The sequence below is a fragment of the Dasypus novemcinctus genome, chromosome 1, assembly GCF_030445035.2.
Source record: "Dasypus novemcinctus isolate mDasNov1 chromosome 1, mDasNov1.1.hap2, whole genome shotgun sequence".
In the NCBI taxonomy this organism is placed as follows: Eukaryota; Metazoa; Chordata; class Mammalia; order Cingulata; family Dasypodidae; genus Dasypus; species Dasypus novemcinctus.
Window position 1 is genome coordinate 203296019 of NC_080673.1, and position 117114 is coordinate 203413132.

The 117114-nt window shown below is 51.1% G+C and overlaps 1 protein-coding gene across 4 annotated transcripts; it reads left to right on the top strand.

Annotated features, from left to right (window-relative positions):
- Positions 1 to 938: 938 nt before the first annotated feature.
- TBC1D14 (TBC1 domain family member 14) lies at positions 939 to 113088 on the top strand. 4 transcript variants are annotated; one of them, XM_058301283.1, is made up of 15 exons: positions 1290 to 1452; positions 4847 to 4908; positions 6625 to 7363; positions 44152 to 44272; positions 77240 to 77358; positions 78147 to 78229; positions 78917 to 79034; positions 81258 to 81364; positions 84834 to 84914; positions 85773 to 85867; positions 91396 to 91467; positions 92136 to 92264; positions 94826 to 94935; positions 108175 to 108433; positions 110597 to 113088. In XM_058301283.1, the coding sequence occupies exons 3-15, from the start codon at positions 6642 to 6644 to the stop codon at positions 110660 to 110662; spliced, it is 2082 nt and encodes a 693-aa protein (XP_058157266.1). In that variant the 5' UTR covers positions 1290 to 1452; positions 4847 to 4908; positions 6625 to 6641; the 3' UTR covers positions 110663 to 113088. The 4 variants fall into 4 exon arrangements, with proteins under 4 accessions (XP_058157276.1, XP_058157271.1, XP_058157266.1 ...); XM_058301293.1 differs by lacking the exons at positions 1290 to 1452; positions 4847 to 4908 and adding an exon at positions 939 to 987; XM_058301288.2 differs by lacking the exon at positions 4847 to 4908 and having other exon boundaries at positions 1288 to 1452.
- The last annotated feature ends 4026 nt before the right edge of the window (positions 113089 to 117114 follow it).

Sequence of the window (117114 nt, forward strand, 5' to 3'; positions counted from 1 at the left end):
TTTCCTGTGTGGTCATTCCTCTGGCCGTGACAGCTCTCAGGGACTCTATGTAGACCCAGGCTTCCCAGCTCCTAGCCACTGGAGTCTCGCTCCTTCCATGATGTCCCCAGAACATTAAGAATAATTCAACAAATTCTGACATGCCCACTAAGTGCCAGGCACAACACAGCAGTGCAAGGGCAAGCATGGCTTGGCTCACGGAGCTGGCATTCTAGCAGGGCATGAGAATCACTGACAGGCCAGCAAGGACTTTCTTGCACACACAAGACCGGGAAAGATGGTTTGGGGTGGGGCATCTGGCTTCTGACCTTTCTCTACTACCTGAAGGGCTGTGGGACCTCCGGCAAAGCACTTCGTCTCTCTGAGCCTGTTATTCCCTCTGTGAAAAGGCTCTGATCACAGATCTTGCCTCTTAAGTCTTTGCAACGTTCAAATGATATAAAACGCAAATAAATGCTACGCCAGTGGTTTCCAAGCTTGTCTGCTTCCCTCAAGCTCCCTGATTGTGATTGAACTGGCCTGGGCTTTGAAATTTTACAAATCCCCAGAATGTTCTTTGCATTTTTTTTTTTTTTTGAGGTACCGGGCTGGGGATTGAACCCCGGACCTCCCATGTGGGAAGCAGGCGCTCAAATGCTTGAGCCACATCTGCTCCCTCCAGGGAGTTCTAAAAGTGCAGAAAAGTTAGGACGACTGCAGCGCCCCGGTGTAAAAGCTCAATAAAGGAGAGTTACCATTAGAACCCGTTTTACAGATTAGAGACTGAGGCCGAATAGCCAGGGCCGGGGTTCAGGTCTCGCACAGTAACCCTCCTCCCGTTGGCCCGGGGACACCCCAGGCATTTCTCTCCCGCACACCTGCCCAGGGGAAGGGGCGCCCATCGATGCGTTCCGCCGCTCGGCTCCCCACGCCTGATCCCGCCGCGCGCGCCCCTCCCCCTCCCGGCCGCTTCCCACTTCCAAGATGGCCGCGGGTGGAGCCGAGCAGGTGAGAGGGCCCTTGTCGGGTGCCCACGGGGGCTCTGCGGACACGAAGGTCCCCTCAGGGCCGCCCCTCGCAGCTCCGCTTGGCCCTCGGGAGGGAAAAGGGCCGGCAACGCCGCTCCGGAGACCCCCGGCGGGAGGGGACGGGCGGGCCGGAGGAGGGGCAGCACGGCAGCGTCAAGCTCGAGTAGCGGCGGGGGCGGCGGAAGCGCCAACGCGTGGGGGCGGAGCGAGGGCGCGCGGGGCGGGGCGGGGCGCGGGCGCGCGGGGCGGGGCGCGGGCGCGCGGGGCGGGGCGCGGGCGCTCGGGGGCGGGGCGGGCGCGCGCCGCTGTGCCCTGGAGGCGGCTCGCGCGCACCTGCCCGCCTGCCGCGCGCCCGGCGCCCTCGCCCGGCGAGTTGCGGGTCCCGGGGGGCCTGGGCTGCAGGCCCGCGGGCCCCGGCGATGGCGTCGGAGCTGCGCTAACTCGGGTACTGAGGCCTCGGCGGGCGGCCGGGCCGCGGGCCGCGGGGAGGGCAGGGGCGCCCGGGGCCGCTGCCACCTGCTGCAGCCCGGCCGGTGCGGGGAGGCGGCCTGAGGCGGGGAGGCCGCGCGGCGGGCGGGGGGCCGGGGCGCGAGTGCTGCCTCCCCGCCCCTGGCTGTGCCAGCGCCACGGCGTCGGGCCCCAGGGGCGCGGGCGGGAGGTCCCCGGGGCCCCCGTGCGGGACCTGCGGGCGTGGGCGAGCCTCGCCCCTCGGCGGCCCCTCCGCGAGCCACGCGCTGTGACACGCAGTTTTTCCGGAACTTGACGAAAAGTTTTCCCCCCTCAGCCAGGAGGTTCCTGCACGCAGGGCGCCCGCTCGGCGCGCACAATCGCACGAGCTTCCCAGAGGGCGCCGAGCGCCCCGGCCCCGCCGCTGGCCTTGGGGTCCCCCCTCTGCCTACGAGACCCAGGCCGGGGAATCCCCTTCCGCCTAGAACTGTCCCCCCGCCCCCCCGCTGGTCTTGGGGTTCCCGGGTCTGGGGCCTCTTTCCTCCTAGGAGATCCCTGGCCAGGGACCACCCCTACTCGTAGGAGACCCGGGCCGGGGACACCCCCCTTCCACCCCGTAGACCCCGACCGACCCCGACCGACCCCTGGCCGGGGGTGCCCCTCCGCCTGGGAGACCTCGACCTCTGCCCTGCGTGGCTTTGAGGCCAGAGCCGGGCGCACGGTCCAGGGAGCCATTGCCGCGTGGGGAGCTGCCTGGAGGAAGGGATTGTGGAACCCGCATCCCCTGCTGTCCCTCGGGGACGGGGGTTCTTAAACTTTTTGTTCCACAGATCTCTTTGCCAGTCAGGGGAAATGAATACTTATGTAATTTATTTATTGCATACCTTAATAAGTGAAGGAATTGGCTGGATTTCAGTTAGATGGCAGAAAAAAATAAAGGCAGTAAGTTTTTTTTTTTCCAATTCAGGCTCACGGACCCCCTGAAATCTTGGGTCTGTGGACCCCTGGTTAAACAGCCCTGCTCTGGGCGTGTGACGCAAAGCCACAGGGGCTTGGCCAGCACGAGGAGGGTTGGCCAGGAGGCCTGAGGAGCTGGCCCTGTGGAATCCAGCCCCCAGCCTTGGGGAGGTGTGGGCAGTGACCATTGCAGTGATCACTGTTGGCCAGGTCATGAGACCGTTACCATAGGAAAGTTGCACAGAGCACAGTTTGCTCCGTCATGAATTGTAAGCTCTGCTTTGGAAGGGTCTGTGTGCACCTGTGGATTTCGCCTTTTGGACTTGGGCTTGATTATTTTACTTGCTGAGGCTAGCCCAGGAGCTGGCTACTCCTGGTGGGGTCCAGGGACTCTAGTGCTTCCGACCAGCTGATGGTGTCTGCAGGATGTCAGCACCTGGTGGCCTTGGCTGCCATCTGTAAAGGATGGGTTGTGTGCTGGGCCCTCTGAGGGTCTCTGCATGGAACGGTTGGTCCTGACAGCAGTCCCACAGCTGTCCTGGGACACTTCCACTTGCCGGGCTGATCTGCCACCAACCCATGTCTTTAGTTTAGGCGTGGGTTTTTCCAGGTAGCCTCTTAACCCCAGCCTGCCCTGGATGTCCATGGCCTTCCCCCACCCCGAAGCTGACAGCTGACTTTGTTGTCGTATGTTTTTGAACCCTTTTGATTGTGAGCTCTGCTGTGTCCCCAGCCCTAACAAGAACCTGGCACGTGCTTGGCTCTCAGGGTTACTGAGTGAATACGTCGTTTGGGAAACATTAAGGAAACAGAGTAAGGGAGGGACGGTAACTGGCACAGAGTCACCCAGCTGGAGAGAGGCAGAGGTGGCACTCAGACTGAGGCCGGTCACGGGAACAGGTTCTGTTCACCTTAGCGTCCTCTCTGGTCCCGGCAGGTCCTGACAGGTCTCCACGCAGCACTCTGTGCCTTTGTGAAACTGGATTCACCATCCGCTTTCCCCCACGTTCAGCGTCTCAGCTGCCCCGCCTGGCTTCTGCCTGGTCCCTGGTGCCTGCTTGGGTCCCTGCAGTTCCTCCACGTGAGGTCCCCTCCCTTCCCCTTCTCCACCCGCTCCCCTCCTGCCATGAGCTCCTCCCCTGCAGGTCACGGTTGAAGGCCCTGATCGACCTGCTTTAGAGTCTGTCTCCCACACTGATTAGAGCCTCTCCCCAGCTCTGCTCCCTTTCACCTGCGCACCTCCACGGCCCCAGCCTCAGCCCAGGGGATGCCTTCCAGCCCATTGCGGGTGCTCGTGGGGTCTTTGAGGCCTTGGAGAAGATTTGTCTTTGAAATAGATGTTTACAGAGAGGATGGAAAAGGTTTTTTAGGAAAGCGAGTGTGTGGGTTAATGCTTGTTTTAGGAGTAGACGTAGACATTTTTAGGGCCTAAGTTGTGTAGAATTCTAGATTGTCGAGCAGGCAGGGCCCTCAGGGATAGATCAGCCTGGTTGTTAATCACCTCTGTTTTTCAGATGGGGAAGCTGAGGCCCAGAGCTCAGTTAGCGGCAGGAAGAAGCTGTATGGGTGAGGAGGTGCGGACAGGCTGGCTGTGCTTGACTTGTTTATGCAAATGATTGCTCAAATAATGGGACTGAGTGGCCTTGTCGGGCGTCCAGGAAAGATGGCCACCAGCCACCACGAGCCTAAGGGCTTCTCGTGTATTTCTTCCCCTAATCTTGTCAACTGCCTAAGGCGATAGGGTCCATTACTGTCCCCGTCTTACTACACAGAAAGAGAGGCACGGGGAAGTGAAGAAACTAGACTGAGGTTGCACAGCTGGCGCGTGGAGGAGCTGGACTTTGAGCGCAGGCTGTCTACCTCCAGAACCTGCATCCTCCCCTTCTCAGCCCCCACCCCCGTTCACTCTTCAAACTTTCCTGTGAAGTCCAGCATATGTACAGAAAAAGTGTACTCATTGGTAAGGGTTCAACTGACCAGCTGATCACAAGTGTTGGGCCTGTCTTTTTAAGTCCTCCAGTAAGCCATTTTTGGGCTTTGATGTCAGACCTGGTTTGAATCCAGCTTCTGATGCTGGTGACCTTGGGTAGGTTACTTAGCCTCTCTGAATCTCATGGATTCTTCACCTGTCCTTGCCAGGGTTGTCATGATTAGAGCCAATGCAGGGCATAACACCTAGCCTGTTTGGCACCTGGACAATGCTTGGTAAGTGTTTCTCATGAATAATCAAGATTTATAAATTATGTTGACTTGTTAAATGGTCTCAGTATCGCCTTGACCTGTTGTTTGCCTCTCAGTTACTTCACAGGGCCTTAGTTTTGGCAAATCACCAATGTAGCTGAAACTTTTTTTTTGTGGGGGAAGAACTCCCCCCTTCACCATCATCCTTAATTTAAAATGTCCCACCTATGCCTTTTTTTTTTTTTTTTTTTGAGGTACTGGGGCCAGGGATTGAACCTAGGGCCTTGTGTGTGGGAAGCCGGTGCTCAACCACCAGGTTGGTTTTCTTTGTTTGCTGTTGTTTGTTTTTGTTCTTAGGAGGCACCGTGAAACCAAACCCAGGTACTTCCATGTGGGAAGCAGGCACTCAACTGCTTGAGCCACATCTGCTCCCCACCTATGCCTTTTTTAAAAAAAAGATTTATTTATTTATTTCTCTTCCCTTCCCCCCCTCCCCTGGTTGTCTGTTCTTGGTGTCTATTTGTTGCGTCTTGTTTCTTTGTCTGCTTTTGTTTCTTTGTCCGCTTCTGTTGTCGTCAGCGGCACGGGAAGTGTGGGCGGTGCCATTCCTGGGCAGGCTGCACTTTCTTTCGCGCTGTGCAGCTCTCCTTACGGGGCGCACTCCTTGCGCGTGGGGCTCGCCTACGCGGGGGACACCCCTGTGTGGCGCGGCACTCCTTGCGCGCATCAGCACTGCGCATGGGCCAGCTGCACACGGGTCAAGGAGGCCTGGGGTTTGAACCGCGGACCTCCCATGTGGTAGACGGACGCCCTAACCACTGGGCCAAGTCCACCGCCCTGCCTTTTTAATTTATCTACTCATTTTTAAAGATCTCTTTTATATTTAATTTAATTTAATTTTAAAATTTATTTCTCCCCACCCCTTTGTTTTTCACTTGCTCTGTCTGTTTTCCTTGTTTCTTTAGGAGGCACTGGGAGGTGAACCCGGGACTTGCATGTGGGAAGCAGGTGCCCAACTGCTTGAGCCACATCTATGCCTTTTTAAACATAACCAGCTTTGGTCAATGAAAGTTAAATGTCTATTCCTCAGAGTTGTAAAGCTCTGCTCCCTTTCACCTGCTCACTTCCACGTTAGGAACCCTGGACAGTTTAACTCCAGTTTCTGCCCAGGTTGCTGAAACATTCATGGGCCAAAAAAAAAATCTATTTAAAAATCTAACGACTTCTATAATTGACTTTTTCCTTTCTACATGTTGAATATGAGCCCATTATTTTAGGCAACGTGTATAGCAGGGGGAAGAGTCAGCGTGTCGGAGTCCGCTCTGGGTTTAGCCCCAGCACAGCCCGCTAACCTCCTGGGTTGTTGTGGAGATGCTGTAGACAGCGGATGTAGACGCAGAACCCAACACCGAGTGTGTCACATGCACTCGCGCAGCAGAGGCTGTCATTCATGTTAATTGTTAATGTGGAGGAACCTGAGATCGGGGACGGGCTGGGCCTTTCTTTCCATGGTCTTTCCCACCTGTGCCAGGCCTACAAGTGTGGGTGCTTGTGGAGGCCTCAGCAATGCCCGTTGACTTCGCATGGGCGATGCCCCATAGGTCCTGGTGGTAGACCCTCAGGACAAGTAGAACCGTGATGGATGCATGGGTTATGAATTCCCAGACTTTTGACAGAGATGCCCTGTTTATGATAACAACAATTAAAATCTCTCTCTGCCAAGCACAGTCGTTCTGCTGCCAGGGTCAGAGATGTGACTGGCAGGGTGGTGGCAATGATGCTGAAGATGATGACTTGGTGTGCTTTTATCCTAAATATAGTCTTCGTTTGGGTTATCTGCCTATTATTTTATGTCTTGACGATGTATGTTAAAACAGTAGTTTCTGGTCTTGAATCAAAAATTGGGTATGTAGGGCTTTTTTCAAGGATTCCTTCTTTAACAAGGCTGCCAGAGCATTTGCAGTGCGTGATGAGAGTGACCTCTTTGGGGTTTATGTGCACTGACTGAATTCCCACGTCTGTGTTTTGCTAGTTTCTCCTTGCACCAAGATGACCGATGGAAACCTCTCCACCTCTACAAATGGTGTCGCCTCGATGGGCCTCCTGGACAGTCGGCCAGGAAAGCACATCCAGAACCTTCAAAGCCTGACCCTGCAGGTGCCCACATCACTCCCGCTGCCCGAGTGCGGGCCCAGGCTGCAGCCCGGCGCCTCGGAAGATCGGCACAGCCTCAAGTCGGTGGATTCGGGCATCCCTACACTGGAGATCGGGAACCCGGAGCCGGTGCCCTGCAGCGGGGTCCACGCGAAGAGGAGGCCATCCGAGTCAGAGCTCGCCCCCGAGCGCGCTTTCCAGAGCGCGTGCCCGCTGCCGTCCTGTGCGCCCCCCGCTGCCACCAGCCAGGAGCGGGAGCAGAGCGTGCGCAAGTCCTCCACGTTTCCCAGGACAGGCTACGACGCCGTGAAGCTCTACAGCCCCACCTCCAAAACCCTGAGCCGCAGTGATGACGTCTCCGTCTGCAGCGTGTCCAGCCTCGGCACAGAGCTGTCAGCAACTCTGTCCATCAGCAATGAGGACATCCTGGACCTCGTGGTCACGAGCAGCTCCAGTGCCATCGTGACCCTAGAGAATGATGATGACCCACCGTTTACTGACGTCACCCTGAGCTCCGTCAGAGAGACCAGTGACCTCCACCAGCAGGACTGTGTGGCTGAAGTCGAGGAGGGGAGTAAATTGAAAATATTGGGACCGTTCAGTAACTTCTTCACAAGGTAATGCCATGTGTGTTCTAGAAGAGCTAAGTTAGTTCTTTGAATTCAAACCAGTTACATTGTTCTTTTTTTTTTTTTTAGATTTATTTATTTCTCTTCCCTTCCCCCCCGTTGTCTGCTCTCTGTGTCCGTCCGCTGTGTGTTCTTCTGCGTCTGCTTGCATATCCGGTGGCACTGGGAAACCGAGTCTCTTTTTTGTTGCGTCATCTTGTTGCGTCAGCTCTCGCGTGAGCGGCACCACTCCTGGACGGGCTGCGCTTTTTTTCACACAGGGCGGCTCTCCTTGCAGGGTGCGCACCTTCCATGTGGGGCACCCCTATGTGGGGGTGCCCCTGCGTGGCACGGCACTCCTCGCACACGGTTGCGCTGCGCATGGGCCAGCTCACCACATGGGTCAGGAGGCCCTGGGGATTGAACCCTGGACTCTCCATATGGTAGAATAACGCTCTGTCAGTTGAGCAACGTTTACTTCCCGAGTTACGTTGTTCCTAAAGGACCCTGGCTTGTCTGAATGTGCCTTGTGTTATCCTGCTTTGTTGGCCAGGCACCGTGTCACTCAGACACTCCTGAGTTACGTGTGTGGTGAGATGGTGTATAAGTCGACTGTTCGATTCCCCACTGCCACCTGTCACTTCTCTGAGCCCTGGCTTAATTGCTCAGTCTGTTGTCACTTCCCAGCCTGTGACCCGTGACGGCCAAGGGCTACTAAACCAGCTGTGTCATTTGCAGCCTTATTCCCCGAAGAGCCCTTTACACTAAGAGCTTGAGCAGTGCAGAAGGGGCTGGCAGGGGTAATTGCAGAGTGAGTGAGCCACGCCTCTAACTCCATTCCCCACGAGCACACCTGGGGTTCAGCTCCTTGCAAAGCCCCCTCACTCCAGACTCCAGGTGCTTCTGGGCACCCCTGGCCGTGTCCGCCCTGGGCTCCTGTGCAACTGTTTTCTGGGTCTGCGTTTTGGCCCACAGCCTGATCGTTGAGCTTGTGCTTCCACTGCACTGCAGCCGCCGCGTCCCCACCCGTGTGGGCGAACACCCCACCTCTCCTTCCCCACGAGGCCCTCTCATCCAGGTGCCAAGGCGGGGCTAGGCCCTGTGGGGACAGTGCCTTCAGCCTCTGCCTCTCCTTTGTGCGCTCCTCTTTTCATTCAACAAGTTTCTGTGTGCGGGGCCCTGCTCCAGGCCCTGCTCCAGGCCCTGAGATGGTGTGGTGGTGGAACTGCTCACAGGTATTGACCTTGGGGTGGGCTTTCAGTCTGGGGGCGGGGTGCGGACACATCAGTCACACCAGCAAAGGTGAACCTTCAAATTGTGAAGTGCAGTGAGGAAGGGCGTGGGGCTGGCAGAGGGCGTGCTGGAGAACGGCCCTCTGTCCCCCAGCTGCTCCCCCTTGGGTGCTGGACCCACGCCTGGCCGGTGGAGGATTTCTGCACTGGACCTTGACTGCCCCTGTGTGTGCCCTGAACAGAGCCCTGTCACACGCTTTGCAGCCTGGGGTGTCCCTTCGAGATGCTGGAGTCTGCTGGAGACGTCTGTGCCCGGTGCCTGAGACCAGGGGAGTGCAGTCCATCCCACTGGCGTCTCGCTTCCTCCACCGCTTAGGTGTAGGCACCATCGCGGATGAGCCTGATGCCGATCCTGCGCAACGATCCCTGGCACAGGGCGTGGTTTGGTGGGAGCACCTTTTATCTGGGGTGTCAACAGACAGGTGTCCGGCCACCGTGCGGAGAGTTGTGTCTTCAGTGGGCGGGAGATGGTCAGTGTCCCTTCTAAGGCTGCAGCCCTCAGGCAGTGCTGCTGTGGTTCAGGTTTGCGTTTGCGGACTGCTCCTGTACCAGGTCAGCGTTGGCACCTTGGCCTGGGGGTGCCGCCTGCGTGCTTCTTAAGTCAGGGTCCTTCCCAGACTCAGAGCCTCAGGTGGACGGGCCTGGGAAGCAAGCCTTTAGAACCGCCTGGGATCGTTGGCAAATTTGGGAAACTTTGCTGAAGTGGGGGCGGCTGGGAAGCAGCAAAGACGAAGGAGCTCGGCTCTGGAATTCAGCAGACCTTGCAGCCACTTCCCACTTGTGTGACCTTGAACGAGCTACTTCACCTCTCTGTTTTCTCTTCTCCAAAGAAGCGTTTAGTAAGTGCCCAGCGCCCCGTGCCTGTTGTGTTGATGTCCAGTCTACGTTAGCTGTTTTTGCCTCCCCCTTCTCATGGTGCTTTCTTTCCCAGCTGCTTCACCTGTAAAATGGGGATAGCAGCGCCTTCCTACCCGTTAGCGACTAAGCTATTTATAAGTGTAACGCTTGGCACAGATCCGGACTCCCAGGAAGCTCGTCAGCTTCACCTGGCTGCGCCTTGCCTCAGCTGCCCTTTTTGTCTTCCTGGGGTGTGGCTGGGTTGAGCTGTCTGTGTTGGAGCCTCTTCCCCTTTGAAAGGAAACCCCATCACCACGTGCTTTTGTTATTGCAGATAATTTTTAAAGCTGCTGTTTCTTGAAAATCTCAGCCTTGTAGTGCAGAAAACACATGTCTTCTCTTCCCTTTGGTCCTTGCTTCTCCTCTCCTTACCCTCGTTTAGCTGGCTGATTTTGTAATGGTGAGGGCCTATTAAGTACTTCTGGGAAGCAGTGGAATATCTGAGACAGAGTCCAGATAAGTGAATTACACGGGCTGGGGCTAGGGGTGTGTTTGGCCCTGGAGTCTTAAAGTATTAGAGTTTTAGTCTAGCATTCCTGAAAGGGGAAAGGAGCTCTGTTCCACAAATCTTGGGACCTCTCTAAGCATTTTACAGGAAAGTAAATTGAGTTGCAGGGACTGTGAGCTCACCCAGCCCAGTGCTGGGCACATGGCAGGCCTCAGGGCCCTGGGCTGAGTGAGGCTTTGTTGAATACTTGATGTGAGATCAGGTGCCGGGCGAGGCTGGGGAGTATCACAGAAGGCAGGTCTAGAAGGGGGCAGGTCCCTGTAACTATGACCTGTTGTGACTCTGACTGTTTGAGGAGGGCGGCCTGGGTGGCAGGAGCAGGGCGGTGGCAGGGGGGCCGGGCTGCAGCCCTGGGCTGGGCTCTTCCCGACCCCTGCCCTGTGGGAGCTGCAGGCCCAGCCCCCGCGTTTGTTCAGCCCTTCCTGCATCCAGACCATAGTGAGAGCCTCTCTGAGCTTGAAGAGGGGGAAGAATCTGACCACGTCCCTGTCCCCAGGAGCCCGCAGTCCTGTGGGGGAGGAGCCAGGACCCTGCAGGGGCCCGAAGGCGGTCCCTGTGGTGGGGGGCCCTGGCACTTCGCCTCTCTGAACCCAACACGGACATACGAGGCTAGAGCCGAGTAGGCCAAGCACCTGGCACACTTCCCGGCACCCCGTAAGTGGGGGCTGCCGATGATTCTGATAGACATAGTATCACTTTTTAAAATGCAACTTCTAGAGCTTTCTGTAGTTCTTACCCCCATATCGTGCTGCCTCAGTCAGCCTGGTCTCGAGGAGGGCTTCACAGCCTTGTGCTGTTGACACCTTCAGCTGGGTAAATCTTAGTTGTGGGAGGGGGCTCCCCTGTGACCTGTAGGATGTTGAGCAGCCGCCCTGGCCTGCCCCCACTAGATGCCACTAGCACTCCCCAGTCGTGACCACGAAAAAAGTCTCAAGACTTTGTCAGGTGCGGTGACAAGGGGGGTAGACACAGGAGGGGGCAGAGTCACCCAGCCTTTTTTTTTTTAAAGATCTATTTATTTATTTATTCCTCTCCCTTTACCCCCCCACCCCGGTTGTCTGTTCTCTGTGTCTATTTGCTGCGTCTTCTTTGTCCGCTTCTGTTGTTGTCAGCGGCACGGGAGTCTCTTTCTTTTTTTGCTGTTGTTGTGTCATCTTGTTGTGTCAGCTCTCCGTGTGTGTGGCCCCATTCCTGGGCAGGCTGCACTTTCTTTCGCTCTGGGCGGCTCTCCTTACGGGGCGCACTCTTTGTACGTGGGGCTCTCCTACGCGGGGGACACCCCTGCGTGGCAGGGCACTCCTTGCGCGCATCAGCACTGCGCATGGGCCAGCTGCACACGGGTCAAGGAGGCCCGGGGTTTGAACCATGGACCTCCCATGTGGTAGACGGACGCCCTGACCACTGGGCCACGTCCGCTGCCCTCGCCCAGCTTTTGAGAGCCACTGAGCTAGCAGGTTGTATGTAAGGTTGGCATCTGTTTAATTGCCTCCTTGAAGGAAATCGCTAACGAGGTATAATTTGAGCAGGACCCTCCCTTGGATGGAAGAGTGGGGTTCAGTGAACTCTGTGCAGTGTGTTTATCTGGAACCTCGGATGGCGGGGGTGAAAGGACTGCAGTAGCCTGTGTCCCGGCGTGTTTGCTTTCTGCAGGAAGCGTGGGGTTTAGAGCTGCCCGTCCGCTGGTCTAGAAGGGGATACTTAGCTTTGATGGCGACACAGCCTCCGTGCAGCCCCCTCATTAGCTCCTGGAGGCGAGCCTGTGCTTGCTGAGGAGGGCTGCTCGCCCTGCATTTGAAGGCAGAGCAGGAGGTGCCCGCACAGGGCCGGGGTGGGGTCCAGCAGCGGGGCAGCTCGTGGAGAGCCAGGCGCGGGGGGCGCCCTGCTGTGTGGACAGCCCTGCAGCGGTGGGCTCTTCTGGTGCGCTCCTCCTCACCTACCGGGCAGCTCCGTCTGCGTCAGGTTCGCCCTGGCACCCGGTCGTAATTCAGAGAGAGAGAAGAGTGTGGTGGGTGAGAGCGGGGCTGCAGAGACACGTTTGAACCTCAGCTCAGCCCCTGTTATTTTCTTTAATAGTTTTTTTTTTTTAATGGAGGTACGGGCACCAGGGAGTGAAGCTGGGGCCTCGTGTGCGGGAAGCCGGCGCTCAAGCGCTGAGCCACGTCGGCTCCGCAGCCATTCAGTGTGTGCTGGGAAAGCCGCTGAACCGCTGTGATTCTCAGGGTGACCCTGGGCCCGAGGGGGTTAATGGCGCCTCCCCCGCCAGTGGGTGAGGGGATTAAAGGAGAAGGGGCAGGCGAAGCTCCCGGCGGACCACGCGCCCAGCGGACCACGCGCCCAGCGTGCCGGTGGTTTCCTGGCCCTGGCTCTGCTGCCGCTGGGGCGTCACGTGAGGTGGCACCTTAAGAAAAGGGGCTCTGAGGAAGTTTGAAATCACTGGCTTAAGAAAAATAAAACTTCAGACGGGGCCTCTTGCTCGTCACGGGAGTGCTCGGCCTGACATGGAGTCCCTGTGCTAGTACGGGCGTCTGGCTTTGCTTACTGGGAGGGCGACGTGCACTCATTGCTGGTTTTCTGGGAGGTGAGCAGCTTCCTGCAAAGGTGGGTGCCCCTCAGGGGCCCGTCACGACCCCTGTCTGGGCTGCAGACCTTGGCGCAGGGGCGACAGGCAGCATTTAGTGCTTGCGGCGTGCCGGACGCTGTTCCTTGCACTCTTGTGTGGTAGCTGGTTCATCTTCAGCAGCCGAAGGAGATAGTGTGTTGCGGCAGGTCCTGGGGGGGTGGCTTGCTCAGCCTCCAGCCGCCTTCCTTCTGGGATGCCTTCCTGTACTGGAGGAGCTGGACTCCGGGAAGTTCATTTTTATTTCCCAGAGTCCCTTGCAGCTGGGGCTCTGGATGTGAATTAGGTACCACTGACTTCTCCCGTTTGTGAGAGATGTGAGGCGGAAGCCAGGCCCAGACCCTTTCACCCTTTTTGGCTGTGCTCTGCTGCCTTTTCCTGCAGCACCATCTCCGTATCCATGTTCCACCTCCCAGATGTTCAGAGGCCACGGTGCAGGAACGGGGGCTGGCTCCTGCTTTCCAGGGTCCACCCACCAGCCTTTGGTCTGGAGGCAGCCATGCCAGCTCCCTGATCCTGTGTGGTGGGTGAAGGCGGCAGTTCAGCCGCGGAGGTGGCCTCGCCCCTGGCGTGTTGGCTCTCTACTGTTCTGGGAGCCGTTCCTGGGGACCCACTCAAAGCCAGTGACTTTAGCCCTTGCCGCGATTTTGGAAGTGTCTAATTCCTTGGGTTAAGTCCCTTTTTCCTTAAAATGCCTAGGGAGTTTCTCTGTACCACACTGAACACTGGTGAATTCAGGTAAGTACTGTTAATAAGTCTGGCTTATAGATGGGAAACTTAGGCAAGGGGTGCGTTCTAGTTTGCCAGGCTGCTGAAAGCATAGACCATAAAATGGGTTGGCTTTTAACAGTGGGAATGTATTAGTTTACAAGCTTACAGCTTCGAGGTGGAGAAAAATGTCCAAGTCGAGGCCTACCAGGCACGGCTTTCCCCCTGAAGACCCGCTCCTGGGCCGTGCTGGACTCCTCCTCACGTGGCAGGCGCACGCAGGCTCTGCTGGCCTCGCCCCTCCGGGTTTCGTTGCTTTCAGCTTCTCGCTTCTGCGACATTCTCTCTCGGTTTTCACCCTGTTTATAAAGGATTTCAGCAAGAGGGTGAAGACCCACCCTGGGTTCACAATAGGTCCACACCCGCAGGAATGGATTAGCTCTAAGGACAAGCTTTTCTGGGGTCCATAGAGTTTTCAAACCTCCATAGGGTGTTATGTAACTTTCCCAGCAGATTAAAAAAATGATGCAGGCTTCTGACCCTCTGAACTTCAGGTTTCTTAGCTACAAAATAGGAATCAGTTCACACTTCTGAGGGGTATTGGGGTCCCACGGGGCAGGGACACACGCAGACAGGAAGTACAGGCACATGGCTGCCATAGTCAGGCTTGTGCTTTCTTTCCTGACTGTAGGTTTCCACTGCTTTGACAGTTTTGTAATTAGCACCTGTGAAATGAGGTGAAACCTTGTAATGATGACTATTCTATAAATTCTGTTTTCTTAATGTTCCGGGTGACTCTGACCTGGCATCAGGGATATGCAGAAGCACCTGCTATTTGCCTGAGCTGCTGCTGGTGTGTGTGTGTGTGCAGGCGCGTGTGCGTGCGTGCACATGTGTGCTGCTGCACCACCTGGGAAAGCAGTGGGGGTGGCACCTGAAGGCCTGGGTGCTCTCTGCCCAGCTGTTTGCTGGTGCATGGCCTCAGGTAAGGCTGGCACTCATCTGTCTGGCTGTGAGGTCCTCAACTGCAAAATGAGCTGCCGGACTTTACTTTTCAGAGTTGCAAGGATGTCTGGTCAGGGTGTTGCGCTCTAAGTGCCGGGCAACAAGGGAAGCACGGCGGTACCAAGGTGGGCAGACGAATGCTGGAGGCCGCTGAGGGTTGGTGGAGAAGGATGAACAGGGAAGTGGACCTCCTGGCGGAACCTGGAAGGAACTAGCTGAGGCTGGGCTGCAGCTGCCTTCGGAAGCGTCCATGTGCGTGAGGCTTGAGCCTGTGTCCTGGGCAGGGGGGCCGGCACGTGCAGCGTCATCGGAGCTGCATTTCTGGAAAGCCCCCTAGCATGAGCTGCTTGGGATGGAGAGCAGAGGGAGGCGAGGTGACCGGGAAGGTGGGCAGGAGCCAGGAGCCCGGTTGGGCAGGGCTTTGAGGACCACGTTTAGACCAGAGCAGTGAGATCCCGGGGCCGGCAGGCCTTGACGGGGAGGGTTAAATCTGCTCTCTGTTCTGAGACCTCCCCTTGGCAGTGCAGCTGCGCTTTCCGTTCTCTCAAGCACTGCCCAGTCCTGCAAGTGGGGATTATAGAGATTATCGTCCTTGCTGGAGACAGGGTCAGAGAGGCCCTCGGCACAGACCCCAGCAGCACAGCTGTGATGTCCACACCGACTCCAAAGCACATGCTCCTCTGCGGAAGAGTCTAAACTGCCTCTTGTATCTCTTGTGTCATAATCGTGAAGAGGGGCACTCAGGGCCGGGAGGGCCGAAGGAGATGAACTGGAGACTGGCAGGGCAGTGTTGGTAGGGCTAAGGGATGCGGGAGAAAGGAGCGAGGAGCGCTGTCAAGCAGGCCAGGAAGGCAGGCGGGCTCTGCGGTGGGTGCCTGGTGCGGGAGGGGAGCAGGCTGGAGAGACCTGCCTGGAGCCGTTGTGGCAGGCCCCTTCCTCCCGGGTGCTGGGAGGACTCGGGGCCTGTGGAAGTGTGGGAGGCAGGCTGCAGTCAACTTCGAGTCACGAGGCCTGCGGCGGGCTCTCAGCCTTTCCGGCCAGCCAGCCGCGGTGGCAGGAGGCCTGCGGCCGAGTGGAACCCGTGACAGGTGCCTTCTGGAAGGTGTGAGGATAGAGAAGCAGGGAAGTTTTTAGCAAGCAAGGAAGCTATGTGTGTGCGGTGCCCGTTCCTGCTAAGTAAAGAGCTGGGAGATGGCTGAGTACTGCACTCTGCCCTGTGTTTCCCGACCTGCTTCTTTTTTTTTTTTTCTTTAATATAGTTAAAAAAAATTTTTTTAAACCGACCTGGTTTTGATCCCCTCACCGTGAGGTTTTAAATTCCACGGCTGTGAATTCTTCTGCCAGGTAGATTTCCAACAGCTCAGCCCCCTTGTTTACAGGATGCCTGACTCTTTTCCAGCCACTGCTTCACACAGCTCGGTCTTGCCAGCGGCTGGTTTATGGGAGGTCACAGTGACCTTGACTAGAGCTCTGTCTCTAACTCCAGCTGAGCTTACTTTCGAGGTTGTCTTTCTGTGTTTGGAGATGACACAGAGGTAGGGCCCCTCTGCAGACGTGGCTAAAGGGAGCCACAGGAGGCCAGCGTCCATGCTGGACACTGCACACGCCCCACAAGGAGGCTGCGTGCTCCCCGCAGCGGGCCCTGCCGGGAGAGCTGTGCTGCGGAAAGGCGCACCTGGGCTTGTCAGGGCCCTGCTGCCACCTTGCGCGTCACTGGGCCCTGCTTTCTTTGGCAGCAAATCACAGCCGTGACTCACTTCTTGAATGCCTGCAGCGTACCAGGCATTAGGCTAGGTCCTTAAAGATGTTTCTCATCATACATTCTTTCAAAAAGTACTTACTGAGCATCTGCCATATGCCAAGGCTCCGTTCTAGGCGCTTGATTCATTTGTGAACAAAACAAAGACCCTTGTCCTCAAAGAGCTTATTTTCTAGTAGGAAGAGGCAGATAATAAACACAACAAATAAATGACAAATTATATACATTGGAAGTGCAGTGTTACGGGGAAAATGAGATAGCAGAGACAGGTGGGAGGGATGGGTTAGCGTTGAAGAAGGCCCAGGGCAGGTCTAACTGCGAAGGGATTTAAGCAAGCCCGGGAGGGAGGAGAGGCGGAGGGAGGAGAGGCGGTTCACCAAGCAGCCGGCCAGGGGAAGAGTGGCCAGGGAGAGGCCGAGCCAGGCCGGGAGTGCCTGAGGAGCAGCAGAACGGCTCTGGTGGAGAGCAGAGGGAGCAAGAGGGAGAGGAGGAGGAGAGGAGTCTTTGGTCGGTGGAGGCCTGAGCCAGAGGGACGGTCCTCAGTTGAATCCCTTCCCCGGGGGGGTGTGAACACCTTCTGACAGTGTTGTTTTCAGCTCCAGTTTGGGCAACGGAGTCAGGGTGGGTCTTGATCCTATCACTGGGGCCTTGTAGGGAGAACAGGGAGAAGCCGGAGGGAGGAGTGGAAGGCAGCAGAAGCGGGAGGAGAGAGGAGAGGACTTCGCCTTGTGCCATGCCACGTGACAGAAAGCCAATGACCGAGGATGGCCGGCAGGCAGCCCCAGAACGCCAGCCCTCAGGGAGGGAGCACGGCCGTGCTGCAGCGCAGTTTGCAGTTCGGACTTCCTCCAGCTTTGCTCCACGAGGCAGCAATGCCCGTTGTTTAGGCTGCCCAGCCTCTGGGTGAGGGCGTGAATGTTCCCATCTTCTCATCGCAACTGCTCCGGGCTCGGCTTCGGCCGCCCTCCTTGCGGGCTGCTCTCCCGCTTGCTCCACGTCTTGGGCGCCTCCCCTGCGGCATTGCTGCCCGGAACATCCCTCAGGGCTGGAACCCACTCGCGGGTGGCGTGGGGGCCGCCTAAGTTAGGGCCTGGAGGTGTAGCCCCAGCCTCAGCAGCTGCCATTCCCCTGGCGGTCGTGGGCCCCCCTGAAGTGGAGCCTGGGACAGGGCTGCGAGGAGCCCGTTAAAGCCCCCCAGATGTCAGGGACGGCCTCCTCCGCCGCTCGGGACTGTCACTCTGCAGCCAGCCTGCCCACGTATTACACAAGGAGTCAGGGCAGACGCCGCAGGGCGGTGGGCCCGAGGAAGCCGCCCGCATCAGCTGCACCTGCCTGCAGCCCCGTGTTCCCCTCCGCAGTGGATCCCCGCGCAGGCCTGAGCGCTGCGTTTCCACGGCTACGGTGCTCCCCGTTTGCGTTGCCATCTGACCACTCCTCCCTGCCAGGCCGGGTGCCCCCGGGGGTCCCCTTGGTGCCTCTTAGCACTCACAACAGGCTCAGCAGACAAAGTCAGGCTTCGCCATTTCCTTGGCCAGTACCTGCCGAGGGGAACCCAGGGCTGGGGGTGCAGCCTCAGCAGCCTTCCTCCAAAAACCTTTACCCCCGAGGAGCCGACATTCCAGTGAGGCAGACTGACAAACAGCCCTACTTTACGCTCTGTGTCGGTCTTAAGTGCTACGGAGAAATCAAAGGCGCAGCATCCCGGAGAGCAGCGAGGGTCTGTTTTCAATGGAGAGGCCAGGGAAGGCCTCGCTGGGAAAGTGACATTTGACACTTGAACCCAGAACTGAGCGAGGGGCAGGAGTGGTCTGGTCAGGCGCAAAGGCCCTGAGGCAGAGGAGGCTGGCCAGCGACTTGTGTTGTTTTCAGTCTCTGTCCTCTGGCCCCAGAACCTGGACCAGCTCCTCCGGCCCCGGAGACCAGCGTCTCATGCTCGCTTCAGCCGAGCTGCCCTTTTTGGTCGCCTGAAGTCTGGTCCCTGTGACAAGGAGCTGGCCCAGGTTGCAGGCTAGTGTTTACACTAGAGTCCAGAGTGTGCCATCCAGTATGGTAGCCACAGCCACAGGTAGCTGTTTACATTGAGCTAAAATGGAATAAAATAGAAAGTTCAGTCCTGCAGTCTCACTAGCACATCGCAGTGCTCAGTAGCCGCGTGTGCACAGCACAGACTTCATTCCACCATCGTGAGAGGTCCCTGGTTGAGCACGGGTCTAGATGGCAGCCTTGGCTGGTCTCTTTGATGTGTAACAACAGCACATGGTGGTCGTGATGCCTGCAGAAAGACCCACCTGCCTGGGAACCCTGGGGCATCCCAGGGGAGAGGGAGGGACACTGAGGTCAGGCAGCATCCTGGGGAGGTGGGTATGCGGAGGGCCTTCTGCCTGAGCCAAGCAGGCTCTGTCGGCCCCTGTTTGCTCCTCCCGAGCTTTGCTGGGTCTTGAGACTCTCTGAGGAGGTCCCTCTAGTGCACCCTGAATACCCGGTGGGGAGGCCACCGCCCTGGAGGAGGGTTCTGGAGGTGCCCGTTGTGGACTTCCCTGTGGTGACGGAGGATTCTGGAGACGGGGAGTGTAGGGGGCAGAGGCGGCTGGGCGACGCGGCTCGGTGCTTTGTTCTCCTGCACCTCGGTTGGCTCCTGTCTGCAGTGGTGACGGTGCGGCAGCCCGCCGCAGTGCTCACTCCACACGGCGGCCAGGGTCGCTTGCTCCCTGGCTTTTGTCAGGGGTCCCGTTGCAGCCGATAGCTGGAATGGACAAATGCCAGTAAGCGCAGACTGCCCAAGAGACACAGGGTTGAGTCAACCCTGAAGTGTGAACACAATAGATTTCTGTTGTGTGGTCAGCGACTCCATTAAGAGCAAGCCACTTAGTTGGTTTTCCTGTGGGACAGCCAGTGCTAGGTGTTGAACTTGAAGGAACAGGAAATTGCTCTGTACCCCGGCTGCGCTTGATGCGGTTTCCTTTTCTCGTGTGGGCTTGGAGCCGTGGAAGCCCTGGCGAAGTTGCAGCCACGTTGTTTGGGGAGCTGGCTGCACGATTCCTGTCCTGTCCTGCGGACAGAGCTGAGCTGGGGCGGGCAGTCAGTAACGTGCAGAAATGGAGTGAACTGACCCCAGAAAGCTTCAGCAGCCGGCGTGTCTACGCCGCGGCCCGTGCGGCCGAGTCGTGTTCCCGTAAGCCCGGCAGGCTCCTGTGCTGCCTCTGTGGTCCCTGCCCTTGTTTCTAGAAGGCGTTGCTGGCTTCAGAAATCTCGTGACTGGAAGCAAGATAGTCTTGGGGAGTGGAGGAGAGGAGGAAGTATTTGTCCTATGTCAGATTCACTTGGCCTCCAGCGTCTGTGGACCGACCCGCAGCATGCTGGAACCCCGGCACGCCGCGTCTTTACCGAGACGTCAGACCTGCATTGAGGTCCCTCGCCAGCCAGCCTTCGTCCTGCCCTTGGTCAGGTTGTGGTCAGCCCGAGAGATGAGGGGCGAGTGTGAACCGTAGGATGCCAGGACCTCAGGGTTTGCAGACCCCCCGGGCCAGCCCGACCTGCCGAGCGTTTCTTCCACCAGCAGCCAGTTTCCACTCCAAAATGAACTTTCCTTTGCCCAGATGTGTACAGTCTGCTTTACTTTAAAAGCGTTAGGGAAATAACGATTAAAACGATCTTATCCTATTTTCTACCTTGAATGGTGCCTATTTAAAAATAGGCACTATTTTAAATAAATTTACATGTTTAAGTCTTTTGAAACGCTGCCTGTTTGGTATAGCTGACATGAAATTCTTCCACACTGCCTTTATTTTTCGGTGCACATTCATCCTACTAGATTGCCACATCAAGCCTGCTAGTTCCTGTTTCTGTTAAGTGAGCTGAGAGTTGTTTCAATTCCAGTTTTGCTGATTCTTTGTTGTGACTAGTTGTGGTTTAAGTCAGGATTCCTGTAAGGTTCTTTAACGGAAGAATGATGAAGCACCCAGATTTGCCCGACAGCCGTTTTGGGCCCCTCTGCAGCCTGGCTTCTCTATAGTAATTTAATTTACCTTTGCTCCTAGCAAGAGGCTTTTAAAATCTAGACCCTGTATACATGGAGAAAGTGTTTCAGGGAATGGCCAGTGTTTGCAAGTGTTTAGATTTAAGTAATTTCCTTTTAGATTTCAGATTTGAGTGTAAAATTCATATCCTCCCAGGGAGGGAAGTTAAGAGGGCATGGGCTCTCTCCCCCTGCTCCCCGCTCCCCCCTCCACCCTGTCCACGTCCTGCAGAGGTGGGGGGAGTCAGGTGAGGAAGAAAGGGGGCAAGAGGCCAGTGGGCGAGGAGGAGCCCAGAGCTGTCTGCTGGCTCACCTTTGCCCTGCTAGCTGGCTGCTTGTTTGTTTAAGTCCCTGCCCTGGAATGGAGGGATTTTACTCCTAGTGGAGATTCCTTTGAGAGCAGTTAATTTTCAAGCAGAAGAAACTTGGTGTGAGTGGTCTCGGGGGCCAGGCCCAGAGCACCACGCAGCGCTCCCTCGTAGTTTCTCTCCTGGACCTTGGTCACCTGGCCATTCCCTGCTGCACCGGGGCCCAGGACGTGAGGACGTGGGCTTGGCGAATGGCCAGCAGTCTCTGCCCCAGTGTGGTTTTCTTGGTCCCCCTTCCTGCTCTCCCTTCTTCGTGAAAATCACATACCTGCAGTAGGTTAGCTCAGTGCTGGTGCCATTCTCTTGCCTAAACAGTGGTTCTCTCTGCCCGTCAAATGAAGTCCTGTGACTCGGCGTGGCCGGAGGAGCCCCTGGGCCTGGCCCCTGCCCACGTGTCTGATTCCTGGTTCTTGGAACCAGCCGCTCTGGTCTCAGCACTTCTGCCTGTCCCACTCCTCTGCCTGGCAGATGCCCGCGGCAGGAGTCAGCGTCATCGACACCTCCTCTTGGAAGCCCTCTCTGACCACCCGACCCTCCAGAACCTTGGCTCCCACAGCCCCGGACATCCCTTTGGGACTTGCCCCTCACCCTCTCTTGTCATTTGTCCCCTCCTCTGAACTGTGAGCCTCCCGAGCAGGGGCCTCTCACTCGTTCTTTGTTTCCCTACTGGTGCAGGCCTTAGCAGGTGTTCAAGAAAGAGTTTTGAGCGAATGAACCTAAAGAAAATAATAAAGCGGTCTGGTCCACTTAACTTTTTACATCTTAATGTTTCCCCTTTTCCTCCTCTTACTGTCCTGGCCATGAGGAGACCCTCGCTAGCAGCTTGGCCTCCCGCATTGCCGCACAGCCGTGTTGGCTTAGACTGTACGTGTGGTGTCTGTGAAGTTGGCAGTGGCTGCTTCTGAGTGTGTGCGTGCACGAGTGTGCCTGATGGGCCTTTGTTACATATATGTTTTCTGAAAGCTTCCCTTTGTTTAAAAATATTCAGGAAAACTTTGACTTTTTATGTTCAGCCTCGATATTACCTGCTACTGTGCTGCTTCTTGCCATTCATTGTATTTGGTTCTTTTCTGCACTTTCTAAATACTTCTTCCGTGAATCATTTTAGCATTGTGCTGGTTTGTTCTTTCCACTTTTACACCTCCTAGTTCTTCCTTCTTACTGTATTTCATTTCAGACCTTTTAATGAATTTAAACATTTAAAAACACATGCTGTTTCTGCTGTTTCGTATCCTGCCTTTTCACTTTCAGAAAATATTCCCTCCATAATTAGAAATTACTCATAAATCAGAATTAAGTCCTTTGTAGTATTCCATCCTGTGAATCATTTACCTGTCCGACAATAAGGAAATGCTTTTGTTTCCGTTCCTTGACGATAAAATTACCTGTTTGCACTTTGATGCATGTTGTCTGCATTTCAGATGATATCCTTGACAGGGTCTCAGAAGTGCTTCCTGCTTCGTGACCTCTGTCCTGACCCCTCCTTCAGCTTGCGAGCCTCTCCCTTGGCAAGGGAGATGGAGTCTTAGACTTTAGGTCACTGTAACTTCAGGTTTGAGGGATTCACCCTCCTGGGAATTCAGAGGCACCCTTGGTGTTATTCTCTCGCCCAGCGTGGCTGTTTCCCACTGCCCTGACTTTGCACCTGTTGCCTGCTGCTCCCTCTGCCTGGGATGCTCCCTTCCACCCTGCCCCAGGCCCCCCCTCATCCACTTCTGTGCATCCTTAAGGCCTGGTGCAGCAAACCCCTCTTCTGTGGCCTTTGGGCAGCGCCAGGGCAGAGGAGAGCGAGGCCCTGGACCTCTGTCGCCGACTGTCCTGCAGCCACGTGCCAGCCTGACTTTGTGTTCAGTCTGGTCTGGGCTCGCTCCTGCCATGAGCCTTGCAAAGACAGGGCCTGGGTCTTGGCCACCCCTCATCCCCAGTGACCCCGGAGCCTGGCAGGATGTGGCCGGGTCCTCTCCCCATGTGCAGCTTAGAGCCATGTTCCTGGAGCTGCAGGGAAGTGGGGTTTGCTTTTATCCTCATGGGCAGGGGGGCTGCTTTGCCAGGTCTTGCTGGGGAGACAAGACAGGGACCTACTAGATTCTGAAGAGACGGCCTCGATTTGCTGGGGTGCAGGGGAAGGGCCCACTCAGCTGAGCTTTCAAGGCCACCTGGGCTAGGAACTTGCAAACAGCCTGGATAAGTGAAAACAGGCAAGGGGGAGGTATTAGAAAGCTTTCTATTGTAAGGCAGGTTTTACTTTAGTGATTACAGCGGTAGAAATAACTTAAAGCAAAATGTAAAAGAAAACAATTCACTGTTCATGGAAACTGCTGGAAAGGAGTTAATCTTAAATTCATAGAGATTAAGGCATCAATTAAAGAAGTGTGATAGCATGAGAAGGGGAAGGTTTATCAGTAGAGGAGCAAAGTTCTCAACCCTGGCTGCCCATTAGAATTGTCTGGGAAAAGCGAAAAAAAAAATTGATTTCCAGATCCCACCTCAAAATTGATTTTAGTTGGTTTGGGGTGAGACCAGAGCCAAAGATCCTTTAAGAGCTCTGAAGGTGAGCTCTGGTTGAGAACCACTGGAAGTGGAAAGTGTGAACTTTGGATTCAGGCCTGAGTTCATATCCAGACTCTTCTCTTTACTGTGTGGCCTAAGGCAAGGTTATGCCTCTCAATTTCCTCATCTTTAAAATGTGGAAAATCAGACTCGCGCTCCCTGAGGCTCGGGCCTGTATCTAGTTGTTGATGATTGTCCTCCCGGTACTAGGCAGTGTGCCTGGACACAGATGGTGTGTGGTAGGCATCTGCTGAATGACAACGGTAACAAGTATGGGAGCAGATGTGGCTCAAGCAGTGAACAAGTAAAACAAATGATAAAACCAACTCAGGGAAGGACTGTGGCTCAGTGGTTGAGTGTTGGCTTCCCACATACGAGGTCCCGGCTTCAATCACCAGCTCCAGTACCTCAAAAAAACACACAAAAAAACATGTATGGGAAGTTGATTTGGCCCAATGGATAGGGCGTCTGCCTACCACATGGGAGGCTCAAGGTTCAAACCCCGGGCCTCCTGACCCGTGTGATGAGCTGGCCCATGCGCAGTGCTGCTGTGCACAACGAGTGCCGTGTCACGCAGGGGTGTCCCCCACGTAGGGGAGCCCCACGCGCAAGGAGTGTGCCCCGTAAGGAGAACCGCCCAGCACGAAAAAAGTGCAGCCTGTCCGGGAGTGGCACTGTACACACGGAGAGCTGACGCAGCAAGATGATGCAACAAAAAGACACAGATTCCAGGTGCTGCTGACAAGAATACAAGTGGACACATGATCACACAGCGAATGACACGGAAAGCAGACAACTGTGGGGGGGGGAGGGAAGGAAGGAGAAATAAACAAAAAAACCAAAAACAAAAAACCAGTCATATGATTAAAAACAAAACAAAACAAACCCCATGTATGAATAGGGTTAGGGTTAAAATAGCTCACAGAACGCCCCTAGTGTTAATAAGAACACTGAACAGTCCCGAGCCATGGCGACTGGTGGCCTCCACCTTACAGGGGAGAAAACGGAGACTCACAGGGGTCCATTTCTTGCCCAATGTCAGGGGACAGCTTCCTATTCAAAGCTGGAATTTGAGCCCAGAGCTGCTTGCCTCTAAACCCCATGTGTTCTCTTTCCACCTTAGGTCAGATCTTAAGGTTTCCAGTAGTAAAAGAACAGCAACTTTATTCCTTCTGTGACATGTCATGGTCACTCCAGATCAGTCTCGGTTTGTGATGCTTACAGATTATTAACAAGCAACTCCTCTTCTTTTCCTCTTTTCCTTTATATTCAGGTGGTGATTAAGAATAAACTTGTATTTTTTCATATTTTTTCTTGGTACAGTAGTGCTTTATACCAAACTCCGTAGGCATTTTTACCCTGACTTCTGTCTCTCCTTGTACAAACTTCACCTGATCAGAGAGTGGATCCCTATTTAATTTGTCCTCCCTTCTTTTAAGTGTTGGCGAGTGTCTGTCGGCGATTTCAAGGAGGGCGTGCACACACAGGGAGCACACAGGGTCCTGTCGCAGACGCGACGCAGTGCCTTATCCAGGCGAGGCCTACGTGGGGGAGTGAGTTTCAGAGCTGGTTAATGAGTGTCCTGTTAACGTGGTGCCCTCCGGCAGGTTTCAAGCTTAAGTGCAAGGCCAGGGCCCATGGGAGTCCATCCCCCATCCTTCCAGAGTGGAGTGGCAAGGGGATGCATGACTCATAAAAGACAGCTCTGCCAGCTCTGTGTTAGAGGGAAATGCAAAGTGCGCAGGGAGCGCGGGGAGGGGCACATCAGCCTGGACAGGCTGCAGAGAAACTTGGGGTGAGCTGCTGTTTCATCTTTTTCACGTCTACTGAAGAGTCATGTGAAGTACAGTGAGAAATCCTGAGTGTATGGAGTGAAACTGTGCACGTATGTGCCACCCAAATCAATACAGAGAGCCTTCCCCGTACCCCCGGAAGTCTCCTTTGTGCCACTACGGCAACCACCGTTACAGCCTCTGTGACTGTGCGTGAGTTTTGCCTTTTTATGAACTTTAGCTAACTGGAGTCAGATAGTAGACTGGCAGTTTGATATTTATGAATTCCAAAAATAGATACTGGGTTATGTTTGTAAACTGGTCTGTCCCTCTGGGCGTATTAGATCATATTGGATTCAGAGGTTTCACTTTTACTTGGTTAAATAATCATGAAGGCTTTGATTGGGCCACATCGGTAGGGCATTGAGAAAACTACAGGGCAGAGCAAAGGAGTTAGTGGGAGTTTTGGTGCTGGAGCCTGGGAAGTAAGCACACAGAGGAGCAGACGAGGCTCGATTAGACACCGCAGAGGCCCCAGGAAGAGAGACGAGCCATTCGCCTTGTGGAGAGAGCAGGGCAGCTGAGCCCAGAGAGAGGCAAGCCCCAGGAGAGAGGAAGCCTGAACTCTCACAGCCTGAACCCTCGCAGGTGTCGGCAGCCATCTTGCCCCAACATGTGGCAATAGACTCTGGTGAGGGAGGTAACTTGTGCTTTATGGCCTGGTAACTGTAAGCTTCTATCCCAAATAAATACCCTTTATAAAAGCCAACAGATTTCTGGTATATTTTGCATAAGCACCCCTTTGGCTGCCTAAAACAAGTAGATACTCTTCTGTCTGGCTTTTTTTGCTCAACTTTGAGATCCATCCAGGTTATTGTCTAACAGCAGTGTTTATTTTCTCCTGTTCTCTATGGTTTTCAGTCACAAAACTGTACCACTAAATAGTCTATGGGTGGACATTTGGTATGTTCAGTTTCTGACAGTCCAGGATAATACTAACGTGATATTTTTGTACATGTGATTTGGTGCACATATTCCTAAGAGTGGAGTTGCTGAATCTGTTTTAGTAGGTCCTGCTAAAGGGCTTCCCAATGTGGTTTTGCCAGTTTCTATTTCTACTAGCAAGATGTAGGGACTCCGGTTGCTCTATTTCTTCTCCAAAATTTGCTATTGTCAGTTTTTTCCTTTTTTCCCCTCTTACAGTTCTGGTGTCATTGTAGGGGTATCCTGGTTTTAATTTGCATTTCCCTAATGACTACTGATGGTGACACACCTTTTCCTTATCTAATTGGCCATTTGGAAACTTCTTTCATGCTGTGTAGGGTTGTTTATCTTACTGATTTGTAGGTATACTTTATCTATTCAGGATATAGTCCTTTGTTAGATAGATGTATTGCAAATATGTTCTGTGCTGTGCTTTACCTTTTCATTCTCCTAATGCTTTTGTTTTCTTTTTTCTTGGTTGGTTGGCTTTATTTTGAGGTACTGGGACTGGGGATTGAACTGGAACCTGGTGTGTGGGAAGCTGGCACTTAACCACTGAGCCACTTTGGCTCCCCTGGGTTTTTTTTTTTTTTTTTTTTTAATGTTTGCTTGTTGTTGGTTTCTTTGTTTTTAGGAGGTAGTGGGACCTCCATGTGGGAAGCAGGTGCTCAATCATTTGAGACACATGCGCTCCCACAGAAATTCTTAATTGTAATGAATCTCATTTAGTAAATCTTTTCCTTTTATGGTTAGTGCTTTTTGAGTCATGTTAAAGAGATACTATGTTATCTTCTAGAAGTTTTATTGTCTTACCTTTACCAATTAGTTCTAGGATCCATCTGAAATTAATTTGGGTATGTATATGAGGTAGGTAAAAGGTTTATTTATTAGGTGACTGTATATGTTCATCATTCTCTATATCCAATCACTAATATCACTCATTTCACTAATATCATTCTTTTAGTTATTGTAACCATGTAATTAGTCTTGATATATGATAGATTAAGCGCTCTTAGTTTGTTTTTCTTTAAAATTGTCTTGGTTATTCTAGGTCCTTTTCATATTTCTATAAATTTAAGAATCAGTTTGGCATTTTCCACACAAAAACCTGCTGGGGTTTTGTTTGGGATTTTATTAAATCTATAGATGATTTTTGAGAGAATTAACTTCTTTACTATGAAAAATCTGATTCTTGAATATGGTATTTCTTTCCATTTCTTTAGGGTTTCTTTAATTTCCCCACAGTTTTTTTAATGTAATGGTCTTGGGATTTCTTTCATTAAATTTACTACAAGATTGTTACTTTTGATGATTTAAAAAACGTGATGTGTTTGTTTGAAATGAGTTTGTTTTTGTGTATAGATTCTGAATCCTATGATCCAGTGAAATTTAGTTATTCTAATTGTGGATTCTTTTGGTTTTTCTGTGAAGAAAATCATGCTGTCTGTGAATGAGGTTTTCCTCCCAATCCTTACACTTTTCATTTATTTTTCTTGCCGTCCTTGCAGGGCTAGGACCTTCCACACAGCGTGGAGTTGAAGTGCTGCTAACATCTGTCTGGGTCCTCATTTCTGGGAAAGTGTGATGTTTGTTGTCATATGCCTTTTATCAGATAATTCATTTGTTTTTACTAGATACTTTTTATCAGATTAAAGGAGTTTGCTTTTATTCCTAGTTTTAAGATTAGAAAAAAAAACATGAATGTATTGCATTTTATCAAATGCTTTCTTCTGCATCTGTTGGTCACTTGTTTTTTCTTCTTTATTCTGTTAATGTAGTGAATATCATTGTTTTTTTTCCCCAAATGTGAAGCCAACTTTTCATTCTTAAAATAATCCCTACTTTTTCATGACACGGTATCCTTTACATGTAACCTTGAGTTGGATTTGTTAATATTTTGTTTAGGATTCTATGTTCATAAAAGAATGGCCTATAATTTTCCTTTATAATGATGTTCTTGTCAGGTTTTGGTATCAAGATAAAGCCCCATAAAATGGGTTGGATGTATTCTGTATTCTCAAAGAGTTTCTGTAAGAGTGTTCTCTGGTGGTTATAGAATTATACACCAAAAAAGTCAATTTTATTGTATGTGAATTGAAAAAGATAATAATAAAAGACTTCACAAGGAAAAAAATAAAAAATGTGCTTACACACACATACATACATACTCCATATCAAATGATCCTTGAAGGGACATCAGAAAGTTCTGATAGAATAACATGTTTTCTTGATAAACGACACCTGTAAACATGTTGGTTGAATAGCCTAATAGGTTTTTTTGGGAGGGTTGTTCTTCCTTAAATATTTGGAAGAATTCACCAGTGAGGCCATCTGCACCTAGAGTTTCCTTTGCAAGTTTTTTAGTTGTGGTTTTTTTTTTTTAACTTTTAAAAATTGAGGTTATTTATATTGAAAATATGCTCGTGGAAGGCTGAAGAACTTGGAGACATGTGGGAGCAGGAGGCTGCAATTTTGGAATGTGGGAGAACTCAGGGTTCCCCAAGAAAGAGGCTGAAGATGAGGCAGGAGAAGGGGTCTGGCTTCGTGGAATGATCTCCAGGAGCCTCCCTCGAACTGCCTGTGTGCAGGACCGAGAAATGTAGACTTGGCTCTTGGGCACCGAGTCGTTGCAGCGCTTGTCTCTGGGCCCAGCCCCAAGCTTCTGCCTCGGTAGGTCTGGGCAGGGCTCAGCAGTAGCGCCTGTAGCCAGCTCTCAGGTCTTGGTGCTGCTGGGCCTGGGCCCCACTTTGAGAACCACTGGGTTAGAGTCTGTTCACACCCCCGCTTACCCCCACCTTTGTCACCTCCACTGGGCAGGGCCTTCTGTTGGTTTTATCCATAGTCCCCAGAGCCTCGAAACACTCTTGTGCCATGCTGTCTCCCATAGCTGATTTAAAACAAAAAAACACAATACAGAGGGGAGCAGATACAGCTCAAGCGGTTGAGTGCCTGCCTCCCACATTGGAGGTCCTGAGTTCAGTTTCCAGTGCCTCCTGAAAAAACCAGAAACAAACAGCAAGCAAAACAAATGAAAAAACTAACTCAGGGAAGCCGATACGGCTCAGCAGTTGAGTACCAGCTTCCCACATATGAGGTCACAAGTTCAACCCTAGCCCTGGTACCTCAACAAAACAAAACAACCCCCCAAAAAACAATACAGAGATTTGTAAAGTAAAACTAAGATTTCCTTCTTCGTTCATCACTGCCACTTTTTTCCCAGAGGCGATCACTCACTGTTTTGTCTCCAGTCTCTTTCTGTGCAGTTGCAAATACACAAACACAGTTTTCAGACAGTTTTCATGCCCCTCCCCTCTTCTTTTAAAGAGATGAAAGAGGATCCTGGCTGACAGCGAGGAGGAGGGTTGTTTTACCACTCGCGAATTGTGGATGCGTGGGGCGTGTTGTCTGCCCCTTGGGGGCCTGCAGTAATTTCTTGTGGGCTGAGGATAGATCATTTCTGTTGAACTTGAGTTGTTAGTTAGGGCTTGTCTTTTAATTATTCTACTTTATTTTATTTTTTTTAAGATTTATTTTTTATTTCTCTCCTCTCCCCCCCCACCCCACTTGTCTGTTCTCTGTGTCTATTTGCTGTGTCTTCTTTGTCGGCTTCTGTTGTTGTCAGCGGCATGGGAATCTGTGTTTCTTTTTGTTGCGTCATCTTGTTGGGTCAGCTCTCATGTGTGTGGCACTATTCCTGGGCAGGCTGCACTTTCTTTCATGCTGGGCGGCTCTCCTTACGGGGCACACTCCCTGCATGTGGGGCTCCCCTACGCGGGGGACACCCCTGCGTGGCAGGGCACTCCTTGTGCGCATCAGCACCACGCATGGGCCAGCTCCACACGGGTCAAGGAGGCCCGGGGTTTGAACCGCGGACCTCCCATGTGGTAGGCAGATGCCCTAACCACTGGGCCAAGTCCGCTCCCCTAATTTTTTATTTTTAGTTGTCTATGAAGTCATGAACAAGGAAAAACTCCGCCAGAACTGGTTACAATGCAGGCATTTGGAGAGGGCATTTGTGGCCCACCAAACTATCTGATTGCCTGTTCACAGGAGACGCACAGCCAGCCCTGAGTGCACAGAGCTCTGTTCCAAATGAGATTCACCCTGCTTCTGGGCCAGGATTGTGGGTGCGTTCGTGGCTTGCTAGCCTGTCCCCTTGGTGTGGCTCCCGGGTACTGGGCCCTGGGTCATGGCGGGAGGGCCTGCCTGCGGCTGGTGGCTGAGATGACCTGGGCCCCCAGGTCCCCTGCAGGTCATCCCCAGCCTCGGCCTGCCCGCCCCTCCCTGTGACTAGCTGGGAGCAGAGCCCTGTCCGCCCCGCCCTGCCTCTGCAGCAGGCCCGCCCTGCTTGCCCTAACCTTCCTGCCCGCAGAGCCGGTCCCGAAGGGTGCCCGTGGTGTCGGGGTAGGACCGGCGCTCCGCCTGCGGGACTGTGGCGCCAGCAGGGGCAGCTCCTCCAAGCTCGTCTTCCCAAGCGGCGCGGCTGCGGGAGGCGCGATGGCCGCCTCCCCCGCCCTCCTGTTGACGGACAGGTTTGTGGTTCCATCCTGGCCTTTGTTGCTTTGTAACTGGAGACTCCCCTGGCCTAGGCTCTTACGAGTGTGTAGGTTTTAGTATGGTTGGCGGAGTTGTTTCTCCTCGGGTGTTCCTGGGCGGAGGGGGGCTGCTGAGTGCCAGTGCCCTGGGTGGGCGTCTCCAGGCGGTGGGATCTAATTCTCCGGACGGTTCCTTGAGTTAGATATTGCCTGTAGCCATGAACTTCTTAGTAAGCAGATGATGTTTGGGTAGCTTCCTCTGAAAGAGCAGACTCCAAGTGTTTTTGACTCTTGTGTGTTTTTAATTGTGTGTGAAGCTTGGAATCTTCAGCACAATGATTGGTCACAATCCTAAGGCCTCCATGACTTTCTCACTCCTTTCATATTTCCTAAAGGGGTAGTAGGTGGGGTTTTACCCCCAGGGGGTTGGCTTTGAGGGGTGCTCTTAGTTTGGGTTCTCCTGTCTCTGTGATATCTGAAGCGGGCTGGCTTGTTTTCCTTGTGTTTTCAAATCAGAGGCAGAGGCTGGGTGTGAATAGACATGGCAGCGGATCGTGTCAGGTGTTGAGGGGTGCAGATCCAGAAAGAACACCCGTGAGATGGCTTTGGAGGAACTGACCAGAGCGTTTGCCTTCTCTACCCCAGACGAGTACCAGGATTTCTGTGTCCCTTCAGGAGGCCCTGAGAACCTTGCTGAACCTCACCTTCCGATCTGCACAACGGCGACTCCACTTGTAGGGCTGTTGGAAGGAGTCAGTGACGGACACCAGGGGCCGGGCCACCTGGCAGCTGACCTGTCAGAGGTGGCTGGGGGTCAGAGGGTGGCGCAGAGGAGTCCCTCCCAGGCCAGGCAGCCCTCGTGGGAACTGAGTGCTGTGACTTTCAGCTATGGGTGTCGCCTTGTCGCTGGTTGTTTTGGAATCAGGAACTGCTAAGGATTTCTGTTCTTGAGACAGAGGAGGGACAGAGCAAGAAGCCCAATAATTAATGAATTACAAATAAGAGTTCAAGTGTACAGTCTGCTGAGGGAGGAGGGCTTTGGAGGTTTATTTCTTAAGGCTCCAAAACGCTTTGAGGAACCCCGATGAGGGCCAGTGGCTTGTGGAACCAGCTCCACCAGGTCGGGGAGGATTGCGTCCTTCCGCTCCAGGTGTCCTCCGCCTTCTGGGGCGCGCTGGCTCCAGACTTGCCCTGTAGCGCCTCGGACACCTGCGACCCGAGTCTCGGTCTGGCGCTTCACTGTGCGCCCCTGGACAGGCTCAACCCCTGCCTTCCTGGCTTCCTCTGTTTCAATGAGCCATCGTGATTCTCGTGTAATTTTTGTGAAAATTCCTTGAGAAACCATTCATTCATGAAATGTGGGTGTTTCCTACCTGCCAGGAACTGTTCTCGGCACAGAGCACAACTGTTCTCTCCTCTGTAGAGGAGAGGGTTCCCACCCTCAGGGGCTTGTATTCTGTTGAGGAGATCTGTGAAGGATCCTTAGTGCCCCCTGCAGGTCATGTGCTGTGCCAGGCCCCCTCTCGCAGCAGGGGCCCAGCACTTCGTAATATTCTGTTGTCTGTGAACATTTGAAATTGCTTGATACTGCCTTCTTTGGCTTCAGTATCTTACCAAAAATTTAGTTAGAGGGGGCAAAAAGTGAAACCCTCCCCACAACACCTAAGAAAGAAGGGGAGTCATTCCTTTGGCTGCACAGTCTCTTGCCTAGGAGCGGAGAGATGGAACTTGGGACCTGAGTGCTCGCTGGACTTTCACCGCCTGTAGGTAGGCAGCACAGCTGCCCTCGCATACCGCGTTTCACAGGCCAAAGAGGCGGGATTGCATTTATGACCAAGTTAATGATGCTCAATCTGCAGGACCCTCACTTGCACCTACTTTAGTGTTTGTAATTACATGTAATTAATTCTTTTTTCTTGAAGAGGATCTCCCAAATTGTGAAAGCCTTAAGCTCCCCCCAAACTCCATCTGCCCCTACAGGCAGATGATGGAAACGCTTGAAGTAGCAAGTGCAAAGAAGTGTGGGGGAGCAGAGGGTCCTGTGTGGAGCACCCCCCAAGAAAAGGCTGCTGTGCGGCTCTGCTCACTGTCCTGTGAGGATAGTGCCCCGCGGGGTCAGACATCCTGATATTTTAAGAGAAGACAGAAACCCAGGTTTTTCCGTGGTTAAAAAAAAAATGTTGACAAATAGTTCAAACGTAAGAACACTGTGTAGAGCGAGAACACAGGCTGCCAGTGTGTCGCCTCTGCTGATGGGCCTGCAGACGCCCCTGCACGGCTTCCAGTCCCCGAAATGTGCCGGATGGTCTCACGCATTACCTCAGCGGCCCTGGGGAGAAGTCCTTGTCACCCCATTTGCAGGGGGGATCCTGGAGCCCGTCGCTGCTTGTGCAGGGAGCGTCTCTGTGAACAGTGGCTCGTTTCCACGTGGCCTCCCTCTACACGAATCTCCTCAGCCAGATACAGGCCGTACTAGGCCGTCTCCCACCTGGCTCTCCTCTTGGAGCAGATAGCACCTGAGCTGCCTGTGTTGGGAGCCCCTGGCACATGGCCGGGTGCAGGCTGGGTGCCTTCCCACCGGGAAACCTGCAGCTCTGCTGCACCCTGCCCTTGGCTGAGGTCAGGGGATGCAGGAACAAGAGGGGTCATGGCCACGGCCACCTGACGGGACAGCATGGAAGCTGCTTCCTCCCACTTGGCCACTTGGCCTCTCTGCCTTTCTTCCTAGCTCCCCCCGGCTGTGCTGTTTCTTCGGAAGAGCTCGGGAGTGGAGGAGGAGCGTGCCCACGGGGCTGGCTCCGTGGTCCTCTTGAGGGTGGCAGCCAGCCTGTTTGTCATTTGTGCTGGGGGGAGCTGGAGAAACCTGGGAGCTGCATCTAATGGGGCCGATTCCCTCTGTCCCCCAGCGCTGGGCAGCGGGGCCCCTTTCCTTGGGACTCTGTCAGCAGGCTCACACCGTGGTGGCAGTTAACGCTGACAGGCAGAGCCTGTGGGGTCGGAGCTCTACCCAGAGCGGTGCCCGGCGTAGAGGAGGGGGTCAGTAAATATTTGCACAAGGGAAGGTGAAGGTCACCCACGTAGCCTGGAGTCTCCTTCCTGCTCCAAGGTCTTTTGTTTCTGCGTCATTGGAGCTGTGGCTGGAATTCATCCTCTTTGCCAGGGTTTGGGGTTCACGTCTTGCCTTTGCCTGCTGGTCCCTCCACTGGGCACGAGCTTCCTCATGAGACTGGTGGGGCCTGACTCCGTTGACCAGCCTGGGCAATTCTCCACCTATTCTTCCCCTGGGGCTTTCCTTTTTTTTAAAAAAAGATTTATTTCTTTCTCCCCACCCCTCGTTTGTGCTCACTATCTGCTCTCTGTGTCTGCTCGTCTTCTTTTAGGAGGTGCTGGGAATTAAACCAGGGACCTCCCATGTGGGAGGGAGGTGCCCAGTTATTTGAGCCATATCCACTCCCTCCTTGTTGTGTCATCTCATTACATCAGCTCATTGTGCCAGTCCGTTGTGTCAGCTTGTTGTACTGCTCATTTTTGTTAGGAGGCACTTGGAACCAAACCTAGGACCTCCCATGTGGTAGGCGGCCGCCCAACTACTTAAGCCACATCTGCTCCCCCTGGCCCCTGGGGCTTTCTGTTCCCTTCTTAGCTGTTGCTGGGAGAGGAATTTGCACTGATGATAGGGGCAGTTCTTGCCTTGTACCTGGGAGGAGAATGTGTGGTTTGAGCTTGGATTTAGGAAGTCATGAGCAGGGGGCACTGGTTTTTTTTCTGGCTGTCCCAGCCCTCCTGAGAATGAAGGTCCACACTGCCTGGAGGTGTTACCCAGCCCTTTCGGGTACTCCTGGCTCGTGCTGCTCCGCATTCCTGAGCTCCCCAGGACAAACACTGCTTCCTGTCCTCTGCGTCCCACCTGGCAGCCGAGCTCAGAGCCGGACACTGGCCACGGGCTGCCCCGATGGCTGTTCCCGATGGCCGGCCCCCAGCCTGGCCAGCACCTCCCCACGGTAGCTTCCCCCTGCTGCGTATCTGCAGGTGGCTTCAGGGTCCTGGGAGGTGGGTGATGGGGTAGGGCTATGCTGCTGTCCCACCTGCGGAGCTGTCTTGTTCACTCTTCCCTGGAGTGCCCTCCGCCTTCAGTCTTCCCCTTTCTCTGGCCGATGATTCCAGCTGTAGCTCTGTGTCACTGTCTCTGTGTCACCGTTTCTTGCTTTTTTTGCTATAGTGTACTTTTAAAAAAAAGTTTTATTCACACACCATACAATCCATCCAAAGCGTACAATCAGTGGCTCTCAGCATAATCACAGAGTTGTGCTTTCATCACCACAATTTAGGACATTCTCACTGCTCCAGAAAGGAAAACACTATACCCCTTCTTCCCACCCTTAATTGACACGTAGCATTGGTGTGGTTCATTTGCTACAATTGATGAACGAATATTAAAGTATTACTGTTAACTATAGTCCATAGTTTGCATCAGGTGCTTTCCCTCTCATATACCACTGCCGTAGTTTGCTGAAGGGCAGCTGACGAACAGTACCAAAAATGTGTTGGCTTTTTTTTTTTTAAGGTCCCCGGGTCAGGGATTGAACTGGGATCTCGTATGTGGGAATCCAGTGCTCAACCACTGAGCCACACTGGCTCCCCTGAGTTGGTTTTTTCGGTTGTTTGTTTGTTTTTTTGTTTTTAGGAGGTACTGGGCACTGAACCCAGGACCTCCCCTGTGGGAAGCAGGTGCTCAACCGCTAGAGCCACGTCTGCTCCCCTGTGCTGGCTTTTATAATGGGGATTTGTTTGACATACAGGTTTACAGTTCATGAAATGTCCACGTCAAGGCACCAACAGAGATGCCTTCTCAGGGTCCTGCCACATGACAGAGCAAGATGACCACCCATCTCTGCCCCTCCAGAATCTCCTGTCTCCCAGAGCTCCGCTGTGGGCAGCGAGGCCTCGGGCTGTCTCGTTGGGGCCTCCTCTCTGTCTCGGCTGCTCCGCTTTCCTCCCGAGACCAGCCGTGAGCTCTCAGGCACGTGGCTCTCCTGAGCCTGGAGCTGCTCCGTGGCCCTGCCCCTCGGGGACCGCTTCCCGCAGCTCTTGCTCTGCTGGTTCCAGACTCCAGGACTTCCCTCCGCCTCACGGGCCTTCTCTGTTTTCCTGCAGCCCTCTCTCTCACATGGCAGAATCGATACTGCAGCTGCCTTTTCTTCCGCGTGTGTCTGGCTCTGTGTCTCCATTTACTGAAGACCCAGCAGGAGGGCGGAGACGCCACCCGGGCCACGCCCACTAGTGTCCGCCAGGCAGAAGGGTCTCACGCCCGCAGGAATGCTGATTAGTTCAAGAGTGTACTCTTCCTTTTTTTGGAATTCATAAAACAACTTCAAACTGTCATAACCACCTTATTATTAACACTCTGTAATAGTGAGGTACATTTGTTCTAGTTCATGAAAGAACACTCCTAGAACTGTTCTCTTAAGTACATTGTCCACAAGGTTCACTATGTTACACAGTCCCATGTTTCGTCCTGTAGCTGTCCTTGTAGTGACATCCACAACCCTAAGCTTTCCCTTTCAACCATAATCACACACACTTCAGCACTCCTAAATACATTCATAATAATATGCTACCAGCACCTCTATCCATTTTAAAACCTTCACAACAGCCTTATTAAGAATCCTGCACAGATGAGGCATCACCTTCCCATTCTTTACTGTCATCTGGCAAGTTTCTTAATTCCTCCTCACTCCCAGTCTTCGAGGTCCAATCCTAGCACTTCCCCAGTTACTCGGCTTGTTTGTTGGTGGCATGCTGGGGACAGACACTTTAGTAATTCACTGTTGTATATCCTGGGCGTTGGTCCACAGCGGGTCCTCACAAAGTGTGCGTGGAGCGAAATTGAGCAGGCTGAGCCCCTGGCCCCGTAGTGGGTGCCTGCTGCTCTCTCGCCTCCTTCATCGTATTTAATCCCAGGAGATGGAAATGATCATTCTCGGAACAGCTGAGGCTCAGAAGAACTGGCTCCCGAGGGGTGGCGCCTGCGTCTGGAGCACGTGGGCCTCCTCGGTTCTGCTCCATCGGATGCCATCCACCTTCAGGATGAAAGCAGCCGAATAAACACATTAACCGTATCACTTCTCTCTTGCAAAGGGCTTTTCTGTTGTTGGGCTTTTTTGTACCAGTAGGACATTGCTGAGGAATTTCTTTTTGTCTTCAGTGTTCTCCTTGTTAAGGCACTTTCTGTCTGACACGGTGGGAGTTCTGTGGACTTGCCACATTGTACACTAGGCACAGGGAGCAGAATCAGGCACTTTTTGGGTTTGAGGAAGCCTTACAGGTTTGGAGGATGCTGGTAGCAGTGGTGCAAAAGCAGTTCTTTTTTTTACTGACAGAAATTTATAGTTTAGCAGCAGCTTTTCTATTTTTTTTACTAACTTTTTTTCAATAGATGATACATTTGCATGGTTCAAAATTCAGAAAGTACAAAAGAACATACTGCAAAAAGTTTCCTTTTCACCTCATTCCTTTAGCTGTCTGATAATGTGTCCCAAAAGCAATGAATATTATTAGTTTATATGTTCTTCCAGAAATAGTTTATGCATATCTAAGCAGATGTGGAAGGAAGCGTGCATTTTTGCACATGGTATATTTTATACTATTGCATTCCTTGCTTTTTTCCCTTTACAGTGGATGGTTCACAGCCTTTTTTTTTTTTTAGCAATAAATAAGTAGATTTATTTCAATATGTAAGAATAATTAAATTTTTCCCTTTTTTTAATTGTCTTTTTTGTTTTTAAAGATACATAGATTACAAAAAAATGTTACATTAAAAAATATAGGAGGTTCCCTTTCAAAAGGTCCTCCTTCCTCCTTCTTAAGCCTCATGGCTTGCTGTTGTGCAATGTGTCATGAGCCCTTGGGCTGTTTCCAGTCTTCCTGTGCCATTGTTTTATAACATTGCTTTGCCATTGGTGTCCCATATCTTTTGCTTTGAGCTGTTATCTCCTTGTCCTTGTATGAAATAAGTGTTCTCCAAGTCATTGGCTAAATGCCCCAGTGAAACATTGCTCTCCTTTTCCTGCCCCGAGGTTCTCCGGCTGTTAGAACCGGTCTTACCCTTATAGTTGTATAGCATCATCATCGCCGGCCCCAGAGTCTATTTCCCGTGGCCTCTTCAGCATTATTTAAACATGAGTTGGGAGCTCACCGTTGTCCTAAACTCCCCTCTCCCTTCAGGCGTCTTCAGTGCCTTCTTGCGGCAAGGTGCTGGGCTCCTCTAGAGGGGAGGGATCCGCAGAAGATTCCTCAGCTGTCGGCTCCTGCCCTAGTGGTGGCGAAGGCGGCTGTTTTAGGGGCAGGAGTTGGGCAAGGCACCAGTCCAGGCCTCCTGGTTCCTTATCTCATTTAACCCCACTCCCGGCTGTAGGCAGATGCTTCTCTTGCAGGGGGGAGTCGGCATGCAGAGGAGCAGCTGCGTGACGGGCCTGAGGTGGGCCAGTGGCAGGCGCGCAGGAGAACAGGTAGCAGGTGCGGTGTGCACTGACAGAGGGGATCAGGCCCCGCCGTGGGGCCTGTGCCACAGCAGGTGGAGGTCCTGGAAGTGCTTTGGGGGCGGGGCTGGTGTGAGCCATCTGCAGTTTCAAAAGGTGGTGCTGGCCTTTGAAGAGGAGCTCGTGATAGGCTGTGCATGGGTGACGGAGGTGGGCCAGCTGGAGGCTTTGCAGGGGTCCAGGGCTGGGTGGACCATGGATCTGCACCCGAGGGACAGCCAAGGGGAGGGTGAGCCTGGCACCTTCGGGGCATGACAGCTATCTGGCCCGGCCAGGAAGTATGTAGGCTGGCAACGGAGGCCTGGGGAGCTGAGCCAGACTCCAGCTGTGCCACATTGAAAGGCTTGGCGATCATCTGGAGAGACACTGAAGGATTTTGTGCACTCAAGATGCTTTTAAAAATTATTCGTTGTTTCGTATGGTTGCGGTCCTCAGAATGAATGAGACCTAGGGGCTTGTTGAGGGAGCTGCCCTCCTCCCTGGGTGCCCCTGCCCGCTGATGGTGCTTCTGAAGCAAGGCCCATCAGGCTTGTGAGGTGGTAGGTCAGACTTGTAGAGCCGGCTCTGGATGCGTGGGAAGAGGGACTCGAAGACTCCACGGAAGAAGGGCAGTGGCTGGTAAGGAGTTAAGATGTACACAGCCGTGCGTACAGGTGGTGGTGGAGTGATAACAGATGGGAAGTGGGGCCCGGGTGCTGTGGGGGCCAGGGGTACAGGGGTGCATGGGTGATGGGGGTGCCGTGGGTGATGGGGGTGGTGGAGATGGGAGCTGGGGTGTGCGTGGGAGGGGGCGGGGACAGGACTCCTGGCCTGGGGCCCCCCGGGTCTCGAGGACAGTTCTGAGGAGACTGCAGGGCCGTGAGTGGAGGCAGGGGGCCGCCTGGAACGGCATTACTGCCCATTAGCCCCCGGCGCTTGGCCCACCCTTCGCAGAGCTCTGCTGCCGCAGCCCTCCCTCGGAGGTGACCGGATGCTGCCAGTGGAGTACCGGCTTATTCTGGCAGCGAGGGACTTAATCTGCCGCGAAGGCCCCTTTGCAGGGGATTCCTGTGTTCTTTGGGGACACAGTTGATGCAGGTCCTCAGCTCTCCTTCGAGAGAGTTCCAGGCACTCCCACCTTTGAACTGCTCACAGCCGGCAGCCAGGAGGCCAGGCCCAGCGCTGGCACCTCCTCCTCCTCCAGCCTCTCCCGGCCGGGTCTTCTGTTCCACCTTCTCTCCCAGGTTCCCTCCCTCTGCTCAGAGGCGCCTCTGCGTAGTTCCTAGTCCCGGCCCTGATTTGTCAGGGTTTGTCTCTCTTTACCTTGACCTGCATGGGTGCCTGTGCCTGTGGGAGTACCTGCGCCCCAGCTCCACTCTGCAGCTTTGCCAGGCCACTGCGAGTCAGGGCCAGGACTTGGCTCTACCCAGGGGTGCCCTCAGCAGAGGCAGGGGCCCTGGCGAGGAGCAGAAGCTTCTCCTGCATGCGGCTCTCACCTCCTGGGCAGCAGCCTCTTCCTGACCCGCGTTTGCCTCCCTGCACCAGCAAATGCGGGAGAGGGGCAGAGGTGACAAGACCCCACCCGAGGGACAGGTGTGCGTGGGAAAAGGGCCTAGCGAGGCAGGGTGGGGCAGCGCTTGCTCTGAGCAGCGGCTGAGGAAGCCCTGGCTGGGGCTGGGAAGGCCCCGCAGAGCGACCCCAGTGTTCTTCAGAGCGCAGGGCAGACGGGGGCCCTCCTGGGCTGCAGCCCATACAGGCGGGTTTGAAAGAGTTAATAAAATAGGCAGCTTGACTCCTGGGGCGTCCGTGTCCATCCCACCCAGCCCGGGGCACCTTGCAGCAGCCCCCGCTGTGTGCGTTTGGGGAGACAGCCCAGGCCTTGCAGGACGCGGGCTCCCCGGGGCTTCACGTTTCTGCCCGTCCCCCGGTCCTTCCGCAGCATCTGCCTGTGGGGCCGGGTCCCGTGACAAGCAAAGGGCATCGGTGCTCGCCGGGCCTAGTGGTCATTTCCAGGCCAGGACTGGGTCTGCTCACCTGCCTGCAGCCTTGGACCCGAAAGGAGCGTGAGGGGCTGGAACCTTCTTCCCTGGCCAGGCTCCCAGCTCCCTCTTCTAGAACCTGGCTCCTCTGGGGCGCCCACAGCTGAGGCTGGGAACGAGCTCTTTTAGTTCAGGGTCTGAGGCCACAACACCTTACTACTTGTAGTGACTTACTTTGGGGTTGTGCTTCAACTTCTCTTTTCTTTAAGAGTTATTTATTTATTTCACCCCTTCGCCTCATTGTTTGCACTCGTTGTCTGCTTTCTATGCCTGTCTGTTGTGTGCTCTCTGTGTCTGCTCGTCTTCTCTTTTAGGAGGCACTGGGAACTGAACCCAGGACTTCCCGTGTTGGGGGGAGGCGCCCAATCACTTGAGCCTCTTCCGCTCCCTGCTTTTTGTGTCTCTTGTTGTGTCTTCTCGGTGCATCATCTCGTTGCATCAGCTCACTACACCAGCCTGCTGTCTTGCTCGTTGTCTTTAGGGTGCACCGAGAACCAAACCTGGGACCTCCCATGTGGTAGGTGGGCGCCCAACTTCTTGAGCCACATCTATTCCCCAACTTTTCTATCCATGCAACATCATATATCCAAAGATGCCTGAGGTTGTTTTTTATCGAACTTTAAAAAGTCACGGCCTATCACGGATAACTTAAGTGTTTATGCTAAAAAGCTAAGGAACTTTAATTTTTGATGAGTTGAATTGTACCTGTGCCACCTTCGTGTGTGCATTTGTTAGCACTGGCAAGGTCTCGGTCCTGCTGGGCTTCCAGCCGGGCACATCTGCTCCTCCTCCTCTCGTGTCCCAGACGAGACCTGAGAGTCGGGGCCCCGGCTTTCCTCCGCATACGCCACACGCCCAGTTGCCCCTGTGTGCCCTCTAGCCCATTCCTCACCCTTGCTAGACCCTGGGCGGCCCTCTGTCCTCCCGGAGAGAGGCCCGAGTACCCGGGGAGGTGGGCCCTCGCTCCCGGCCCTCCCCTCCTGGGTCGTTTTGTTTCCCCACCTTTCCTCCCCTGCACCTGTTCCTTCCCCAGAGGCACCCCCTGTGTGGTGCGCCCAGGTCCGGGTGCCTGTCCTTTCACTGGGCTTCAGTCCCTCCCCGCCGGCCGAGCCTTAGGTGTCCAGCGTGGGCCTTGGAGGCAGCACAAAGTTTGCTTCTTTAAACCTAAATAGAAGCCGCCTTGGGCCCTGAAGCCATGTCTGAAATAGATTCCACGATAACCGCAGTAGGAAACAAGGAAGAATACAGTAAGCCATTTCTTTTCTTTTTGTGTGTGAAAGTTTTGTAACTTTATTTTGACATAATTTCAAATTTACTGAAAGGTTGCAGGAGAAGTACAAGGTAATCCCATATAGCCTATACCCAGATTCACCAACAGTTCACATTCTGCTCCATTTGTTTTCATCATATTCTCTCTTTGTGTATATATATTATTATTATTTTTCTGAATCATTAGAAGATTGAGTTGGAGATCTCAGACCCTTTTACCCTAAATATAATACGTCAGCATATTTCCTAAAAATAAGGATATTCTCTTGAATATAACTGTAGTGTATTATCAAAATCAGGAAATTTAACACTAACCCACTGCTGTTACCTACTCCATGGTCTGTTAGAATTTTGTCACTTGTCGCAATAATGCTTTTTTTTAAAAAAAGATTTATTTATTTATTTAATTCCCCCTGCCCCCTGGTTGTCTGTTCTCTGTGTCTTTTAGCTGCGTCTTGTTTCTTTGTCCACTGGTGTTGTCGTCAGCGGCACGGGAAGTGTGGGCGGCGCCATTCCTGGGCTGGCTGCTCCCTCCTTCGCACTGGGCGGCTCTCCTTACGGGGTGCACTCCTTGCGTGTGGGGCTCCCCTATGCAGGGACACCCCTGCGTGGCACGGCACTCCTTGCGCGCATCAACACTGCACATGGGCCAGCTGCACACGGGTCAAGGAGGCCCGGGGCTTGAACTGTGGACCTCCCATGTGGTAGGCGGACGCCCCGACCACTGGGCCAAGTCCGTTTCCCGCTTTTCTTTTTTTTTAACCGTTTTTTTTTTCCCCTCACGAAGGCCCAGGATGTAGTACGGGATGTGCATCGCATGTCATTGCCCTGTCTCTTTAATCTCTTTTGAGTCTGGAATCGTCCCTCTCAGCCTTTCTTGGTCTTCCGTGTCCTTGCACTTTTGAAGAGGAACGTGTTGGAGTGCTGCTCGGGGTGTTAGGTCAGGTGGCATGTGGTGTCTGTACCAGCACTGGTGGTGCTGTCGCAGGACCAGGCCCACCTGCGGGCAGGTGCTGCGTGAGGACCCGGGCATGGGGAAACGCAGGCCCCTGGGCTGCGGCCACCATCCCTTCAAGCCGGGGCTGTCTCCCCACGTGTGCACAGTATAAAGTGTTTTTTCTGGAGTTGTGAGTTAACAAAACAATCATGCATAGCAGGCAGGATTCCCATACATTATCCCCCCCTTACATTGTTGTGACACCTCTATTAGAAATGATGAAAGAACATTGCCAAAATATTACTGTCATCCATAGCTAATATTTGTTGTATTTTCCCCACAAACTATCCTATTACTAATAGGGTCTATTTTGAGTTAATTTTTATAAGGTGTGAGCTGGGGGCCCCCTTTCTTTCTTTTAGCTATGGACAGCCAGTTCCCCCAGCATCTTGTGTTGAATAGGCTGTTCTGACCTGGCTGAATGGGTTTGACAGCCTTGTCAAAAATCACTTGACTGTAGCTGTGAGAGTCTGTTTCTGAATGGTTTTGATTCCATTGGTTCCAATTTGATTCCATTGGTCAGTTTGTCTTTCTTTATGCCAGTGCCAGTGCCATGCTGTTTTTACTGCTATAGCAAAGTAATATGCTTTAAAGTCAGGAAGTGAGAGTCCTTTAACGTCGTTCTTCTTTTTAAAGATATTTTTGGCTATTCAGGGCCTATTAACCTTACAATTAAATTTGATAATTTGCTTTTCCATTTCTGCAAAAAAGGCTGTTGGAAATTTTATTGGGATGCCGTCGAATCTGTAAATAGTTTGTGTGTTATATTTGGTGTATTTTCCCCACAAACCATCCTATTAACACCATTGTAAAGTTAACTATTTTTGTCTTTGTAATTAGCAGGTAATTTGTGGGAGATATTTTAAAACTGTGTAGAAACCCTGTTCATCAGACTTTCAGCCACTGGTTTTGGCTCCTGCTGATCATTCCTTACCTCCCTCAGTCGTCCTGTGGTTATTCTTTGGCACTTTGTTAGGGAAGGGCTTCCCCTCTCCTTCGTTTATTTAGAGTCTGTTGTCTGTTTGTATCAGTTTGGGCTCATGCTTCCTGTCTCGTTCAATGCTTATAATCCGTTATTCTCATTATTTATGTTGATGACTAAATTCTTCCAGATTTAGCCACGGGGTGCCCTCTCAGCTGCCTTCTGTTTCTGTTAGACATGTCCCCATAGGTCTTTGAGCACTTTCTTACTCTCTAGCACATCAAGCTGTTGCAGGCGCATCTTGTACTGTCTACTGAGCCCTGGAAACCATTTGTTTTTAATGAATTACCAATACAGTGTGATCCAAAACATAGTTTATTTCATACTACCAGTTGGGATTTATTTGTGTAAATTTCGTTTACTTGTTTTTGGAAGAGAAGACCTTGTGACCATCTCATAAGTGGCTTTTTTTTTAAGATACTTGAAGATACTTTATAAAGAGATGATTTTTATGCATTTACCTTGTAGACAATTTAAACTAAACTAGAGAGAGGTTAACCACTAAGGTAGCTATCACTTTTAAAGCAGTGGTTAAGTACCAGGCATTTTCATTCTTACACCAATCCATATTAAAATTGGAGTGGTGCCCCCTTGTTAAACATAAGGAAACTGAGGCTCAGAGAGGTTGATCAACTGTCTAGGATCACACTGCTAGCGAGTGGATTGAGCCAGGGCTTTATGCATTTGGTCTCACCCCAAAGTTCACTTTTTCTGGCATACTTTGCTATGATATAACACATTTCCTTACTCTAACTGTAGAATATTTACATATAACAATTGAATAAGAAAAGTTTATTTCTGGTTTCAGGTCTTCTCATTCTGTGTTTAGATGAAAATCAAGTCTAAGGAATCAAAGTCTATGGTTTGTCACCTTGTGTTTCTCACAGGACAGTCTGCTTATTTTCATTAGAGAGTGACTTGGCTGTCACAGTGATTCTGTAAATACCCAGAAATTCCCTAACCCTTTTATTTTCTTCCTATAGGAATTTGCTTGCTAGAAAACAAAATGCAAGACTTGAAAAGCAAAATGACTTGGGATGGAAGTTATTTGGAAAAGTACCACACCGGGAGAATGCTCAGAAAGATTCAAAGAAAATGCAAAAGGTATACAAGATATGAAAGCACAGAAAGATGCTGTTGTGTGTATACAGCATATATTTATGAACTTTGCAAAAATGCCCATTACTGAGGCTTTGAAATTGGAAAACTTTGTATTATTTGCTTGCCAAGTTCCTTACATTTAAGTCTGTATTCAGAGTGTGGATGGCTTTATTTTAACCATTTTCATTTCATATAGCTTGTGACATGCACATAGGAAAGTTCAGTTGACAGAGAATAGCTTTATATACTTATAATTGATTTAATCATTTTTTCAATAGTAATTGCAAATGTGCTTATAGTTAAATTGTTATTAATTTTGTTTATCTTCAAGCATGCCCCCTCTCTGATCCCATGGGTTTACTGGAGTGTAAGTCCTTCCGGTGCTCCATGGAGGTGGGAAGCCGGGCCTCTCAGTTCACCCAAGCGCCGTGTGACCCCTTCTCCATCTCATCACGGGGCTGCCTTGCTCCCTGAGGTGGGAGGCACGTGGTCCTCTTTGCAAGGAGAGGGGGCTCGTGCAGGGACTGGGTGGCCCCCGGCCTGGGCAGCCCTGACTCTCTCCCTCTGCCCCTACTTCTAGGCCCTGATCTTGGCATCCTGGTGGCTGCCTGCTGTTTGCCCAGTGCTGTGACCTTGTTCCCCTGCCAGTCTTACCTCTGAAATCTCAGTTTTCTAGTCAATGGCTACATATTAATTGAGTGTAATCATTCAGTGGACACTTTCTTTTTTAAAGATTTATACTATTTTATTTATTCCCCGCCCCTGTTGTTTGTGCTTGCTGTCTGCTCTCTGTGTCTGTTTGTTGTGTGCTCTCTGTGTGGGAGGAAGGCGCCCAATCATTTGAGCCACCTCCGCACCCTGCTTGTTGTGTCATTGTGTTTCCTCGTTGTGTCTCCTCATGTCATTGCGTTGTATCAGCTTGCTGTCTTGTTTTTCATCTTTAGGAGGCACTGGGAACCAAACCTGGGACCTCCCATGTGGTAGGTGGGTGCCCAACCGCTTGAGCCACATCTGCTTCCCCAGTGGACACTTTCTGAGGCCATGCTAAGAGCCAGGTGTTACGCTTGTTACAGGGGCTGCAGAGATGACACAGCTCCTGTGCTTGGGAGCTCCCCTAGGAATGTTGCACTAGAAGGGTGCAGGTGTGTGTGGAAGGAGGCAGTCCGTCTGGGGAAGGTGTGGTGGAGAATGAGTAGTAATGAGTGATGCCTGTGTGCTAGTCTAAATGAGTCAGTACTTCTGTGTTTAGCTAATGTAAAACTTGCTGCAAGCTCATGAAGAAGACAGTTATTATCCTTCATTATTCCTTTACCAAGGAAGACCTGAGCCACAGGGGCCAGTGCCTGGCCCAAGGTCACGTGGCAAGTGACACGGCAGAGTCCCTCTGGAGAGGAGTGCCGTGCAGGGAGGGGCAGGTGGGCGGCCAGTGGGGACAGCCAGGGCCCAGGTGGCCGGGGGCGGGGGATGTGCACCTCACCGTGCTTCAGCGGGAGGCTCTGGGGAGTGATGAGGTCGCCTTTCCGAGAGAAGGTGGGGTCCCCCAGTGCCGCGGCAGCTGTGAGGTTCCAGAGGAGGCCACTTGGACAGACGTGCTGAAACGTTCAGTGCCGAGGCACAGTGCAGGGAGCAGGGCGGAGAGCACAGCGCTGGGGCTGCTGGCTGGGACAGCAAGGTGGCTTTCCACAGGTTTCATTGTTGATGCCTGGGCAGTTAAATCTGTTTTGAATGTTGCATAACATTCTCTGTAGTAATTGTCTGGACTCAGAAGACTTACTGAGTAAATCCATGTTGGAATTATTTTTGTAGATTGTTAAACTTTGAATTTGAATCATTTACTGTGTAGGCCTATTAAAATAGCATACAATTATATAGGTTTGTACGCAGAGCTCAGTTATAAATTTCTTAGGAAACTAAGCAGCCAAGCCATTATAAAATGTTTAAAGAAATCCACCTTTTCCAAACAACAAATTATACTAAATCGGTTCTCCCTTGGCTCCTAATATCACTTACATCATGTTTGAATTTATTTCAGTTATCGTTTTCATATTTTTTTAAGGGTAAACCTGAATTATGGTCTTGAAGTAAAGGGTGTGTGCATTGAACCGAAATGACTAGGTCGGCTAATTAGATGGTAACACAATATGGCAACAAAGAGGACCATCTGGCCCCAGTCATCAATAATAAAGAATGTAACTGAACCTGCGTGAGCCATGCAGTTCTGCTGTGACCTGTGTGCTTGTGCTTTGTGTCTCTTGCCCTCTTGTCCCATCCTTCTGCGCTCTGCCCGAGTTGGAGGTGCAGGGTCAGGCGCCTCCTCCAGCGGAGGGGCTCCCGCGCCCCAGGCCCGGTGCTGGCTGCCTGCGACGTCAGCTCATGCAGCTGCTGCTCTCGAGAGGCTTGTGCAGGGCCTTGTATGTCTAGGCTTGTGATTCAATGTGGCAACGACAACTACAGTTTGAGTTAAAGCGTTAAGTTAGATCTTTAGGAAACTCTTAACTCCTTTTTTGTTATTCATACTTTAGTAATTTTTTGTTACTTAGGAAAAGCAGCACCATAATGATTTAAGAACATGGACTTTGAGTCATGCTGCCTGGGTTTTATCCCAGCTCTGCCATCCTCTCTAAAACCTGGAGAATATTAGGTCGTTCCTCCCAGGTGGTGAGGGTTAAATGGGTGAATATCGTGACGTGCTTAGAATAGTATCTGCTATAGAAAGTACGGTGAAAGTGTGCACGTGTTATCATTTCTTCCCTTGAACACAGGAGATGGAGCACAGTAGGAAAGCATGAGCCTGAGCCCTCCACATGGTCCTGCTGTTGGCTCATTCAGCAGCCACTGAGCGCATGTCAGGGATCAGGTCTTGGCCTGGGCATTGGGAGCGCAGGTCGGCTTGCCTCAGGGTGCTCGTGGTTCAGCCGAGGACGCAGGTGTACACCGGCGAGAGCTTTGCAGCTGCAGGCTTGGGTCTCATTTGTGGCTTTGCCTCTTACAGTTGCTTCTCAGTTTCCTCATCTGCAAAGTGGGCATCACAACCCCTGCCCGCTGGGTCATCGTCAATTAAGAAAGGGATGCAGGTCAAGTGTTTTTGCTCTGTGTTTGGCACAGGGTGTGGCTCTGAGTGAGTGCTCCAGCAGTGACGGGTGTGGCTCCTGGTTAACTAGTAGTGAGTGCTCCAGCAATGACGGGCACAGCTCCTGGTTAACAAGGAGCGAGTGCTCCAGCAGTGAAGGGCGCGGCTCCTGGTTAACAAGGAGTGAGTGCTCCAGCAGTGACGGGCGCGGCTCCTGGTTAACTGGGAGTGAGTGCTCCAGCAGTGATGGGCGCGCCTCCTGGTTAACAGGGAGTGAGTGCTCCAGCAGTGACGGGCACGCCTCCTGGTTAACAGGGAGTGAGTGCTCCAGCAGTGACGGGCACGCCTCCTGGTTAACTGGGAGCGAGTGCTCCAGCAGTGCCAGCCGCGCCTCCTGGTTAACTGGGAGCGAGTGCTCCAGCAGTGATGGGCGCAGCCCCTGGTTAACTGGGAGTGAGTGCTCCAGCAGTGACGGTCGTGGCTCCTGGTTAACTGGGAGTGAGTGCTCCAGCAGTGATTGGCACGGCCCCTGGTTAACAGGGAGTGAGTGCTCCAGCAGTGACGGGCGCGGCTCCTGGTTAACTGGGAGTGAGTGCTCCAGCAGTGACGGGCGCGACCCCTGGTTAACAGGGAGCGAGTGCTCCAGCAGTGACGGGCGCGGCTCCTGGTTAACTGGGAGTGAGTGCTCCAGCAGTGACGGGTGTGCCTCCTGGTTAACTGGGAGTGAGTGCTCCAGCAGTGACGGGTGTGCCTCCTGGGTAACAGGGAGTGAGTGCTCCAGCAGTGACGGGCACAGCTCCTGGTTAACTGGGAGTGAGTGCTCCAGCAGTGACGGGCGCGGCCCCTGGTTAACAGGGAGTGAGTGCTCCAGCAGTGACGGGTGCGCCTCCTGGGTAACAGGGAGTGAGTGCTCCAGCAGTGACGGGTGCGCCTCCTGGTTAACTGGGAGTGAGTGCTCCAGCAGTGACGGGTGTGCCTCCTGGTTAACTGGGAGTGAGTGCTCCAGCAGTGACGGGTGTGCCTCCTGGTTAACTGGGAGTGAGTGCTCCAGCAGTGACGGGTGTGCCTCCTGGTTAACTGGGAGTGAGTGCTCCAGCAGTGACGGGCGCGCCTCCTGGTTAACAGGGAGTGAGTGCTCCAGCAGTGACGGGCACGCCTCCTGGTTAACAGGGAGTGAGTGCTCCAGCAGTGACGGGCGCGCCTCCTGGTTAACAGGGAGCGAGTGCTCCAGCAGTGACGGGCGCGCCTCCTGGTTAACAGGGAGCGAGTGCTCCAGCAGTGACGGGCGCACCTCCTGGTTAACTGGGAGTGAGTGCTCCAGCAGTGACGGGCGCGCCTCCTGGTTAACAGGGAGTGAGTGCTCCAGCAGTGATGGTCGCGGCCCCTGGTTAACTGGGAGCGAGTGCTCCAGCAGTGATGGGCATGGCCCCTGGTTAACTAGGAGTGAGTGCTCCAGCAGTGATGGGCGTGGCCCCTGGTTAACTGGGAGTGAGCGGCCCAGCAGCCCCTTATAGTTTATCCAGGGCACTCAGATGCATCACTGATTTCGTTCTAACTGGCCACATTTCTCTTGTCTTGGGCTTTTATACACACTTGACTATCTGTTTTGGGAAATGTTGAAGTGTTACTTTCAGTTATCTTTTCAAGTATAATAAAAATGTTGGAGATAAGTCAGCTTCCATTGTGATTTCAGAGAGATTCCCCTAATAGGGAAATAAAGATAACCAAAGCTAGGAGAATCACACTGGAACAGTGGTTTTCAGGGTGTGGTCCCCAGGCTGGGAGCGTCCTCATCCCCCGGGCCTTTGTTGGGCATACAGGGCTCGCCCTGGACACGCTGAAACAGTCGGCTGTGTGTTCATGAGCCCTCCAGGTAATGCCAGTGCCCGGGGGCTCACCCAGTGCACCAGCCAGCGGGTGCCCCTCTCCACCCCGCTGCCCCTGCTCCTCGCCTGGGTCGGCACCCCCTCGGACGTGGCCGGCAAAGCACACAGGCTAAGTGTGCCGAGGAGGGGGACCCACTGCCGCCAAACCTGAAGACTGTGGGGCGGAATGAGCTGGAAGGCCGCCGTGCCGCCTTCAAGCACTTGCAGTTGAAAGACTTCCTTCGTTCGGGCTTTTGGTTTGTGACAAGACTGACCCGGCAGGCTGAGAACCTGCACCACTGTCCTGAATGGTTCAACGTGTGCAGCACGGTGCACGCGAGTGTGCAGCCTTCAGGATGGGACAGCACACAGCAGAGTGTCCGAGACACCGACGCTGCCTCCCCCTTTTAATGCTCGGCTCGGGGTGACTGCACTGGGCATCCAGGCAGGGCCCCGAGGAGCCCGTGCTGTGGTCAGCATCACCGAGTCGGCCCCGTTGCCTGTTGGGGTGGGCCTGTGCTGTGCACGGAGGAGATGGCTGTTCCACTGTGACACCAGGAGCGGAGCCCTTTCCCCACGCCACGGGCCTCGTCCTGGGCTCTGTTAGGTGTATGCTCACGCGAACAAGCTTGTTCAGGCTTTCTTTGCAACTTCCCAGCAACAGTAATTTCTTCCCCAAGTGTGTCTTGCTCCCTTTCCAGTGGATTTCCCAAGAAATTGTGATAGAGGGTGAAACAAAAGTCCTGTCTTAGGAACCCTAAAGAAAATCCCAGCCTACGTGATAAAAACACAGTGTGCTTTTATGCTTCAAATAAAACTATTGTGTCACTCAAAAAATTAAAAATCAAGCTTTGTAATTTGAGCAGATATCAGGGGGTCTCAGGGCCGAAAATTCTTGAATTTTGCTTTGAAGCAGAATTTGTGAATCTTTCGGTGTAACACTAGCTGTGTAGACTAGAGGAATGGGCATTGTCAGGAAACAAGGTTGAGGAGAAAGTTTAAGGCTGGGTGGCCTCTGATGAATTGCTGATTTGGGAAAGGAAAGCTACAGGAAAGGTCAGGTTTGTATATTTCACAGTGTCCTGGATGAAGCACTGTCATGTGAGCAAAGTTGAGTACAAGGTCTGTTGTATTTGGGTCTGTATAACCTGAAATGCCTTGGATAGCCTTCTGGAATTTCAAGTCAGCTCTTGTTCTTAAAGAGAGAATCCCAGAAGAGGGCCAATTCAGGACAGCTTAAAGTGATACTCCTGCTCCTCACCTCTGAGCCGCAGGTACTCAGAAGTCACAAATCATCTCACCTTGTCGAGGAAAGGGATGGGCCTGGGTGGTCAGTGGAAGTAACTGGCTGCAGACCTAGAGGTGAATTATAAAATAACAACAAGAAAGCTACCTTCATTTCCTCATCCCTTAGATCTTTGAAAAATGGATTCAAACCAGTTTACAAAAATAAATAGAACAGGCTGAGTTCTGGGTAAGATGGAGTAAGCACACTCCACCTTGTCTCTCCCAGTGAATGCAGCTGTAAAACCGAAACATAATGCATAGGGCAGCGATGTGAGGACTCTGAAAAGCAAAGGTTAGTGTGTGGGTTGGGAAAGGAGACGAGAGTTTGAAGGACCACTTAATCATGCCCCGGACTCAAGGCAGTCCCCACCCATAGATGGCCTGAATGCACACGGAAAGGGCAGCAGGAGAAGCTCTCTAATTCTGGTTTGAGGAGTGGGAAAGGGTCTCTTAACACTCAGAGTGCAGAAACCCCATTTTTCTTTTTTTATTCTTTTTTCTTGCACACCTGCCCCTAAGCTGTCTCATAGCAGCAGCAGTGGGGGCTGACAGGAGCCTAAAATTCCCAAAAAAAGAACTGATTAGAGGGCCTTTGTTCCCAAGAAGGTGGGGTGAAACCTTAATGCTTCATTCTTTTTCTGCTTCCACTGCCTGGCACCCATGTGGACACAGCAGTGGGGAGTGTGTGGCTAGAAAAACAGGGAACTGGAATGTATTGGGGAGATCACGAGAGGAGGGGCTCAGGAAAAGTACCCCTTAAGTTGTTTATGACCTCCTGGGCTCACCCTGAAGCTGTGGACGTGGACCTGACCTTAAATAGCACACATCAACTTTGAACTGAATTTCGGGATATAGCACCACACAAATCCCAGACTAGCCACTGGGCCTTGTACCTGCCGGACAGATTTGGAAACTACTGCAAAGGCGTTGGCAACTGAGCTGACTTTGGATCCACAAAGCTGCCTGCTCTCTCCATTCCTCTTCAGTATCCTACCAGAAGTCCTAGCCTGTACCTCACTGAAGGGAATGCAAAATGGTCAGCCCCTCTGATATAAGTATGTCTTCTTATAAAGTGAAATGTACTCATCATATAACCCAGCGATCTCACTCTTGGGTATTTACTATAGAGAAATGAAAACTTACATTTACATAAAAATCTGTACATGAATGTAGTTATAGCAGTTTATTCATAATTGTAAAAAAACGGAAAGAGCTCAAATATCCTTCAGTGAATGAATAAACTGTGATCATCCATACAATGGAATACTGCTCAGCAATAAAAAGGGATAAAGACTTGTTGCCCCTAACATCTTGGACGAGTCTCAGGGGTCTTACCTGAGTATAGGAAGCCAGTCTCGAAAGGTTATATACTATATGGTTCCATTTATATGACATTCGTAAAAAGACAAAACTATAGTGATGAAAACAGATCAGTAGTATCTGGGGTGGAGTGGGACAGAGTGTGACTATGAAAGGATAGCATGAAGGAGGTTTTTGAGGATGATTGAACCTCTCTGTAACTTGATTGTGATGGCGGTGGTTACACACCATGTTAAAAGTCATAGAAATAGAACTATAGACACAAGAAAAAGCCAATTGTGTATCAATTTAAAAAGTAAAACCTGTGTGAATGAATCAGTGACTCAGTCAATTAGGTTACCCTTTGACCCAGCATTTTCACTTCTAGAAATTTATCCTGCAGGTGAATTGGTATGTAAGTGACAGGATGGCTGTACAAGGGTATTGATTGCAACACAGAAGATTGGAAACTAGCTAAATGGCTGGGACAGTGGAAACTGGATAAATCCCTCTGTGAATACCTTTTGTAGTGTGTTCTATGTATATAAAGATGGATGTGTATCTTTGTAAGTGCAGAGACTGTATCTGGAAGGACTTAAGAAATGGATTAGAGTAGAATTGCTTTGGAGAACAAACTGGGTACGTGGGAAATAGGGAGAAGCAGGCCTGCTTTTCACACTATACCCTTTTTCATGGTATGAATTTTGTTACATGTGCCAGGAAAAAATTTTTTTAAATATATGCAGAACGATAGAAAAAAGTAGTTGAGGAAATTTGGGCAACGGACAGTAAGATGAATTCAGAGATAAATGGATACTCCAAAATACAGCTCACAGGGTCCCCTGTAACTGCTAGAGGCACACTTAAAATTTGACTCTCAGGTTCCTAGTGGCCAGAACAGAGTTCCTTCTTTATCCCAGGGTTGGAAGTTGAACCCTGCCCTGGAAGATTTGGCTTGTCAAGGTGGTAGATGGCATATTTGTGTGGGACCAGGACCTTTTGGTGGAGGGCGAGTCCACCAGGAAATTACCTCACCAAATGTCTACCCCCATTAATGCTGGGTTTGGGTAAAGCAGCAGGGTGATTAAATGTCTGATCTCCATACGATGGCTCTCCGGGAGGGAGGGAAGACGGGAAGTGATCTGAAGTTCCACGCAGAAATGGCAGTGTGGTTGTTTAATTTGAATTTGTTTTTTATTCTATGGATAGATTGTCTCTTATGTTGCTGTGTGTAGCAGTTTGATATTATTGATGAATTCCAAAAAGAAATATTGGGTTATGCTTATAAACTGGTCTTTTCCTCTGGGCCTTATTAGTGTATTGGATTCAGAGGCTTCACTTTTACTTGATTAAATAATGATTAAGGCTTTGATTGGGTCACATCATGAGGATGTTGAGTTCCTGCCCACCAAGGAGCGGGGACTCAGAGAGAAACCACACCACGGAGAAGGGAGGTTGGAGTTTTGAGCTGGAGCCCCAGGAAGTAAGCACGCAAGAGAAGAACACAGAGGGGTAGAGATGGATCCATAGACACGGCAGAGGCCCTGGGAAAAGAGAGAGCGCCTAATAGTCTACAACTGACCTTGTGGAGAGACCAGAACAGCTGAACCCACAGAGAAACAAGCCCTGGGAGAGAGACAAGACTTGTCACAGGCTGCGGCTGATGTTGGAAGAAGCTGGGGACCAAGGAGCCTTAAGAGGAAGAGGAAGCCTGAACCCTCTGCAGCCCTCTTGCTCCAACACAAGGCAACCGACTTTGGTGAGGGAAGTAACTTGCGCGTTATGGCCTGGTAACTGTAAGCTTCTATCCCAAATAAATACACTTTATAAAAGCCAACAGAGTTCTGGTATTTTGCATCAGCGTCCCTTTGGCTAACTAATACATTGTGGTAGCAGTTAATTTATTAGAGGTATAAATCTTGTACTTAAAATACTTTTTAACAATATAAACTAAAACTAAAATGTTCAGGGTTTCTTCTTTTTGCTTACGTGGAAGTGGTACCTCTCTCCCGCTGGCTTGAGAAGGCAGTATCCAGAGAACATGGCTTCAGTGAAAACACTGGAGCTGCTCTGTTGCCTTACCAGGAATAAATAGGTATTCAGGGACAGGAAATGGACATTTTGCTCTTTCTTAGATCTCCACTGGGACGTCTGGCAGTGCTGGGGTGAGAGGTCGTGATAGGGTGCATCATGTCTCCCACAAAGATGTTCGTGCCCTAACCCCCGGTCCTGTGGCTGTGAACGCATTTCTAATGAGATCTTTAAAGATCTTATTATGATGTGGCCAAAGAGAATCAGGGTGGGCCTGCATCCTATGTGACTGAGGTCCTTATAAACAAAGGAAATTTGGACACAAAAGTACAAGCCATTGGAGGAGGAGACAGAAAGAGCCTAGATGGCCGTGTGACAGAGGCAGAGAGTGATTGCCGGCCGCCACCAGAATGCTGCAGACTTTGGAGAAGGCATGTCTTGCCTATACCTTGATTTGGGGCTTCGAGCCTCCATACTGTGAATCAATAAATTCCTGTTGTTTAAGCCATCCAATTTGTGGTATTTTGTTATAGCAGACCTGGCAAAATAAGACAGAGGGGTCTTGGACCTGTGAAGGCAGGGGCCTAGCTGAGAACTCCAGCTTTGGGATCAGAGATCTGAGTCAGAATTTTTTTTTTTTAAATTAAAGATTTATTTTTTTATTCTCCCCCACCCTCATTATTTGCACTTGTTGTCTGTTCTCTGTGTCTGTTCATTGTGTGCTCATCTACTTCTTTATTTTCTATTTTTTTCAGGAGGCACCGGGAATCGAACCTGGGACCTCCCATTTGGGTGGGAGGTGCCCAATGGCTTGAGCCACCTCTGCTCGCACTTGTTGTGTCTCTTGTGTTTCCTCGTTGTGTCTCTTCATTGTATCATTTCGTGTAGTCATCTTGTTGTATCAGCTTGCCATGCAATCCCTTTACATCAGCTTGTTGTCTTCTTGTCTTCTTTAGGAGGCACTGGGAACTGAACCTGGGACCTCCCATGTGGCAGGCGGGTGCCCAACTGCTTGAGCCCCATCTGCTTCCCATGAATCTTGATTCTGCCACTTACAGTCAGTGGCCTCGACTTAGGCCTTTGTTACTTTGCCTTTTGGAACTTCCGTTTCCTCTTCTGCAAAGGTAGCTCCTACTTTGCTTGCGCCTGAGGGCTAAGTAATACAAAGTGTGGGCACTCCTGGAGCGGGGAAGGCTTCTAGTTGGAGCTCAGTAAATGTCATCGGCGTCTCTCCTTTCATTTCTCTTCAGGGCTACATCCTCCCTCTCTCTCAGAATTAAAAAAAATATATATCTTTGCTGCAGTAATATTCTGTGTGGCTTGGAAATTGCATTTGGTGGGATCAGTTTTAGATTCTATCTTAAGTGGCATTAACTTTTTTCTTCAAATAATAACAATAATTCATGAAAACCTTCTTGAAAAATACCCAGATGATAGAGGCAGACACAGCAGATCGGGAAGGTCCTCCTTCGCTCTGCGGGGCACTGCCCTCCTCCTGGATGGCGCTCCTGATGCAGGCTTCTCAGCCAGGGCCCGTGAGCTTGAACTGAAGTTCAGAAAAATTACTGTGGGGACGTGCTGGTGTGGGTGTAACACAGTTATTAAATAACAAACGGTATACCGTGGACTTCGTACGGGGTCCGTGGAACCAAAAAGGTTAAGAACCCCTGCTCTCACGGCTTAGTGTCTCCTTGCAGGCCTTTCTCTGAGCCAAGTGACATATGTGTAAATGTCATCCACGTAAATAAGTCAGTGTTGAGAATCCGCGCCCTGTGAACCCTGCAGCTTCCCTCTGGCTATTCATGGTAGGTTCTCCGGCAACTTGCAGACGTTATGAGGAGGGGACTTTGCATCGTCTCTCCGGTTTCTGCCTGGCCTGGGCGATTGCGCTCCAGCCTGCTGGCCTGCTGTGTGACCTGAACCAGGCGGTGCGCTTTCATGGGCGTAGCTGGGCTCTGCAGCTTCCTGGGAAGACTGGAGAGGTGGTCACTGGGAGACTTCAAATGCTTTTGCCCTCCTTTAGGCAGTTCAATTTGTGTTTTTATGAAAACAACGACAGCCACAGAAAACACTTTTTTCATACTGATCTAATTCCTACTGGAAGAAGGTGAAGTTTCTAAGTATTTATAACTCCCTTGAAAACACGGTTGGAGCAACTGTGGGAGACACCTCCTTGGGCCTCTTCAGATGGTCGCTGGCCCCAGACTTGTGTCCCCTGGAGGCACAGGCCAGCCTTCTCCCCTGCCGGCGCATGGCGCACAGCGCAGGCCTGGCATGTGGTCGGCACTCCAGAACCTGCCCGAAGAAATGTAACAAGCAAGCACCACGGGACGAACTTCCGATCGGAGGTGAGTGAAGTTATTCCTAACTCTACCTTCTTTCCTTGTGCGGAACTCAGAATATCACTGGGTCTTTGGGAGATTTTAAAAATCATGTTTTTTCCACGCGTGGAAGCACTTTGGACGGTGTCCGTCTCTTTGGCACTCTGAATGGCGTGGCATGAGTCAGTAGGCAAGTCTGGCGTTCGTTCATTGGTCTTCCGCCTGTGTCTGGTGGTTAACGTGGACTTGCGGACATGGAGGGAGCACTGTTCTGGGAAACTGAAACCTAGGTTCAGGTGCAGCATATCAAGATGACTGACAGTATAGGCTCTGGAGTCACACTGCCTGGGCTCACACCCCGCCCTGCCACTGACCAGCAGTTTCTTGGCCCAGGAAGTTATCACAACCGCGGTTGCTGTATCTGGGGAAGAAAAAGAAGATGATGCTGACAGTACCTGCACTAGTTTCCTGCAGCTGCTGTAACAAATTGCCACAGCTGTGGCTCAAAACAACATACACTTATTCTCTTACGGTCCTGGAAGCTGGAAGTCTGAAATGAGCATCTGGGCCTCAGCAGGACTGGTTCCTCCTGGAGACCCCCGGGGAGAAGGCAGTCCTTCCTGCCAGCTTTGGGAGCTTGTCAGCACTCCTGGGCTTGCGGCCGTGTGGCTCCAGCCTCTGCTTCTGTGGTCATATCCGCCCTGTGAAGATCCCGTGCTTACCTTGGGTCCACTGGGTAAGCCAGGATGTCTTCTGATTTTTACTTCGTTTCAAGATCTAAATTTCTTATTTTTCTCACCCTACCATCTCATGATATACTATAAATAGAGTTAAAACTTTGTAAATGGCGCTTAATTCTGACCTAGGTGTGGAGATTGTATTGTTATAGTAATTTGTGGGTTACAACCGGCCAGAAAAGATAAGCAGTGGGTTTTAGTAAGCATATCTTAACACATAGTCTTTTTTAAAAAATTTTTTATGAGCATTTATTTTTTATTGTATTTTTTGAAGATCCATAGATCACAAAAATTGTTACATTAAAAAATATAAGAGGTTCCCACATACCCTCCCCCCCCCCACTCCTCCCACATCAACAACCTCTTTCATCATTATGGCACATTCATTGCACTTGGTGAATACATTTTGGAGCACTGCTGCCCCATATGGATTATAGTTTACATTGTAGTTTACACTCTCCCCCAGTCCATTCAGTGGGCCATGGCAGGACATACAATGTCCAGCATCTGTCCCTGCAGTACCACCCAGGACAACTCCAAGTCCTGAAAATTCCCCCACATTACACCTCTTCTTCCCTCTTCCTGCCCTCAGCAACTCTTGTGGCCACTTTCTCCACATCAGTGCTACAGTTTCTTCCATTACTAATCACAATAGTTCTATAGTAGAATACCAGTAAGTCCACTGTAATCCATATTTTATTCCTCCATCCTGTGGACCCTAGGATGAGTTTGTGTCTTTTGATTGGGGAGTTCTTAATGCATAGTCTTGCCTCTCTCCCATATTTAAATTTAGTAAGTCTGTGTACTCCCTGTCTTTAGCACTTACTGGATATATTCTAGAGTATGTATGGTGCTAGGCACTTGGCTGGGGGGCCAGCCTTGGAGAAACTGAGAACTGAGCTTCACAGTGTCAAAAAATTGAACCTTTCGTAAGTTGCCGATAACATGACCTCTCACTCCTAAATACTTCAGTATCATCTCTTAAGGGTAAAGGCACTCTCCTATGTAATCCTGACGTTATTATCACACCAAGAAAATGAACAGAAATCCCATGGTAGTATCTGATATTCAGGCCATTAGGCATATTTCCCTGATTGCACCAAACTGTGATCTTTGAACCAGGATCCAGTAGGTTTGTGTATTGCCCTTTGTTACATGTTCCTTTATTCTCTTAATATAAAACAGTTCCTCCACTGTTTTTCATGACATTCACTTAAAAAAAAAAGATAACTTTGGGTCCAAGATTTATCTAATGCATTGAGGAAACCAGTATAAGAAAGTAAAGCTGGTTTCAAGAGCATTTGAAGAATTGGGTATTTATAGGCAAAAAATAAAGAAGAATGAGGATAAGATTGCTAGGCAAGATTGAAACAAATAGGTGTGTGTACAACAGGACATTAAAACAATCTTTGGGGATGACTTCTGGGAACATGACGGACTAGAAAAACACAGGACTCTCTTCTCTCCCAGCAAAATAGCTAGAGGGCAGGCAGAAATGGCCTGGAAAAAATCTAGGGTTTAGGACACCAGGGGAAAGCTGGGCACTGCCCAGAAGAGAGAGGGATAAAGGAAAATCCTGGCGGCAAAACCATGAGTTAAAAGCAGCAGTTGCTACTGCCAGCACCCTCCTCCACAAGGCAGACATTTTTTAATTCTTAGGCCTCGGGGCCAACGGTTACAGACAAAGGGAGTCCCAGGGATCCACCTTCCCAGAAAAGGGGAGAGAGAGGGACACAGCCTAAGGCTGCTCAGCTTTTGAGCCACAAATTTGGTCTGCTCTGTCCCATGAGCCCTTCTAAGCCAGGTTTGACCGCGCCATTGTTTCCCTTGGCAGCCTGCAAGGGACTAAAGATTTCTGACCCTTTTGATCTCCCTCTCTACTGATCAAGACTGATTTTTGAGGATGCCAAGAGGAGTGGAATTATTTCCTACCTGGGAGAAGGGAGGGGCCTGCCCGAAAGGTTGGAGAACTGCCTCTGAGAAGGTTTGAGTAACAAGGCTCTTAGCCTCCAGGCGGGAGCCTCTGCACACTGGTCTGGCCCATGTTGTAGCGAGCATGCCCCCACCAGGCTTGGAACTGCGAGGGCTGCCAAAGGGTGCTGTTTGCTAGTGGACCAAGGAAGTGCACGTGAAGAAATTAAAAGTAAATAAGAAAGGCTTTCCCTGGCCTTTATACCCTCCCTCCCCAAGGCTCTTACAAGTGGGTCTGCAAACCATTACTGGGTCCAGGAGCCAGATTTGAGCAACTAACAGGGACAGTCCTAAAGACCCAGAACAAGTTGAACCAAGAATCAGAGATCAGCAGTAACACACAGCTTCCCACCACTAAATCCCTACGAGGCAGAAACTGAGCATCTGAGAAAACTCACCATCATAATCAGTTGCTTAGACATCAGCAAAAAATTATAAGCCATGCTAAGAAAACAGAAGAAATGGCCCAAACAAAGGAAAATATCAAAGCCCTGGATGAGGCATAGAATTTGAGACGACTAATCGATGAGATTCACACAAATTTCCAAAGTCAGATTAATGCGCCGAAAGAAAATATGGCTGAAGAGATAAAGAACATCAAGAAGACACTGAGCAAGCAAAAATAAGAATTTGAAAACCTGAGTGGAAAAGCAATAGCTCATGGGAATGAAAGGCATGATAGGTGAGATCAAAAACACATTAGGAAAAAAAAAAAACAAATTAGAGGGGGCAGGTGGATGTGGCTCAAGCAGTTGTGCTCCCGTCTACCAAATGGGAGGCCCTGGGCTTGATTCCTGGGGCCTCCTGGTGAAGACAAGCTGGCATGCCCCCGTGGAGAACTGATGCAAGAAGATGACGCAACAAAGGGAGACGCAGAGGACAGACAGTGAGAGACGCAGCGGACCAGGGCGCTGAGGTGGCTCAAGCAATTGAGGGCCTCTCTTCTCCTCCTGACATCGGGATCGGTTCCCGGTGCCTCCTAAAGAGAAAGATGAGAAGACGAGACAAGCAGACATGGAAAGATCACACAGTGAATAGATACAGAGAGCAGGCAGTGATTGCAAAACAACCACGGGGCGGGGGGGGAGATTAAAAAAAAAAACACATTAGAGGGGAGTGGGCGTAGCTCTTGTGGTTGAGTGCCTCCTTACCATGTATGAGGTTCCTAAAACAAAACAAAAAACACACTAGAGCAGGGGTTGTTCACAAGAGGTCTGTGAGCTTGAAATTAAATTAAAAAAAAATTCCTGTGGGTACATGTTGATGCGGGCATGATATATTTATTAAATAATACACAGTAGAGTGTGGACTTAGTAAGGGGTACATGGTTTTTACCTGACTGGCAGAGGGGTCTGTGGAACAAAAATAAGGTTTAAGAATCCTTGTGTTAGAGGCATACAACAGCAGACTCGAAATGATAGTAGAAAGAATAAGTGATACAGAAGACAGAGTAGCTGAAATTGAAGAGAGAAAAGAATGGAAAAAATTGCGCAGGATCTCAGGGAGTTGAATTACAACATGAAATGCAATGAAATAAGTGTCATAAGAGTTCCAGAATGAGAAGAGAAGGGAAAGGCACAGAAAGAGTATTTGAGGAAATAATGGCTGAAATTTTCCCAACTCTTATGAAAGAAATAAACTTACTTGTCCAAAAATTGCTGCATACCCCAACCAGAATAAATCTGAATAGATCTACTCCAGGACACATACTACTCAGAATGTCAAACATAAAAGATAAATATAAAATTCTGAGAGCAGCAAGGGAGAAGCAAACTATCACATACAAGGGACACCCAGTCAGAAACCACAGAGGAGAGAGGACAGTGGTATGGAAAAATTAGGATACTGAAAGAGAAAAACTTGCAGCCGAGGATTCTTTATCCAGCAAAATTGTCCTTCAGATATATGAAGGTGAGTATAAAATATTCACAGACTAAAACAAAGGTTTGCAAAAAAGAATCCACCTTTGCAGGAAATATTAAAATATGCCTTAGAACCTGGAATAAAAAGAAGAAGAGAGAGGCTTGGAAGAAGTATAGAAGACAAGAATAGCAGAAAGAATAGCAGAAAGACAGATGGAAATAAGATATTACATATGAAAACAGAAGAACAACATGGTGGAAGTAAATAATGCATTTACAGTAATATCATTGAATATGAATGGATTAAACTCCCCAATCAAAAGATATACTCTGACAGAATGGATGAAAAAACATGAGCCATCCATATGCTGCTTACAGGAAACTCATCTTGGACACAGGGTTATAAACCAACTGAAAGTGAAAGGTTGGAAAAAGATACTCCATGCAAATAGTAGTCAAAAAAGAGCAGGGGTAGCTATACTGATATTGAACAAAACAGATGTTAAGAGCAAAAAAACTGATGAGATACAGAAGGCTGTTATATAGTAATAAAAGGAAAAATCCACCAGGAAGAAAAAACAGTCATAAATACCTCTGCATCTAACCTGGGTGCCCCAAAACACATGAAGCAAACTCTGGCAAAACTGAAGGGAGAGAGAGACGTCTCTGTAATAGTTGGAGTCTTCAAGATGCCGCTCACATCATTAGGTAGAACAACTAGACAGAAGATCATCAAGGAAACAGAGAACTTGAACAATATGATAAATGAGCTGGACCTGACAGACATATACAGAATTTTGCATCCTAAATCATTCTTCTTAAGTGCTCATGGATCTGTCTCCAGGATAGACCACATGTTGGGTCACAAGCAGGCCTCAAGAAATAAAAAATAGTTGAAGTTATACAAAGCACCTTCTCAGATCATAATGGAATAAAACTGGTACTCAATAATAGAAAAGGGAAGCAGATGTGGCTCAAGCAGTTGGGTACCTGCCTACTACACAGGAGGTCCTGGGTTCAGTTTCTGGTGCCTCCTAAAGAAGATGAGCAAGACAGTAAGCTGATGCAACAGGCTGGTACAGTGAGCTGATGCAACGAGATGCTACAACAAGGAGACACAATGAGGAAACACAATGAGAGACAGAAAAAGCAGGGAGTGGCTGTGGCTTAAGTGACTGGGTGCCTCCCTCCCACATGGGAGGTCCCGGGTTCAGTTTTCGGTGCCTCCTAAAGAAAAAAGAAGACGAGCACACACACAGAGTAGACAGCGAGTGCAAACAACAAGGGAAGGAGGAGAAATAAATACACTTAAAGAATAATAGTAATATACAGGAAATATGTAAATTCACAAATGGGATGCTGAACAACACACTCCTAAATAAGCAGTGGGTCAAAAAAGAAAATGTAAGTGAAATTAGTAAAATGTATTGAGGTGAATGAAAACGAGAACACAGCTTATCAAAACTTATAGGATACAGTGAAGGCAGTCCTGAGAGTAAAATTTATAGCCCTAAATAGCTATATTAAAAAAGAAGAAAGAGCTAAAATCAAAGATCTCAGTGAATTGGAGAAACTAGAAAAAGAACAGCAAACCACTCCCAAAGCAAGCAGAAGGAAAGAAATTTAATAAAGATTAGATCAGAAATAAATGAAATTGAGAACAAAAAAAAATAGAGAAAACCAACAAAACCAAAATCTGGTTCTTTGAGATCAATAAAACTGACAAACCCTTAGGTAGACTAACAAAGACAAAATAGAGGAGATGCAAATAAATAAAATCAGAAATGAAGGGGGTGGGTAGTTACGATTGACCCCACAGAGACAGAAAGGATAATAAGAGGATATTATGAGAGGGAAGCGGATTTGGCTGACAGATAGAGCATCCCCTACCACATGGGAGGTCCAGGGTTCAAACCCAGGGCCTCCTGACTTGTGTGATGAGCTGGTCCACGTGCAGTGCTGATGCATGCAAGGAGTGCTTAACCACGCAGGGGTGTCCCCTGTGTATGGGAGCCCCATGCACAAGGAGTGCACTCCATAAGGCGAGCCACCCCGCAGGAAAAAAGTGCAGCCTGCCGAGGGTGCCACACATGGAGAGCTGATGCAGCAAGATGACGCAACAAAAAGAGACACAGATTCCTGGTGTCGCTAATAAGGATACAAGTGGACACAGAGGAACACAGCGAATGGATACAGAGAGCAGACAATGGGGGGGGGGGGGCGGGGAAGGGGAGAGAAATTAAAATAATAAATCTTAAAAAAGATATTATGAGAAACTATATGTCAACAAACTAGAAACCTAGATGAAATGGAAAATGCACCGCTTACACATGCTACAAGAAATATAAGAACTTAAATTACATTAAAAAGGATTGAATCAATCATCAAAAATCTCCCAACGAAGAAAAGTCCAGGTCCAGATGGCTTCACAGGTGAATTCTGCTAAGCATTTCAAGAAGAATTAACACCAGTCCTGTTTAAACTCTTGCAGAAAATTGAAGAGGAGGGAAAATTACCCAAAACAGTTTATAAAGCCAATATCACCCTAATACCACAGCCAGATAAAGATACTGTAAGAAAAGAAAATTACAGACCAATCTCTCTAATGAACATAGATGCAAAAATTCTTAACAAAATATTTGCAATTAGAATCCAACAATATATTAAAAGACTTAATACCACAAACAAGTGGGATTTATTTCTGCTATGCAAGGGTGGTTCAACACAAGAAAAGCAATTAGCGTAATCCACAATATTAACAAATTGAAGAAAAGAAAACCACATAATCATCTCAATCGTAAAGAAAAGGCATTCAACAAAATCCAGCAACCTTTCTGGATAAAAACACTTAGGAAGATAGGATAGGAGGAAAGTTGCTCAGTAAAATTACGGGCATACATGATAAACCCATAGCCAACATCATACCCAGTGGGGAAAGGTTGAAATCTTTTCCTCTGTGATTGGGAACAGGAGAAGGATGTCCCCTGTCACTGTTGTTACTCAACATTGTGCTAGAAGTTCTAGTTAGAGCACTTAGAAAAGTAAAAAATAAAAGGCATCCAAATGGGAAAAGAGGAAGTAAAACTCACTATTTGCAGATGATATGATCTTGTATTTAGAAATGTTCACAACAAAGCTACTTGAGCTAATAAACAAGTTCAGCAAAGTGGCAGGATAACAAGATCAAGATGCAAAAATCAGTAATGTCTCTGTACACTAGTTTTGGATCATCAGAGGAAGAAATCGGGAAAAATTCCATTTACAATAGCAACAAAAACCTCAAATACCTGGGAATCAATTTAACCAAAGAAGTACAGGACCTATATGCAGAAGACTACAAAACACTGCTGAAAGACATCAGTGAAGATCTAACCTAGTGGAAAGGCACTCCATGTTCATGGATTGGAAGACCCAATATCATGAAGAAGTCAGTCCTACCCAAACTGATTTATAGATTCAATGCAATACCAATCAAAATTCCAACAGGATACTTTGCAGAAATAGAAAAGGCAATTATCAGATTCGTTTGGAAGGGAAAGTGCTTCTGAATAGCCAAAAGCATTCTAAAGAAGAAGAGCAATGTGGTTGGACTCTCACTGCCTCACCTTGAAACATATTACAAAGCTACAGTGGTCAAAACAGCATGGTGTTGGCATAAAGACAGACACATTGATCAGTGGAATAGAATTGAGAGTCCAGAAATAAACCCTCACCTCTACGTCCAACTGGTTTTCATAAAACCTACCAAAGCCATGCTAACGGAACAAAACAGTCTCTTCAACAAACAGTGCTGGGAGAACAGGAGATCCATGACCAAAAGAATGAAAGAGGACCCCTATCTCATTCTCTATACAAAAATCAACTCAAAATGGATCGAAGACCTAAATATAAAAGCCAGGGCCATAAAACTACTAGAGGAAAATGTAGGAAACATCTTAAAGACTTCGTAGTTGGTGGTAGTTTCTTGGACCTTCCACCCAAAGCACATGCAACAACAACAACAACAACAAAAGATACCTTCTCAAAATTAAACACTTTTGTACCTCACAGGACTTTGTCAAAGAGGTGAAAAGGCAGCCAACTCAATGGGAGAAAGTATTTGGAAATCACATACCTGATAAGGCGTTAATATTCATGATACATTGAAGAGATGCCACAGCTTAATAAAAAGACAAATGACCAGATTAAAAAATTGGTAAAAGACTTGAATAGATACTTGTCCAAAGAAGAAACACAATGGCAAAAAAAAACCAAAACAAAACCACACACACACATGAAAAATGTTTACCATCACTAGTGATTAGGGCAATGCAAATCAAAGCTACAATGAGATATCATTTCACACCTATTAGAATGGCCACTAGTAAAAAGATGGAGAGCTACAAGTGTTGGAGAGAACGTGGAGAGATAGGAACACTTATTCGCTGTTGGTGCAAATGTAGAATGGTACAGTGTGGAGGACTGTTTGACAGTTCGTAAAGAAGTTGAATGTAGGGAAGCGGATTTGGTCAACTAATAAGAGTGTCCTCCTACCACATGGGAGGTCCAAGGTTCCAACCCAGGGCCTCCTGACCCGTGTGGTGAGCTGGCTCACGTGCAGTGCTGATGTGCGCAAGGAGTGCCCTGCCATGTAGGGGTGTCTCCTGCATAGGGGAGCCCCATGTGCAAGGAGTGCACCCGTAAGGAGAGCCGCCCTGCACAAAAAAAGCGCAGCCTGCCCAGGAGTGGCACCGCATACACAGAGAGCTGATGCATCAAGGTGACACAACAAAAAGACACAGATTCCCAGTGCCGCTGACAAGAATACAAGCGGACACAGAAGAACACAGCGAATGGACACAGAGGAGACAATTGGGGGGGGGGGAGAGAAAAAAAAAACAAAAAAAAGTTGAATGTAGATGTGCCATGTGACCCAGCAATACCAGTACTAAGTATATACCCAGAAGAAATGAGAGCAATGACATGAAAGAACATCTGTGCACCAGTGTTCATAGTGGCATTATTCATGATCATCAAAAGGTGGAGACAACCCAGGTGTCCATCAACTGATGAATGGATAAACAAACTGTTGTATTCACACAATGGAATATTATGCAGCTGTAAGAAGAAATGAAGTGTAAAGCATATGACAACATGGAAGAACCTGGAGGACATTATGTTGAGTGGAGCAAGCCAGATACAAAAGGACAAATGCTGTATGATTTGCACTACTGTAAACTAAATACATTGTGTAATCTCATGGCGTTAATAACTTGAATATGGGTCCAGAAAATAGAATGTGGTCAGAGAATAATAAGCTAGAGTTAACTTGTACCAGAATTGATAAAAAGGATGTGGGTTAATCTTTAGAAATGAATAGAATATGTGAAAGCTCTACATAATGTTTATAAGTAGCAGTATTATTATAATTGTATGACTGTTTAAAGGGAAAGTCTAAGGTAATGTACAGTACCTTAGCTAAAAAATGTAACATGGGACTGTATAGCATAGTAAAACTGCAATTGAAATATTAATATGGGTGAAACTAATGTACGTTGATAGGAAAAAAACACATTATGCTGAATGACAGGAATCAGACACAGAGTACTACATATTGTATGAACCCTTTTATATAAAATATAAATATAAATCAGTTTATAAAGAGGAAATTGATTAGTGGTTATGTAGTGCTAGGCAAGGATAGAGGGATTGAGAGGTGACTGCTAAGGAATGTGGAAGAGTTTTTCTTTTTGGAGCTAATGAATTTTTTCTAAAACTTTTTGTGGTGATGAGTGCACAATATTGTGATTACACTGAAAGCCATTGATTATATACTTTGGATAGATTGTATGGTATATGAATATATCTCAATAAAACTGCTTAAAAACTGCAAGAATAGCTAGAAATAGCTATGTACAGCAGGGGAATCATTGATTGAGAGGTGAAGAATTTGCCTGATTTTTGTTTATTATTATTACTGAAATAATATAAATGCTCTAATGATTAAGGTGATGAATGCACAACTATGTGATTATATCGAATACTATTGATTGTACACTTTGGATGAATTTTACACTTTATTAATACGTATCAATGAAATTGAGTTATTTTTTAAAAAAGCAAACAAACAAAAAACTGTGCAAGAATAGCCAGAAATAGCAGCTTTGTATGGCAGGGGAATCATAGAGAGACTGAGAGGTAAAGAATTTTCTTGTTTGTCTGTTTTTATTATTATTGAAATAATGAAAATGCTCTAATAATTATTGAAGTGATAAGTGCACAACTATGTGATTATACCAAATACCATTGATTGTATACTTTGAGTGAATTATATGCTTTATTAATATGTGTCAATAAAACTGATTGGTTTAAAAAACTATCTTTGGGTTTCTCTTTATTAGTTATTAACTTATAAATTAATATGTACGTTTGCGATACCTGAGCTTTAATCAAATAATAAAAAGCACAGGCATATTCTCCTAAAAAATTCAATAGTCCTTGGGAAGACATGTTAAAATGCCCAGGTATGAATTGAAAGGACACTCCTCTTCCACCCCGCACTCCCATCACAGCTTTTGCCTCTTTCCAAGTTTTGGTCAATGCTTCTTAAGCTCTCTCCTAATGCCTCCAGCCAGAATCATCCTACCTTTACTTTTTTAAAAACAGCTTTATTGAGCAATTATATACCATAAAATTCACTCACTATAAGTGTTGAGTGGTTTTTAGTAAATTTGTTACACAACTATCCTCACAATCTAGTTTTAAAGTACTTTTGTCATCTGAAAAAGCCCCCTCATGCCTGTTTGCAGTATATCTCCAGTCCCACTCCCATCCCCTGCAAAAAACACCGATTTGCTTTCTGTCTCGAGATTTGCCTTTTAAAGAAATTTTCTATGAATGGAATCATGCAAATTGTCTTTTGTGCCTGGTGTCTTTCACCTAGCATAATGGCGCGTCACGTATCAGCACTTTGTTCCTTTTCGCTACTATTTCAGGCCCTTTTCTCTTCCCTGGCTGTTGGACGTTTGGATTGGTAGAGTTTGGGCTGTTGTGAACAGTGGTGCAGTGGACACTTGCAGGCAAGTCTTTCTGTGGATATGTTTTGTTTCTCTTGGGTAGACTCCTAGGAGTGGAACTGCTGGCTGTATGGTAATTGTATGTTCAGCCAGGTAGGAACTGCCAAACCTGATCCAGCGGTGGTGTTTGCATGCCTCTCAGCAGTGTTTAGAGCTCGTTTCTCACACCCCGACCACTGCTTGGCTTTGTCTGTCTTTGTGATGATAGCCAGGGGGCCATTCTAGGCTTCTGAGTGAAGAAGTTTCTGCTGTGAGTTGGTAATTTTGTGTTTCAGAAAACTGCCTGGGGTTTGGGGAGCAGGACAGGGTAGGGGCAGCCTGTAACTCTAGCCTAGGGGACTTGTGAGAGGTTCCTTCAGATTGCCTGTTGCTCTGATGTCGTTTGTTCAGCCCTCAGACACTGGATCCACCAGAAACAATTCTGACCCTTTGCAGACTTGATTTTTTTTCCCTTGGTAATCGAAGTATACTTTACAAATAGTGGACTGCTTTGATCTGAGATGTACCATTCGATTAGTTTTCTTTTTCTCACAATTTTTTTTATTAGAGAAGTGTGAGCTTACAAAACAATCATGCATATCATACAGGATTCCCATACACCATCCCACCATCAACACCTTACGTCATTGTGGAACATTAGTTACAAATGATGAGGGCACCATCGTAATAGTACTGCTAACTATAGTCCATAGCTTTCTTTTGGTGTATTTTTCCCACAAACCATCCCACTGTTAACACCACCTAATAGTATTGTGTATTTGTCACAGTTCATGAGAGAACCTTCTCCTGTTTGTACTGTTAACCACAGCCCATCATCTACCATGGGGTTCACTGTTACACCGTCCCATGCTTTGTACAGTCCAGCCAAAGTGCACACTCAGTGGCTCTCATTTTCGTCACAGCGTTGTGCTGTCATCAGCTCAGTTTTAGAATGTTTTCATTACTTCAAAAGAAAAAGCCCATACTCCTTAAATCTCCCCGTTGTTGACCCATATTTGATATAGTACCTTCTTTGCCGCTGCTGTAAAAATATTACAATATTACTGTAAACTACAGTTCTTAAGTTACATGAGTTGCATTTTCCCCATTTATCACCATATTCTTAACAGCTTGTAATAGAGGAACATTCTTGTATTTGTACTAGTAACCACAATCCTCACCCATCCTTGAAATCAGTTATACAATCCTTAGGTTATCCTTTTTCAACTGACCTTTACTTCCCGAGGCTACCCCTTTCAGCCACAATCACATTTATAAATCAGCCGTGTTGTACTCACTATAATGAATTACAGTCAACTCCCTTTCCACATATTTACAATCAACCTTATTAAAAATTCTTCATACATTCAGCATCAGCTCCCCCTTCTCAACCGCATTCTATCTCCTAGTGACCGATACTCTATAGTGTAACTGTTTACTTGTTTTCAGTGCATACTAGTGAGAGCATATCGTATTTGTCCTTTTGTGAACGGCTTGTTTCACTCCACATGCTGTCCTCGAGGTTCATCCATGCGGTCATATGCATTCCGACTTCATTTCTTCTTATAGCTGAATAGTATTCCACCGTAAGCATAAACCACATTTTGTTTATCCGTTCTTGGGTTGCCATCCAATTAGTTTTGATAACGTATATCATGAGTACATTTTCTCCCTCCAGAAAGTTTCTCATGCCCCTTCCCAGGCATTCCCCCACAGAAGCAACCACTCACCCGATTTCTGTCAGATAGTGTGTATTTTGACACTTTCAGTAAAAGAAACTTACTGTAGAAAACACGTGAAGCCCAGTAGAGCGAGGAGAATAAAAACTGCTGGAAAGAGATTACCAGCGTTAGTATTTTTCTGTAGTTTCTCCTGGTAATCTGTCTTTCTCAATCTTTTTATTTCACACACCAGGACTGGCGCGGGTCGCCGGGCGTTCTGCTCCCCGCTTCCCGGGTACCACGCGGGTCCCGCGGTCGGGCGTCACCCCGCGGCCGCCGGTCCCCAGGCCTCCGCGCTCGGGCTCGGCACGTCTCCCCGGCTGGGACCTGGAGGCTCGCGGCCTCAGTTTCCCCGTGACCCGGCGAGCGGCGCTCACGGCCACGCAAGGCCGCTGGGGGCGCGGAGGCGCGCTCCCCGGGGGGTCTGGGCGGCCGCTGCGGCCCGGGGAGGGGGCGTGCGCGATCCCGAGGTCTCGGCGCACGCGCGCTCCCGCGAGGAAGGCGCGGCGGCGCGCCCTGCCGCAGCCGCCCCCAGGCACCGCCCGCGCCGCGCCGGGGCCCCCAGGCCGGGGAGCGCGCGGTGGGCGAGCCCGGCCCGGCGGGCGGAAGTGGAGCGCGGATTGGGTGCGGCGCCCTGCGCCCGGGTGCGCGCCCCGCCCGCCGCGCGCCCCCGCGGGTCCCCGCTGCGGGTCCGCCGCGCGCCCGAGGAGGCCAGCTGCTGCGCCCGGGCATGGGGCCGCCGGCCGCGCGCCGCTGAGGCCCCGTTCATGGTGAGTCGGGGCGCGGGGCTGCGTGCGTGGGGGCCGAGGTGCGGGTGTGCGCGCGGCCCCCGCGGCGGCCGCGGCCTGCGTAAGCGTGCCGACCTACCCGGGCCATCCGGGCTCGGCCCCGGCCTTCTTTTCTGTGTTTCGGCAAGATTTCCCTCCAGGGCTCCGAGGGCCCCGGTTCGTGTTGCCCCAAATGCGAGCGCTGGCCGTGTTGGTGACCGAAGCCCGTGTCGGGTTCACGGCCGCCCCGGCCCGAGCCCCTCCTCGAGGCAGGCGGCCTTGCTGTGGGCCCCGGGAGCCTTTGTGTGGGGCCGAGCCGGCAGCCTGTTCGCTTGAGGTCCGAGTGGGTGGTCAGATTGCAGCGCAGCCAGGCGCCCCCGAACGCACAGCTCAGCTTTCATATCCTCCACCACCGGGGACCCACGAACTTCTCTGTGCAGGGCGCCTGGCTAAGGAATTTGACGTGGAGAACGCCATCCGGGAAGACAGTGGGACTGCTTAGTGGGAGGAAAAGGCGAAGAACGGGATGTGAAGGGCCCTCGGAGATCTCAGGGGCCTTGCTCAGGTGGGGTCAGGCCTCAGGGGTCCCCAGGATTGGTTTTTGGAATGGGAAGCATTTGTAAGGGCCTTACAGCCCACTCTTCCCCGTGGAAAATTGCAAAAGAACAGATTCTGGATTCTCCAGCAATGCCCCTTATTGCTTCTTACCCATGGCCAAGGATTAAACCTGCTGCAGCATTAGGGGCCCTTCAGCCTGTTTAGTCTTCACCCCACTCCTCTGAAGTGGCCCTCTGAGAGTGAAGGATTTTGAAAAATAATGCTATGACATCACACAGGTACCCTTGCCCCTGGTTGGTAAGGCTGATAATCCCTCATGCTCTAGCACCTTTTGTGGCAAGGTGTCTCACGTGCACCTCTTCTCACTGCATCTTCACCTGTAACAGAAGGAAACAGGCCTGGAAGGATGGAGGAAAGCCGTCAAGTCCTGCTGTTGCTGCTGCTACCTGGGGAGGTGATGGATTAGCGTGGCCGCACCTGGGCCACTCTTCTGACCCTGGCGCGCGTTCCAGTTGCTCTGGCGCGCTGACCGTTTGCACGGGTGCATCCCCTTCCAGCAGTACCTCCTAAGCCCTCCACGGGTATTCTAAGTCACCAGTCCTGGCACTGTGTACAGATGAGTGAAGAGACTTCAGCACTGCTGCTGGTTTTTATTCATGACCCTTTCTCCAGCTTGCTTAAACAGGTTTCCAGGAAGCCGGGAGGCATCTGCTGGCCGAATTGCTGTTGTAGCTGGCCATCTCTTTTAACTGTCTTCCAGTTCTGTCAGTGGCATTGGCTACCCTTCTCTCGTCCTACCAGGAATACTTTCATCGTTTGGGGAGCGAGATCTTCTTTCTCCTCCTTGAAGCCGACGTTGTTGAGACAGCTTTTATTATTGCTATTTTTTCTTTCTTAACTGGCAAACCACGAGCTTAATTGAAGAGTCTAAGGCCCTTAGCACCACACAGCTCACTCGCACCCAGTGGACGCTGCCGTAGGAGGGCTCCTGGGCCGCTACCCAGCGCCCGCCCAGTTCTCCCTCTCTTTCTTGGGCCTCCTCCCCCCAGCTCCAGGTAGCTTGTTCTTTGAGACCCTCAATCTAGAGCAGAACAACTTTGAGTCAGCATCATGCTCTCACTCCCCACTGAAAGTGCTCAGGCCAACCTGCGAAGACGCCCGCGGCGTGCAACTCTCGGCCAGGGCGCGCACTGGCAGAAAGCCTCTCCCTTGCCGCCTCCTTTGGATCTCACCAGCCTCTGCTGCTCCAATGGCACCCTCTCCAGGAACCCCCCTTTGCTTGCTCCCAGCCGAGGCGTGCCGGGCCCCGTGCTCCCCCTGCATGTCTGCTCCTCGAGGCGGTCGTCGTCTCTGCCCTGTCTTGAGGCTGCGGCTGCCTGTGTCCTGCTGCCCCGGCTCCAGGGAGCCCTCCAGGGCCAGGGGCCGAGCGTCTTACCTGGTGCTCAGCGTGGCTGCTCCCAGGTCCCCTCTCTCCTAGGTGCTCCCTTCCCTCTGCCTCCTGCCAGCTAAGGCACTTTTGTTCATAGTTTCCGAGTGGAGCTGGGCCCTGCTCAGCTACCCTGTTTCTCACTCTCTTTTTTCCCCTGAACCTTTGCTGGGTCAGTGGACCACAGCTTAGCCCCTGCAAGGTGTGGCATGTTTTGTTTGCTGCTGCCTCATGGTCTTGTCTTCCCCAGAGTGAAACTGTAAATTCCTCAGGGCAGGAACTTTGGCCAGCTGTGCTCCTAAAATTATGGCTTGTAAATTTTTTTGCCCACGACCTCCAGTTAGACAGTTTACTCAGGGACGCAGAGTGAACATATGCAACTAGTATAAAACTAAAACCAACTGCCCTCACTGAGTGCACGCTGGTATTTTTTGTTTCATTGTAGGAAAATGTTGGCCCGCCCAGCTGAACTGCCCTGCCCTAGTGCTCTGAAGAGCCCCACTCTCAGTTCCCTTTAGGGTTGCACAAGGCCGTGGACTCGGGAGCTGTGGCTTGCAGGGGCGCCTCATTTTACTGAGTAACCTACAGAGCTTTTGTGTTTTTTTCTGCTTTGCACTTTTAAAAGTTAAAGTTAATAGATCACAAAGAACGTTACATTAGAAAACATGAGAGGTTCCCATATAACCCACTCCCCACCCCCCACCCCCATCATTTTTGTAAATTGTATTTTTTTAAAGATATAGACATCACAAAAGACTGCAGAGCTTTGGAAGGGCACAGCCGAGAACAGCTTTGTTCCCGCGTGTGGACCAAGGGCCTTCAAAACTTGGTCCAGTGGAGAGAAGGAACTGGAGTGAAAGTGGGAGTGAGGCAGGGGCTGCACTCACACTTGCCAGGCGCAGCCCTTTACTGGTGGCCATTTGCATGTATTACCTCATTCCAGCATCCCCTTAGTCTTCACAGTTTCTACTGTTTTATAGCTGAGGACACTGAGGCTGATAGCGAAGCAAGGTGACTTGCCCAAGGTCAAAGCCAGGTCTTAGAAAGCAAGTCCTTTTGACCAGAGCCTTAGCTCCCTCCATGCTGACTCTAACATTGACAATTCACTGCCCGGTGCCTCCTGTTTCTCCAGGGCCTTTTTTGTTCTCTTTCCCCACGGGGGATCCTTAGAGGGAACAGGCCTTTTCTGTTTCTAAAGTTGGTTTATCTGGGCTGGAAGGTGGACTTAGGGTTGATATCTCTCTCTACATCTGGAGCAGGACCTGTAACACGTTTCATAGCCACTCGTGCTCCTAAATGCTGTTGAGGGGCCATGAGCTTGAAAAGGCTGCCCCTCGAGTCCAGGTAGGGGCGGGCAGGGCCTTCGCTCTTCTTTAAATCGTGCCGTCGTCTCTGATGAAAACGTAGTCACTTACTGCGTGCTCTTGGGTCAGCGTTACAGGCTTCTGTCCTGGTCATCAGCTTTGTTCAGACTGAGTACGAGTCATTGGATCACTTCCAGTTGACTTCTGCGAGAGCCTCGCATGAGTTGTACAGAGGCGGCCTGCGGCTGAATGGGCCTTTGGACCCCAGCGCCAGCACTGGCCAGCGGGCGAGTCGTGGTCGACTCTGCCCTCCCAGCTCCCACCTGTGCTGTGGGGGTGGTGGCAGCTCCAGCCTCGGGCTAGTGTGACGGTGAATGCAGTGACATCTGCTCCCTTAGTGCCCGCTGCTGCTCGTGGCCATCAGGAGCAGTGAGGAGCCCTGATGGAAAAGATGTGACTTTTTTATCACGAATGGAGGCATTTGTTCTTTCGCTGTTCCTGGCATATCTGTGCCCTTTGCTTGGCTCGAGAGCGTTTCTGCTGCCACACACAGCAGTTTCAGGCTTGAGACAAGAAAGGGAAGGCCTAGGCCCACAGTGGCTGCCCTTCTGCTCCCTTCCTCCTGGGACATGCCGCCTCACAATCCCCCAACCCCGTAGGCACCCCTCTCTGGTGGTCCTGCTTCAGATTTTGCAGATGTGGAAATAAGGCTTGGGGATTGGAAGTATGTTGCCCAAAGTCACAGTCGGTGGTGGGTGGACTTGAATTAGTTCCCACACCTGGCTTCAGAGGCCCCATTCAACCCCTGTAAGTCTCGGCCTTTTTCCTTTAAGGCGTCTTAGGACACCGGTTTATTTTAGTGTTTTCAGAGACGGGATGTGGACAGGCTGAGTGGAAAGAGTTCTGTGTGCTTTGGGGCAAGGCACTTGAGCTACCCCATCTGAAACGTGGGGTGACACCTGCCATACAGGTTGATACGGAGCTTAAGGGAGACTGTGTGTGACACACAAAAGTGAGGAAGAATGGACATCCAAATGCTGGGGCATCTAACTTGGGAGTCCAGCATCTTTGGCCTTGGCACATAAGCACCTTACTAGGCAGGCGTTAGTAATTCTTTTCCACAATGAAGTGTGCCTCAGTCTCTTTCTCATCACCAGCTTTTGGTAGATTTCCTGTGAATTGCAAGAGTTTGACACCCAGGCGCTAGACTTGAAGCGTCCTGTGGCTGGCACCACGTCCAGTAGCGGGATTCAGTGAAGGCGCTTGACTGAGGTGACGAGGGAGTCGGCGCTCTTTCTTTTTGGTCAGTGGGGATAATTGATTGTTCGAATGGAGCCGCTCTAAGCCAGAGCTAGCAGTGTAGGGCCCCGACCCTGTGCATCTGGCATGTAGACACTGCCCACCCGGTGTGCTCCCTTCTCATGGCTCGAATCACTTGTTCTTTCCGCTTTTTAGAAGCCTGTGGACTTTTCCAGCTGAGAAAATAATTGCTTGCCAAATGACTTTACCAGCAACACCTCTTTTGGCAGTGAGTGCCAGTAAAATTCATTAGCAATTAATCGCTTACACCTCACGATACTGCTGTTGTTGTCTGAAATGGTTTATTTTTTTTTTAAGATTTATTTAATTCTCTCTCCCCCCATTGTCTGCTCTCTGTGTCCATTTGCTGTGTGTTCTTCTGTGTCCACTTGCATTCTTTTTTTTTTAAAGATTTTTTTATCTATTTCTTTCCCTGCCCCCTCCCCAGTTGTCTGCTCTCTGTGTCTACTTGCTGTGCTCTTCCATGACCACTTCTATCCTTATCAGCAGCACCAGGAATCTGTGTTTCTCTTTGTTGCGTCATTCTGTTGTGTCAGCTCTCCGTGTGTGTGGACCACTCCTGGGCAGGCTGCACCTCTTTCGCATTGGACATCTCTCCTTATGGGGCACACTCCTTGCGCATGGGGCTCCCCCACACGGGGGACACCCCTGTGTGGCAATGCACTCCCTGTGCGCACATCAGCACTGCACATGGGCCAGCTCCACACCGGTCAAGGAGGCCCGGGGTTTGAACCATGGACCTCCCATGTGGTAGGCAGACGCCCCATCCATTGGGCCAAGTTCACGTCCCCGCTTGCATTCTTATCATGCGGTACCGGGAAACTATGTTGCTTTTTTGTTGTTGTTGCGTCATCTTGCTGCATCAGCTCTTTGTGTGTGTAGCGCCACTCCTGGGTGGGCTGTGGGTTTTTTTCGCAGGGCGCACTCCTTGTGCGTGGGGCACCCCTATGTAGGGGACACCCCTGCATTGCACGGCACTCCTTGCGCAAGGCAGCACTGTGCGTGGGCCAGCTCACCACACGGGTCAGGAGGCCCTGGGTATTGAGCCCTGGACCCTCCATATCATAGGCGGACACTCTATCAGCTGAGCCACAGCCGCTTCCCTGGAATTGTTTAAACCTGAGGTGAACGCCCCGTGGGTTTGTCTTATTTTCCCACTTGATTATCTCCCCTTAGAGGGCTCCTGGGAGCCTAGTCCATCCGAGGCAACTCGCGCGGTGCTTCGGCGGCTGGACCCTGGCACCGGCTGCTGCTTGGCTCTCCAGGGCACTTCTGGTTGGGCATTTGGAATATGGGTCGTCAGGTGTGGCTGAGCCATTAGCTTTTGTGTTTGCAATCCATGGGACAGATCAATGGCCCGTGGTAAGAGGCTGCTCTTAGATTTCCGGGGCATGACAACAAGGTTTGTAGTGGAATTTCCGTTTTGATGTTTTTGCCTTTGGAAAATGAAACCATTTTATCTTCATGCAGAGGATTTTTAATCCCTTTCTTGCTTCAGGAGAGAGTTGGAGGGCTAACAAAACTATGTAAAATACCATGGCATAAAAAGAAGTGGATTAGAAATTTAGGGTGGGAGTGTGTATATGAGATGAAGCAGGGGCCCTCACTCTGCCTCTGAGCTTCCCAGTGGCCAGTATGATCATCAGTTAACATTTATAGTGTCCAGAAGACAGAAAACCTCTTATCCAGGAGAAGCCTGGGAGACCTGAGGCAATTTGTGGGCCCTCAAAAGGGGCTGCTGTGAAGACAAGACCCTTGGTGGCTCCCCTCCAACGAGGAAAGCACATTCCTCATTTCACAGTGGGGCCCTGAGCACCAGCACCCCTTCAGTTGACGGTTTTTCCTTCTGAATAGCGGGAAATATTTTCAGCGCGTTAAGCACTGAAACGAGCTTAAAGGACTTTCTTTTTTTTTTTTTTTTTTTTTTTTTTTTTAAAGATTTTATTTATTTATTTAATTTCCCCCCCTCCCCTGGTTGTCTGTTCTTGGTGTCTATTTGCTGCATCTTGTTTCTTTGTCCGCTTCTGTTGTCGTCAGCGGCACGGGAAGTGTGGGCGGCGCCATTCCTCGGCAGGCTGCTCTTTCTTTTCACGCTGGGCGGCTCTCCTTACGGGCGCACTCCTTGTGCGTGGGGCTCCCCCACGCGGGGGACACCCTTGCGTGGCACGGCACTCCTTGCGCGCATCAGCGCTGCGCATGGCCAGCTCCACACGGGTCAAGGAGGCCCTGGGTTTGAACAGCGGACCTCCCATGTGGTAGACGGACGCCCTAACCACTGGGCCAAAGTCCGTTTCCCAAGGACTTTCATTTAAAAAGAAAAACTTTCTTGCTTTAAGATGGACTAATTAATATCAGGACCAGCCAGGCCCCGAGTCACACCTGGTTTCTTTGTTCTAGGAATGTGAAGACAAGGCTGGACGACCTAACAAGCCGCCCTCTCCCAAGCAGAACGTGAGGAAGAATCTTGATTTTGAGCCACTTTCCACCACTGCACTCATCCTAGAAGACAGACCCGCGTGAGTCGAGCAGACTCCGTAAAGAATGTGTGCTTGAGTAGATGATCAGAATTTGCCAGTCACCTTTTCAGTAGGCGAGAACTAGGGCTACAAGAGGGAGGGAAGGGCGCACCCTCATCACTTTCTGAAAATGCCAAGTTCCCCTTTAATGTGTGCTGTGTAATGATAGTAAATAATGACTCGTGGAAAATTACCCTTTAGCGTCACGTTCTGACCAGCAGTTTCCATCCAGATGATTTTTCTTTTTAATTTAGTATTTAAAAAGTTTTAAATAGCTATTATACATTCTAGTTTGGTTTATAACTGCAAGAAACACTGGAAAGTGCCCTCTAGAGTGAGCTTTTTGGAGGAGCCAGGATTGCAGATTCCTGGACTAGCCTTCTGGGTTCTTTGGGATCGGTGGTAAACTCTGATGGTGGTCAAGTCATTGCCTCTCTCTGGACCTCTGGTTTCCAGCTATGTGTAGAGATCGGTTTAGATAACTGGTTGATCTCATTTTCAGCCCTCAGGGAGTACAAGGGATTACCAGCCAGCCAGGGAAGTTTTTTTTTTTGTTTTTTTTTTTTAAATATAACTCTGGGTAATGGATGAGAAACACAGAGTAAGTTTTAGTTTAAAAAAAAAAAGTGTGCAACTTCAGATCTGTTTAAAAAGGTAAAGCACAGGCTCGACTTCAGATTTGTTGGGGTTTGCTGGTACTTTATGTAGTGGCCCCCAGCTCGTGCCCCTTGTGCTTCAGGCTTGATTTCAGTATTTACAATATGAAACCCTGTTTGTTTCCTAACAAGCAATCTCCCAGCGAAACCAGCGGAAGAGGCCCAGAAACACAGGCAGCAGTATGAGGAGATGGTGGTGCAGGCCAAGAGACGAGGTAACGGAATTGCTGTGTGCTTGGCTGTGTAAGGGAGCAGAAGATGGTATTTCTTTCCGGATATGTTGTTTTTCCCCCGTTGGTGCCTTAGACTCCTAGGACTTTAATATTTTGAAATTTGTACTTTTCCATCAAAATGTATGTTTCTACTACCCTTACGGGAAGCTGTGGCTGGATTTGATAAAATCCCTTGCCGCACCTAAGAACCCCTACGATCCTAGGGTGTTTACGAAGTGTCAGTAAACCAAAATGCATGGTATTTCTCAGAGTTACCTTTTAGATGTTAAGAGTCGTGCTTACCCTGCCAGAAGTCAGAATTGAGGTTACCTTGGGAAGGGGAAGGAGCGTGGGGTGGGTGTGAGGGTGTCCTGCCAAGGTTCTGGTCTTTGGGGTGGTAGCTCCATGGGTTTGTCTGCTCTGTGAGAGTTGAGTCGTGCACTTTATAATTATGCTTTTTTTCTGTCTGCGTGTCATACTAAAAAGCTTACTAAGAAAAGGATAATGCCTAAGCCTTCTGTAGTCCATGAGGTCTGAACTGAGCCTCGTCGATTTTGACTCTGACTCCTCCAGTGCTGTGCCCTTTGCCTGGAGTTTTTGCACTGTGACTTTTTGAGAAAAATCACCATATTTGAAAGTGGTGGCTGTAAGTTAATAACGTTCTCTTTTTCTTCTCATTGTGATTTCTAGAGCTCAAAGAAGCCCAGCGGAGGAAAAAGCAGCTGGAGGAAAGATGCAGATTAGAAGAAAGCATTGGGAATGCTGTCCTTATTTGGAACAATGAGATTTTACCTAACTGGGAAACGATGTAAGAGGACATAATGGACACGCTGGGCTGGAAATCCTTTCCTTCTAGAATCTAGAGGCAGCAGCTCTATTATTTTTTTTTTTTCTTTATTAGAGAAGTGGGTTTACAGAACAATCACGCATAACGTGCAGGGTTCCCATATATCACCTTATTATTTATACCTTGCAAGCGGCAGCTCTGTTAATTATAGCTCTTATCAAAGCCTTGGCTGGAATTACATGATACACTTAAGTTGAATACAGACTTACTTCCCTTGGCCTTGTTCAGCCCTTGTTCCTTGCCTGGATGCCGCAGTAGCCCCTCCCCACCGTGCCCTCAGTTCATCTTCTACTCAGCAGCCAGAGGCATCTTTGTAAAGCACAAGCCTGTGTTACTTCCCTACTTAAAGTTTCAGTAACTACCTATGACTCTCAGTATAAAATTTGAATTCCTTGGCTTAGCCGACAGGACCCTTTGTGAGGTGGCCTGTCCCTTCCTTTCCTCTGTAGCCTCACCTTTCATGTCCCTTCACTTGGGCGGACTGCTGTCATTCGGGAGCCACCAGTAGTGTTGGCGCTTTCATGCCTCCAGGCCTTCGCACGTTCCGCTCTGCCTGCGTTGAGTAGCTTGCCCTGTGACTCCTCCTCCAACTAACCCGTTCCTTCCGTAAAACTCAGTCTTCCTCAGGGAAGACTTTCCTGCCTCTCCCTGTCTCAGGGTCCCTGTAGAAGACTCCCTTGGCGACACTGCAGTTTGCTTTCAGCATCCTCTCCTGGAAGGTGGGGTCTGGGTCTCTTTGAGGACATCCTCCCAGTGTCCAGTACAGAGTATGCACCTGTCAGAGTCTGGCAGCTACTGTCATCGGAGGGACAGCTGTAGATCTTGTTTTTCTTCCTGTGTGTTCAGAATGGGGTAGGCTGGTGTGTGGACAGCAGTCCAGGGCCGTGCACAGTGGCTGGTGGCTCCTTTTGGGCCTGTCCCCATCACCAGGAGCTGCATGGGGGCAGGTGGGAGATCTGTAGGGAGCTTGGATGCCAATCTCCCTTCTTCTTTCATTCCTTTGAACCTGAACATCTGGATGTTGGGACTCATCTGACACTGAGTGTCACTTATTCCATTACAGGGGATGAGGATCTTCACTAGGAAAATAAGCTATCCACAGAGCCTGCTTTTTAGGCTGTGTCTCTAGTAGGCTGGGGGCAGTCAAGGAACATTCTTCTCTTACTGGCGTCCAGGAAGAGAAGTTGAGCTCCCCAGAAGCCCTGGGCCTGTCCCTGGGCGGTTCACACTGCCCTGCATTGCTGTGACCCCAATGGGTGCATGCCTGCAGTGGCTGCCTTTAGCCAGCTCCTCCTCGGAGCCAGACACTGCCCCAGGGGCTTCTGCACGTGATCCTGCCTAATCCTCACGACAGCCCTTGGTGGTACATTCCATCCTCTTGATTTGGGAGAGGATGATAGAGATTCAGAGAGGATAAGTAATTTGCTCCACGTTACACAGGTGAGGGACGGAATTGGGAAGCAGACCCAGTCTCAGTGCCTTGACATAGCCCGTGGGCCCCTGGTGTACCCCCAGTGTACCCCCAGTGTTCCATACTGCCTTCAGAAGCACCATGGGCATCTTTGGCTTCAGCACTTTCACATTTGTGCCAGTCTTTTGCCAGTGGTAATCAATGTGACCAACAGACCTGAACAATTCTGTGCCGTCCAGAATGTTCTGAGCCAGCAGGCTCTCCTCTGCCATTACTTTGACAGCTCATCCCCGAGAAAAGCCCTCCGAGCATTGCTGTGCACTTGGCCTGCGTGCTGTAGCGTGGTGCCTGGCTGCCCAGGTCTCGGGGCTTGCTTCTCGGGGCCCTTGGGTCTAGCCTTCACCTCCAGCTCTGCAGCGTGGCCTCTCAGCACTCTCCATGCATACCGAACTGCTGGCAATTCCCTCGATAAGCTGGTGATTTCTTGTTTCTGTGGTTTCTACTCAGAAAGGGCTTTCCCTCCTTTCCCTGCTTAGACTGCTACAGGCATTCAGCTTCTGGCTCTGGGAAGGTGCCCAGAGCACCTCTCGTGGAAGGAAATCACATTGCCCGGACCCTATAGAATACTGGACCGGGAGCTTCCTGAGAGCAGGGACTGTGACTTACACAGTCCTGTGTTCCCAACTTCTGGTGCTTCAGGCTCAGCACCCGAGTTGTTAGATGTTTCTCCACTGAAAACAAACTAATCAACCCACACTTTCATTTTTGTCCAGGTGGTCTTCTAGAAAAGTTCGAGATTTGTGGTGGCAGGGTATCCCTCCAAGCGTGAGAGGCAAAGTCTGGAGCTTGGCCATCGGCAACGAGCTGAACATCACCCACGGTGAGTGTGAGTGGCTGGCCCGGTCCCGGCCTCGGGTGCTTCCTCCTGGGCCCCTGGGCTTCTGGCCCGTTCACCCCATTGGGAGAACAGCAACCATTGCCTAAAGCTGGCCCTCGAGAGGCCACCGGGTGACCGTGTCCGCGAGGAGGGCGAGGTGCCAGGAGGCCTGGGGTCAGTCCTCGGTGCTTCCATGGGCCGCTAATGCGGAGCCAGTCCTGCCCTCTTCCTGTTGCCTGTCGTCCTCCCTGGATGGATGGGGGTAGCGGTTACGCTCTCAGAGCGTCGGGGTTGACTGCGTTGGGATCACTTACAAAGTCCTGGAGAGCAAGCCTCGGCTGACCTGCCAAGTGAATGGAAAACGGAGGGGTGGCAAGTGGTTCTTTCTATGGAGCTATCCTATTTGCTGTACCTGTTGGTTTTTTCTGGAATTTCTCTCTAGGCCTATATTTACGTGTTAGTTAAGTACCTGGAGCAGACAACAGGCTGTGCTAGGACCAGGGCTCTAACGTCTTAAAATCAGGGTGGGGAGGTGAGATGCCCTCTCACCTTTCTCACAGCCCTTTCATGTGCTCTTTCCCCCCTTGTTCAGCTTGCATGTGTGTCTCCTGCCCCAGATGGAAGTCACTGGATTCACTTCCTACCGGGGCCAGGCATTCTGCAGGACTCTGTGCACCACCTGAGGTTGCTGTAAGGCGTCTGCAGACTTCAGACCAAGGGCTTAATAAATGGCAGTCGTTAACTCTATTTCCTTCTCTGTCTGCAGTCCATGCTGCAGGAGGGCAGGGATCCTTCCTGTTCATCTTTATGTTAGTGCCCAGTAAACGCTGCGATGGAATTGGGCGTATTTGTGTTTGAAACTGGCTGGCTTCTGTCTCCCCTGTGTAGCTGGGGTTTCCATTTTATCTTCATGGCCTACCTTGTCCTGTAACTGAGCTCGTTCCCGGCAGTGCTCTGGAGCCCACGGTGCCTGCTCTTGGTCTCTGTGCACAGGGAGGTCCTGAAGCAGCAGCCTCTGACTAAAGCCATACCTGCCAAAAAATTTTTTAACACGTTTATGTGATAGGATGTTTTTACCCTTTAACTTGGAGAAGGCTTTTTTTAAAAATTGTTGTTGTCGTCGTTTTTAAGCATCTTCAGATGTAGAAGCTTGAAGAAATTGTTGAACATTTATTTTAGTTCCTGTTCTTGAAAATTCTAAACTCTACCAATAGCCTGTCTGAGCAAATTCAGTGTGTGTCCATGTGTGTTGAATTTTTGGTTCTTGCTGATGCCTGGGTTGATTTTTATTTAGATTACAGTCTACCAAATCTTCCATGGATCATATCATAGTGGTTTGGGCTAAATAGCTATATTTACTCAGTTACTGTCCTGAAAGTTTTGTTTTAACCTTGGTTTTGGCTTGCCCTGTGCTCGTTTCTTGCTCCTGTGGTCAGCTGCCCGACATCTGGTGCCCCCAGGAAAGTCTGGACTCAGGGTCAGGGGCCTCACCTGCTGGGTTCTCCGCACGCTCTTGGCACATGGCAGGTCCTCAAGAGGTATTTGTTGGATGAGTGAGCGCCACCTTCCTGGAGCCGCTTAACCTCCGTGTCCCTGCTATTCAGGCAGTGCAGGAGCATAAAAGCTTGGCTTCCAGCCGCTGAGCGCCGGGCATGTGCTGGGATCTTTACTTACAGTGTCTGCTCTGTGCTTGTGCCGCCCCTGTGGAGGCAGATGTGGTTACCCCACTTTCCTACTGAGAAGGGTCAGCCTCCAGGAAAGGGTCAGGGCTGTGCCCCAGGCCTCAGATGCCCCGGAGCCAGGATTCTCACTCTGGCTGATTCTGAAACCCGTGTTCTGACGTGGAAAAGTCAACCTAATAGTCCTAGTAAAACTTCACTCTTAGGGAAGTCAGACTTGTGCTTTGAATTTGGGCCTGGAGGTCTTAAAAGAAGTTGCATCTGCTGTTCTAATCTCAACGCCCCGTCCCCCAAACACCACTAAAGCCCTGGGCAGACTTTTAAAGCCTCTTACACTGTGCCCCGTTTTACTCTGAGACCACCAGCATCTGTGCTTTACTTGTCCAGTACCTCTTTTGGGAAGGCATGCCCTGACGACCTTGGTCCACAGAGATCTCCCCTGTCTCCCGCTGACATTACAAAAGCTAAGTCCCCATCCTGGGGACAGCCAGCCAGCAGAGGGTCCACCAGACCCTCTAGCTGCCAGTGAGAACATCTCCAGATTTGTCCGCTGGGAATTGAAGTTAATGTGCTGCCTTCTTGGGGAGGGGATGTAGCTCAAGTGGCTGAGCTCCTGCTTCCCATGTATGAGGTCCTGGGTTTGATCCCTGGTACCTCCCTAAAAAAGAAAAAAGAAAAAGATATTGCCTTCTGGATGATAATATTTCATATTCACAGTATTTCATAGCTGTGCCCTTTCCTGCATGGCGGACTAGCACAGATTATAAATTACATCCTTTACAAGTATAAGAACAGGTCATTAATCAAGATTTTACTTGTTAGATTACAACAGTATGACTAAACTTTTGTTTGTATTTCAAATAAAATAGTACGCACTGTCCTGAAAGCTGATGTGCTCTGCCTTATTTCCCAAAAGTAATGAGAGGAAAAAATAAAGCAATACAAATTCTAAGGTAGCTGCAGTTACAGCTGTGGTGGGTGTTATGACCCGGGCATCTGATAGCTGGGCAGAGCAGAGCTGCAGGAAACATGAGGGGTTAGGGTGGTCAGGTGGGCAGAGGTGCTAGGAAGGCTTTGGGGGTGCCCTCTGCCTGTTTGTTCTTTAGAGAAGAGTGTCGTGGAGATCTGTGTCTAATAAAATTTGTGAACATGAGTTAGGTCACAGTTACCAAACTACTCGAGAAAAATTATTGGAAAAAAAATAAGTTCTAGCTATGGAGGATGTCTTGCTATTTCTCTGCCAGCAAGAATTGCTGTTTTGTGAAACCTCTGCCCATTCCGGCATCTGCTCGCCCTCTACCCCACTTCCCGGCAGCAAGGTCAGGCAGCCAGGACATGCAGGTAGCGGTTCCGTCTTGGCTTGCTTTGGAAGCAGTTGGTTTCTCTGCATGTCCTTCCTTCCTCCATTGGTTGGACAGTGCTGTGTGTTTCCCTCTGCAGCAGGCCCAGTGCCGTCGGCTCTGGATCTGGGTGAGTGGGAGGCCCTTGAGGTCTTACCCAAGGAGCTCGCAGTCTAGAGGAGGCGAGAGACTTACAAGCAGATCAAGACAAAATTGTTGCATGGGTTAGTTGCGTACCAAGCCTGGTGGTATTATTGTGTTCTTTCTTTGTATATGTCCATGTAAACAAAACTACTTGCAGGCTAAGTTGTGGGGAATGGTGTAGCCAGCACTGAGTGTGCAGTCTACAGGTGAGCTTTAAATACGTGAGTAGGAGGTAGTGTATCCTCTTGTGTGTCTGAGGCAGAACACCCCGCTGTGCTCAGAATGCTCACCCAGAGGCTTTCCTTCCAGAGCTCTTTGACATCTGCCTTGCCCGAGCCAAGGAGAGGTGGCGGTTCCTGAGCACAGGAGGCTCCGACATGGAGAATGAAGGTACAGCCGGGCCGTTAGCAGTGTGCTGCTCAGCCAGTTAGGCAGGCGGTACCTACTCAGCAATGAAGAACCTTCCCAAACTGCAGTGGTGGGAAAGCCTTGTTTAAAGCAATATGCTGAAGAAGCGCGGCCCTGCCAGCCCCAGGAGGCGTGTTGCCCTGTGGGGCTGCAGGGCTGCTCCTACCCGGGACCTCTAAAGCACTAGCTGAGGGACAGTAGCCTGGCCCCGGGTTAGTGGAGCACTGCCTTTCAGGGGAGTGTGGGGACCGCTTCCAGAGAGACAGAGACTGCATGTCGGCTAGGTTTTGTTTTTAGAATTTCCCATAACACACAAGAATGATTCCTTCTGTGGTTTAAGAAGTATCTCTTTACATTCACAATGTGGTGTTAGAATTCAAAAAAGCATAAAAGAAGTTATTCATAAATATTTGTTAGAAATAGTACCCTTGAGTGTTATATTGCAGTAGCTCCACATATCCAAAGATTATACGAGTCATGTTTTAGATAAAATAATGATTTTTCTTGTTGTTTTCTGTGCCTGGAGTTCATTTGTGTCTTTCCCCCCTAATTGTCCTTGTTACTCCCCCGATTGGAGTTGACGAAAGGTAATACCAAAGGAAATTTTGATTTCAGACTACTAGAAAATATCTAATGATGGTTTAGCATTCATTGACGCCCTAAGAAAGAAACTATAAACTGTTTAAACTCTGGAGGACCCTGTTTGATTCAAGATGTAACTAGGTCAGCGTACTTCTGAAGAACTTCTTATCCTTGTTTCGTCCTTATAAAACTTCAAAGCCCTGGAATTATTCCATGTTGGTGCCTCCGAGAGTATGATGACTTTTGATCTTTTGACAGATGCCAGTTTTTCAGCAGCAGACAGAGAAGCCAGTCTTGAACTTATTAAACTGGACATTTCCAGAACATTTCCTAATCTCTGCATTTTCCAGCAGGTAGGTGGTAGTGATTTTTTGCTTTTGAGTATATTTTCTCTCACGTTTTTAAATGCCAGACTACATACGTATGTAATCAAGTTTGAAGAGTACTTGGGTTTTTTCTTTTTTTAATATTTTTGAGGCAGGGGAGAAGGTGTCTTATTGTTGATATATATAGACCTTTTAAAATAAGCATAATTAATCCTTTCCAGCAGATATTTAATGTGGCTGTATTTCTGCTTTTAAAGATGCTCTTAAAGTCTTTTTCTGAAATGTGTATGTTAGAAGCCTCTGTCGGTCTGGTATCAGATGGGCCCTTTGTGTGCTCCATCTGTCCAAGCTTTCCTGGGCGCTGCTTATGCTTTCGGAGCTGCACGTAGTAGCACTCACTAGACACGAGGTTGCTGTAATTAGATTTGACTCAGGTTAGCCCAGTGCGGCGAGCCTGGAGAAGAAAGGACGATCCCTGGCAGCCTGTGGACGTAGCAAGGGGCGAGGCTGAGCCAGCGGCGGGGTTTCTGAGCAGGTAGACCAGGAGAATGGAGGTGCCGGTGGGCCCAGAAGTCAGCTCTCAGAGGCAGGAGGGACTAGTAAAAGGAAAGTGGAGCCTCCCCATGGGCGCTGGAGCGCAGCGTGGGCAGGCTCGGGCTGCCAGCGGGGCTTGGAGCCGTCTGAGCAGAGACCTGTTCTTTCAGCCAGCCGACATTTATCTGGGGTCTTGTGTCATACTCCCTTACCTGATCTATGGCGGTTTGGCCCCTTCTGCTTCCTCACCGTCTCTGAACCTGTCTTTCCACCGTTCTCCCTCCTTTACTTAGGTCAGCCCCTCCTCTCCTGTCTGGACCACTGCAGGGCCTCCTCACGTCTCTGCTGGCGTCTGGGTAGAAGCCCCCCACCCCCCACCTCACTGCCTACATACTAGTCTTCCCGAGTCTCAGATCAGATTCCGTCATGCCCACATTTCTAGCCTCTTGCCTTGCACACAGTAGGTAACCAGAGAAGGATCATGGAATAAATTAGAGCCCGTTAGTTAAGCAGACGCCCAGAGGGAGCCAGGCATGAAGATGCAGAGACGAGATGGCCTCAGGCTTTGCTGAAAGGTCCCCTGGCAGGGCAGAGGCAACACGGAGGAATGGTCAGAGAGGGTCCACAGGAAGCGGCTCTGGCTGTGGGGGCCCAGGCTGGAGGGCCAGTCTGGCCAGAGGGTGGGAAGGACATTCCAGGCAGAAGGGAGAGTAGGATGGAGGCAGGGAACAGCTGGTTGTTCAGAGTCCCGGGCTCCTTTTGGGAGGGAGGACCTCACTGAAGGAATGATCAGAGAGGACACAGTTCGATTCCATGAACAACCTTCCTTAACCGTGACTGAGCTCTCTCCTGCGCTGGGAACCAGTTGCTGGGGGGAGGGGGTGGACAGAAACGAGTAAGATCCACTCCGGGCTCTGGAGGAGAGAGACGGCTAAGGGCAAGCACTGAGGACCTCTGCTTGTAGCTGGAGAGGGGTGCGTCCAAGAGGCCAAGGGAGGGGCCAGTTTCAGGTTGGGTGGCATTGAGGCCAGGCACTACCAGAGCTTCAGGATGGGGCACGAAGGAGAGGCTTTTGGCTTCCAGGGTGTTAGGGAATTTTGCCAGGCCAGCGTCACCCCACCAGGAAGGGGAAACATGACCCCGGGTGTCGAGGGGTAATGCAGCAAGGTCCCTAAAAGATGGGGCTGTGGGCAGCGGGCGCCCCGGGGTCTGCAGGCATCCCGCTCCCTTTCTGCCCACTCTCCCCTCTGCTCCGGGCATCTCCCAGGCAGGACCTGGCTCCCTGCACCTGCCGGACTTGGAGCTGTGGCCTTGCTGCTGTGCAGCGGCCCAGCTGGGGCGGAAGTGTCCTGGGTGGAGAGTGCTTACTCTAGGACCTCCCTTGGTTTCTCCACCCAGCCAGCAATGTTCCTGTTTGGGTCCTCAGAAACCTTTGCAAAAGCGGAAGGGGAGTCTGGGGAGCTCCCCCAGGGCGACTTTTGGGGTCTCTGGTTTGTGAATCCTGATTGCCACTGTGGCTTTGTGGAAGGCAGCTGCTCTTAGCCGGCAGATGTAGCTGCTCCACCTCCCAGCCAGCGAATTGCCTTCAGGCCTCCTCTTTGCTGCCCTGGCCTTGGAGGGGGAAGGCATTCTCCTTCCCGAACCTCTAGCCCTTGCCGCCCCACCTCAGTGGTTCCTGTACCCCTCCACTGCCCCTTGGGCTGGACTCTCGAGTAGGGTCCCAGGGAAACGTTGCTTTAGAGAAAGCCTTTTACCCTGTGATTTGAAACAGATTGGGGTTTGAATCCCAGACTGCGTGATGGCGTTGGGCAAACACTTAGCCTTGCTGAGCCTTGGTTTGTTCCCCTGTAACATGGGTGATGCTTCCAGCCTAACAAGTTGGCAGAACTTGGCTCATAACGGGTCTTACACAGAGGCCGGTTGTTATGAACTATCCTTGAACGTAATTCAAAACTAAAAGACAACTAAATCCGACCAGGAGTTGCAGAGTTATCTCCTGCCGCAGCAGCAGCAGCAGTGAGAGTGAGACAGAGTGGCTAGCACAGGTGCTGAAGCTTTTGCTCTAAAAAATTCAGGGCAGGGTTCCTAAAAGGTAGGCTCTTAAACTTTATAATAGCTGAGATTGGAAGTACTAAGAAGGAAGGGAAAATCCTGGAAGGACTGCCCTGAAGAAAGGGGAATGAACGAGTAGAACTCAGATGACAGCTGGAGCGTTCCCTAAGGCAGGGGTTCTTAACCTGGGGTCCGGGAGCTTGAATTGAAAGTCAAGAAAACATTCTTGTGGGGACGTGCTGGTGCGGGTGAGATACGTTTATTAAATCACACACGGTGTAGTGTGGGCTTCGCAACGGGTCCGTGGTTTTCACCGACTGGCAAAGGGGTCTGTGGAACAGAAAAAGCGAAGAGACCCTGCCCTGAGTGGTTCTGGAAGCATTAGTTGCTCTTGCGGCTTCAGCGGCCGAGAGGTCGGGGGCCACGTGCTGTGCCCTTGGACTGTCGCGGAGTCCCGACGGCACGCTAATGCCCCAGAGGGCGCGGTCCGGCCTCCCCAGCTCCCGCCACTCCAGGACTGTCTTCATGGACATCCCTTGGGGAGTCACCTTCTCAGAGGTTGATTTTGAGAGGGTGCAGGAAGATTTTCTCAGAAAAGGAGGAAGAGGGCGAGCCTCAGGGGTCTCTTTTGGAGCGAGTTGGGCACAAAGGGCAGGGCGGGTCGCTTTCCTCCTTCCCTCGGTTCCTGCAGGTGTGTCTCTTCAGCCTCTGGTTGCCCACATTCTAGATTTCATAGACAGGGTAATGTTTTTTAAGGCAGGGGGAGAGGAGAGTGCAGGTAACTGTGAGACATCCCCCAAAACTGGACATTTACGGGCATTTAGCATAGATAACTACCATCTCCTCGCATTGTCTTTTTGTGAAAGAAAGGACAGTTAGCATCAAAATGAGAAAGACATAATTGCAATAGCAGAGAATCCTTTGAATTAAAAATGTTTTAGCGTAGGAAAAGTTCAGAATAGTGCTCTTGATAATCCTGTGAGCTGTTGGCTGGAGAGAGCTTCATTGCAGGGGCCCTGGTCCTCAGGTGGGCGCTGGGTCCCCTCCCTGGTCCTCAGGTGGGCGCTGGGCCCCCCCCTCCCTGGTCCTCAGGTGGGCGCTGGGCCCCCTCCCTGCTGCTCAGGTGGGCGCTGGGCCCCCTCCCTGCTCCTCAGGTGGGCGCTGGGCCCCCTCCCTGCTCCTCAGGTGGGCGCTGGGCCCCCTCCCTGCTCCTCAGGTGGGCGCTGGGTCCCCCCTCCCTGCTCCTCAGGTGGGCCCTGGGCCCCCTCCCTGCTCCTCAGGTGGGCGCTGGGTCCCCTCCCTGCTCCTCAGGTGGGCGCTGGGTCCCTCCTCCCTGGTCCTCAGGTGGGCGCTGGGCCCCCTCCCTGCTCCTCAGGTGGGCGCTGGGCCCCCTCCCTGGTCCTCAGGTGGGCGCTGGGTCCCTCCTCCCTGCTCCTCAGGTGGGCGCTGGGTCCCCCCTCCCTGCTCCTCAGGTGGGCGCTGGGTCCCCCCTCCCTGCTCCTCAGGTGGGCGCTGGGCCCCCTCCCTGGTCCTCAGGTGGGCGCTGGGTCCCTCCTCCCTGCTCCTCAGGTGGGCGCTGGGTCCCTCCTCCCTGCTCCTCAGGTGGGCGCTGGGTCCCTCCTCCCTGCTCCTCAGGTGGGCGCTGGGCCCCCTCCCTACTCCTCAGGTGGGCGCTGGGTCCCCCCTCCCTGGTCCTCAGGTGGGCGCTGGGCCCCCCTCCCTGGTCCTCAGGTGGGCGCTGGGTCCCTCCTCCCTGCTCCTCAGGTGGGCGCTGGGCCTCCTCCCTGCTCCTCAGGTGGGCGCTGGGTCCCTCCTCCCTGCTCCTCAGGTGGGCGCTGGGCCCCCCTCCCTGCTCCTCAGGTGGGCGCTGGGCCTCCTCCCTGCTCCTCAGGTGGGCGCTGGGTCCCTCCTCCCTGCTGCTCAGGTGGGCGCTGGGTCCCTCCTCCCTGGTCCTCAGGTGGGCCCCAGGCCCCACCGCTGTCCCTCCCACCTCCCTTCTCTCACCCTCCTAGCCTTGGAGGTCATCATCTTTGCCCTCTCATTGCTATCTTTTCTTCTTTCCCCCCTTTGCCTTGCAAGTCTCTCTTCTTAATAGTTTTTGTATGTCAGAATGTGACGCTCTGGGCCACGGCGTGTTTTTGTAAGCCACACGTGGCCGTCTGTGGAGCGACTTTGTGGGCGCACACCATGTGTCACTGTCATTCCTTGTGCTGACGGCAGGCACTCAGTAGGGCTGGGCGGGGTCAGCTCTGACTGGGGCGGCCCTCTCAGTGACCGCAGACGTGCCGGCACGCTGCGAGCCTGCCTTGTGCGTTCTTCTCCGGGGGGTGCTCAGTTAAGAAGACTTCAGCACCTCAGTGTCTGGAAGCAGTTACAGGAGCAGATAGAAATCTTGGAGGGATGGGAAGGCTGGGAGAATGTTTGAAATAAAAATGTAGCTACTAGGACTCAAGACGAATTATGTGTTTCCTAGACCTGATGCTGAAAAACACAAAAGGAACAGAAACTATAAGGAAAAGGAGGCAGAAAGGAGAGTCAGCAGGGTCTGAACGAGGGGCAGTCACCTCCTTTGGAGCACCCTTGGATACCTGGCTCACCTTCTGTTGAACTTGGAAGGAGAGCACAGTTGCCCAGCTGGAGCCGAATCTGAGGGCGTTTGTCCAGCGCAGTGTTCATTTCTGAGCCACCATTGCTTTCCAAAGCAGCTTCATAGATAGAGCTGCAGACTTGCCTATGAAGCGGCGTCGCTCGCTTCATAGACAGGCTGGCAATGACTTGGTCGTGAGTTTGCTACTTCCGTCAGGCATGCAGAGCTGCTAGCGTGATGCCTGGCAGCCGGCTCCTCCTCTGCCCACAGCAGGTGCAGTGATTAATAGCCAGTAGCAGTGGCGGCAGCCAGAGTGTCAGCTGTTCCTCTGAGCACTAACCATACTCACCTGTGTGTTGTTTTGGTGTGTTGATCCTTCCAGGGTGGTCCGTATCATGACATGTTGCACAGTATTTTGGGCGCTTATACTTGTTACCGACCGGATGTGGGCTATGTAAGTGACGTTTTTCAGTATTTTATAATGCTATCCACTGAAAAGGAAGTCCAGATACTGTTTAGCACACCTTGATTGCAAATGTCAAGTTGCCTGTCTTCATTTTTGGTTGAGGAATATGAAAAGTGTCCTGGTGGATGCGTTGACTTGGTTTCCTCATCAAGAAATTGAGCTGGCACGGCTATCTCTGTGGCATTAAACACATTTTAATCAGACACAATTTTCATTTTTTGCATGCGATTTTCTTGCACGCGTTAAATTAAAAGCCTCTAGCAGTAACCATTTTTTAAAATGCGCTGCTAATATTTCCGCAGCTTAGCCGATGCATGTGCGCATGGTTTTAAATTTAATACATCAAGTTAGACATAGGTTTCTATGGCACCAGGAAACCACAGACTAGAGGGTGGCATTTCAAATGCAGTGTGAAGAAGGGAGTTGGCTCGTGGCTTTCCATTTAGGCGGAGGGAGAGCACACAGGGTCACCGATGTGGCAGAGCCTCCTTTCTGAGCAAGGGATGGGTGGGCTTTGGGTGGGCGGTGACGGATGGGTGGCTGCGTGGGCGCTTCAGACGCGAGGGTGTTTTGGTTCCTCTTTTAACGAAACGGCAGATCTGCTCTAACCTTGTTGGTTGCCATTAGTTTAATTCACATTTCTCTCCTTCCCTCAGGTTCAGGGCATGTCCTTTATAGCAGCAGTGCTGATTTTGAACTTAGATACTGCAGATGCCTTTATTGCTTTTTCTAATCTTCTGAATAAACCATGTCAAATGGCATTTTTCCGAGTGGACCATGGCCTTGTGAGTATCTGTATGTGTGTGTCCTAGGTGCTGTGTCTCCACGCAGCAAGAGCTGCTGGAACCCTCTGTGTTGTCAGTGGAAAAGAATCCATTTTCCCTCCACTGTGAGAAATTTAGGATCAGTAACACGATAAGGTGGAGGATGATTGGGGTGCTGTATTGAACTGAAGTTTAAACTCTGTGGCTGATAGCCTTACGTGAGAACGTCCGAAGGGCAGCGTTTCTGAAAATACATTCTGTAGGGAGAAAGGTGGGTTGGTTCCTGCACACGTGGGCATACACACACACACACCCAGAGGTGGGGTGGCTTCTGCACGCACGCGTACACACACACACACAGCTTAGAGGCAGCCGCTGCATTTGGCCACAGCAAACAAAAGTTCTCATGACTGAACTGTGATTGAACTGCTTGCTGCTCATTGTCCCCTGGAGGCTGTGCCTCAGGGAAGTATGGAGGCATGTTAAAACTGTGTCCTTCTTTAACACAAAGGCAGCAGTGGGGCTAGCCTACTTCACACACTAGAGAGAGGGGAAGGGAGGTGGCCGCAGTTGCCCTAAACAAGGCCCTGTGGACTGCAGGGGGGGTGGGTCCTCTGCCTCTTGCAGATGAGGAAGGAAGTGCAGAAGTGGGGTGACTTGTGCAGTCACCCAGCTGGTAAGTGTAGGAGCTGAGATCTGAAGCCATTCTGGTTCCTAAGCCTGCGTTTCTAAGGTCAGAAGAATAATCGCCAATTTAACAAATCCGTCATCTTTTAATTAGCATTGTCTTGAGTTTGCGCAAGTACTAATTTATCATCAGTACTTCAAAACCAAAATGATCTAATTTGGAGAGTAAATGGGCAGAGTCCTTTAGAAAGGCAATCTGGTATTAAGTATCAATAGGTGGAAAGAGCTTTGGTGTGTAATTCTGCTTGTAAGAATCAATTCTAAAAAAAAAAAAAAGAACCAATTCTAAGAAAGTTTTAAGTATGGACAAAGCTTTATGCACAGAGATGGTCATTGCCGAATGACTAATTAAAATCTGCAGTACATTCATTGAAATATCATATAACCATTAGAAAGATGTGTGCAAAGTACTTTAATGTAGGAAAGTACTTAAGACAAAATGCTAATTTAAAAATAGGCTATGAAATAGAACATGTACTATTATAGCTACAATATTTAACACTGAATGAAAATAAGCCAAAATATTAACAGTGTTTTTGGATGACCTTCTTCATTTGTTTCTGTATTTCCCAAGTTTTCTACAGTGAGTATTTACAGGGGTTCCCTTACCAAGAAAAATAACAGTCAGAAATTGAAAAAACATTTAGATGAGAGATTGTTCCTCTTACAGTAATCATCGATACTAATAAATACTGGCTTTGCATTACTTATGATCTTATTCCTGGAAATAATTCCAAGGTAAAAATTTAATTTTTAAAAAATATAATGATTTCCTTCTAGATTTCTGCAAAGTTTGAAGATAAGGTACCCACTTTTCTCTTGGGAAACACATGTTAAGAACTTCAGGAGCTTTAGCTTATAGTTTAAAGGCAAATTTGCAGAATCTAATGTTGAGTGGAACCTTCATGTACGGCAGGGTTTGTCAACAGCAGCTTGTTGACATTTTGGCCAGGTGACCCTTTGGGGGCTGTCCCATGCATTGGGGGATATTTAGCAGCATCCTTGGCCTCTATGCACGAGGTGCCAGTTGCACCTCCCCGCTCTGTGACAGTCATAAGTATCTCCAGACATTGCCAAATGTCCCCTGGGAGGTAAAATCGCCTTCCTTTTCTAAATACTGGTATACCCCCTTCATTGAAGTTGAGGAAGCAAAGCCAGAATTGGGATCTGCCCAAATGCATCCAGCCCCTAAGTGACCCAACAGTCAGGGCCACCCCCAGACGTGGCTTGCTCCTAATCCAGTGGCAGGTGCTCTTTCTGTTCAGCACCGCTCCCTTGCTTTGTGTGTTCTGTCCTCCTGCAGAACCTTCTGTAAACAGAAGCTGGGATGCGTGTGCTAGTCAAATGCAGGCTGTGTCCTTTTCCTTTAGTGCTTTCCTGACCACCATGCAAAGGCCTGCACTTGTAAGCAGAGGACCAGCTGGCCCCGGCCTCAGATACTAGCATTGTATCCCCTCTGGAGGGGCTGGGGGGAGTGAAGAGCGCATGTTTTTCAGACACATCTAGACAGTCTCGTCATTCCCAGCTCTTAGGAAAGGGGACTGTGGAAGACTCCACCTCTGCCGGGGCCAGGCGCAGAACTGAGTCCCAGCATTGCCACATGCCAGTGTGCCCTGATTAGGCAGGTCGTGTAAGTCCTCTGAGTTTCAGTTCTCTCATCTGTAAACTAAAAAAATACTAAGGTGTAGCTGTGAGGTAATAGTGAAGATTAGAGAGTGCCTCTTGATCAATTGCCTGCATATGGTGTGTTGTGAAGAGTTGCTACCCAAAATGTGTTAGCAGTTACAGAAGATCATGGTTAGATGCTAAAGGTATAACTATGTTGATTTTTAAAAATAGATTGGAAACTTGTGCTTATAATTAGTTTATTAGTATATTTCACATTATCTCCCTAGATGTTGACTTATTTTGCTGCATTTGAGGTATTCTTTGAAGAAAACTTGCCGAAATTATTTGCTCATTTCAAGAAAAACAACTTAACTCCAGACATCTACCTAATTGATTGGTAAGACTGCTTTTTCCATGTGTTTTCAGAGCTTTTTCTCCTCTCCTGGCCTCTTGGCCCCTGTCCTTCCTGCCAGCATCTCTCAGACTCAGCTGAATCCCTTCTGCTGCACAGCCTCGCCCAGCGACCCCCGTCCTGGAGGCGCCCTCTGCCCTCTGAGCCCTGCACTGCTGATCTAATCGTTTCCTTAGCACAGTTAGCTCCTTTTCACGTCTCAGTGCGACTCCCTTAACTGGCCCTTCTGAGCTCCCTCAAGGAGAGAAATGGCGTCCCAGGCTGTATTCCATGTGCCGTTTGTCCATTCCTTGAGCGGGATGTCCCTAAGCACCAGCTCTGGGCCTGGCTTTCCGCGAGGCTCTAGAGAGGGTGGTGGGCCCGTCAGGAGCTCCCTTCTCATGGGAGAGACACGTTTCTATAGACAGAGGAACCGCAGGGGTAAGTGCTGTTTGGAGAAAGGGAGAGGGACCGAGGGCCCCGACCCAGCCTTTGGGGCCGGAGTGCAGAGGTAGCACGCGAGCCCCGCGGCCTGGCAGGGGGAGGTGGTGGTGGTGTCCTGGAGGGAGCAGGAGCTGTGGCAGTCGGCTTGGTGTCACGGCGCGGAGTCAAGGACGGAGAACGTAGGCCAGGCGGCAGGGAGGTCAGGTCGTGGTGCGCCTTACGTGCCCAATGGAGGCGCCTGCCTGGGCAGGGTCTGAGGGCCGGCGCTTAGGGTGGGGATGGGGAAGGGGTGTCCAGAAGTGTGAGGTGACTTGGGTGGGTGGATCGGGCAAGGGAGCCTGGGGACGGAGAGGCAGACGAGGCAGGAAGGGCTGGGACCTGAGCCGAGTGGGTGGAGAGTCTGGAGCAGAACCTTGAGGTCCCAGGAAGGGTTTGTGCACGTGGAGAGCAGGCAGGGAATCGCAGTCTGTTCTGGAATGGCCAGCCGGCAGTGGGCTGCGGGTGCCGCCAGCTGAGAGCAGGTACACGGGGCAGATCAGGCCGGGCAGTTACGGGATTTACTTTGGACTTGGTGATTTTGAGGTGCCTGTGGGACATCTAAGCAGAGGCAGCCAATAGGCGTACAGGTCTGAGGCTCCAGAGAGCTCCGCGCTCGAGCAGGAGACCAGGCAGATCTTGGGACGGGGGCGGACCCGGTCGCATGGAAGAGCCGGGAGCAGGGTCTGGAATCCCAGGGAACACACATTTGGGAGGCAGGCTGTCGAGAAGGCTGGGAGACTTGGGTACGAAACGAGCAAGCTCTCGAATCTGAATCATCACGGTGGGAAGGGGGGTTCGTTCGGCAACGCCCCCTTGGCCTCTTCCGTGAGGGCTGTCAGACCCCTTGAGCCCCACTTCCCTGCAGGGCCCTGTCTGGACCACCCAGCCCCACCCTTCACCTCCAGAACAAAGGGCCATCCAGAGGCTGTCACTGGCCCCGAAAGCCGGGTTAGGCTTTGGCACTCAGGCCCCACGAAGGACCGCAGGGAGCAGGTTGCCGGTTTGGTTTTTTGGTCCGCTCTCTTCAGGAGGCCAAAGGCTTACCTCTGCAAGGTCAAATCCGAGGGTTACCTGACGCAGGGCTCCAGCCCTTTAGGTAAAGCAGGCTCGTCTGCAGCCGCAGTCACGGGCCTTTGGGGTTGGAGGCATTTCTTGGTTTGTCCTGAGCCCTGCGACTGCCCTGGCTCTGCTGAATTGCTGTAGTGAATGAGAGTCGAGCTGGACTCTCCCAGCTGAAGCCACGAGCAGCCCCTCTCAGTGGAGCAGGAAACCGTGGGCCCTGGGCCTAGTGGGGTGCTGCTCTGGCCTGCAGGAGATGCTGGGTGGCGGAGGGGGCGATCACCACCCGCATCTGTCCACCACATGGTGGACACGGGCTTGTGGGTGGGCGGCCCCTACTCCCCGGCCCCACGTGGTTGTGTTGGCTGTGATCCCTGAGCTCAGGTGGGGGCCTGGGGCCGGTGACCCCCCGCGGGCGTCGTGAGGAGAGGATCAGGCAGGGCCAGAGCCGCCGGCTCTCACACCGGTCCAGTCTGGGGCTTCCAAGTGTCCTGCTTAGGGTTCTGGCCAAAGCAGAGTGTAGAAACCCTGTCCTGGAGCGGTGTCCCGTGCGTTTTCCACCCTGCCCTGCAGGAAGTGGACTTGAAGTTGAGACGCAGTGTGGGGTTGGGTGTGCAGAACAGAGGATGGGAGTATGACCGCACCTAAGCCCTGCTTCTCGTGCAGTGTCCTGAGGTTTCCCTTCTCTTCCAGTTACTCAGGATTGCTGATGGTAATCTCCTCCCGCTGACTTCGCGAGGCAGGGGTCACCGACGGGCCCGCCCCGTGCGGTCCGTGAGCACTGTGCTTGAGGATGGTTGGGTGCGCCTTCGTTCTGGTCTGAGGATGGCTAGTTACTCCAAAGTCCTCTGCCCGAGTCCTCAGCAGGAATAGCCAGCGACTGAGGCAGAGGGCTGAGGCAGCGCGTGTCCTCCATGCTCTCGTTCAAGCCTCAGAGCAGCCTCTTCAGGGGAGCTCTAACGCCTCTGCTTTACAGCCGAGGAAACCGAGGCTCGGAGAGGCCAGGGGGCAGAGCTGACACTGAGGGTCAAGGCTGCCCAGCCCCAGAGTGGGGGCGTTTTCCCACGGAGCCGTTGTTGACCCGTGAGGGGCCCCACGGCTTCGCCTCCGTAGGACAGCGTGGGCAGGCCGAGGCCCTGGGGCATGTAAGGCTCGGGTCAGACCTGGCGCTAGTGGAAAGGAAAGCGGAGGACGGGGCTGTGCTGGGCGCTCGAGTGGAGAGGGAGCTGGAGGCTTTCCGCCCCTGGCCCCTTTCTGATAGGGTGGGTCCCTGCCGCCCCCTCAGTGCTGCCCGTGGTGCTTTGATGAGGCCCTGATAGGAGCTGGCTTACTCTCGGGTGCTCGACAGCTTCCTAGCATGGGACCAGGCAGGATGCCCTCTCTGTAGCTGCAGCCCCAGTGAAGCCCCCAGGCTGGGAGTAGAGTCATTAGTGAGAATCCGGAGGTCGACGCAGGCACAGGAAAAGCGCGTGTTTATGCCTTATTCTTTGATGCAGTCAGCACTGATGGGTGATCTAACTTGGATTCTAACAGGAAACGCTCAGGTTGGAAACAGGAAGGCCAGGGGAAGAAGCAAAAGGATTTGCTTAGGACCCACCCTGGGAGCTGACGTTTCACACACGCGCATTTTGTTTCATCCTCACAGTGTCCTGAGCAGGTGTAACTATTTCCGAGCGCACACAAGGAGCCTCAGATCCACTGCCCTGATAGCACGGCTCGTGAGGGGTCCAGGGCGGTCTGACTCAAGGCCCTGTCATCTTTCTGCGGGGTCACACCTTCCCAGCAGCCGCACCACAGGTTTCCCGGCATGATTTAGGGTGGTCGCCTGTAACGGCCGTGCCTGCCTCCTAGTGGCTTACGCGTGGTTCATCTACACCACACACGTGGTGTGTAGAGCGTGTTAAGTTCTAGGTTCGAGTAGCTAACTGCCTGAGCAAAATGCCTTGGCTCCTGCTCCGTGTAAGAGGGTGAGGGGCCCAGGAAGCGTAGCCAGCTGTGTCCCGGGCAGCCGTGTGGGTGTTCCGATACGATGCCTGCCAAGGCCAGCTGGGAGTTGTTCCTCTCCGTTCCCAGCACAGTTAGTTTCTCTGCCCCATGGAGCACCACGTTACGGCGTTATAGGACATTATCTAGCACAGCTTGGGGTTCACTCTTCCAGAATGCTCTTCTCCAGCCCCCCCGGGCTGGTTATGCCTGCTGCCAACCAGCACAGACTGCGGCGTGTGGGCGTCGCTTGTGTCTTGCTGCTCCTGTAATAGACTGAGCTGTGCACGGCATCTCTGCATCCCTGTGCTGGGCCCAGGGCCCTAGAATGAGGACCGCCTCTGTTCCTGAGGGTCACCGCCCGTTCAGAACCAGGCCCCAGGGCTGCTGGCGCCTCCACTCCTCCCTGGGGCCTCCCGACCTTGTCCTGCCCAGTGGGTTCTCAGGATGTCGCGGTGGAGAGCTGGGCCTCCTTGCTGATCCTGCCTTCCTGGCAGGGGCTTTTCGTTCTTGGGAGGAGCTGCCCCTCCTCCCTGAAGTGGGTGCGAGGGTCAGAGCAGGGCTCATCAGTGGTGTCATCTTCCCACGGAGTTCAGAATGTCCAGACTGTGGTGCGTCCACATCTTGTGGGAGGACAGACGTGAGGTCATTTAACTTCCCAAAGTAGATCCCATTGCTGTCAAAGGACAGGACTACCCGGAGGTGCTGGGTGTAATAAATAATCTTGAATTAACAAAAGAATCAAATAATGCATTCTATATCTTGGTTTACATTTCCCAAAATGACTTTCAGTGATACTTGGAGAGCCTGATTACTTTGAATTTCTTCTTTCGAGGGAAGGTTCAAAGGGAAATTGCTGCTGGAAGATCTGAGTTTCCCTTGCATCTTGCACACATTTTACTTCCCACTCTTACCTCGCGGGCTATGGGTCTGCCCAAGAACTCGAGCATGGCTTGCCTTGCTGGGCTCCAGGCACCCAGAAGTGTGCATGGCCTGCACCTGGCCTTCCTCAGGGAGTGTGTGGAGGGAGTAGAACTCCATGCCTGCGTGCCGGGAGGGCTGCCCACCTGTGCACTGCACCTGCACCTCACCTGAGGCCCTGGCCAGGCCAGCGGGGGGTGGCCGCCCGGCCCCTTTGCTCGGGCGCACGCCTGCAGGAGGCGGCCTGGAGGACCCCAGTGGGGACGCCGGCCTCTTGTGGAGCACCGAGGGCCGCGGTTCTGAGCCCAGGTGGGGGCTCCTGCAGGGTCCAGTGGCATGACCGCGGTCCGGGGCTGGTGGCTTTCCAGCTGCGCGGTCCCCTGGCCCCTACTCGCTTACCCACCTCCCTGGGGATCAGAGGGAGAGGGTGGTTTTCGGGTCCTAGACATCACTGCCTTTTGACTCTAAAAGTACACTCAAGCATTTGAGAGCTCCTGGGAAGGACTGGTTTTCAAGAGGGGGAGATGAGAGGAAGGGGAGGGAGGAGGAGCCCTCAGGGCTGCTGGGGCGGAGGTTGCAGTCTGGGGGAGGGCAGAAGCAGGCAGGCCAGGCAGCTCCGGGGCTGGGAGAGCTGGGGTGGCCGCGGAACCCCCAGGAGCCAGGAGGTGCTTTGCAGGGGCGAAGGGCGAGGAAGGCGAGGGGAGGGACCAGCGGCGTTGGCGCAGTTGAGGTCTCCTTGTTGCCGGGACCGCGCGTCTCAGGGAGACACTCGCCGCTGGCTGTGGGTAACTCTTCTGGAAGAGGATGTGTGAGGTGCGGCCTGCACCTTGGACGGGGACCCTGGCCTGGCCCGAGAGTTGGGATAAGGCCTTCCAAGACAGCGTCGTTTGGGCCGACGCTTGGAGGAGTAGACGAAAAGTTAAAACAATTTTCCTTTAAGGCCACACAAGTTTGTGGTTCAAGTGGTTAAAGAGCAGAGGCGCGTTTGTGGTCCTCACAGAGCGCAGGAGGCAGGCGTACGTAAGCACCTGCTTTCCACGCGGGTTGTCCTGGGTTCCGTCCCAGGTGCCTCCTAAAAACAAAAACAAGCAGACAAATGGAAAACCAACTCGGGAGCGCTGATGTGGCTCAGTGGTTGAAAGCCGGCTCCCCACATACGAGGTCCCGGATTCAATCCCTGGCTCTGAAACCTCAAAAAAACAAAAGAAAAACATGGTAGTTAAGATATTTAATAACATCCAGGGCCTTTAATTCAAGTTTACAAAAATAAACAGTATGAAGTAAGGGTCAACTTGAACTTTCCTTAAGTATACTTTTTTTTTTAAGATTTAAATCATTTATTTTTTTAAGATTTATCTTTTTATTTATTTCTCTCCCCTTCCCACTTCCCACCCCAGTCGTCTGCTCTCTGTGTCCATGCACTATGTGTTCTTCTGTGTCTGATTGTATTCTTGTCAGTGGCACTGGGAATCAGTGTCTCTTTTTGTTGCGTCATTTTGCCACATCAGTTCTCCGTGTGTGTGGTGCCACTCCTGGGCAGTCTGTGCTTTTTTCACTCTGGTTGGCTCTCCTTACAGGGTCCACTCCTTGCACATGGGGCTCCCTGACGTGGGGGACACCTTTGTGTAGCAGGGCGCTCCTTGTGTGCATTAGCACTGTGCATGGGCCAGCTTACCACACGGGTCAGGAGGCTTGGGGTTGGAACCCTAGACCTCCCATGTGGTAGGCGGATGCCCAATCCACTGGGCCAAATCCACTTCCCAAGTACACTTTTTTATTAAACTTTTTATTTTGAAATGCTTTCAAATTTACAGGGCAGTAAAAAACCCTACACAGAGAACATTCCAAACCTCCCAGACACCCAGGTCCACCAGTTTAATGTTTTCAACATTTGCTCTCATTCTAACTACCTTCATTCTGTTAATCTGTTTATCTGTGTACCAGCCCATTTTCTGAACCCTTGAGTGTCAGTTGTATATGTCATGCTCTCTGAACGCTTAATACTGCCGTGGACATGTCCTGAGAACAAGGGTATTGGCTCACGTATCCACTCACGGACAGTTATCAAGCACAGGAACTTGAACATCGCAGTAACGCCTACAGTCTGCGCTCCAGTTTCTTCATGTGTCCCAACAATGTCCTTTTGAGCCTTCGCTCCTCCTTTGGACCCCACCCAGGATCACGTGTGGCCTTTGTTTGTGCCTCTTTAGGTGCGGGAACATATATCCAACATAGACCCTCCCATCTCGACCACTCCCCAGCATACATTCAGTGGGACTAGTCACGTTCACTGTGTGGTGGTCCCCTCGCCGTCTTCCATTGCTAAGACTTTCCATCTCCCCAGACAGAATCCTTGCACCTTAACTCCCTTTTTCTCCTGTGTTCTGCCCTTGGCAACCTGTACTCTGCTTCTGTCTCTTTGAGCTGGCATATCTTCTGATACTTTCTTTGTAGTTACAATGGGGCTTAAATTTAACATCCTATATCTAGAATGCTCTCATTTACTTACATACCAGTCTAACTTCAGTGGTATACACAAATTGTGTTCCTATACTTTTTTTTTTTTTTAAGGTTTATTATTTATTTCTCCCCCCACCCCCCGTTGTCTGCTCTCTCTATCCATTTACTGTGTGTTCTTTCTGTGTCTGCTTGTATTCTCATTCGGTAGCTCCAGGAACTAATCCCGGGACTTTCTGGAGTGAGAGAAAGGTGATCTTTCTCTTGTGCCACCTCAGCTCTCTGTTCTACATCTTCTCATTGTCTCTCCTCTGTGTTTCTTGTTGTGTCATCTTGCTGCACCTGTTCTCCGCATTGGCTGACAATCCCACATGGGGCAGCACCCCATGTGGGGTGGCACTCCTGCGTGGGCCAGCTTGCCCCACAGGAGGCCCTGGGCATCAAACCCTGGATCTCCTATATGGTAGATGGGGGCCCAACTGCTTGAGCCACATCCATTTCCCTCCTGTACCCTTCTATTCCCCCAACTTTTATGTAGTTCTTGTCAAAAATTACATGTTTATATATATCAGTCCCAAACCATTGATTTCTTAATATGTTTTATGCATTTGCCTTTTAGATCCGTAGAAATTAAAAGGTGGAATTGCAAATCAGAAATGCGGTAGTACTGGCATTTATATTTACCCCTGTTGTTACCCTCACCAGAGATCTTTATTTCTTCATTCAGCTTCAATCTGTTGTCTGTCGTCCTTTCCTTTTACTCTGCACAGCTCTCTTTAGCATCTCGTGCTGGGCCAGTCTATTGGTGATGAATTCCCTCAGGTTTTGTTGATCTGGGAATGTCTTACAGAGTTCTTGGTGGGCAGTTTTTGCTTTCAGCACTTTAAATATGTCATCCCATTGCCTTCTTGTCTCCATTGTTTCTGATGAGAAATTGGCATTGAATCTTGTTGATGCTCCCTTGTACATGACACATTGCTTCTCTCTTGCTGCTTTCAGAATTCTCTCCTTACCCTTGGCATTTGACAGTTTTGTTACATGTTACGGCATGGGTCTACTTGGGCTTACCATGTTTGGAATTCATTAAGCATCTTGGATGTGTATGTTCATGTCTTCCGTTAAATTTGGATTTTGTCAGCCTTTATTTCTTTGGATATTCTCTCTGCCCCTTTCTTCTCTTTTCTCCTTCTGGGAGTCCCACAGTTTGTGTGTTGGTATGTTTGATGGTGCCCCACAGGCTCCTCAAGCTCTCTCCTCTTTTCTTCATTCTTTCTATTCTTCACACCAGATCATTTCAATTGTCTCATCTTTAAGGTCTCTGATTCTTCTGCCAGCTGCCAGTTGTTCTTGAACCTCTCTAGGGAATTTTTAATTCCTGTTACTCTGGTCTTCAGTTATTTTTGGGTCCTTTTCACAATTGCCATCTCTCTGGTGATACTCTCTTTGTCCATCTCTTGTTTTCCTGATTTCCTTTAGTATTTTTGTCTGTGTTTTCCTTTAACTCTTTGAGCATAATTAGGACCATCTTTTAAAAGTCTTTGCTGTGCCCCAGGTCTGGTCCTCTTCAATGATGGTTTCTTTTTTTAAAATTTTTAATATACTTAAAAAATTTTTTTTTTCAAAACATATTAAATGACATAAATGTTCCTTTAAAAATACAGGGGATGCCCATCTGCCCTGCTCCCTCCCCCTGCCACGTTTTCCCACCTCAACGAAGTCCTTCAATCGTGTGTTACAGTAGTTGCATTTGAATGGGCGCATGTCCAGCCGGCAGCCCCTTGCCCCAGCTGGCCCCTTCACTGCCCTCCCACGGTGTTCTTCAGGAGAGCCCTGTGAGCCTTCATGTAGGTCAAGTTCTGAGATGGCAAGTCCCACAAGTCACACCAGACACGGAGGCCACGCCTCCCCCGAGGCTGCCTGTGCTCCCTCCAGCATCAGGACCGGGGTCCACGCTGGAGCACCAGCAGCTCCGTGCCCAGTCGGTGAGGGGTGGGGCAGGGCCCGCCGGGCACCACTCACTGCTTTTTGGTTGCCTTTTTCTTGATTCGGAGCTGGCCTGCCGACTGCAGTCCTTTAAGTGTTTCCTGGGGAGCTGAGGAAGGAGTCTGTGCGGGTCTGCCCAGTTGTTGCCTGCTCTGGCGGGGCCAGCCTGAAGCGTCTCCCTGCGCCCTCTTGCCGGGGTGGGGCTCAGGAAGTGCCTTCTTGGTGGATCAGTTCTCAGTGTTCTCTGACTTGCCTTTTCAGCAGCATTTTACGCAGGCGACGCTCACCTGCTTCTGGTATTTGACTGCCTTTAGCTGCTATGCTATGGTTTTCTTTGCCAGTCCCTCCATATATCCCCATGTCCTCTTCTCATGGATTTAAATGCCACTGATACATAAACTATTCCAAATTTCTACCATCAGCTGAGGGCCCTCTCCTGAATTCCACATGCATTTATCCACTTGGATGACAGACATCTCAAATTTAGCCCTTGAGTGTCCTTTCCAAACCAGAGATTCCATGTGTTCTCTAATGACAACTCCATCCTTTGAATTGCTCAACCAAAAACGTCCTTGACTTTTTCATTTCCCGTGAGATCGAGCAGCAGACCCTGCTGCCTCTGTCTTCAGAGTCTGTCCAGATCCTGTGGACTTCTGCCCACGCTTGCTGCCGCCCCCCTGGATTATTGCATCACCTCCTGATGGGTCTCCCTGCTGCAGCCTGCATCCCCTTGCAGGCTCTTCTCGGCCCGGCAGGCAGCGGTCACCCTGGTAAAACGTAAGATGATGCCACTGCTCTGGCCAAACCTTCCACCAGCGTTCTGTCACGCTGAAAATAAAACCTCTAGACCTCCTCCTAGCCTGTACAGCCCTGTCCATTCTGCGCCCCGTGCTCCCTCAGACTTGGTTTATTCTCCCCTCGGCTATTTTTCACTTCAGCCAGCTGGCCTCCTTGTTACTGCTGGAACATGCTGAGTGGGCTCACTGCAGAGCTTTTGAACTTGCTGTTTTCCTCGGTCTGGAAGGTTTTGCAGACCTGTGCTCATGTCTTGCTGCTTCATCTTCAGCTATTCACGAAGTGTCACTGTCTCAGCCGGCTTCTGTGACAACCTCCGGGTTGGCTTAAACAGCAAGCATTTATTGACTCAGGGTTCAGCGGCCAGAAGTCCAAAGTCAAGATGTCAGCAGGGCTGTGTTTCCTTCCCGAGACGGCAGTGCTCTGCGGCCCACAGTTCCCCGTCCCCTCTGACGTCTTCGGGCTTTTGCTCCTGGACTGCACCCACGTGTCCTCTCTGTAAGGCCGGTCTTAGGACTCCGGCCCACCCTGATTCCTTTTGGCCACATCTGAAGAGGCTCTTCAGGGATCCTGGTCACAAACAAGTCCAAGAGAAACTGAGGACAATGTCCCCAGTAGTCCTATTTCCAAATGGGTTCACCCCAGGAATGCTGGGTAAGACCCAAGTGTGTCTTTTGTCGGGGAACAGTCACTTTTCAGCACGTGTTCCTTAACCACCCTATTTAGAGTTGTGTCTGTGTACACACACATGCACACACACCCAGGCAAGCCCCCTTTCCTTCCCCTGCTTTTATTTCTTAATTGCCGCCTGACATACCGTACATTTTACTTGATCCCCCCACCTGACGTGGTAAGCTGCCTGAGGGCAGGGATGTTCTCTATTTTGTTCAGTGCTACGCAGCCTCAGCTCCAGAGCACAGTGACTAGCACATGGCAGGCTTCCCGGAATCTTCACGAGGAGTGGACTGGCCTGCTCGGGATCCGAGGGGCCTGGAACCCGGCTGGTCACGTCACGGAGAAGCGGTAGTTCCCACGTGGCGGGAGCGTGAGCAAAGCGGGTGCAGCGTGCCTCGACAGCGGCGCTCTGTCAATCCCAAAGCTCCATTCCTGGCTAAGTTAGAAGCTTATGGAGACCCCCCCCCAAAGAGGAACTCGAGAAAATTCTGTTGGAGAAGCTTCTTTTGTTGTTACTCTCCCTTCTCTGCCTATAGCTACTCTATTTTTCCTGTCATCTTTACTCAGGATTAATAAGTTGTACATTATAGTGAATATAACTAACTGCTGATTTCTAAATGTGATCGTGGCTGAAAGGGGCAGTCTAGGGAGGTTAACGTTAATTGAAAAAAAGCTAGGGGATGAACTAGGGACTGTATAACATGGGGATTTCAGTGGCGATAAGGATTGTGGTTAATATAAATGCAAGAATATTCCTTTATTACAAGGCTTTAAGAATATGGTGAACATGGGGAAAATACAACTAATGTGACTTACAGACTACAGTTAACAGTAATATTGTAATATTTCTGTAGCAAAGGCAAAGAAGGTACTATAGCAATACACTAAAGGTCAAAAAGAAAGTATATGGGATTCAGTAAAAAAAACGTTATAAGAGCTTGATCTTTGTGTTACAGGCAAGCAAGAGACAGTATAATGAACTAGGTCAGTTCTTCTTCACCTTTTTATAAAATCTTAATATGTGTGTTCTCCAGATAGAATTGGGAATTTCTCTAGGTTGAAAACAGAAACAAAAATCTCTTTGATCTTTAACAGTAATTTTTAGACTGGAGTACGAAAATTTTTTTTTTCATTTAGCAAAAACTCAGGCCGAAGGCTTGTTGTGACCTTTAAAACCAAGAATCACCCGAGGCTCTGCGAGGCTGTCGCCCTGGCTCCGGAGCGTGGCCTGGACTGTGGGAGCAGGTCACATCTGGCTCTGACCCTTAGCAGTTGAGCAGTTGAGTGTGTTGTCCACAGGCGGCCACCTCAGGGAAGGTTCTGGTTGCTGGGTGTGGCATCCAGCACGCCTTCGGGTCATGCCCAGCCCCTCTTGCTTTCGTGGGTGCGAGGGCTTGTCATCCGGTCACCTGAGTCGAGCGAAACCTCAGTTTCTGCGCCTGGCTGGAATCGCAGGCTTCTCCGCTCCGCCCTGGACCGCGCTTCGTGCTGTCCGAGGCAGCAGCTGCCTGGCGGGCTGGAGGTGGCGGCGGGTGCTTCGGCTGGGGCGTTCCTCCACCTTCCCGAGGGGACCGCGTCCTGCCAGGGGAGAGCGCGAAGGAAACGGCCTTCGCGGGCCATGCCGGGAGACGTGGGTGCACATTTACTAGTGGAAGCTGCTATAGAAAAGTCACTGTTCTCACCTCTTCAAAAAGAAGCCCCTCTGTCCTAGGTTTGACGACATCACCTCCTGGCCAAGCATGCTGGTCCAGCCCAGCATCTGGAGCTCAGGTGTCTGCGGGGCCTAGCGCTGTCTCGAGGGAGGAGGTGGCACTAACGGAAGGTCACAGCCCGCGGAAGAGTGGCTGTAAGGCAGGGACAGGGAAACCACTTGAGGAGTCTTGTTGCTGACGGCAGAAAAGGCCTGAGCACCGCTGGCATCTAGAGCTCCTCGGGTGGTGGGGAGTTAGAAAACCGTCCATTTACTTCCTCAGCCAGGTGGGCAGGTGCGGCGCTGCTGGCTGCTGACACCCAGGTGAACCGGGCAGGCCCTGCTCCTGAGCAGGCCACAGGCCAGGACAGAAGTAGGCGGTGCCTGGTGACAAGCTCCAGGTTAGAGAGGAGCCCGGGGGGACGTGCTGGCCCCGGCAGGAGCGGCATCCGCCTGCTCCTGGGGGTCGGAAGATCCCCCCCGAGGCGGCGCTGAGGCCCGGCCCCTGGAGGAGGTGGGAAGAGGGGCTCCCCCAGAGTCAGTTTGGCTGCGACTCCACTTTGCCTGTGACGGAGCCAGGGTCCAGGTCGGAGGGGGTCACACCTGGGAAGACACGGGCTGGCTCGGGATGTATCTGCTTGGTGGTCTGGGCGGTGGGTTCTTGAAGGGAACGCGTGTCTATCTATACTTCACTTCTCCAGCTGATGTGCTTTCAGTATAAGGCCAGTTTCTTGCAATCTTGTAAACTGACGTTTATTGGGAAAGATTTCCTTCGTCCCTTGGCTGACCCCTGCTGGGGAGAAGCACACAGCGCTGTGGCCAGGGCCGCCGTGTCGGGCTGTCCTGCGGCCGTTTCGTGCCTTGAAGCCGTGTGCTGTGAAGGCAGGGGCCGGGTCTGCCTGGAACCGCAGTATCCAGGGCCCACCCAGACCAGCACGGAGCACGTGCTCAGTAAACGTCCGTTGGTGTAGAAGCAAGCTGCCTGTCGTTCAGAAACCGGGCTGGGGATCGGGTGTGAAAGCCACCTCGCTGCGCTTCCAGACATTTCAAGTTGGTCTTCAGAGGGAATGCGGGCGTCACCCCCCAAGGTCCCTAAGTCCGGACGCGGCCCACTCAGGGAGGGTTCTGAGCGGATGCGGACGAATTGAGAGCTTTCTTCACACCTCCCGAAACAGGCTGACTTCCCGCTCTTCTTCCAGGATCTTCACCTTGTATAGTAAGTCCCTGCCCCTCGACCTGGCCTGTCGGATATGGGACGTGTTCTGCCGGGACGGGGAGGAGTTTCTCTTCCGCACGGCCCTGGGGATCCTGAGGCTGTTTGAGGACATCCTGACCAAGATGGACTTCATCCACGTTGCCCAGTTCCTGACCAAGCTGCCCGAGGACCTGCCTTCGGAGGAGTTCTTCGCTGCCATCGCCACCGTCCAGATGCAAAGTCGAAACAAAAAGTGGGCCCAGGTAGGCGGGTCTCCTTTCGTCCCGTAAGGCAGAAGGGCACGGCGGTAAGCGCACTGCTCAAGCGCCGTCCGAGGACAGCTGTCCCCCAGCAGGCGCTACCGCGGGTGCGCTGGCGCAAGGCGGCCCTCCTGGGGTTTCTGTCCGACAGCGGGCGGGGGTCGAAGGGTGCCCAGAGCCTCCCACCGTGCCGCCCTGGCCTTGGGAGGGCTGGCACTTCTCCTCAGCCTCACGATGCCCTGTTAGAAAGCGTGTCCACTGAGGTGGCCGGTTTGGTGCCTGTTTGCTCATCACTGGAGAAAGGGCTCCCCTTCTCCCCTGTCCTGCCGCCCGACCCCTTCTCCCCCCCCCCCACTGCCTGTTGCTCTTTGGCGGAAGGACCCCTGGACCCCCTTCCTGTGGCATCTGCTGGGAAGACGCTCTGCTGCTCTGATGTGGCCTTGGGTGTTAAGTGTGTCGCTCCCCTGGATTTTCTGGCTTGGGCAGGGGCACTGCTTTGCGCCGGGAGTGAATGCGTTGCGGTTCTTAAGTAGTGAAGGCAGCTCCCGTGTGAGTGGAAATGGCTGCGATTATCAGGGCTCCAGCACGAGGGAAAAGCCTGTTTCTGCTGAGCAATGCAAAACGAAAGCATGGGGCTCCTGGTTCGGAAATTACCAACAGTTTTAAGACAGTGACAGCAGAGCAGTGAAGCGAGCAGGGCCCGGTCAGCGAGGCCCTGGGTGACGGCGCGAGTCGAATGCCCGCACAGCTGACCAGGTGTGGAGATACGCTCTGGCATGTTCCGTGACTCAGGTGCTCATAGTGGTTTTCTCAGGCAACTGCAGAATGCCCAGGACTTTCCCAAGGGACTTTATTCAGCAGGGAGGGGCTCTCGCTGCCGGCACTTTCCCGCTCCCACAGTCCCAGAGCTGCTGGTCTCCTTTCCACCGCCCTCGCTTTTGCTTATAAGACCGCGGCTCGGTCTGGGGTGCACAGCCCCGGCCCAGCACACCCAGTGGAGGAGAACACCAAGAACTGTCCTCTTGCTTCTAGCATTTTAGGCACTAGGTGGAAACCACTGGATAGAGCTAAGTCAGGAGTATTGGAGCAGTAGGCCCTTTTCTAATAATGGGGGTGTGATACGAACTAGCCTGTTGGGGTGGGGGTGTCAGTAATTTTTACACAGCTCCGGCCGTGTCACATTTTCCCTAAATGCTGTGCTTAAGCGAAGGCCCTGGGGAGCTGGTCAGAACCAGGGCATGTTTGAACTGGGCTGCAGTCCCCATTACTTGGAGGCAGAGAGGGAGTTTGTCTCCTTCCCTCCCTCCCTCCCTCCCTTTCTCCCTCCCTTCCTCCCTTCCTCCCTTCCTTCCTTCCTTCCATTTGAAACTTGCATAAAATGCCTATGTCTCACCCCATGTCATGGATTGTAACTAAATTCAGAGCTTAGTACCTGACACTGAGTGTCTGGTGGCACAAAGATCCCACCGGTTTTGGAACTAGGCAAATCTCAGTTCAGCCTTCCCGAGACGGCCTTGGGACAGCCGCCATGCTGTGCACGCAGTGCTGGGGCGCAGAGCAGAAGGACGCGCCTCTCGTCCCTGCTGTTGTTCTCGGCCACCGTGACATGTGACTTTTTTTAAGGAGGTACTGGGGATTGAACCTGAGACCTCGTACATGGGAAGCAGGCGCTCAGCCACTGAGCTACCCTGCTCGCCTATGAATGTGGTATTTAAAAAATTAATGTGTTAACCAAGAGCTGTGAGAGCCCAGAGGAGATGCTAAGCCCCTTTGAGAAAGCTCGGGAAGGCGTGAGAAGAGAGAGGCTACCGTGGCCAAGCCTTTAGGGGGACCCCTGGTGTACTGGTGGAGAGTGTGGGCGGGCAGCAGGGGCAGCAGCTGTGGAGGCCCCGAAATGCTTGTGGGGGTGTGGGTGGTGTGAGTACCCGAGACAGGCCCCCGCTGTGCTCACGCTTGTACCCGGGCTGGTGGGAAGCCATCGCAGGCTGCTAGCCCAGAGGTTGCACGTCGGATCCCCACGCAGACGCAGGTATGGGAGATGGGCCACAGGTCGAGAGGGGACTAGGCGGGCTGGGGGGCTGTGGCGGCCCCGTCCGTCCTCGCCCCGTCAGCCGCCCTGTGCTCAGTGCGCGCGTTAACCGCAGCCGTCTCCCCTGTCGTTGCCAGGTACTGACTGCACTGCAGAGAGACAGCCGGGAGCTGGAGAAGGGCAGCCCGTCCCTCAGGCACTGAGGCCTCCGGCCACGCTCGAGCGGCTCTACGGCGGCGTCCACGCGGCACCGGTTGTTTCAGACTGACGTGCCGGCAGCCGAGAAGAGCAGGGGCTGCTTTCATGTGTGATTCCTGGCACTGGAGTTGGCCTTAAAACAAACTTCTAAAGAATTATCCCCAGGCATAGCCTTAAGAAGCCCAGTGGCCCCAGGAGCTGGGACGGCGAGGGTCAGCCACTGCACGCTCCGCACGGCGGTAGAGGAGGGCACCGGCTAGTTCACCCTTTGTCTCAGCAGAAGCTAATTAAATTGTAATGCTTTTATGTCAACTCCTGGGAAGTCCATTACGGTCTTTCTTAGCCAAGATGCATGAGAAGTGTTCCTTGGGGGACCTCAGAGATGTTGTGGGCTCATCTAAGAAAGGGAGCGATGATTTAGTCACCCACGTCATCTTTCTGGAGCTGAGGTTGTGTTTTAAAAGCCATCCACCAAAGATAGCGTTTACAGAAAAAGGCTCGTAGGAAAGCGGCTGAAGGTGCTCCGGGGCTCCAGGGAAGGCCCTGCCCGGCGGTGGCTGCGTGACCTCCCTGCTGCGGTGGAATCACCGTGCCAGGCTGCCCAGTGGGCGCCAGAGGACCCCTGCTCTCCTGGCGCTCGCTCCCCTGCGCTGATGGAGCAGCGGTGAGGGGGACGGTCAGGCCCCCTCCTCACACCCCACTCCTCTCCGCGGAGGCCGGGGTACCCGAGGCACAGCCCAAGATGCCCCTCTGTCTTTCTACTGGAACATTCGAACCAGTCCTAAGTGCCAGTGAGTCCCTTCTCATGCACTTAGCTTTAAAATATTGCTTCAAAAACCATCTTACTACTGAGTAAAGCAACACAAGCCTGAGAGTCCTGGGCAGGCCTGTCAGAATTCTCAACCCTCAGCCCTCCCCCCTTTTTGCTGGGTTTTCTCCCATTCCATTAGGAAATTTTTGCTGTAGCTTTTTCCTTATTTTGAGAACTCTGTATTAAGAACTTTGATTATCCAGATTCAAAGACAGGGCCAGCCTTTTCCTATTTCAGCCAGAAGGACAGGCAGGCATCCGGGCAAACAGGTCCCAGGAGCGGCTGGCGTCCTGGCCTTTGGGGGTGCTAGGGAGACACGGGCAGAGGGCAGTGCAGGTCACCCAGGGGCGCTTGGGGCAGGCCTGCCCTGCCCCCCAGGGACGTGTCCACAGCTTGGGTCTAGTTTTTAGGCTCTTGAGCATGGAGCCGGGAATGGGGACCCAGGGCCAGGGCCTGGAAAGCCTGGCTGCAGAGGTCTTCTCTAGGGTTTCTGTACCTGCCACGCCCTAAGCGACACCTCCAGGTGCAGCAGCAAGTCGCAGTGGGGTGTCCTCCCACCCTCCACCCTGCCTCTGGCCCCCGTGGCGTTTCTCAGAAGCGGCCTTTCCCTGCCCGCCCTGAGTGCTCCGGGGCGCTGCAGAGCCAACCGCTGTGGCTGCTCCTGGGCCCCTGAGCTCCGGCCCACCTGGCCTCTTGGCGCAGGCTTCCGGCTTCCCCTGGAGGTCTGGGGCCCCCCGGCTTGCGCCTCCCCGACGGCGAGATGGTGACGTGGCCCGGCTGGGGCCGGCGTGGTGGGGTGTGGACAGCCCGCGCGTGCTGCCCTCCTCCCAGGTGCGCTGACCCCTGTGCCGTGACGTAGACTTTCTGTTCTTGGAGGATGTATATATTTTCTTACTGTACATAAAGATGTTGCTTAAGTCGTGACAGAAAGTGATGCACCGAGGGGCTCTGCCGTTCAGGATAATGGGCGGGATTTTACACACATCCAAAACCCAGCTCTTCACGTTTTTAGTCAAGCAGTTTGACTGACATCTCTTCGCTAGCACCATTTCTGCGTTGACTTTTGAAACAGGATCCTGGGCCAAGCTGGAATACTTACCAGGCTTTAGTTCAGAAAAAGGGTTCCATGGCCTCAGGGCCCGCAAGAGGGCTGGTCAGGGTGACGTGTCCCCTGCGGGGTGCCCACCTGGGGCCTGTGACCTTTCCGTGGGGCTGCTGGAGAGCGCAGCCAGGCTGCTCTTGTCCCTGGGGTCAGGTAAGCGGAGACGGGTGGAAGCCTGCATTCCCACGTCACATGCCACTGATCTTTCAGAACTGAGGACTTCAGATTGGGGACCTTTGTGCAGCTTGCCCTTGATGGCAGAGAGGATTCTGCCAGTCCCTGGAATCCCCTGTAGAAACAACACTCACTTTAAAAGGAACTTTTTAACTGCTCAGTTTTTGACTATTTTAAATAGTTTGCTGATAGAAGAATCCTGGTAACACTTGCTACATATCATGTTCTAATTGCTTGTACAGTTAACTTTTAATTTTATTTAGTAAAGTGTATCAAACCTAGGACTTTTTGAATTGTAAATATGTGGTTTTATTAAATAAAAGTCATGTAAAATTGTTACTTAACATTCACGAGTTATAGTTTGGTGTCAGGTTGAAGTTCCCACCTTGATGCCTGGCAGAAATTTGTCTTTGAACATTATGCTGTTTGAATAATTTGAAATCTACTTCTTAGGCTCTGTTATAACAAAATGACGTATGCTCATTTAGTCTTAGGATTTGAGACATCAGTGCAGCCCTTCCCAGGAGAAGGGGGACCCCGGGCCGGTTCCCTCCCCTCCAGCCAGGTCCCTGCTGCCCCGCTCCTTCCACCCCGGCTTCCTCACACTTGCACCCCCACATCTGCCCCCCTCCATGGGCCCCCACTTCTGGACCTGCAGGCGCCCGTGTCCCACCTGGGCTCTGCCTCCCAATCCTCCCCCTCCTGTGCAGTCAGTGCTGGCCTCAGGCCATCGCTGTGCAAAGGACTTTTCACCCTTCTCTTCAGAACTTTCCCAGAAGGTCCTGCGTCCACTCTGTCCCCTGTCCACCGGGGAGTTCTTCAGTGTCCTCCGAGACTCACCCGAGCAAACTCCGTGGCCCTCTCCCGTGTCCCCACTGGGTCTCCTGGCGCCTTTGATGGGCAGCTTTCACACGTCCTTGCCTGTCTCCCCGTGGGCTGAGCAGCTTGGGGCCAGTGCCCCTTCTTTCCCACAAGCAGTGCCTCAACCCTGGGCAGCTGTCCCTCCGTTCTTCCCAGGCTGCGAGGCGAGATGCCAGAGCCGAGTGCTTGCCGGTGGTGTTTGCTGAGGGCCGGCCTTCCCCGTCAGGCACTGTGCTAGGTAAGGGCTTTCCACGAATTACCCCGTTGAGCCTCCAGAGTGGCCTGGCAGATGTTCCCTTTTCAAAGACGTGATCTGGAGATGCTGAGTGATTTGCTTAGACGCTGCACGCCAGTAGGTGGCAGAGCTGGGGTCCAGACTTGGCCGTGTGACGCCTGAGCCCTTGCTCAGAAGCACCCTGCTTGGAAGAAGCCGTTTCCTTTGGGGCTTTCAGAAGACTGACTCCCAGCTCTGATCTCAACCTCAAATGCACGGTCTGGGGGGAGGCCTGGCTCCACGTATTCGTCGGAGCACCTTCTGTGTGCAGGGCTCCACGCCCGCGGGTTGGGGACGCTGGGGGCTTTGTTCAGCGGAGGTGGCGCAGATGCCTCGTCTGTGCAAGCATGGAAAGGGTCGGCACCTGGACTTGTTCCTTGTGGTGCCCTAAGCTAGGGTGCTGGGCCATTCCAAGTGTAGAGCGGACCATGGAGGCACAAAAGAAGGGGGGCTGGGGTGGGTGGTGCATGCCCCCATTAAGCTGAGCTGAACTGTGGCTCATGAAGTGGAAAGTGGACAAGGCAAGGGCGAACCTGGCAGAAGGCGGCTCGAGAACCAGGGAAGTCCTCAAAGTGGGCAGTGTGGAGACAGGAGCCGGTGGGCTTCCTGGGGGCGTCAGTGGATCTGCTCTGCATGTCCCCTAGTCACGTACCGGAATATTTACTGATGTCCTTTGTCCTACCCACCCAGCCAGGAGCCTGGCCACGACATACGGTGACCCCAGGTATTTCTAAGAGTCGCGGAAAAGACTCGCACACCGTCTGAGTTCACCTGGCCTGTTCTGCGCCAGGCTCCTTTGTGGGCACAGCTGCCGCCCCTGCAGCCAGCTTGCTCTGGAACAGGGCTGGTGCACCGGGCGTGGCCTTGCTGAGGCGCTGCCTCCCAGGACTACCTACCAAAGGGAAGGGGCTGTCACTGACCTCCCCCAGCAGCATAGCAAAACCAGTTACCCCAGGCTTGGAAGCATTGCTCTTGACCTCAGAATCTCACAAAGGTATTTTAAAAAACCAAAACACCAATGTTCCTTTAGCTTCTTGCTCCTGCTCCAGAGATCCTTAGAAACTGCTCCAAACGAAAAATAAACCCAAGTTGAAGGTGCATTTTAGCTCGTGCTTAAGGACCAGGCTTTGGAGTTAAATCTTGAAGCTGACCATTGCCATTGCAGAGCTCTGTGGCCTTGAAGAACTTTATTTTCTAAGCCTCCTTTTCCTTTTCTTTAACCAAAGTTCAAAAAAAGTCCCCAGCTTTTGAAGATTAGGCAAAAGATGCTGAACGAATTGTATCATTAAAAAAACAACAACCTTGTCATAGCTAACTAGATTCATGACCTTCTCAATCTGGCACCCTTGGTGGACTTTATGAATGATGGAAAAAACGGGATTTCCCTCCTAATTAAATACATGTTCATTGTAGAAAATTTGGCAGTACAGAAAAGCATCAAGTAGAAAATAAAAATTACTCATAATTCCACCATTCAGAGAGAAGAGCCACTGTTTTCATTTCATTCTGGTCTTTCTCCTACACATTTCTTCCCCTTTACAAATAAGTTGACACTTGAAGAGTTTTGTCCCAGGTCACAATATCATAACGAAAGCCATCTGCTCGTTCAAGCCGCCTGGCCTCGCTGGCGACTTCACCTGGAAGCGTCCCCAACCACGGAAGCATCTGGTGGGCCTGTATGGCTTTTAGTTTGAGACACAAAGAAAACAAAGTTCCATTTGTCAGTGACTTTTTACTACTTTCATTTTGGCCCCGATGAAAGGGGCTAGAGGGGAAAAAAACCTGTAGAGGAGAAGAATGGAAGCAGAAAGGCAACACTTTTCCCTGGTGACATTTGTGTGGTTTGTTAAGTGTAGTATTATCAAATAATAGTGTATGCAACCTGTGGAAGTTAGAAAAGGAATTTTAATCCACCTTCACTGACTTCAAAGGGAACACACTTTAGAAAACAAGATAAAGTCGCTGGAAGTTGTTAGGATGATGATCTCCCACCCCATCTTTAACCACTGCTGGACCAACCAAGTCATCTGCCCAGAGTAGGGCTTCTACCGTTCTTTAGGGTATATAGCACCCAAAGTTTAGGAATGGGAGAGTTTTTAAAATCCCAAATCTGCACACCTCAAAATGGAACCCTAACATTAAGAGGAATTGAAATCCAGTCCCTAGATCCAAAAGCATCAGACGTTAATCATTAACTCCCGATGAAGTAAACAGATCTATCAAGTATTTCTTAGATTAACATTTTAATACTTGACAGTGACAGCATGTGTATAGTGAGGGCTCTGTTGTCAAGATCTTAAAATATCTTGCTTGAAAATGAAAACGCTATGGACAGCTAGCAGTAACTGCTCTGTATACTTTGCACCTGGCAAGATACACAATGCAGTCATTATTTTGTTTTCACTGGAAAACAAAATGTCAAGTTTCTGTACAGAGCAATGTAGTTCTTTAGAGGATCCCAGAAACTGTTTGATGAGAACTGAAATCTATCATTGAGCATGAAACAAACCATTCATAGTTGGTAAACTGGGCCTTCTTTCATTGAAAAAAAGAGATGAACTTCAGCTCCATTTTCTATTCATCACTTCTTCTGTTTTGTGGGGTTTTAAAAATTTTTTTACAAATTTTATTGATGCATATTAATAAAGCATAAATCCCTCCAAAGTGTACAATCAATGGTATTCAGCATAATCACATAGTTGTACATTCACATTTCATTTTTAGAGCATTTTCCTATTTCAGTAACAAAAAAACAAAAATAAACCAAACAAAACTTATCACTTCTCAGTCTATGTTTCTCCCTCTGTATATATCTGCTATTCTGTTTCCTTCTCTCTAGTATATTTGTATTTATATTTTGTAAAAGCCATATATGCAATACCACCCATATTTGTATTTTACACAAGGTTTCTCTGTTACAGTCCCACGCTAACTTTTTTAGCTTTCCTTCTAGTAATATACACGTCCTTGGACGTTCCCTTTCACCACTGTCATACCCATGCAACAGCTCTGCTAGTCACAGACACCACAATGATGGGCTCTTATACCATTTCCATTCATTTCCAAAGATTTACAACTATTTTTTTTTTAGGGAGTACTGGGGATTGAACTCGGGACCTCATACATGCAAAGCAAGCACCCAACCACTGAGCTACACCTGCTCTGCTGGATATTTTTTATTACCCCAGAAGCTAGTACTAGTTACTTAGAAACCAATTTAAGCAATTTGGGGAAT

What these genes read in the sequence shown, in the direction of transcription:
- TBC1D14 (XM_058301293.1), top strand. Translation starts at nt 6,642, where the DNA reads ATGACCGATGGAAACCTCTCCACCTCTACAAATGGTGTCGCCTCGATG. An exon ending in ATTCAAAGAAAATGCAAAAG is followed by an intron (nt 44,273 to 77,239) that starts GTATACAAGATA and finishes TCTTTGTTCTAG; the next exon opens with GAATGTGAAGACAAGGCTGG. An exon ending in ATCTCTGCATTTTCCAGCAG is followed by an intron (nt 85,868 to 91,395) that starts GTAGGTGGTAGT and finishes TGATCCTTCCAG; the next exon opens with GGTGGTCCGTATCATGACAT.